Source organism: Miniopterus natalensis, chromosome 22, assembly GCF_054644295.1.
Source record: "Miniopterus natalensis isolate mMinNat1 chromosome 22, mMinNat1.hap1, whole genome shotgun sequence".
NCBI classification, from domain to species: Eukaryota; Metazoa; Chordata; class Mammalia; order Chiroptera; family Miniopteridae; genus Miniopterus; species Miniopterus natalensis.
In genome coordinates this window covers 12,506,487-12,641,415 of record NC_142102.1, presented here as the reverse complement: position 1 = coordinate 12,641,415, position 134,929 = coordinate 12,506,487, and the positions used below count along the sequence as shown (strand labels likewise).

Genomic DNA, 134,929 nt, shown 5'->3' with positions numbered 1-134,929 from the left:
ATGCAGTAAAATGTATTAAAAACTATGCTGAGAGAATCGTCGCTGCCTCTGGGAGGTACTGATTGAGAAGGGGTGCAAAGGAGCCTTTTGGGGTGCTGGGAATGTCCTGTATCTTGATTCCACGGTGGCTGACAAGAGCACACGCGTGAAATTTAAGATCCGTGCACTCCGCTGTATGTATTTTAAAATACTTTTAAAATGAAGCTGACAGGCCCGGCCGGCTGTGGCTCAGCAGTTGAGCGTCGACCTGGGATCCAGGCGATCGGGGTTCAATTCCCGGTCAGGGCACAGGCCCGGGTTGCGGGCTCGATCAATGACTCTCTCATCATTGATGTTTCTCTTTCTCTCTCTCCCTCTCCTTCCCTCTCTCTGAGATCAATAAAGATAGATTAAAAAAAAAAAAATGAAGCTGACAAAGATTATTAATTGTTACAGATATAAGACAATCCTCATAATAGAAAACGAAACCCTGGGCAGAGATTCTACGATACTGAAAGCAGTGAAATTACAAAATATTTAAAGACTACAAAAGCAATGAAAATTTATTTTTTTTAATCACTGCTATATCATATAAGATTCAGATAACAACCTCCCCCGCCCCAAAGGGGAAAAAATGGGGGCGGGGAGGGAAAACTTTTTTTTTTAAAAGCAAAACAGACGTGCCGGTGGGAAAACCCAAGTTCCCAGTGAGTGTTGACGACTGGAGGACACGCGGGGGTAACGGGGCTCCCCCTAGCACCCCGGGGAAGCGGCGCCCCGCCGCGGGCTGACTCTCGGGGGGCCCGGGGCAGGACACGCCCCCGGGCTCAGGGTCCCGGGCGCAGGGGGGGCGCCGCGCGAGGCGCACCCCGTCCAGGCCCCGCGCCCCGGGCGCACGTGCAAGGGGCTCGCCGCCGGGGAGGCGCCGGGTGCGCGCCGGGGGGACCCGCGGGAAAGCGAGGCGGCCCCGGGGAGAGCGCCCCGGCCCCGGCCCCCCCCAGCAGGCTGCCCGCGCTGCCCAGGCCCTGCCCCCCGGGCCGCGAGGCCCGGCCTCACCCCCTCCCCCGGCTCACCTGCGGGGACACCGGCCCAGCTCCGGCCGCCGCTCCGCCACGAGCGCCCCAGGCGCGGCCCGGCCCCTCCGGAGTCCCCGCGGCTGCGGCCCGAGGGGCACCGAGAACAATGGACGGTAGAGGCCCGCCCCCAGCCGCCCTCATTGGCTGCCGAGAACGGCCCCTGGAACCCTGCCTTCCTATTGGCGGGCCCAGCAGGGGGCCGGAAGGAGGCCGGGCCGAGGGCATTGTGGGAGCTGTAGTCCGTCCGCCCAGCCCGCGGGCGCCGGGCCTGGGAGCGGAGTTCGGGGTAGAGTGAGCCGGGGCGGGGCGCGCGGGCCGAGGCGGAAAACCCGCGGGATGGCCGCCGGGGCTCCGAGTGGGCCGGAGCCGGGACCTGGACAGGCCCCTGCGTTCCCTTAGGGGGTGTCTGTCTAAAAGGTGAGCGGCAGGTGTGGGGACTGGATGGGCCTTTTCGGCGGCTGGCGGGACCCCGGGCGGCCTGGAGCGGCCCCGCGGGAGGAACGCCGCCGCCGCCCGCGCCCGGGCCCCCCGCGCTCCCAGGGGGCCTGGGCTCTGCACCCCTCCGCGTGTGCGCCCCGCCCGGGGCCCTCGACCCGGAGCCCCGCGCGCTCGTCGGCGCCCGTCGGAGCCCCAGGGAGAGCCCGCCCCGCGCCCCCCTTTCCGCGTCTCCGCGGCGGCGGGACGGGGCCTCCGCCGTGTTCGTTCCCACGCGGTGCAGGCAGCCGTGGGCGGCGCGCGCAGAGGGCTGCACTTGCTGTTCCGATGTCCGCTTCCGTCCCGTTCCGTGAGCATTTAATTTTCAGTGCACGAGGGTCTGAGGACTGTTTATTGGTGATTTTAGTCTCACCTTCTGTGACCTGATCGCCGGCATCTTCCTCCGTAAGGGCTTCTGTATGGTCAAGAAAACGATGCCTTTGTGTGTCCCAGAAATTGCTGCTGTTTTTCTCAGGTTTTTTTTGTTCGCTTTTTGCTGTTTTTTGAAAATACAGAAGGGTACCCTGACGTTGTTATGACGTCAGTTGTCAGTCGTGTCATTTTATAGCTTCTGAGTCCTGGGCGCTCCTGGGAAAGGCGGCTGCGCCCCCCAGAGATTGTTCAGTCTCGCTCCCTGCGCACTGGCCGTAACCCCTTTAACTAACCCGAGCTCGGGGCGCAGGGTGGGGTTCCCCGGTCCAACCCGGGCCCCCGCGGCGACGGCTGCGAACAGCGCCCCCTCCCGGCGAGCCGGGGAAGTCGCGCTCCTGTTGGAGGACAGTCCTGGGGGAGGACCGTGTGGTAACAAGGTTTGTCCCGCCGCTTTCCATCCGCACTGGGGATGCAGATTTACACAAACGGAAAAAGGGGTTGGGTTGGGGCTGGGGTGGGGGTGCATATATAGCTGAAACTTTCCCGCAGCCCAAGAGTTCATTTGCCTCTGCTTCTGTCCATCCTGAGCCAAGCCTGGACCCCAGGAAACTCGCGCTTTTTAAAAATATATATGTTTTTATTGATTTCAGAGAGAGAGAGAGAGAAAGAGAAACATCAATGATGAGAGTCATTGAGGGGCTGCCTCTTGCACGCCCCCTGCTGGGGATCGAGCCCTCAACCCCAGGCATGGGCCCTGATCGGGAATTGAACCCTGACCTCCTGGTTCATAGGTCGATGCTCAACCACTGAGCCACGCTGACTGGGCTCCTGTTTTTTGGGTTGTTCTTTGTTTTTCTTTTTTTTTTTTTTTTAATGAATGGCTTTTATTTATTTAGTGTGACAGAGGGAGCCCTTTGGACCTTGTGTTGCCCCCCCAAGAGACACTGGCTTTTCTCTTTCTCAGATGTCCAGTGCTGGCCTGGGCCTCTCTAGCCCCTTTGTGCGGAGAAGGGGGAGGAGGCTGGATGTACAGCCCCCGCCGGTTCCCATGCCCTATTCTGAACAGCTCTATTCAAGGATATTTCTGGGAAGACACAAGGGTGCTCTGGGCTGGAAGGAATGACTCAGGAGGCAGCCCCAGTGCGAGGGGCGCTGCCAAGACATAGAGGCACCAGTGGCACAGGGGTGGCTTGGGACAGTGCATGTTTTAGATGGGATTTAGCTCTAGAAATGCCAGTGCCCCCTAAGCTATCACAAATAAAAACGAATTCTAGAGATAGGAAGAAATGTAAATACATGCACACAGACACAATCCCTGGGCTGCTTAATTCATAGGAAGAAGATTATTGCTACAGTAGTTAGCTGACCATTGGAAAGAGAAAAACATCTTGTAACCTTCCCTAAAAGCTTGCAGTACATTTGGCATGTAAGAGAGGCTTCAAGCATCCTAAGCAAAGTTTAAGAATAAGTGGGGGTGAAGAAGCGGGGGGGGGGGGCAGAGAGAGACAGAGACAGAGGGGGGGAAAAGCTCAACCACACTAATAATCTTTAAAAGGCAAATCAAAGCAAATATAGATAATGTTTGGAACATCTGGCCTTGGAATTCTATTAGCCTCTTTAAAAATGAGGTTGGTCTCTAAATGCTGATATAGAAAGATCTCCAGGTGGGTGAAACTTAGGTGCACATAACAATCCGCACACAGAACAGAAAAGCAAGGTGATGATACATGCTCAGTGTCCAAATTATGGGAAATTCAGAAACCTTTAAAAAGATAACAAAAATCCACGTATAATCCCAATACCCAAATGTAACCTCTCTCATCTCACGGTTATAACGGGTCTCCTTTCATTGTTTTTTCTATGCGTGTGAGTGTGGCCGGCATGAACTGTACCACCACATCAGGATGCCTTTAAGATCCTTTTCAAAAATAAAGGAAACTGAAATTAGCTCTAGCCTCTAACTACTGAATTAGCCCCTAACCTCCGTTTTGGAACTCCCCCCCTCTCCTGGACTGCGCAGGACGCTGGGGTTTCTGTAGCACACAAAACAGCCCTGTGGACAGGCCAAAGGGTCCTCTTCAGCTCTGACTGCGGCTGTATCTGCAACTGCTTGTAGTTACACCACAAGGTGTCACTCTGCGCACCCTCAAATCCACCTGCCCCTGTGGGCCAGTCTTCAGACACTGGCCTGTGAGATGCCTGGGGGGGAATTCCACTCCCACAGCACCGCCTCGGTACCAGGCCGAGGGTTCCCACTCTGCTTATGTCTGTCTAACTGCCTACTATGTGCTGACCAGCAGCAAGCAGGATACAGAAGCTTAACTTACTGCGTCCTCATGAAAAGTAATTAAAATAACTTTTTAAAATCTCTGATCATTGGATAAGTGAAAAATATTTTTTTGGCCAGATTATAAATGCTTTATTATTACTATTACTATTATTACTGTTACTATTTCTATTACTATTACTATTGCTATTTTATGGTGGGTATTTGGCCACTGGGTGCTTTTATTGACTAAGAGTTCAGTTTCAGTCTCTCTTTACTTTTTAATTTTTTTTTTTCAATCTTCACCAAGGATATTTCTTCCATTGCTTTTCAGAGAGAGTGAAAGGGAGAGAAAGAGAGGGAGGGAGAAAGAGAGAAATATCAGTGTGAGAGAGACACATCAGTTGGTTGCCTCCCACATGCACCCCAACTGGGGCCAGGGACGGAGCCTGCAACCGAGGTACAAGCCCTTGGCCAAAATTGAGCCTGGGACCCTTCAGTCCATGAGACAAACGCTCTAACCACTGAGACAAACTGGCCAGGGCTCAGGCTCTCTTTCCAATAGAATGTAAATATATAGCTACACATGTCTCTACGTAATTGTTATCAAATTAAGCTTAGTCACTAAAAGAAGGTTCGCTATCTGAATTTTCTGTATTTCTTTCACCTTGGCCATCAGGCCCTGGCGCATCTGGCCTCTCACGAAGACCTGGGTCTGGTCCTTCTGATATCTTTTTGTTCCTGTTCCCATCACTGGAGCCATTCGGGGATGTCCGGCGTATCTAGGATCCTTGGCTACAGTTAAGATGTTTTCTGATGTTACTTCATTTTCCGGTGGTCCAGAGCCTTGTAAACTGTTCTTCTGGGCCGGCCGGTGTGGCTCAGTGGTTGAGCGTCCAGCTGTGTATGAACCAGGAGGTCAGGGTTGGATTCCGTCGGGGCACAGGCCCAGAGTGCGGCTGGATCCCCAGTGGGCGCCTTGCCGGGCGGGGCCCGGCGGCGGCGGGAGGAGGTGCCCGGCTCCCCCGCGGAGGCCGGTGGAGGCCAGGTCCCGGGAGAACAGTGTCCGATCCCCGCGCTCAGCGCCGCAGAAGCGGCCCCCGCAACCGGGGAGCTGGAGAGTCGGGCTGAGCACTTGTCCCGGTGCAGAACTGTGCGCCGGAAGGAGGGGCTCGGAGTCTTTGCGAGTGCCCGCTCAGGACTACATGTCCCAGGAGGCACCGCGGTGATTGAGCGCTCGGCCAGCCTATGGATGGGGGAAATGCCTCGTCACCGAAACCGAGGAGCCAATGGCAAGAGGGCGTGGGCGGCGTCTTCCGGCGGCCGGCTCTCCGAGCGCCAGGTCCCACCTGTGTCTCCACGGAGCTGTCACGAATCCCGCCGGGATCCCGGTAGGGACGCGCTCGCGGCGGGCCCGGGGCGGCGGGGCGGGGCGGACCCTCCTCCCTGCACCCTCCCCGGCTGGGCCCCGGGGCGGTGAGCGGGTCCGGGGAAGGAGGCAGCGGCCGCAGCCGGGGCGCTGCCCGGGAGCGCGCGGGAGGCTCGGCCGCCGCCCCGACGCCGCCGCCGCGGGCCCCCCGCGCTTCCCGGTCGGCGCCCGCGCGTCTGCTGAGCTCCGTCGCTGAGCTGCGCTGCCGTCGGGGCAGCGGCCCTGGGGTCCGCCTTCTAGCTCCTGCTCGGTGGGGGTGGCCCCGGGGTCGCCGCTTCGCCCAGTGACCCTCCGGGCGCCGCACCCCGATGGGGGGAAGGACGGGCGGCGGCCCCACCGGGCGGTCATGTTCCTATTAATAAACCCGGTGACACGCCGCCGCTCCTCTCAGTGGCGCGGGCGCCCAGCGCTCCAGGGCCTCCGAGGTCACGGGCGCCCGAGACGGGGCGGGACGCAGGGTCCCGGTAACCGCGGCTGGGGACGCGCCCCCCGCGCGCCCGCGCTCTCCGCAGGCGGGCGCCGCGCTGTGCTGCCGACGGACCGCGAAATAAAACTCAGGCTCAGAAACCCACGGCGGTGTTCACTTCGTAGTGACATTGCTTTTTACCCCGCGGGTTTAAAGCCAGAGACATGAAATGTATTCCTATGGCGTTTAGGTCCCTTAAAAAACTCAGTATTTTTTTTATTTATTTATTTATTTATTTATTTATTTATTTATTTATTTATTTATTTATTTATTTATTTAAATATATCTGTTATTTTATATTTTATTATTTTATTTTATTACTTTATTATTTTATTAAATTGATTCCAGAGAGAGGAAGGGAGAGGGAGAGAGAAACACCAATGATGAGAGTCATTGATCAACTGCCTCCTGCTCGCCCCCTGCTGGGGATCGAGGAGCCTGCAACTGGGCCTGTGCCCTGACGGGGATTGGAACCCATGACCTCCTGGTTCATGGGTCATGCTCAAACCCTGGGGAAACTCTTTTAAAGGGGGAATCTATCTTATATTTCTTTGTGACTCCCAATGCCTTACAAGATATTACTTAATGAATAAATTACTGATACATCCAGTAATCTGGTCATCTCCCCCCACCCCAATTTTATGAATGTATTAATGATTGTTTTTAACAGCACAGTGGTTAGAGAATCATATACTTATCCCCGCTGGAGTTCACCTGGTTTTACAGCTTATCAGTTTTTCTTTTTAAATCCATGTCTTTTTAAGTCTCATTTCTGACTGCAGAAAACCTCGAAATAGTACAGTACCCAAGGCAGTTCCCTTAGGGGTTCTGCTTGGTCTGTCCCTTGAGGTTGACACCAAACCTATACAAGCCGGGAAACGTCAGCCGTCCTCATAACTAATATGAGCATAATTAAATCCACAATTGCCAGCTTGCCGAGGACAATGTAGTTGGAGACAATCTAAAGCTTTCCAGAAATCGAGTTACACCTGGACATTTCTCTCCTTTGTGTATCTTGTCCCACCGTGGGCAGTTTGCTCCTCAGAAAATTAGTGTGTCCAAAGACAGGGTTCTGTTCATGCGTGGGGGAGGCCTGAGCCTCTCTAGTGATGGGAAAGTGGGCCAAGGGAAGGATTATGTAAAAACAGATTAAGAAAAGCAAGCCTTTTGTGGTTGACAGAATTTACCTGAGAGCTATTCTAGTGGGGGGGGGGGAGGCTTTGCTTGCGTATACTGATGTCCTTGGTGGGTATCTTTTGGTTTTCAGACCATGGTGAGAATGTCCAGAGAGCTACTGATACATACGGAGGTCTCCGGCTCTAGGACCTGATGACCGGCAATGATGTGGCTGGGGACTTCAGGGAAGAAAGGGCACTGCTTAGAGAATCGTCTTCAGGAATGCCACCCAGCACAGTTAGAAGAATGGGCTCTTAAAGGGTAAGGGTGCTACTCTCCTTTAGATTTAAGACACACACACACACACACACACACATATAATATGTTTTTATTGATTTCAGAGAGAGGAAGGTGACTCATTGAAGAAAAAGACAAGCAAAAGTCATCCACCCACCGCTGAAGAGTTACTGTGCTTCCATATATAGAACTAAAAACATAATATATAAACATAGTTATAAAATTAAAAAACAGGCAGGTAAAGAATTAGAAAGTGATACAAAAACAAAAGAAAACATTGGGATCCTACTGTACATTCAGTTGTACCTCCTCCTTTCTGATACATTGTATCGTGAATGTATTTTGACAACAGTAAATGTCTTTCTGTATACCACTTAAAATGGCCACTTAGTATTTTGCTGTGTGAGTACAATAATTTGCATTAGATTGAGCCACATATTTGACCACTTTTTACTTATATAATGACAGTTTTGTATGGCTCAAATATAATTATGCCTTTGTCGTAGGACATTTAGGTCATTTCCAAAATGTTGCCAGTATTGTGATGGCCAACTCTGAGCTAATTGTCTTTTTTAAGTCTTGTTTATTGAAGTATAATTAGTTAATAATTACCTGATATGTCTTTTGCACAACTTTTTTTTTCCTCCCATTTTCTTACAATTCCCAGGATTAGAATTGCTGGGTCAAAAAAATAGGTACATTTCTAAAGTATTTGGTATCATCGCTGTAGCTCTTGCTGCCCTTCTGGGAAGATTTTAAAGCCCAATATTATAGTTAACTGCCTTGATTCTCTCTAAGGGTGAGGTCATGGTGGCATTTGTTTTTCCTGATAAAATTATCTCTTCCCCACATGGGGTTAGCCTTGTGCCTTCAGAGATGAGTTATTGTACTTACCCTAGAGTTTCAATGACCCACGTCTGATTTTGTTTTTCTTTTTTAATGGGAGGAGAAGGGCTTTCCCTCCGCCTCTTGGGGAGGTCACCCTCTCCCTCTTTTATCGCTTTATTGTAGCTGTTGTTTTAATGAGACCGAGCACACACCAGGGTTTCTCTGGGTGCCTTCTTCTACCTAAGGAAGGAGGAGAGCTTAGATTTTGGCCAGGCCTTGTGCGACTGGCTCAGATTCACACCCTGCGTTCCTCTTCCTGTAAAGGGTTTCGAGACCAAGTGTAATCTCCCAGCTGGAACAGAAAGAAGAGCCCTGGGCTCTACCACTCCAAAGCTCCGGGGCAAGGAAGATCCTAAGGGAAAGTCGCACAGGTGAGATGTGACTGTTCCTTGGTGGGAAAAAATGTTCGAATGCTGCCCTAGAGCTTTGCTCTTCCTATTAGACATTTAGATTTCAGTTCTTGGGCAGTCAGTCACTGACCAAATAAAGTCTCTTTTCAAGTAAGCATTGCACTTTTTTTTTTTCCTTTTTTAAAGGCTATTCTTTTTTAAAATATGTTTTTATTGATTTCAGAGAGAGAGAGAGAGAAACATCAATGATGAGAGTCATTGATCGGCTGCCTCCTGCTCGCCCCCTGCTGGGGTTCGAGGGGCCCGCAACCCGGGCCTGTACCCTGACCGGGAATCGAACTCTGACCTCCTGGTTCATAGGTTGACACTCAACCACTGAGCCACTCCGGCCGGGCTTCACTTTTGTTTTGACTATAACATCTATGAAAGGAATTGCCCAATTTTGGCAATATGTCGCTAACTCTTGAAGGATGTAAGTCACCTCAAGATTTACCCGGTCATCCTAAAATAAAAGGGTTTAGGAATTCATGTGAGTGTTTCTATAAGCTCAATGAACGTCAATAAACTTTTCACAACATGCAAACCAAAGTAGTCAAATTAAGTACAGTCTGTCGCGGAAACACTAATGTTAATCTTTCTTGCTGCTTTCTGATGTGCGTTCCTGAAAACTTCATTCTCTGTCACTTCTGTTAATTTTTCAGACTTTGAGAATCAGGTGGGAAAACTCCATCAGGGCGTTTCTGAGACAGCAGAACAACATGGGGCATCCTCCGAAGGCGCCAGGAAAGTTATTTCTCGTACTCCGAGCTGGGGAGGAAGCTGGGAGAGGGGCCTTGGGTTAGAGGAGTGCGGCACCCTCCCGGGAGGAGGCTATCAGGAGCCCTTTTCCCAGCACGAGGATTTAAACCAGCTCCTGGACGGATACGTAGGAAAGAAGCCCGTGTGCGCAGAATGTGGGAAGAGCTTCAACCACAGCTCCTATCTCATAAGACACCTCAGAACTCATACGGGCGAGAGGCCTTATAAATGCATCGAGTGTGGAAAAGGCTTCAAGCAGAGTTCCGACCTTGTCACCCATCGCAGAACACACACAGGGGAGAAACCCTACCAGTGCAGTGGGTGTGAGAAAAAATTCGGCGACAGCTCAACGCTCATCAAACATCAGAGGACCCACACAGGCGAGCGGCCCTACGCGTGCCCCGAGTGTGGGAAGACCTTTGGGCGCAAGCCACACCTCATAATGCACCAAAGAACCCACACGGGAGAGAAGCCCTACACGTGCCTCGAATGTCACAAAAGCTTCAGCCGCAGCTCCAATTTCATCACCCACCAGAGGACCCACACGGGAGTGAAGCCTTACCGCTGTCAGGACTGCGGGGAGAGTTTCAGCCAAAGCTCGGATCTGATTAAGCACCGGCGGACCCACACGGGAGAGCGGCCCTTCAAGTGCCCCGAGTGCGGGAAGGGCTTCCGAGACAGTTCTCATTTTGTAGCTCACATGAGCACTCACTCGGGGGAAAGGCCTTTTCCTTGCCCCTCCTGCCACAAGACTTTCAGTCAGAGCTCACACCTGGCCACGCACCAGAGGACACACACAGGGGAGCGGCCTTTCAAGTGCGACCACTGCGGCAAAGGGTTCGCCGACAGCTCCGCCCTCGTCAAGCACCAGCGGATCCACACGGGAGAAAGGCCGTACCAGTGCGGCGAGTGCGGGAAGAGCTTCAGCCAGAGCTCCCACTTCCTGACCCATCAGCGGATCCACTTAGGGGACAGGCCATATCCGTGTCCCGAGTGCGGCAAAACCTTCAACCAGCGGTCCCACTTCCTGACACACCAGAGGACACACACAGGAGAGAAGCCTTTTCACTGTGGTCAGTGCGGCAAGAGTTTCCGTCAGAAAGCGCATCTCTTATGCCACCAAAACACTCATTTGATTTAGGGGGAAACGTCTTCAGTGGTTCTGCTGCGCCCCTCCAAATTTCCATCGGCACTGCCTTCAGGCACCCCGGAGAGAGACGACGTGAACCTGGGCGTCGGTGACTCAAGCTGGGCCCTGATGGGCTTCCTCTCTCTTTTTTTTTTTTTTTTCCCATGTTTTAATGGGGTGATGATAAACCTATAGGATCCAAGTAATTTGTGTTTTGAACACCAAAGGCATTCCTTCAGTGTTTTCCATGGACTCTCAGACACGGAAAGATGGTTGAAGCCTGGTTACTAAAGGGGAAGTGAGATAAATGTGGCCCAGAGGTCTCACATTGTCTCACTTGGTGCCTAGTACAGTGCCTGGCACCAAGTAGGTGCTCAGTAGCAAAAAGGCCACATTATCGCGATAATGACCAACATCGGCCTTATTACGCAGGAAGGAACTTACTAGCGCAGCTCTGCAAGCCGAGGACTTGCAGGAAACCAGGTTGGCGCTAGGAGATCCGGGGTGCAGGCGCACAGGTTTAACAAAGCGGCATTAGCCGGCATTCGTCACCCGATGTCTCACGGCCATGACAAGGCAGGATTGCCACAGAGGATGTCTGCAGTCTTGTGACTAAGAGGCTGAAGGAATTTCAGGAGCTTTCTGTGCAGCGGGCCCGAGGTGCTCCCACGGGAGGCCCGCTGCCGTCTGAGGCACAGAGCTATCCAGTGACGGGCAGGCCAGAGGGACCTGGGAGAGGAATGTAACGCGTGGACGCGACATTCCTGAGGCTGTTAAGCAATGTCGCAGGGGCCCTTCCGGGCAGTCAGCTGCGGGAGACAGCTCCCGCTTCCGAACTCGCTAGGTCACTTGCCTTTTAATTACTCTGACCCTTCGAGGGCCACCCACTGCACGCACTGGTACATTCCTATATTTAACTGAAATGCACTGAGGGAGGAACTGACTCCGCCGAGAAGGTGACCTGTTTGGGTCCTGGCCCTGACACTTGACCTTGGCCGGACCTTGGCCGGACATCAGCCTTCTCTCGGGCCCTACCTTCCCTGCCTCACAAGGTGGTTGTGAGGCTCTAATACACACACACACGCAGGCACGCACATGAGCACTTTGTTGTTAAACTATAAAGCGTAATATCTCTAAAAGCTTAATGCTACAGTATTGTCGCAAATGCCTCTTTTTCCCAGGAACTCTGGATAATTCTCTCTCATGATGAGGCACTTCTTTTCTCTCCCGCTGAAAACGGAAGGCCTGACAAATGCCAGGCGGCTCGTTACGGGTCACGTAGTCAACAGAAGAGCCAGCTTTTGGCCGCAGGTCTCCTCATGACAGCGTGGGACAGGGCAGTCCTGGGGTTTGCCCGTGTCCCTGAGACACGGCAGGACCCGAGCACGCGTGTTATCCCCGTCAAACGGATCTTTATAGGATCCGGGGCTGGGGGTCCTTGATCCGCAAGGGGTAAGAGCGGACAGGTAAGGGCAGATGCCAGGGGGTAGGGAGGGCGCTGGGTGTTTCCTACTCTACCTAGAGAGAAAGCGGGTGCCTCACGGTGTTATAGACTCAATTATTACGTCAGCCTTGCAACACTAGCCTGTTCCCTCCCACTGTGTGCAATGCCATCTGAGGGCTTCCACTCACGGGGGCCAGGACTAAGCTCGCTCTTTAATGGGGAAAGTAGATATTTGACCAGGGGGAAAAAACAAATCTGATCAATTCAGTGCAGTGGGTCTCAGAAGGTGAGCCCAGACCTGTATCAGTAGCATCCGGGAACTTGGTAGAAATGCAGATTCTAAGTCCTTGCCCCAGACCTCCTGAATCGGAAACTCCAGGGGTAATAATATGTGGGGACTCCAGGGGCACCAGCTCTCGGGGGGTGGAAGTGTTTTGGCCAAGGGCAGGATGTGCAGTGAGACTGTGGAGTTGAGTCCGATATCCCTCGGGAGGCACGTTCTGGGAATTTGGTGCTGGATTAATGCAAAATGTCCTGGAAGAGTGTCCCCCCCGAGGGAGCCAGTTAGAGGGCACAGAGGGTCACAGAAGCTACATTATACCCGCAGGCACAACCCTGAACCCAGCAAGGAATGCGACATGCGCTGGTCGTCCACGAGTGACCCTAGATTTGGGGGGCAGGATGCAGAAGTGGCACAGACCCCGGGGCAGAAGGCCCGGCTTCTAGTTCAGGTACAGTTACTCACCAGCCAGCTGCCTGGCCAGACGCCAGTTGATCACTGTAGGCTTCATTCTGTCTGTTAAAATCAGAAAAAGATCTCTCTGTCCCCGGCTCTCACAGACCACCCCCGGCCCTGTCCAACGTGGCGAGCAGGCTCTTGCGCATGTGCACAGTCACGCTCTGAGAGAGAAAAGCAGGCAGCCTGTAGCCTGTAGCCTGATTACGTATCAATACGTGGAACGACAAATCGGTGCCTCTATCTCTCTCCCCTTTCTCTCAAAAAATAAAAAATAAAAAGATTGATCAAAGTCAGGGTAGCCCGGCTGGCGTGGCTCAGTGGTTGAGCATCAACCTAGGATCCAGGAGGTCACGGGTTCGATTCCTGGTCGGGGCACATGCAGAGGTCAGGGTTCGATTCCCGGTCGGGGCACATGCAGGGGTGCAGGCCCCTCGATCCCCAGCAGGGGGCGAGCAGGAGGCAGCCGATCAGTGACTCTCATCATTGATGTTTCTCTCTCTCTCCCTCTCCCTCCCTCTCTCTGAAATCAATAAAAACATATTTAAAAAAAAAAAAAAAAGTCAGGGTAGAGGTTAACTGAAATGAGGAAGGAAAAGGCTGTTTCTATTTCTTAAGCTGGGTGCTGAGGGTTGTTTTTTTTTTAAAAAAATTACTCTTGAATTTGCATTATTTATATCCTTTTGCTTCGCAAGAAAAAAGCAAATAGGAAAATGGGACCCTCTTCCAGAGACTCACCTTTTCCACTTAAATCTCATTAAGTTGAGTTCTACTAAGAAAAAAAAAAAAAAAAAGCTGGGGGGGGAACAACCCAAGCGCCTGGGCCTGAACCCGCCAGGCCAATCCCTCCTGTTCTTTCTCCATCGTACTTTCTCGTTTTTTCCTTCAGCTAAAAAGCAAGCCCTCCCCTCACATCGTACACTTGTAAATAAGCGTCCAGAAAACGATAGGCCCGCGCTGGTTCTCACTTTTTGTTTTTAACCGTCACCCGACGGTATTTTTTCCATTGCTTTTCAGAGAGAGAGAGAGAGAGAGAAGAGCCGGTGTGAGGGGCACACGCATTGGTGGCCGGATGCCCCGCGACACCAGCAATGCTCCTGTGAATACCTTTTATTTTTCCCTCCCAGGAAAAAAATGTTTCCACAATTTAGGTCATTCCTACAGGGCGTGAACATTTTTACAGCTCTTGTCGCTCGCTGCTAAGTCGTTTTCTGAGCAAATTGTACCAGTTTACAAGGCCACCGGCCCTAAATGACCGCCCGTCTCACCCACACCCTCACCCTTGAGAAAAACAGTGTTGCTAACTTAAGAGACAGGATTTTTACATATTGTTTTCATTTGTATTTATTTATTTAACGTTGAAGTTGAACTTCCCCCTCTCCCCATACGTTACCTTCTTTCTTTTATTTTTTCTGTTTGTCGTAGGTGCACATAGAGTATAGGATCTGAATCCAAAAACTTTATTATTTGTTTTTTTGAGGAAGTCGCTTTATTTCCTGCTCCCTTTCGTTCCCCTCACTGCTTTATTTCTTTTTTAATTCATTTTTTTTTTTCTTTTAGTGTGTTTTTATTGATTTCAGAGAGCAGAAGGCAGAGGGAGAGAGAAACATTAATGCTGAGTCATTGATCGGCTGCCTCCTGCTTGCCCCCTACTGGGGATCGAGGAGCCCGCACCCCAGGCCTGTGCTCTGATCGGGAATTGAACCTCGATGTCCCGGATCCTAGGTCCATGCTCAACCACTGAGCCACACTGCCGGGCACTTTTTGAGTTATGAATAATACACATTCATTTCAGAAATCACAGAAAAATACAGTTAAGCAAACAAACAAAAAAGTCACCTTTTGCCCCACGTTCCAGAGATAACCACCACCATTTATTGTATGTTTCTTAAACATTTTCTCTAACAAAAAATATAAATAAATATATATCACCTAACCTTTCTGAGCCTGTTTCCTCATCTATTAAAAAAAAAAGAAAAAAGGAAAAAAAAAAGAGCCCAGCCCGGCGTGGCTCAGCGGTTGAATGTCGACCTAGGATCCTGGAGATCAGGGTTCGATTCCCGGTCAGGGCACAGGCCCGGGTTGCGGGCTGCAGCCGATCAATGACTCTCTCATCATTGATGTTTCTATCTCTCCCTCTTCCTCTCCTTTCCTCTCTCTGAAATCAATAAAGATATATTTTTTAAAAAAAGAGAGATTACTTGTTTCCAAGTTGATAATTAAAAGAGCTGGTGTCTGTGAGAGGGATTTATTAAGGGTAAATGTTATATAAATGCAAGTTGCTGCTCTTGCGACATAAAATACCCTTTACTCCGCCAAGCGGGGTGATGACACTTGTTCCTTGAACACACCCGCCGTCTTCGGCACAGTCTCTTCTCTCTGGGACGGGTGGGGGACGTCGGGCCCGCGGGCCATAGGTGGCCCTCAACATCACTTGGTCTGGTCCTGCCAAGTCAACAGCAGGTGGGACTCGAAATTCAATAAACCTAGGAGCTTTTTTCAGAGCTAGTTTTTAGGTTGATATTTTTGTATGGCCCCCTGAATGACGTTATAAATATCCAAGTGGCCCTTGGCAGAAAAAAGGTTCCCCTCCCCTGCTCTAGAACAACTTCCTGCGCAGTGTTTCCTACCGAACAGGCATCCACTCTACTTTTTAAAAAATTCAATACGTAAGACCTACAGAAGGTGTAAAGAGCAGTGCGGAGAACAACCGTGTATCTGCCATGGAGCTTAAGAAATAAATTTTTTGTCCATTATGCTTTAATAAAAAAAAAAAAGATTTTTATTTTATTTTATATTTTTAAATATTTTTTATTTTATATTTTATTTTATTATTTTATTTTATTTATTTTATTTTATTATTTTATTTTATTTTATTTTTCTTACCCAAGCACTTAAAAGTTCCTGTGGACGCTTCCTCAATCACAGCCCCTTCCCGAACCCCTAACCACTTTCCTGAACTCAGTACTTCCCACTCTTACGACTCTACACGTATTCATGCTTCCTCTCTCTACATGTTCATATGGAGATATTGCCAGAGGTCCCTCCTAAGTAATGCATAATATTGGTTTGCATAGACGTGTTTAATCCGCCTGTGAATGGGCATCATGCTTTATACCCCCCCCCCCCCGTATTATATCTGTGAGAGTCGCCCTGCTGGCGCATGCAGTTGCATCTCATTTCCTTGCTGTAACATGCATGCCAAAATCACACCAGGTGTCCCTGTTTTCCCGATGATGGCCATTTGTTTATTTATTTATTAACCCTCACCTGAGGATACTTTTCCCGTTGCTTTTTCAAAAGAGACGGAGGGAGAGAGAGAGAGAGAGAGAGAGAGAGAGAAACTTCGATGTGAGAGAGACGCACCGATTGGCTGCCTCCCGACTGGGGCCAGGATGGAGCCTGCAACTGAGCTACCTGCCCTTGGCCAGAATCGAACCCGGGACCCTTCCGTCCACGGGCCGACGCTCTAACCGCTGAGCCACACGGGCCAGGGCCCGATGACGGCCGTATAGATCGTTTCCGGGCCTTGCTGTCACGGGCCCGTCTGCAGTGGCCATTCCGACACGCCTGCTCGCGTCGGCGTGTAGGAGTTTCCCTGGGCACATACACCTAGGAATGGAATCCTGAGGTCGTGGGGCACCTTTTAACTAGATAGCTTCAGGTTGCTCTCCCAAGCCGCTGGGCTGGTTCCGGTGCTCACAGTAGGTATTCCCTGCACTATCCTGGCCTCCCGCCTCTCGGTGTCGTCAGACTTTAAAATGTTTCCAATCTGATGGGTCGGGATGACATTGCATGGTGCTTTAAATGTGAATCTCTCTGATTAGCAGGGACGTTGAACACTTTTTTTTTTTTTTAATGTGTTTATTGATTTTAGAGGAAGGGAGAGGGAGAGAGAGAGAGAGAGAAACATCAATGATGAGAGTCATTGATCAACTGCCTCCTGCACACCCCTTATTGGGGACATCGAGCCCACAACCTGGGCATGTGCCCTGACCGGGACTCAAACCGCGATCTCCTGGACTGTAGGTCGATGCTCAACCACTGAGCCACACCGGCTGGGCGGGAGTTGAATAACTTTTTACAAGTTTAGTGGTTGTCCGCGTGGCCACTCCAGGGAATTCTAGTTCATAAAGGACTCTTTCTGCAAGGCCCCTTTGAAACCCTCCCCCTCCACGGAGATCTTCCAGATCTCCGCCACCAGGCAGATGGGATCTCCTTTGGATCCCTCTAACCCTTTCTACATCCTGGATTACGCTCACTCTGAATTTCATCTTACAAAGTCATCTGTGTACTTGTCTAAAGGGCAGGGATTATGTTTAACTCAACTTTACGCCCTTGTTAGTGCCCAGCGCAAAGCAAACACCTCATCAACTTTTGTCGACTCCCCTCCTTTTAAAATCGCTTCTTCCCCTGCCGCCCGCAGAGCAGAGCTGAGTCTCTGTCACGCAGAATTCAAGACCCTTCCTCGGTCCCCGGCATCAGCTTCCCCTCCCGCTGCTTCTCCTGGCCTGACCCTGCCTTCTGCCCCAGATACTGGATTCTTTGTCCACGGCCAGGGCCCAGGCTGCCACCGTCTGGCTCTTCTCCCGCAGCCGGGACGGCAGGCGGGTCAGTCCCACCTGTTGGGGCCGCCCACCGGATTCTTCAGGAGACATCCTGGGGATCCCGAAGCCCCGAAGCTTGCTTTTGTTACGGAGCACGGGGCTTTCGCTCTCCAGCTGTCATTTGCTTGCTAACTACAGGTTAGCTACTGTTGCCAGTGGTGACAGTGCTACTGTTGCCAGTCGGCCCACGAGCTACATTGTCATTCCGCAGATGTTGAAACACTTGCCAGGAGGGAACCCTGCCCGCGCAGACTTGTCTCAGGAGCCAGCCCTGGACAGGAATCTGTGCTCTGCTCCCCATCTGCCTCTCTTTTTGACATACTTTGATCTGGCTCCTGGTTCCTAACTGTGTTTCTTTTCTTTTTTCTTTTTTAAATCCTAAGGGTATTTTTTGGGGGGAGGGGGGCGCCTCGATCAGAAGGACTTGGGCCCCAGGGTATTTTTTTCCCCATTGCTTTTCAGCAGGGTAGGGGGGAGACAAAGGGAAACATGGATGTGAGAGAGACACATCGATTGGTTGCCTCCCACGCAGGGATCGAGCCTGCAACCCAGGCCCGTGCCCTTGGCCGGAATCGAACCCGGGACCTTTCAGGCTACAGGCCAACACTGTCACCACTGAGCAACTGGTTAGGGCCTAACCACATGTCTTGATGGGTCCTTACGCTTGTCTTCTGTCTTGAGCCTCGAGTCCGCAGCGGTGTCTTGGGGTCCGTCCTGACTCCCGCCCGGAAACCAAAGCCCCGGCTCCGTCCTGGGCTGTCGTCCTGGCTTCGTCCCACAGCTCCCAGGGCTCCGCTGCCACTCGCCTTTAGACCAGGACGTGGGTGGCTCGTCAACGTGCGCTGAAGGGTTTTCAGCAGCAGTTTGGCGTGTGCAGGGAGTGGATGACTGCCTTCTGGGCGATTGTCTATAAACTACACGCAGTGATGTTAAATAGTGGTGGGCCAGAGGTTTCTAGAATCAGAAAGACCTCGGCCCGATCTCTGACTGTGAATCTTCCGGCTTGAGCAACATACCAAACCTGTTAGTGCCCGTTTCCTCGGATAGAAAACGAGGGTAATCTTCATGGGGTTATCATGAGGATTAAATAGGACAATCCAGAGAGAACGTTTAGCACGATCTGGAACACGGCCAGCCGTTGGCACGTGGCCGCAATTCCAAACAGGCAGTTACTGAAACCTTCGTTCCTTTCTGAAAAACCGTGAGGTCCAAGAGGTATCTAACGCCGAAATGCCTGGCAGTAACTCTGCTCAGACACAAGATCCAGACTGTCTGAATACTCGAAGCACAAGGCAGAATAAGTTTTCTGCAGCCCTGCCCAGTTTGGCTCAGTGCTTAGAGCGTCGCCCCCCCCAACTGAAGGGTCTCGGGTTCAATTCTGGCCAAGGGCATGTACCTCGGTTGCAGGTTCTGGTAGAGGCACGTCGATTTTTTTTTTTTTTTCTTTCTCTCTCTTTCTGAAAAACAATGGAAAAAATATCCTTGGGTGTGAATTTAAAAAAAAAAAAGTTTTTCTTAAATAAAAGGGATCAGTAACGGGTAACACTTAGAATTTACTGAAGATGAACACGGGGCCTTTACCGAGACCCACTGGGTGGCGTTTTGTAATTTGCTGAATGTTGTTCCCTTTGCTCTATCTCTCGCTTGAATTTAACCCAGGGAGACCGAGAAACGAGATGGGGGATGTCACAGGTCAGAGGGAGCACTCACTTCATTATTGGCTCCATCTGCTCGAAGGACTCACTGCGAGGAGCAGGGTCCCCAGCCAGTCACTGTCCTTTTCATGCCGAATTCCATCGTCGGCGTGTGTGACGGACGACTCCCTGTGAGCCGCCTCGCGTCTCCACCCCTCCCATAGGCCCAAACGTCCTCGGACATAGGTATGAGTTTCCCTCTCAAGTCTGGGCAAGTTCGACTGGATTCTTTGCTCAAGTCTTTTAAGGTGAAGCTTGAAATGTCTACTGTGCCGGGCCTCTTATCTCGAGGATCTGGGAAAGAATTTGCTTCTGAGCTAATTTAGGTCATTGACGGATGACCCCAGTTCCTTTCTGTTGCAGCTCGAGGTCCCTGTTTCCTTGCTGCCTGGGAGCCAGGGGTCATTCCTGGCTCCTCAAGGTCCTTTCTATGTGGCCTCTGCTACCTTAAAAGGGGCAATGGCCCATCTAATCTTTCCAGTGTCTCGAGTCTCTTTTACTTGTGATACCGGCTGGAGAAGGCGCTCTGCTTTTATTTATTTTTTGACTTAAAATATGTCTTTATTGATTTCAGAGAGAGGAAGGGAGAGGGGGAGAGAGAGAGAAACATCAATGATGAGAGTCATTGACCGGCTGCCTCCTGCTCGCCCCCTGCTGGGGTTCGAGGTCCCCACAACCGAGGCCTGTGCCCCGACCGGGAATCGAACCGCGACCTCCTGGTTCATAGGCAGACTCTCAACCCTGAGCCATGCCAGCCAGGCTCAAATGTGTACGTTTTAAAAAACCTGATAGACAACAGCAGAAACGTATCAGTGGAATTACTTATCTAGCCTCTCCTCTAAATCGGTGTTGGAGCCGAGCTTTCTGTGAATAGTCTAATTCCATCTGGATCCACGCAGCCATCCCTAAAATGTGGATCTGTCATCGATTCTAGCTCTGAATGTTTTTTTACCTTTTTTACGGAGAATTTAAAGTTACACCTCTGCCAGCAATGACAGTTATGCTACTTTTTTCACAGACTTCTCTATCTACCTGCTATCTGGCCGGTTTATTTTAATACTGACTGTAAGACCCATCCTGATACCTGAAGTATGGCAATGTGAGAAAACTTGGGACTTATTTTTGAAGACAGATAGTTTTCAAAGTGCTCCTGAGGCCCTGCCTTGGTAGCTCGGTTGCTTAGAGCATCATTGTCCCAATATGCCGAGGTCACAGGTTCGATCCCTGGTCAGGGCATGTACAAGCCTCAACCAACGAGCCCGTAGGTAAAGTGAAACAACAAATCGATGTTTCTCTCTCCCTCCATCCCTTCCTCTCTCTCTGAAATCAATCAATAAAAATTAAAAAAATATATAAAGTGCTCCTAGGAACTAAACAAGGAAGTGATCAATTTAGCCCGGGGGAGGAGATGACATTTGAGTTGGGTCTGGCACGTCGAGTAGGAGTTTCCCAGGCAGATAAGAGGCTAAAAAGCATCCCAGGCCCAGGGAAGCCTCTCTTACGATGACTATCTGAAGCCGTCCTGCTCGTATCGCTCCATTCCCATGAGTCTTGTAAATTCTTGAGGCCATGAGCCAATTCTATCTCCTAAAATGACCAGGTGGCTCATTATTGCCGCTTATTTTATTTACTCTTTTCACATTTACTAACTTTATACTTATTGACAAAGAGTATCTCGAGTACCTCATTGCAGAAAACTCGGTAAATACAAAGAAGCCAATAAACAAATCCCCCCCAAATCCCCCTTAAGTTCAGCACCTTGAGAAACCACCGTGAGTATATTGGTGGGTATGCTTCAAGGGTTTTTTTTTTCCTTTTCAGACGCACACCTGTGTCTATATACTTTTAGAGCAAAAAATGACATCACAATATACTTATTAGTTCATAATCTGTCATTTTTACTTAACCATCCCATTAGAAATGCCGATCACCGTTCGCCTCCCACTGGAGGAAATAATGCCCAGCTCAGAGTTTTCCGTCCTTAACTGGCTGTATCTCCTGACCATAGTTAATTGAGCTACAGGATTGGTATCTGATCCAAGGATTGGTATCTGAGTCAGAGGCCTACCCAGGGGGTGAAAAAATGAGCCGTCGCTGATTTAAAAACCTAGCGATGAGCCCTAGCTGGTCTGGCTCAGTGGTTAGAACATTGGTCCAAGGACCGAAGGGTCTTGGGTTCAATTCGGACCAGTCCAGGCGCGTGCGGGAGGCAACCAATGGATCTCATCGATATTTCTCTCTCTCTCTCTCTCTCCCTTCCAGTCTCCCTGAAAAGCAATGGAAAAAATATCCTCAGGTGAGGGTTTAAAACAATAACAAAACAAAACAAAACAAAAACCTAGCGATGGGCATTTCTGGCATTTCCAATGGGTATCTTCATCACTAATTTTTTTTTTTCCCAATGAAAAATAATTTTGTTACGATCAATTCCCACAGGTGGAATTCCTTGAAGGAGATCTTGGACGTCAGAAAGATTGTATCCATCACAGCCCACCAGCAGGGCAGGAAAGTGGTTGGTTTTTCACCTCTTTGCCAGCAGTATCAATAAAAACAACAATGAAACAAAGTGTTGCTACTGTGACAGGCAGGAAGTGGTAAGTGGTCAGTCGTGGCCTTAATGTGCGTTCCCCTAAATGGCCTGTGGATGGACCAGACCTGTGGGCCTTGTCCTTAGGCGGGTCTGGGTTTGAGTTCCAGCCCTGCCTCTTGCTCTGTGGCTTCAGCCGAAGTACTTAGTTATCCATTGTCTCCTCTGTACACCGGAGATGATAGTAATTCTTCATTGGGTAGGCTTATTAGGAGGCTTAGTTAAGGAAATAAATACAAAGCACGTAATCTGGTAAAACCTCCGTCCATTCGGTCATTGCAGTTATGAAGAATGACTTGATCTGTGACCAAGAGATAAAGCTGCGTGAGAGACCCGAACCTCAAGGGACGTTGATTTACATACGTTAGAATTCTGCAGTCCTGGGAATAAGAAAGCGTGCCAGGGCCCCTTAGCTCCGCAACCTTTATCATTAGAGAGAACATACATTTATTTATTTATTGGATAGCACACATTACCAAGGTCTTTAGAATTAAAATTAAAAAAAAAAAAAAAAAGTATGCATCTTAAAAGCCAAGAGTGGAAAAAGGGGAAAAAAGAGCCCTGAGGATAGAATTCCACCCAACAGCAATTATTTTAAGGGCCGCGCACACGGTGCAAGGGGAGGAGCCCCCCCAAAAGGGGCAGAGAGCCCCCCTTAAAGGAACTCGGAGAGCTCAGCGGCAGGGCATCTCGGGGAAGGAAGCATGGACAGACAGAGCTCTGCCGCTCCCGCTCGGACGTCCACGTGTCCCAAGCAGGAGGAGGGTCGAGCCGTTCAAATCCGGCCACTGCAGGGACCCGAGGCCGGGCGGCCAGTCTGTCCCGCCCGCGCCGGGTGCGGCCGCCCCAAAGGGCGCCCTCGCCGGGGACTTTGGGGCGGAGCTCAGCCCCGCAGGCGGGAGGAGCGCAGGGACGCCCGCGTCGTTTATTCCCAGCCACCGACGGCGCAGCCTCTCCGTGCGGGCTGCGGGCGGGCGGGCGGCGGGAGCGGGAAGCCTCGGCCACCCCGGCGGGCTCCGCCCGCTCCCTCCCGTCTCTCGCCCGCTCCTGGGGGCGGGGCCGTGGGCGGGGCCGAGCAGCTCCGGCCCCGCCTCCTCCCCGACTGATGTTGGCGCGGCAGGGTGGGGCCGGAGAGGCGGGGCGATGGGCGGAGCTATAGGCGGGGCAGCCTCCCTCAGGCTCCGCCTCCTTCCGCCCGCTGGTGTCTGCTCTGCAGGGTGGGGCCGCGGCGGGGCTGGAGGGGCGGGGCCAGCCGATAGGGGCGGGGCTATAGGCGGAGCGCCTTCCCCCCCTCGCAAAGGCTCTGCAGGGTGGGGCCGGAGGGGCGGGGTTTGTGGGCGGAGCCAAAGGAGAGGGGCGGGGCTATGGGCGGAACTCCTCCCGCCAGCTCATATCTGCTCTGCAGGGTGGGGCCGGGGGCGGGGCCAGAGGGGGCGGGGCTTCGGGCCGGGGCCAGTCTAGGGGCGGGGCTATGGGCGGAGCGCCAGCCCCCCGGTGTCCGCTCGGCAGGGTGGGGCCGCGGGGCGGGGCCGGGGCGGGGCCTGGGAACCAGGGTCGCCCGCGCCCAGAGCAGAGCTGCAGCCGCCCGCCCGCGCCTCCGAGGTCTCACCGCTTCCTCTGCAGAGACCTGGGCTCGGCCGCCATGTCCGCCGCGGACGAGGTTGACGGGCTGGGCGTGTCCCGGCCGCACTATGGCTGTGAGTGCGGGGCTCCGCGGCGCGGGGGTTTGGGGGGCCGGGCCCTCGGCCTCCGGGCGCCGTTTCCCCGGGGACCCGGCCAGGCGGGTGGGGCAGGGCGGCTGCGGGCCTCTGGGACCCGGAAGAGCCGGGGCGGGGGGCGGGGGGGGCGGCGGGCGGCGGGGCTCCCGGCCCGCGTCCCGGGGTCTGGGGGGCGGCGGGGGGCGCCCGGGGGTCCCCACGCTCTGGCCGGCGGCCGGAGGCCGCGACGGAGGCCCCGGCCCGGGGTGAGGTGGCAGGAGGACCGCGCAGGGCGTGTCCGGGGCCGGGGCTCCGCTCGCGCTTCCTGGGGCGCCGCTGCCCGCCGGGGGGACCCCGCGCCCGGACCTGCCCGGCCGCGGGCGAGCCGAGAGGCGCGGCCCTGGGCGAGTCACCGGGGCTCCCTCGGGCTCGGGTCCCTCCCAGGATTTCAAAGGGGCAGAAAAATCGCGCAGAGAACCCCCCGACTTCCTCGTTTTCTGTCGCCGTCGCGGGGCAGGCGGGACGCTGAGCCCTCCCTTCGGAGCCCCGGGGGTTTCGACTTTATTTTCTGCCCCGGGGAGCCGTGTGCAGTGTTGAGGGGAATTTCACGCATCCACAGTTGTGTGCGACGTGTCGTGTCCCCGCTTGTGAAAAATCAAAGGGGAGTTAAGTTCAGGCCCTGCCCGCCAAGGACGTTTTAATCGGACAGACAGACAGACAGGCAGGTGCACCGCCCGCTGATCGTAAGGTCTAATGGAGATAAAAAAAAAAAAAAAGAGGCGTGGAAAAAACTCGGCCTCCAGAGTAGCGTGGGTGCGGAGCGGCGTGGGGCAGGGAGGGGGCCTGCAGGCTGCGTGACATCCCAGCCCCGCCTGGAAGCTGGCTGTCTGTCGGGTTTGACGATGGGGGGGGACAGGGTGGGGCCCGGGATGCGGCTGGAAGAGGGGAAGCGTGGACCCAGGTGCTGGGCGCATAGGAAGGCACCGCGGTGGGAGGAAGGGCTCCCAGAAGCCCTTGGGGCCACGCTGGGAAAGGCCTTGAATGCCGTCCCAAGGAGCTCGGCATTTATCCCACACCCCGGGTGCCCATGCTGGAGGTCAAGGCTTTTGGGACAGTCCTGCTGAGGTTTGAATCTGGGCCCCCACCACGTATTAGCTGTGAGACTGAGATCGCCCTGCCTCAGTTTTCCCCATCTGTAAAATGGGAGCAATAATCCCATGTCACTGACGGCCACAGGGCTTGAATGACAGGTGGCCGGTCAAGTGCGTAGCACAGTTCCTGCCACTTTGTTCTCAATGACTGGACTGCCGCTGGCTTTGGTTATTCATAACAGAGGGGCAGCCACAAGAGTCTGGCGGATGGACAAGAGCAAAACTGGCCCAACGTGCTACATTATTTTTTTTTCAAGTTATGCTAAAATATAGCCCATGTTCATATTTAAAAAAAAAGTGTAAGGTGGGTATCGTTGAAACCCCATAGTTCCTGCTTTAAGGAAAGTCATTCTAGCACCTCTGGCCCCGGCTGAGCGACAGGCAGGGACCCGACGAGGGGGCCTTCTTTGATCGCCCAGAAAGGTGACCGGTTCTCCCTTCCCATTCCTCGGTTTCAGCCGTCCTGGACAATGAGAGGCTCACTGCAGAGGAGATGGACGAAAGGAGGCGTCAGAACGTGGCTTACGAGTACCTTTGTCATTTGGAAGAAGCCAAGAGGTACAGATGGGCCGGCCGGGTTGGGTCGGGGGGGCGCGGAGATTGGGAGAGGGGAGCTGATACCGTGGGGATACAGGTAAAGATCCCTTGGAGCACGCCCCAGACGAGCCTGAGGGGGGCTGTTGGTGGGAAGGAGTAAGCCTCGGTAGGGCACCTACTTACGGGGGCAGCCTTGGTGGTAGTTCATTCAGGAGACAGGCGGGCCTTTCTGTGGACTGAAAAATGTCCCGATTTGTGTTGCTCTGTTTTTTGCCTGTGGTGGGTGTTTGGGGCGCTACCAGCTATGGGGGAAAAACAGCTTTGTTTATTTTTAAAAAATATATCTTTATTGATTTCAGAGAGAGGAAGGGAGAGAGAGAGAAACATCAATGAGGAGAGTCGTGGATCGGCTGCCTCCTGCTCGCCCCCTGCTGGGGATCGAGGAGCCTGCACCCTGGGCCTGGGCCCTGCCGGGGAATCGAACCCCGACCTCCTGGTTCACAGGGGGGTGCTCAACCGCTGAGCCGCGCTGGCCAGGCAGAAATAGCATTTCTAGGGTTTGAAGTTCTTGGCTTTAATCTTTCACTAGTTCTTCGCTGGTTTTGATTTGTATATGAATTGGGTTCGTTCCCTCCTTGGCGCCTCTATGAGCGTAGGTGCGTCCATCTATTTGGCAGACAGGTCCCCAGGGGCATCCGCTGGCTTCTTTGTGGACTGAGTGTACAGCCGCTCTTTTCCCTTTTCTGATGCTCCCAGACCTTGTGGTCATATCCCTGGAGCGTGGATTTGCTATCCGCTGCTCATTTCTTTTGTTCCGGCGCTGATGCCCCGGGGCAGGGAGATGTAATTACAGATCAGGTGTCCTCTAAGTGAGCTTTGGTGGAAGAGGCCAGTGAGGGGGAATGAAAGGTATTTGGGATCCATAAAAGTCTAGTGAAAATCATGGATGTTTTCAATGTTACTAATAAACAAGTTTTTTGGTTTTTTTTAAATTCTGAAAAGATTACAATGCTACAGGGAAGTCCAAGGACAATACGGCAGATACCCATGTGTTTCAGAAGGAACAAATGTTAGCCCTTCAGAGCTTCCCCTCTCTTTTCTCCCGAAAAGACACAGTGGAGCCCCCTCTGAGCCCCTCCCTGGTCCCATTGCCCTTCCTCCCGTCCCCGGGGCTGCCACCAACATGCATTTGGTGTGTCCTCTTGAAGCCCTTCCAGGAGACTGGGGAGAGGGTGGGGTGGGATCAGCGACGATTTAGGCAGGGAGAGTTGTTTTTCTAAAGGGGAGGTTACACAGCAGGTGAATATGTTATTAGAAAAGGGGTCGGTGCTCCCCCAGAGTTTGTAAGGACCCCCGGACTGAGAACACGAAATCCTCGGCTCCTCTGGTTACAGACTAGATCTAGTTTTGGAAGGTCCAAGAATTTCACCCGTGGCCGGCCTGAGAGACTCAGTGGTGCTCTGTGAAAACTTGGTGACCGTTGAGATGACCTGGGGATGAGCAGGAAGAGGCTCAGCTAGCCTTCCTTCCCGCATCCAGCAGTTCTGCTTTTTTTTTTTTTTTTTTTTTAATTTATTGAATTCTAGAGAGAGAGGAGGGCAGGGAGGAAGGAAGGGAGAGAAAGACACACACACATGTCGATTTGTCACTCCACTTACTGATGCGTCATTGGATCGAACCCGCAACCTCGGCGTTATTGGGACGGCGCTCTAACCCGCTGACTTACCGGGCCAGGGCTCTGCTTTTGTTTTAACATTGGGTTTTTCTACAGTAAAATGTCCTTGTTCCAGAGGGTGGCTTGGCTGACACCCCCTCACCACCACTAATCGAGGTCACCCCATCTCATTTCAGTGAAGAAACTGAGGCTGGAGTTTTCTTGATTGGAGAGGAGCCATCATCATTTTATAAAGTGGTTCTTAACTAGGCATGTGCATTAGAATCACCTAGGAAACTCTCCCCCCCAAAAATAAATAAAAATACAGATATCAGGCCTTACCACAGACGTTCAGTAGACCTGGGCTGGGAGGTCCACTCCCCTGTATGTTGTGCTTCACGTGGTCCTGATGGTCCCCCCTAGTTGAGCTACAGGATTTAAAACATTTTTAGAAAGTCTGCCTTACGCTGGGATATTATAGCCCGAACAGAATGATGCTTTTATGATCACATTTCCTTCATCAGTTGCCGCCCTCGGAAGGCATTTCACATGTCGGGTGTCTTTCCCAGTGTAGGAGGGTAGCCCATTTGCTTTAAAATCCACCCAGGGGGCCACCCTGGGGTGTTTTGCAGTTGAGTGTTTTTGTGTACTTAGACATTTGTGGTAGTCTTTATTTATTGTGCTTTGGTTATAAGAGAAAACATAATAGGGGCATTATTTGCCCTGCTGGCCCGGCGTTGTGGGAGACGCGCTCGGTTTATTTTATGGAGGCGATCGTATAAAATCTGGACGCGGGGATTTTTTTGTTTGTTTAAAGATTTGATTAGGAAATCAACTTTGGAAGCACCTGTTGAGATTTGACAACTAGTCAGGGTTAGAAAAGAAGCCCGGGAGTGTCATGCTGAGCAAAGAGGACTGGATCCCTCCCCGCCACCTACTGTAGCTGCCGCCACCCCCAAAAAAAAGTGTTTGAGGTGCACCGCAGGCCGGTCACGTGCTCTTCCTTGTGCGCTCGGGGCTTCAGCTCCGGTTGTTCCTCTTAACCTGGGGAGCTGGGCTGTACCTTGGGTGCTGCTGGGGCTCCCCTTTCCCCTCTCGCAGGAGCCCCGTTTGCCCTTTTCGGATTGGCCCCATCCTGTTTCCTTTGGAACCTCCACCCCTCCCTCCCAAGTTGGAAGAGCCCCAAGGTCTGGAATTTACACCGGTTCCAAGGAACCGGTTCCAGGAAGAAAGATCAGAGAGATCCAAGGGAGAAAAGGTTCCCCTCTTTGGTTCTATTTATAAGACCGCTACTCCTCCCACCACAGGCTCCACCTCGAAGCACAGTGGCCCCATTGTGTCTCCCCGGGCACTCTGTTTCCCCTGTACCTGTAACAGAGCCCTAGGTGGGGAGAGAGGAGAGCGCGGGGAGTGAGCACTGGGTGGAGACTGCGTGCAAGCGGGAGTGCGCGTGGAGACGTGGGGGTGGGTTTGTGCTCCCCCAGGAAGTAACTGGGAAAATCTAGGAGTGATCCCCTAAAAGTGTGCACTGGGACTGGTTGGGAAATAGCAAATACAGAGTTTCTGCTTTTCTCGGCTGCCTGGGGAGTAGCTCCAACGTGGGACTTAGGTGACTGTTCTAATGGAATATCATCTAAGGATACAGGGCTTTCCACAAAGGGCAAAAAGGGCTTTATAAAGGGGCGGGCAACTTACATTACGTGTGTACGATTAAATGTGGGCTTATTTTTTATTCTTTTGCCTGTTCTAATTGGGCTTTACGTGTGTTTTGGCTAAGGAGCCCTAGAGATGATTAGCATTTGCACTCAAGTGAGGGAGGTGAGGTTTCAATATGTGAGGTCTCAGCCCAGGAAGAAGATCGATCAGGAAATAGATCAGGTGACAGAATAGATCAGGTGGAAGAAAGGGAGGTGTGAAGGTACAGAGTCTGCAGGAGTGGTGCTGGAAACGGGGTTGAATTCAGCGAGGTTCAAGGTCACCGGGAGAAGGTTAATCCCAGCCCCAAGCTCTCCCGGGTAGATTTAGGAAGCTTGCTGGCCTGTCCCGCTCTGTCTCCCGATCGCAGCTCAAAGGACTGGGCGGTCACCCCCTTATAGAAGGAAAGTAAGGGCTGTGGCTGGCTAGAGACTGTCAGAAACTCCAGGGCGTTAACAAAAGCTTAGCACTAAATAGAGGCACTTTACCTTCTGTAATTTAGGGGAGTTGAAAAAGCATCTTGGAAAGAGATCAGGCCCTGAGAACAGATTCTCTTTTGTGCATGTGTCTTTGTTGCTGGCGTCGAGCGTTTTCTGGGATGGGCTCTTCAGATCTCCTCTCCCCTAAGTGGGATCAGGATTCCAGTAACATCTGGATAGACCCGGGCTGGCCCGCTGCGATCCTGCAAACAGAAGTCAGAGCCATCAAGGAGGCGAGAAAGTAAAATGGACAGGCGAGGTGCCTGGGAAGAACAGCTTGCCCACCAGCTTCTAGAATTTTCCACTGGAGGGATTTCGCTTAAAGGTGGGGGTGGTCATTTTTAGGAGGTGACTCAAGCTCTCCTTTTACAGATGAGAAAACTAGTTCAATCGCCTCGGGAGACCCGGTGTGGTTAAGGGGCTTACAGAGCACGTGGCTACTTAGCGGCACGTTGGGACAGCCAGCTGGACGCAGTCATGTATTCACAATTACCAAGGGAGGAAGTACGGGGTGGGATTTATTCTTAACTCTTAAAATGGTGACAGAAATGAAAACCTCTGGTCTCTTCTGAGACTCAGTGCAGCTAAGACGTGGATCACATCGAAAAGTGTCTTTGTTACAAAGTGATTCAAACCGAGAGCTCTTTGCGCACAGTTACAATGTTATAAATGGGAGGAACGCACAGTAACAATGTTATACATGGGAGGAGCGAACAGTTACAATGTTATATACATGGGAGGAACGCACAGTAACAATGTTATACATGGGAGGAACGCACAGTAACAATGTTATAAATGGGAGGAACACACAGTAACAATGTTATACACGGGAGGGGCTCCATCCCTAGTGTGGCCACCAAGCTCTTTTTACCCGACCATGCTGCTGAGACAGTTAGCCAAGAAAAGCGAATGGTAATCTGGTAAATACTAGGCAGTCAGCTAGTTAGTAGCTATCATCGCTGTAATCGCGTAACACCGATAACCAAGTAAAACGGAACTTGAAAAAAGCCTGATTAAAACGTCTTTGAAAGCCTTGACCTCAAGGATGTGCAACGCGAAGCGAGGGAAGACTTTCGGTTTTGGCAGGTGCGAGGCCTGGGCCTGGTTTTGCAACTTGCTCTAACCTCAGAGGGGCTAAGTTTGTCCCGTGCAGGGTGGATCTGCCTTGAGAGTCAAGTGCCTGGCTCAGGGTCTGAAATACAGGGGGCATCCAGGAAAGGTGTTCGTTACCCTGGTCCTTCAGGGCAAAGTCCACGTACTATAAAGATGACAGGGTATTAATGAGCTTTTCTGGGGAATTTTCTGGGCCCTTTCAAGGGGCTAAATGTTGGTATCCTAGTCGGTTTTTTTTTTTTTACTTCAGACTTAAGCTTTTGTCTTAACAAGGAAACACCAGAAACAGAGGCTACCTCTAGGGGGTGGATGGTGTGAAAGGACTTTTTTTTCCTGTTAACCCTCACCTGAGGATATATATATTTTTTCATTGCTTTTCAGAGAGAGTGGAAGGGAGACAGGGGCAGGGGGTAGAGAGAGAGAGAGAAATATCGATGTGACAGAGACACATAGACCGGTTGCCCCGACCAGGGGCTGGGAGCAAACCTGCAACCCAGGTACATGCCCTTGACCAGGAACCGAACCCGAGACCCTTCGGTGGTGGGGCCCACGCGCTAACCACTGAGCACACCGGCCAGGGCAGGACTGTCCCTTTTCATTTAGTGCCCTTCTGTATATTTAAATTGTGTTTTTACAATGATCATGAATTTTATCATAAAGAAAAGAGGAATTAAGAAAAGGGAAACACCGTCTGACATAATTTCTAGGTTGTCGTAATCACAAATTCAGATTTTTAAAATTTGCTGTAGTGTCATCTTAATTACTGCTTTTTCAGTGGGTACATAATGTTCATAATTTATTTATCCCAGTTTAATGTTATATTGCTTTGATTGCTGGAAAGGTTAAATATAGTGTTTCCCCACGTATTTGTTCACTAGTTTTGTTTTGGGTTGTGTCTTCTGGGGTCCTGATGTGTTAACTTTTTTTTTCTTTTTCTTCTGATGTGTTAACTTTTGTGAGTGCTCTTATAATATGGATGTCCTACAGTTAATAAAACTGGGCTGCATATTTGAAAGCTGCTAAGATAGTGGATTTTACCTACTCATGCCAAGGAAAAAAATTTTTCCTATTAACCACATACAGGGACGCGTGTTAACTAGACTTACTGTGTCAATCATTTTACAATATATGCAAATACTTAATCATGATATTGTATCTCTGAAGCTAATATAATGTTATGTGTCAATTATACCTCAATTTAAAAAAAAAAAAAAAAGTGTGAACATCAACCTCCTGTCATGTCTGCTACAAATATTTCCCCTTAATTTTCTGCTTTATTTGTCTCCCGTATGTTCTGCTCCACGGGCGTGATTTCCTCCCGTCTTGATTTTGCGCCCTCGGCTCTGTCAGGCCAGGTGCTTTGTCCCGTTGCAATGGTCATTTTGGACTCTTAGCTCCTGATCACAGATTAAATGTATAGTGTGACACATATTGTGGTGGAAAAAGGAGGCAGTAGCCAAGAAAATTGGATTTAATAGGTTACTAATTCCCCTTATTTCCAGTAAGCTTGGAGGGGACGTGACTACAGGAAACCACAGTTAACCGGCCAGCGTGAGCCTATGAACTGTCCACCGGTCAGGCCCGGGGACGTCTGATTAGGCCAAGTGGACGCTGATTTGACCTAACTTGGCATCTGTTTCTTCTGTTCTTAGACAGCAGAGCAACAACTGTGTAAATGAAAATACAGCACACACTAAAAAATCTATTTGAGGGCCCAAGTCGGCAGGTCCCAGGAACTTGATTTTCTGGCTTTGCACAGCCGCCTGCCTCTGAGTCCTGCAGATTTCCTCCTGCTCCCCAGTTAAGCAGGTTGGGGATACCTGTTGGTAGCAGGAGCTGTTTTGGACATTTTTAAGCCATGCGGTGTTAGACGGACGCCTGTGGCTGCTAAATGGACCCTTTTACAGGAAACATGTGTGTAAAAAAGTGCTGGTTGGCAAAGCCAACCATGCGGAAGTGATTCATGTTACAGGGACTGTTTATTTGGTTTGTGACCTGGTTGCCTAGAGACTACCTTTGAGCCAGCTGGGTAAAGCGACACCTTTGCCGAGGTCCCGCCACCTCCCCGACCAAATCAGGACCCTACTGCTGGACTTTTCTTCTGCAACTGCTTTGTCACCATATGCATCAGAGCATCGTAAACGTATAAATGGGAGATCTGGTGAATGGTTTATTTTATAAAGAGAGAGTTTACTCGCTTGAGCTTGAATGTTGGTTTGTAAAATTTTTTGCTTGTAACGTATGTTGAAAAAAATTAATTTATTTTCAGTAAGGCATTTTATTTTTAGAAACCTTAGTACTTCAAGCACCTTTACAACAGCTATAAGGAAGAAGAAAAAAAAAGAAACCCCACATCCCCAAACCCAATCCTGCCATTTGCCCCGGCGTCAGTACTCCCCCCCCCCCCCCCCCCCCGCCTCCGTCATTATCATCGGTACCATTTGTTCAGCACTTGTTCTGTGCTAGGCCCTGCGCTAAGCACTTTATATGCACTGTCCAGCTGTTCTCGAAGCCCCAGGAGGTGCTCGGTCTCATCTCCATTTAACAGAAAAGAAAGCAAAGCTCAGCTCCGAGTGCCTGGCGCGCCCATCCCACCTGGGAAGCGGCTGATCCCCATTTCAGGCTTGGCCCGGGCTCCAAAGTCCTCTGCAGGACCTCTTACTTCTGCGGCTCAGCAATCACAGCGACGGCCGCGGGAACCGCGCGCAAGCAATGGGTGACGCAGGAATTGACATACAATGCAGAAATTTACACATGACATAGAAATTGACATACAACATAGAAATTGACATACAACACAGAAATTTACATACAATGCAGAGATTTACGTACAATGCAGAAATTTACATATGACATAGAAATTTACATATGACAAATTTACACGTGACATAGAAATTGACATACAGCGTTGCTGTGAGAGGCGTTTTTATTTTAAAGGGGGGGAGAAATGAGTTAGTATTTCTTATCCCAAGCCCATGGGGCTCTGCGGGATTGCAGCCCGGGTCTGGGTGCCGCCAGGGGCTGTGGGACAGGTGGTGTCATTGTCCCCAGCGACCCTGGGGAGGCGGAGAGCTCCCGATGGGTTTTATTTTCACAACCTGGTGTCTGCTTTTGATTCCGTTTAGAAAGGCTTTCCTTCTTCCCAGTTGCTTGTGTGGATTTTTTGGGGTTTTTTTTTTTTTTTTTTTTGGTGTGTGTGTGTGGGGTTTTTTTTTTTAAATAATGACCTCATGCAGACAGGAGTGGCAAATTGGATTGGAAGTTGCCTTGGCTGGTTCGGGGAGAACGGCATTTTCTGGCGGTGTGGGCGGAGGAAAGGCCTGTCTGAAGGCCCCCTCTCTCTCCTTGACTCAGAATGCCTTCCTGTTGACTCACTGGAAATCATAACCAGAAGCAGAAGGGAGCCCCGGGGAGGCAGCTGCCAGCCCTGGGCTTGGCTTCGGTTAGGACGGATTTGGGGGACTCAGGAGAGCTCCGGTTCTCCGAGAAGCTGTGAGACTCTGTAGAAGGAGGAGATGCTATTATTGTGAGAGGTATTTATCCGCAACGTACAAAGTGCCGGCCCGCTGCTGGTCACCGTGAATCGGCAACCTAGGTCACTAAAAGTATTTTTCCGAAAGACGGAAGCGGAAGGCACTGAAATATAAAAAGAGGGAATGGGGCAGCGTTAGAAAAGGGAAAATAAAATAAGAGAGAAGAAAATGGGCTTGCTTAAGGCAGCGCATCCGTAAAATTGGAATTGGAGGGATTGGCACGGCCCCTGCGCAAAGATGACGTGAAAATTCACGACGCGATTCGTTCAAAATAAGAAAGGAAAAAGTGATCATTAGAGATAGGAAATGGTCAGGGCCGGTGTGGCCCAGCTGGTTGGAGCATCGTCTTGGGCACCAAGAGGTTGCGGGTTTGATCCCCTGTCAGGGCCTGTACCTAGGTTGCCGTTTCCATCCCCGGTCGGGGCGTGTGCGGAGGCAACCCGTCGATGTTTCTCTCTCTCTCTCTCAAATCAATAAAAAAATAAAAAAAAGTTAAAAACAAAAAGCTAAGAAGAAGTTTTTTAAAAAAAAAAAATACAGAAAATGAAATCGAGATAAAATTTAAATGGCAAGTCTCGCAGTCTAGATCATTTTAATACAAATCACTTCTCAGATGACCTTTAAAACAGCCAAAAGGAAACCAAGGTTGCTTACGACTTGCACCAGTATCGTAACAATATGTTTTTCTGCCTTGAAGATACGTTGTTAGGTCGTTAGTTTGGCCAGCGCGTCGTAACCAGTGCTAGTTTGGAAGGTGCTGCTTGACAGTGGCCTGACTTTGGGGCTTTTCCTTTAAAAACTTGAGAATTCGCACAAAAATGTTTTTAGGCAGGTTTAGTCTTTATTTGTTTATTTTTTATTTATTTATTTTTTAAATATATCGTTATTGACTTCAGAGAGAGGAAAGGAGGGGGAGAAAGAGATAGAAACATCAATGAGGAGAGAGTCATTGATCAGCTAGCCCGCATCCCGGGCCTGTGCCCTGACCGGGAATCGAACCCCGATCGCCTGGATCCTAGGTCGACGCTCAACCGCTGAGCCACACCTGGCCCGGCTTAATTTTTTTTTTTTTTTTTAATGAAAAAATGTTTTAAATCATTTGAAAAAATAGATAGTGGATGGACCTAATACTTAATTCAGAAGCTAGGCTGGGATACACTGTGACAGACGCCTGCCTCCTAAGTCCTGTTTCCCAGCCGCCTGCTGAACTGTTGCAGGATCTCAAAGACATTGTGTAGAACAGGAGTATGTATTTCTTTATTTTTTTTTAAAAGTGGTGGAGTGCAAATGTGCTCATTATTAAAAAGCAGATAACCATGGATCCTAGCCCAGTGAACTCGTCTCTGGCAAAGTTGCATTGCACGTGATCGAGCGGATGGCCTGTGGTCACCTAGTGAGGAAAGAAGTGAGCTGAGGTGTCAACCAGGACGTGCTGCAAAGGCCCTGTCATTGCAACATCGTTTCCCTTTGGACGGGGTCACGGGCGGGTGACTCGGAGGCGCAGTGATGCGCAGCGCTCAGGAGGCCTTGTGATACTGTTGCAGGCAGGTTGCGTACATGTGGGCTAGACGGCTACATGCTTACCACTCGTCGCCCACTGAAGAAACCGCATTGGGACAGATGGGGGCTCGGCTGCCGAACGGGGCTGGGGCTTCTTTTCGGGGGCAGCGAAGATTTTCTGGAATTAGACGGCCATGGTGGTTGCACAACACTGTGAATATACTAAAAGCCACCGGATTTTGTGCTTTCAAGTGGCCAGAAAGGATGAATTTATGTTGCGTGAGTTTTATCTCCGGAGAAAAAGCTGCTGCTAGGTTTTTAATTCAAAGAAAGCGCTTGAGGGCTAGCTCCGCAGGCCGCTTTCTTAGCGGGACTTACCAATGCGTACGGGATGCCTCGACCACACTTGAGCTTGACATGTTGCCCAAGGGACGGTTAACACACTGCCCGAGTTCTGCTTTCAGAATACCTTGACTCTAATAGTGACAAATGTCACGTCCTACGTTGGGCTTCAAAAGTGGGGTGTCTAGCCCTGGCCAGTTTGGCTCAGTGGTTAGAGCATTGGCCCTTGGACTGAAGGGTCCTGGGTTCGATTCCAGCCAAGGGCATGTACCTCGGTTGCAGGCTCCATCCCGGGCCCTGGTCGGGGCCTGTGCAGGAGGCAACCAATCCCCCCTCACCCCCCTCTCTTTTCTTCCCCCTTCCACTCTCTCTGAAAAGCAAAGGAAAAAATATCCTCGGGTGAAGATTAAAAAAAAAAAAAAAAAAAAAGGACTAAGTACAGGGTAGAGACAGAAGGAGCCTTAGTGGGGAAACAGAGGGAAATGAAGCCCATCTGAGATGTGTATTAACTCGTAACAGAAATGGGGAGAAGGCTCCGCTGTCCTCTGTGCCGGTCAGGGGCTACCTGAGGTTATCCTCGGCTGGAGGCCGAGCGTTCAGAGGGGCCCCGATAGCCCAGAGCAGGGACGAGAGCTCCGTGGAGGGCCCTTCACACCCACAGCGGGCGCAGCTGAGAGGCCGGAACCCTTCTCAGCACCGAACCCGAGGCGCGGCTCCCAGCCAGCGGGTGTCGGCCCCACTAGTTGAGTTAGTTTTTGCGCCAGGACTAGAGCACGTTGGTCGAGCATGACCTGGATAGTAAAGGGCCTATAAATTCTGAGGGAGGCGGAATAATCAAAAGGACTGAGCTTATGTAACACGGAAACTAGGTGCAGAGGGAATGCAGAGCCACGGAGTCTCCGTTCAGGCCGTCGTCCTGCACAGGAGCTCATCCAGCTGTTAACTCTGCACCTACATTATTTAAAAATCCCTGGAGAGTCCGGCTGGCGTGGCTCAGCGGTTGAGCGTTGACCTAGGATCCAGGAGGTCAGGGTTCAATTCCCGGTCAGGGCACAGGCCCGGGGTGCAGGCTCCTCGATCCCCAGCAGGGGGCGAGCAGGAGGCAGCCGATCAATGACTCATCATTGATGTTTCTCTCTCCCTCCCTCTCCCTCCCTCTCTGACATCAATTTTTTTAAATATAAAAAAAATTCCTGGATCATGGAAGAGGGATTCAATTTATCATGTGTGGTGTGAGGGGACCAGAACTGGGCCATGGCAACCTATTTAATATGAGGAAGGACTTTATAACAACCAGAAATTAAAAAAAAAAAAAAAAAATTCCCCAAAACCTGCTTTGGAAAAACCCATGTTGCAGATTTTCAAGCACAGACTGTATAACAGTTAATGGAAGATTATGTCCTAACCGAAGTGCTTTCTCCGGTTACTTAAAAAACACCTTTTATTTTCATTTCCTGTGTTAGCCTTAAAAAAGTATTTTTATTTTGAATGGCTCGATCATGTTCCACCACTCATTGTCTATTTATTTATATATATATAGTTTTTTTTTCTTCACTTTTTCTGACATGGCTAAAAAAGCTGGGGAAGACACTGCTAATGAAATAAAGCAGGTTAAAAAACCAGTTTTGAGTGTAACCCAGTCCTGCCCTTATGGATGGGGCAGAGGCTGGGCGGAACTGAAAAGCTCCTGGAAGGGGAGGGGAGGCCCGAGGCCTGGGCAGCGAGTGCCTGGCTGCCGAGGAAGTGGTGCAGTGACTGAGCGGCGCTGAGGTGGGGAAAGGCGGTTTTATGGCCGAGTTTGGCCCGATAAGCGAGGAGGGGAAGCCTCGGAACACAGATCCCCGCCTGGCGCTCTGCAGACGGTCCTTCTGCCTCGCCCTCCGCGGGCTCCCCCGCAGCGCGGGTGCTCAGCAGGAGGGCTCAGTGGAAGTGCCCCCGGAAAGGTTAGGGGAGCGAGAGGTTGTTCCCAGTGTGGACCACGGAAGGGCCCACGGAGGAGGTGAACATGTGAATTGTCCGAGATGGACCAGGCTGATCAGGACTTTCAGCCGAAGCCGGGTGGTCAGTGGGCATCCCCACCCCTCGCTCCCCAGATTTCGGCCTGACGACCTCTGTTTCCTCTACAGACTCTCTGAACTTTCCAGCCCCTCACACGCGGGTCCCATCCCGTTTAACTCGCGGCCTTGGGCTCCCTCCCCGTGGCAGCGGGAGAATCACCTTTCTTCCCAGGGCTCAGCCTTCCGTCTGCGGTCCGGACCGTCTCCTAGGGTCCCTGTTTAGTTTAACTATAATTTACATTTTCCCTTTTTTTTTTAATGCTTCCTCCTTAGCTCACAGACGTGCTCCCCATTCCAGACGTGCCCCTTGCCCACGCGGCCTTCCCGTGGCCGCCGCCCCGTGTCTTGTCTGCGCTCCCTGCACCCTTCACCTTGGCTCCCGTGGGTGTGACCCGTGGGCCCTCCCTCCCCCCGAAACTCCTCCTGCTGAGAGCGTCACCGTCACCGTGGCCTAATTGCCACTTGCACTGGGAAGCCCTCAGCACTTTCTTCCTTAATCTCGGCAGCATGTGACTCTCCTGTCCCTTCACTTTGTGAAATTTCCCTTCTCTTAACCGGGGAGCCTTTTATACTTGTCGAGTTTTGAGCCGTGTAAACACGTCACCTATCCAAGGAAATAAGTTTAGGGAGCGCCTCCTCCGAGAAGCTCGCCAGGACGCCCACCCTTGCCCTCGTTTCCATAGCACCTCCCACCGTGTGCCTGTGTTACAGCTTTTTTGTTTCTCCCCATGTAAGTGCCTTACCCTTCCCTCCCCCTCCACATACCGTGAGCCTTGGAGGGCAGGGACCGGGCCTGCAATGAGATCATAGTGAGCCCCTCCTTCCCGCTGAGTTCTTACTAATTACTCCGTGTGAAAATTACATTTTGGACGGGACACTTGCTCGACAGGCTCTCCTTGTTTTCCCCGGGCTCCCGCCCTGCCAGGGGGCAGTGACTCAGAGAATCGCTTCTGCGGAGAAATAGGCACCGGCCTGGCCCCCTGTGGAGGACTCGCCCGTTCCTTTTCTCCAACGCTGCTCCTGGCCGGCGGCGATTGGGCTGTGGCCGGCGGGACTTCCCGATCGGTTTAACGGTTTAACTCAGTTGAAGATCTTTTGCCCTTTACGGTTAAAAGGTCTTTCCTGCTCGGCGACGTGAGGGACAGGAGCGGTGGCCACATAGGTCGCTCGGACGCGGTGATGTCTCTCCGGGCTCTGCCGCCGAGGGCTTGGCCTGGGGGCAAAGAACTAACCCTCTTAGCCCAGGGAACTTGTACAAAGCTTCCTTGAAGTATAATTCCCGCGCCATGAAATCCTCCCGTTGTTTTTCTGTGTGTGGGCTTTTCTAAAAAAAAAAATGTCTTTATTGATTTCAGAGAGAGGAAGGGAGAGGGAGAGAGGGAAACGTCAATGATGAGAGTCATGGATCGGCTGCCTCCTCCCGCGCCCCCGGCTGGGGGTCGAGCCTGTGACCCGGGCCTGTGCCCTGACCGGGAATCAAACCGCTATCTCCTGGTTCACAGCCCGATGCTCAACCGCTGAGCCACACCGGCCGGGCAGTGTCCTCCTGTTTTTTCTATACAACTTAATGATTTTTAATAAATTTACCGAGTGGTGCCACGGTCATCATGGTCCAGTTTCCATCACCCCCGTGGACTCTTGAAATACGGTAACAATGAGACGTCTAATTTTGGCAAGTAAGAACCCGACCCAGCTTATCGAATTCAAAGGGCGGAATGATTGGCTCGGGGAGGGCTCTCCATCGGGGATCAAGAAGCACAGAGCTTAAGTCAGTCACCCAAGAAGGAAAAAGCTCCCCTCCTGTCTCTCACCCGCTCCTACAGCTGCGCCGCTCGGCTCAGCTTATACTCGGACGTTGCTTCCAGGGCAGATACTCTCGGGTGTCTCGTTTTGCTCACAGGGCCTAACAGGCCTGTGTCGTTTCCCGCCTGGATCACTGCAGCCAGTTCCTCCTCGGCGCTTTCAGGTCCCCCCCAGCCGTGCTGCTCGGAGCGACCGTTTAAATCAGATTCCGTCAGTTCTTTCCCATTTTAGGTCCTTGAAGGGTCTGCACATTGCCTCTCTGGGCAGGACGCGTTCTCCCCCCTCAATACATGCACACACGCGTGCACACACGCGTGCACACGATCACGCATGCATGCACACGCATACACATGTACACACATGCACACGGTTATGCATATACATACACACACATATACATACACGTGCGCACACAGGCACATGCACAAACGTGCACACGATCATACGCACATGTGCACATGCACACACATGTACACACGTGCGCACACAGGCGCACATACAGTGCTCCGTGCCCTGTCTCTGGGAACCAGCCCCGAATCCCCTCCCTCTCTGTATGACAGGGGTGCCCCCCCCCCGAGTGCCCCGCATCACTCTCCCAACACTGGTTCCCTGCAGGGCGCTGAAGTCCCCGCGCTAACTGCGCGGAGCTCAGGGGCGGCCGGGCCTAGGCTCCTGCCGCGGGGAAAGGCGCCCCGCGGGGCGGGCTTAGCAGCGGGGAACCCTGAGCCGGGCGTGGTGGCCCCCGCGGCCGCCCAGGAGGAACCGAATGTCTGCGGTCCGGGGCAGTCACTTCCGGCAGCAGGTTCCCCTTCGCATTGCGCAGAGCTGGGCGACCGCCAGGTCATGTGCCCCGCAGAACCCGATGGACTGGTTCCCTCCTCACAGACCCCGCTCCCACCGATTCCCTTCTGCATGTGCCCCGGGGCTGGGCTTGTCTCCGGCTAGTCCTTTCTCTGTCCCACTGCGCGGTGGGGCGGGCAGGGCCCAGGGCACACCCTCCCCTTGGCGGCCGTTATCGGTGGCACCAGGTACACAGGTCTCGTTACACAAGCCGCCGGGCGTCGGACTCTAGAGGTAGGTCTTCTTTCTGGGACCCGGCCGCCACACACACACACGCACCCACGGGCACGTGGCCGCCGCGACTTGGAGCCTGCCGGTGCTTGTGTCCAGGAGCTCGGTTCATCTCCACAACCGTCTCAGGAGACTGGGCGCCGACCCTAATCCCGCTTTGCAGACAGGAAGCGAGCCCAGAGGTTCTCTGGGTAGCTGTCACCCTTGCCCACTCGCATTTCCTTCCCTCTTTCTCAGGGAAGACGTAGGCGTGTCCCGCACCGTGGCTGCAGAACCTGCTGTTTCTCCCCTTTGTCCCTCCTTCACTAGTTCTCTTGAAACCAGGAGGTCTAGCCCGGCCAGGGTGGCTCAGGGGTTGAGCGTCGACCTAGGATCCAGGAGGTCGAGGTTCGATTCCCTGGCAGGGCACAGGCCCGGGGTGCAGGCTCCTCGGTCCCCAGCAGGGGGCGAGCAGGAGGCAGCCGATCCATGACTCTCATCATTGATGTTTCTCTCTCTCTCTTGAAATCAATAAACACATATTTTTAAAAAGGAAGAAAGAAGTCTGCATTTGCTGTCTCTAGCTCCCCACCGCTCGCTGCTTTTCTAGGTACAGGAATCTGCCTCCTCCCCTCCGACTCCCCTTGTTGAGGCCGCAGGGGACCTGCTTCCTGCCGCCAGGCCCTTTTCCTTCCCCACCCGTGTCCCTGAAGCGTCTGAGGGCAGCTGCCACCGTGCGATTCTCGCGGTTTCCACTGTACTGCGCCTGTTCTCTCTCTGTAGCATTTGCCTCTGACCTGTCACTGTTTCCTGAGGCCTGGTCCGTAACCGAGTCTATTTCCGTACAGTCCGTTTCTCTGGTGAGCTCGTCCACTCCTGCGGTGCTATTTCTCAAACCCGGGTTTCCAACCTGGTCTCTCCTGAGTTGTTCGGGCCCAGGGTTCCAGCTGCCTGCGGGACGCCACCACCCGGATGTCCACCTGGCCGCGTTTCAGGCCTGAGCTTATCTTCCTGGCCCGCCTCCCCTGGTGTCCCCAGCCTTGTTTGGTCATCGGTGCCACAAGCCACCAAGTCATCGTTTAAAAATAAAACAGCCTTTTCCCTTCTATAGAAATCTCTGCAAGTTCACTGCGGAGGGTGCCGGCTGCCAGGCTTTCCTTGGAGCCGGGTGGGAATGTGAGGTTTTCCCACGTACCCAGCAGCGATAAGCTGCTATTGTTTATTTTTATGTCTGTCGGTCTGACAGCGGAAAATGGTGTTATTGTTACTGTAATTTGCATTTCTTTGACTCGTAGTGAGTTTAAGAATTTTTTCTTGTAAGCACTGGCCGCTTATAGCCTTTTGCGAACTCCCTTTTTGTGTTTCTAACCCATTTTTTTCCCCCCTAGGGAAATATTTGTTATTTATTTTAAGCATTTAAAAAATATATAATATAAAGATTATAGGAGATTGTTAGTTCCTTGTTACATGTTACAAATTCTCCCTCCAGTTTATCTTTTCAGTCCCCACCCCCTTCCCTTATTGTCTTGTTTGGAAAGGCCTTTCTCAGTTCAATATTGTATAACCAACCATTCACCTGTATTTTTAAAAAAATTTTAAATCTTTGGTCCACTTGCTGTTTACTGTCAGTAGGGAAATGTGAGGTCGGCAGCTGCTTTGTATCTTGTCCTTTCCGGGTGTCTGTGGAGCCTGCACCCCCTCCTTCCCACCCCAGCGCCCTTCCCGCCCCGCTCACCCTTCTCCCAGCCCCTCGAAGGCCTCCGGGGAGACTCGGCCCTTCCTCTGTGATTAGTCAGCATTTCTCTCTGTTTCCAGCGTGTCCCGAGTGAGGACCTTATTCCCTCTCACCTGGACTCCTGAAATACTCGCCCAATGTTTCCCTCCCGACCCCATCGTCCCTGCTCTTGTCATTACTGTTCTGTCTCACATCTGACAGAGCCATTCTTTAAAAAAAAAATTTTTTTTTTAAGTATTTTTTATTGATCTCAGAGAGAGGGAGGGAGGGGGAGAGAGAAACATCAATGATGAGTCATGGATCGGCTGCCTCCTGCTCGCCCCCTGCTGGGGATCGAGGAGCCTGCACCCCTGACCGGGAATCGAACCTCAATCTCCTGGTTCACAGGTTGATGTTCAGCTGCTGAGCCACGCCCGGCTGGGCTCTTTAAAATTTTTTAAATTAACATATTATTTAATTAATTTTAAAATTAAAGTATAGTTGGCCAAGTCATTCTTCTGTTTGAAAACTTTCATGGTTCCCGTTGCCGGCCGATTAAATACTGTGCTCCAGACGCATCGCCACCTAGTCCCCAGCACAGTGATTTGTCATTCCCTAAATGTGCCGTTTGTCTTCATGCCTTTTGGCCCTTTGTTTATGTGATTTCCTTTATCTTAATGTCTCCTTTTCCCGTTGTTCACCCCTGAAAACAATTTATCTTTCAAAGCCTGGCTCAGATTTCATCTATTGTAGCTCCCTGGTTAAGCGGCTCCGTTCCAAGAGGGTGATCGCCGAAGGTGGGGACAGGAGTCAGCACACTTTATAAGTGTTTCCTGAATGGATATGAGTAGATCTTTTATTTTTATTTTTTTGGAAAATTGATTTAAAATATGTATAAAGCTTTATAAAAATAGCCTAAATATGAAAGGTATATAAGGATTATTTATGAAAGCCCTGGCCGGGTAGCAGACTGAGGTGGATAGGGGTTGCCGGTTCGATTCCCGGTCAAGGGCGTATGCCCGAGTTGTGGGCTTGGTCGATCAATGTTTCTCTCTCTCCCTCTTCATTCCTCTCTTTCTAAGTCAATAAAAATATATTTTAAAAAACAAATCAGCCCTGGCTGGTTTTGCTCAGTGGTTAAAGCATCGGCCCACAGACCTAAGGGTCGCGGGTTCGATTTCCAGGTTATTTTTTGGGTGGTACTTATATTGAAAACGAACCATTGAGAAAGATAAGAACCTTCCCTTCCACTTTCTTCAGCTCAGATGAGAAATAGTATAAGAAACACAAGGGTTTGGTCCTGGCCGTGGCCGAGTCCTGATCCCAGGTGGGGGGTGCTGATGGCACGTCACCACTTGGCCGGATGCTCTCAGAACTTTAAGTGACTTATTTGTTAAAACACTTGTTCCTGTAGAAACACTTGTGCTTGAAGAAAAAATGTGAAACCCCCACCCTGGAGTCAGAGCAATTTCCTGAAGCACAGACCTGCCCAGGTCACCCCCAGTTTAAAACCCTCCAGCACCCTCAGTGACCAGGGTGCAAGGCCCCACCCACAAGCTTGGCTCGGCCCGGCCTGGGGACTTTCCCACCCTCACCTCCCAGCGCTCCCCCCGCACCCCACCTTCCCGCGGCGGCAATGCCCAGCCTGCCTCGTGACTGAACTGAGGTTTTGGGAGCATTTGTGCATTAAAGGGAGAGGGAGCGGGAGGTGAGAGGGGCGTGGGGGGGTTGGTGTGGACCAGAAGGTGTTTAGTGAGCTTTCCAACCGTGAGATTCTGTGAATATTAAGACCGTTAAACATGAGACCTGGTAAAAAAGTTGTGTTGGCCAATGATTTTTCTTCTGTGCGTGGATTATTATTATTATTTTTTAAAATTGATTCGAGCCCAGTCGCATGTAGCTCAGCGGTTGAGCATCGACTTAGGATCCAGGAGATTGGGGCTCGATTCCCCATCAGGGAACAGGCCCGGGGTGCAGGCGCCTCGATCCCCAGCAGGGGGCGAGCAGGAGGCAGCCGATCAGTGACTCTCATCATTGATGTTTCTCTCTCTCTCCCTCTCCCTTCCTCTCTCTGAAATCAATATTTATTTTTTAAAAATGAAAATAAAAAATAAATAAAAATTAAAAAATTGATTCCAAAAAGAGGGAGGGAGAGAACCATTGAAGGTCTGCCTCCTGCACGCGCCTTGACTGGGGCTCGAACGGCAGCGAGTTCATTTTTACTGCTTCCGTTAGCGGTGCCTTGGGTGGCTTAGCTGAGATAATCGACCATTAGGCAACCCCAATGCAACCGGGAAAAATCAAACCTAGAAATTCACGGTGAGCTCCGAACGCTAAAACCAGAAGAGAGCTTCGGCAATAAACAGCCGAGACGGCGGCTCCAGTTCCAGCGGTTTCCCGTAGGCGCCCTTACGGAGGAACTTAGGGACCAGGGGCGGGATGCGAGGCCCGTGGGGCGTCGGGGACCCGGGAGCCAGCAGGCTGAGCTGCGGCAGGCGGGGAGCGCAGGGTCGAGGAGCCGGCATGTGCCCGGGCGTTTCCCCAAGTCCCCTGCCCCCGAGATCTGCCTGGGCCAGGACTCGGACGGGCGTGAAACTGGATCTTAAAGGCGCTCAGCTTATGTCCGTCCGAAGTCTGTCCGGGGGGAGTGGGAAGTGGCCTTGAGGCCTCTGAGAGCTTCAGGCCCTCACACCTGTTCTCCCCTCTCCCGTGTGCAGGTGGATGGAGGCCTGTCTCGGGGAGGACCTGCCCCCCACCACGGAGCTCGAGGAGGGCCTGCGCAACGGGGTCTACCTGGCCAAGCTGGGCAACTTCTTCTCCCCGAAAGTGGTGTCCCTGAAGAAAATCTACGACCGGGAGCAGACCAGATACAAGGTGAGCCCTCCCCGCGAGCTCTTGCTTGACAGACGGATGCGAGTAAAAGGCGGGGGGGGGGGGGGGGGCTGTGGGAACTTGGCCGGGACGCGGGGTGAGCTCAGGGTGCAGATCCAACCTCAAGAGGCTTTTGTGTGTCCACGCGCAGGGAAGGGGTCGACCCTCAGCCGGATTAAAATCTCAGCTAGAAGCTTTTCTTAATCAGAAAGCAGATTCTCACGTGTCGAGTCTCGAACAGGCAGCTATTCTGGGGACGGCCCTGTTGAGAGTCTGTAAAGTGTGGGGCGGAATCGGGGGGCGTCAGGGCCCAGCGGCGACTGCGGCAACAGCAGCGGAAGCAACAGTCGTCCGCCTCCACCCCCCACCCTCCGGAGAGCGAATCCTCCTAAAAAATAACAGGCAGAGGTTTAGAGGGCAATGTAGGCGTAGCCTGAAAACGCGGATATTTAAATATATTTGACAATATCGGCTTTGTCATTTAAACTTTATAACAAGCACGTCACGGATACGCGGGAAACTCGGACTCAGAAGGGTGAAGTGACCTGCCCGGCGTGGGCGTGAACGCGGCAGACAGACCTTGACCTTAAGGGGACCTTGTCAGGCCCCCCAGGGGACCCTTTGCGACGCTATTGCCCAGGGCGCCTAACGGCCTTTCGTCTCTTCCAGGCGACCGGCCTCCACTTCCGACACACGGACAACGTGATCCAGTGGCTGAACGCCATGGGCGAGATCGGCCTGCCCAAGGTAGCGCCCCACTTCTGGCCGCGCTCTGGCCGCTTGGGCCCGCGCGCCCCCCTCCTGCCCCTGACGGGGCCCTTTATTTCCAGTCGAATCTTGGGTGACTTTTTTTTTTTTTTTTTTTAAAGTACTTAAGACCCCTTTCCTCTGTTTCTTCTGTTTCTCTCCTGTCCCTCGCGCCCGCCTCAGCCCGCCCTGGAGAAACGCCCTGTGATGCCTTTTACCTTGACTCCGTCGATTTGCAGACTGACAGTGACATTCACGCATCGTGAGATCCGCCGTTTGAACGCGTAGAGTTCAGTGTTGCTGTTTGTTTTTTTTTTAAATATATCTTTATTGATTTCAGAGGGGAAAGGAGAGGGAGAGACAGAGACAGAAACATCAGTGATGAGAGAGTCATTGATCGAGCCCGCAACCCGGGCCTGTGCCCTGACCGGGAATCGAACCCCGATCGCCTGGATCCTAGGTCGATGCTCAACCGCTGAGCCACGGCCGGCCGGGTGTTGCTGTTTTTAATTATTCACAAAGCTGTGGCGTCGGAATTTGACTTGAGGAAACACAAGGGACTCTTTTAGGGATGTTGTCCCCGGGCTTCAGGGTGGCCGAGTGTGCGGGGCGCACGCAGGGTCATTTTCTGCCTCAGATCCCAGAGGCAGTGAAGTGCCGCTCGCCCGCGTGTCTCGTTTTGGCTTCGGCTGTGGTTCGGTTTTGCTCCTGACAGCGCTGCCGACGCGGAATTGATGCACAAACTGCGGTACCTGTGTCACGGGTACGGCTGGGCGAGCTTGGAGTGACGGCTGTCGGGTTGCTCACGGGAGTGTCCCCGCCAGGGCTTTGCTCAGGGTGTTTTTATTGCTGCTCCTAGAGAAACCGTCGTCGCCTGGGCCTGTAAAGGCCGTTTACGCCGGATTATCGCTCTTGGGTGTGGGCGTCTTTCCCCACCAGCCTCCCCATTCCCTCGACCTCAGAATCCCACTTCTCGGAAAAAAATCGAGAGCCAAGCACAGGTTCCTTCACTAGGCGCATAAATCGTGTTGCAGCCACGAGAAAGGGTGACGTCACTGTGCGGACGGAGGAGGTTGGCTGGGATGCACCGAGCGGAAAAAACACGTAACAGGCTAAGGTTAGAAGAGTTTCAGTTCTGGCTAAGATGAGATCACTGTTTTTTGTGCAAAAAATAAAGTGAGTGTTTCTTGGGGAAAAATCCGTTAGGAGATTCAGTTCTCATGCCTGCGTGACGGTGTCAGGGGGTGAGGTTTTTTGTTTTTGTGTGTGTGTGTGTTTTATACTTTCCTATAGACTCTAAATTTTTGTAAGCAGAAGGGAAAAAAAAAAAAGCGAGATGTGGAGCGTTGGGAAGCGGCTAGATGAACATGTGGTGTTTAGCGTGTCTGCCTGTGGAACCGAGTGACATCCAGAGCCGAGTCTCGGCAGAAGACAAGCTTCTGTCTTTCCTTCCAGAGCAGGTCTCTCCCCTGCACCGGCGGGTTTGAGAATTAGGCCCCACGCGCGCGTGTCCGGAAGCGCGGAGCGTCCAGCCCTGGCGGCCCCTTGGCCTTTCTGGGCACCTGCAACGTCCTGTTCCCGGTCCCCTGTGGGGCCGCGTTGGGCAATGACGGGCTAACCTCTTCCCGCGGCGCCCAGAGCCCGGTCGACATTTGCTGTTGATTGTAGGTGCATTATTATAAAATGCATCCTCAGGAATCGACTTCCCTCACCTTTTTTGTGTCCTAACGGCTGCAACCAGCTCAGCTCCCAAGGCTTTCAGGGGCAGCAGGGTCTTCGCAGCTGTCCGTTGTGAAATGTGCAGCCTGCGTGATTTTAGGCACTTAGCCTACACTGTGTCGTTGGCCGTAATAAAATGTATCCTATATAACCGCTCTGCTTGATTTTAAAGGCTTAGCCTACACTGTGTCGTTGGCCGTAATAAAATGTATCCTATATAACGGCTCTGCTTGATTCTAAATGCTTAGCCTACAATGTATCATTGGCCATAATAAAATGTATCTTATATAACCGCTCTGCCTGATTTTAAAGGCTTAGCCTACAATGTATCGTTGGCCATAATAAAATGTATCCTATATAACCCACGATACATGTATATAGCATTTATGGGGATGTCTTCCCTGATCTCTTTATATGGTACGTGCAGCTTGATTTATAGAGAGTCATTGAGATAACTTTTCAGGTCTTAGCCTTTTTTGCCTGTTTATTATTGGCCGGCGCCTCCTTGAAATATTTTGTTATCTTGAGCTTGACTTTTTAAAAATTGTTTTGACTCTGCCGGCCGGTCCCGGTTTCCTCAGCTATTCCGCCTCCGGCCTCCTCGTGGTGGGTGCTCCTTAAGGTGCGCCCGTATTTTGGCTACATGGGCCCGTTCTCGTGGTTCCAGTTATTTTCGAAAATGCTTTGCTGCAAGATAAACACAGTCTCTTCCGCTGGACGTGTCTCCTTGGAGAGCCTTCTTTCGCCTAAGATTCCTCCCCTCGAACCGAACCTGTCTCTTCCGCCATGCGACCTTCCCTCCTCTCCTGAATGGGACCGGCTACCATGTCCCGGTCACGCAGCCTCTAAACCTTAGCTGTAGCTTGGCCTCCTAAATGCGCTCGTCCCCTGGGCGCGTTTGATTCCCAGTGTCTCTCGTATCTGCTGAAACCGCCAGCCTGCCCTTAGCTCCCCCCCATTCAGTATAACCCGGGTCCCGTCTCGGGTCAGATCTTCCCGGGTCCCGAGGCTCTGATTTTAATTCTCGGCTCCAGGGTTGGGACTCTCCTGGGTTTCAGACTCTCCTGGCTTTCGGGGTCCTCCTCATCCGACTCCATTCTACCCGCCCAACCCCGTTTTCCCGTTTCCGACATGTATTCTCTGCTCTCTTTGGGATGATTGGCTCACAGCAGCTGCGATTGTCACCTTTCCGGAGGGGACATCTCCGCCTCGGGAAGGGAGCATGGAGAGTTGGGGAAATTATCTAAAAAGACGACTCTGGTGTACCCCATTTATTGAGGGGAGCAGCATAAAAGCAAAGACTCGAGCACCATGCCTCAAGTCCTGCCTTCACTCCTTGCGTTGCTGACCGTTAAATGTCTTCTCGCCCTAATGAAATTATTTGCTGAAGGCCAGCAATGTTTCTAATTGTCTGATTGTCTTATTTGTATTATTGATGATTGGGAAATGATTTAACAAACCCCGGGGATGGATACTCCACCCTACTGGATATTTACTATACTTTTATTTCTCCTTAGATTTTCTACCCAGAAACTACAGACATCTATGACCGGAAGAACATGCCGAGATGTATCTATTGTATCCATGCACTCAGGTAAATCAGATTTTCTTGGTAAAAATAAGCAGTAGCTTCAGACCTTTCCAATCAAATAGGATGCTATTATCTTAAGAAAATGCTGAGAAACAGCCGTGTTTTCCTAGGGGGTAGAGAGAAAGGATTTACTTAGTCCCACAATAGAAGACAATTCTGCTGTGAAAATGTGATATAATCTTTCATTGCCGATCTAGTGCTTCTGTGAACTGGGCGATTCACTTGGGATGCAGCCGCTTTCTTTTTAATTAAGATCTCTTAAAAATTGATAAAAAGCGCATGCGTTTGAAAGCTTTTCTTGTTTATCAATTTGGCTTCAAGCCGATTCACCGAATCACAGAAGAAACGGTGCCTCGATGCTCTTCAGTGGTACAACCCAATTTTGCCAACATCTCCAAATAATACCAGGAAACGCCAAACGGATGATTTATAATTTATTTAGATCCTCGCCAAGCCGTTGGCTCGTTAGATAACTTTTGTGCCGACACAGACAAATGGGAACTGAAACAAAGTAAAGCCCTTTCACGGTTTTACAGTAAATTTGGACGCTGACTTCATTGTAAGTTCCTGACTTAGAATCAACAAAGCCCAAAACTGGAAGGAAGAGGCCATGTACGCGGCGGGCGGGGGCTCAGGGTGCGATGGGCGTGGGTGCTGCCGATGGCCGATGGCCGTGGGGCCGAGGGAGACACCCAGCCTCCCCGGCAGCCCTCCCGCCCCCGCGGCTCCGCTTCGCCCACCCTGCCCTTTCCCTGGATGCCCCTTCCGCCAGGTGCCACCTCGGATACATTTTTTGATACATTTTTAAACTTCTGATCTTTCAGGCAGAATTAGCTACTTCCCATCTTTGTAGCAACTCCAGCGTTACTTTGTAGAAACCTCTTACTTCGAGGACACCGCTTGTTACATTGTATCCCCATGACTTGTTCTTATAGAAAAGTTGTTTTTTGCGGCTCCTCATGTTTGGGTCCCTAGCGCCTAGATGCCTAGGGCACAGCTGGCAAAAATCACACGTGGTAACAACCGTCCAGCCCCTCCTCCGGCTCAAGGGGATATTTTCCGCCCTGTACATAAACGTAAAGGGGACGCGGCACCTCCCCTTTATCCGAGGCTTTATGTTTGTCTCGCCTGCGCCAGGCCCGTCTTAGCTCCATTCCCACGGCCTTGGGGAGGCTTCGTGATCTCCGCTGACTCCGGCTCATGCCTCTGTCTAAACCCCAGCGGTTGGTTTGTTTTATTCGTTTTGGTTGTTTAGTCAGATACGGTTTCTTCCATATGTTTAATTTTTTTCATTGTTAGCATCTTAGGGACAGAGGTCACGTCTTCCGTTTCTTTTCCCCTCGAGGGCACGTAGCCTCGTGCTGGGAAACTGGTAACGAGAGAATTCTTTCAACTGCTCAGGAAGGGGTGACATCTAGGGCAAGTTTCAGGCCGCAGCAGTTTGAAATGTATGCGTCTGAGTCAAAACCAGGTGAATCCTGATGGAACCCGAGTTACGAGAGGCCTGCCCGTGTCCGTAACCTTGGGGGGGGGGGGGGCCGCGCTGGCAGAATCCCTCCCTGGTCCCTGCGGCGTCCCAGGTCCTCAGAGTCTCAGAAACGGAGGTGAAGAGTTAACGGCTCCTTTCGAATGCCGGAGCCTGAACGCGAAAGGGAGGAAGTCCGCTATTGTTTCCCATTTCTCTTCAGCGGCGCAGCCGGGCTCGGAAAGAATACGCAGCGTGTTCCGCTCGCCGGCCTCTGTTTTCTTTCCTCCCTAATTGAGCTTTTCCTGGCGGGTGGGTGGGCGACACTCGGTAACGCGTAGGAAGCGAGCGTACCCGATTCTCCAGGACACACAGCCCCGTCCACGGGCACCAACCTCACGCCCTGGACGCGGGAGGCGCCCGCTCGGCCCCCTCTTGGATCAGCAGTAACAGAGAAGCATCGGCTCCCCGGCTTTTCCCTTCCTGCCCCCCCTTTAAGTCTCGACTGGAATTATCCCGGAGACAGCCTCTGTGCTAAATCCTCCTAAATAAGCGACTCTTGTGGGTCACATTCCGCTCTCAGATGAGACCCCGGTTCCCCAGCACCCCCAATACATTGCTCGACTTCATCTCAGTGCCCCTGAGAGATTAACTTTCTAAGGACCGATCTGGGGGGTAAACAGACCCACAGATCTTTATCCCGAATTCAAAGGAAACCTGAAAGCTCTGAAGGTTAAGTTTAAGTTTGGCTCAAAATCTGACCAGGATCAACTTGCTGGCAAAACCTGATCAGAATTCCTTGCGGTCGTTTATTGTGGTCGGCCTACCTGGTGCGATTCTGCGAGAGGCGGTGCGTCCGCTAAGCACCACGCCCGCCGGGAAACCCTCCTCGCACCTGAGAAGCTCTGAATTTCCCTGTCTGGCCCGAGGGTTTCGGATACGGGGGTCCTGGGCCCGGGCGAGAGCCTGTTTCCTAATCCGCCGCGGCGTTGGGGTTGCGGGGCCTTTACGGACAGCCGCTGAGATCAGAGTGACCTCTAGGCCTCCCGGCCGCCGGCTGAGACGCGCGGGACCCAGACTGGCTCGCAGCTTGTTTGTGACGCGGGCGCGGGGCTCCCTCCGTTTCCGCTGAGGTTCAGGACCTTTGATTTGGGGCAAGAGGATCTACGTGGCCCCTGTGGTGACTGTCGGAGCGTCGGCATCGCCTTAAAATATTCCCGCCGCTTCCAACGAGAGAAAAGAAAGGCGGCGCCCAGGCCTTACCTCCTCCGCTTTGCACGATGGGCGGCTGGCCGTCGATGCAGCACCTTGAGTCTGCCGCCCAAGGACGCCCAAGGTCGCTGACAGCTCAGGGCTGTGATGGCGACGCCCACGCTCCGGTTTGAAAGTAGGAATGAAAGGGGAAGAAATCCCCGGAGAGAAAGAGTTGAGGACTCGGGTGGAACCGCTCATGCGGGTGAAAATAGATAAGGGAAGTTTGAGCTTTGCCGGGCTCTGCGCAGACGTTGGCGAGCAGGACTTTAATTTATTGTCCCTGCCTCCGTGATGCTTAGAGTCTGGTAGATTTTAATTTATAAAGGAAAATATATTATGTATACATATAATATATGTATAATTATATACATATATGTATATAAATAATATATAAAAATTATATATAATATATATTATATATAAATATATTATATACATATTATACATTATATTATATATACATTATATATATTATATTATATATTATAAACATAGAATATGTGCCCTATTTAAAACTCCTAAACTTACCTGAAACGTTCCCATCGGCGATATGAATTTAAATTCGATTTTTTTTTTTTTTTTTTTATCCGGCTCATTTTCGTGAGACTTTTTCTAAAATGTCTTGTTACGTGGAACGTTGGTCGCGGGGAGGTAAACCGAAGGGAAGATCCTCTACGTACCTTCATTACGTTAACCACCCGCGGGCTTCGCGCTGGCACTTGGGCGTGAGCCCGTGTCCGCCGGTTCCAGCCCAGCGCCTTCCCGGCCACCTTATGGGGCCTTTTCAGGACGAACGAGGCTGGGGCTGGGGCCGACCGCGGGCTGCACCGGGGAAGGCGGACACGCCCCGGGCGCCCCTGTACGGGGCCTGCGGGCTCTGGGCGCCCATGTCCCCCCCCAGGAGCCTCGCGGCCCGGCCTAACCCCGGGCACGTCTGTGTTTTCCAGCCTGTACCTGTTCAAACTGGGCCTCGCGCCTCAGATCCAAGACCTGTACGGGAAGGTCGACTTCACAGGTAAGGGAAAGACGGGCGGTCGCCTCCGCCCGGGTGCTGGGCAGGGCCCCGAGCTCGGAGCGTCCGGCTCTGCCCCTCGGCCGGGACAGGGGCCCGTGTCCGCCCGGGAAGAGCGTTTAGCACATAAGACGAAATACTTGCTGTTAACGGGAGGCGTTCAACGTCCGCGTTCCCTGAGAGAACCGCCTCCCGTGTCCTGTCTCGTTAAAACCCTCCTGGCGGCCCAAAGGGGCAGATCCCGTCTCTGTGGCCCAGGGGCCGGCGTCCTTCCCCCCGAGTCGCAGGGAGGCGCCCGGCGTGCTGACCGGGGCCCCGCTTCTCGCCCGCAGAGGAAGAAATCAACAACATGAAGATCGAGCTGGAGAAGTACGGGATCCAGATGCCGGCCTTCAGCAAGATCGGGGGCATCCTGGCCAACGAGCTCTCGGTGGACGAAGCCGCGCGTAAGGGGGCGAAGCTCGGGCGGGGCGGCCGCTTCCAGGGAGGGGCAGGGGGCCGTGCCTTAGTTGTAAACACTGCTCGAGGCTTTTATGCTCTTGCGACTTGGGAATGAGCGGGTGGTTTTGATCGTGACACGGACCGTAGACAGCGAGGCCTCCCAGCGTCGCTCTGGGCCCGGGCCGCTCCCCGGGTGACGCAGGGCCTGTGCCTCGCCTTGGCTTTCAGTCCACGCGGCCGTCATCGCCATCAACGAAGCCGTGGACCGGCGGGTTCCGGCCGACACGTTTTCGGCCTTGAGGAACCCCAACGCCATGCTCGTGAACCTCGAGGAGCCCTTGGCGTCCACCTACCAGGATGTGCTCTACCGGGCCAAGCACGACAAGATGGCCAACGCCAGGAACCGGGTAAAAACGGGGCGTCCCTTCCTCCCCCATCGAGTCACCTCCGTCTCTCGTCCGGTTTGACCCCACGTTAAAAATCGGCTCGATTGAGGTTTAATTTACATACAGGGGAGTCCCCCCCCGTTTTAAGTGTGCGGTTCGATGAGTGTTGACAAATGCATGTCGTTTGTGTCACCGTCGCCCCAAAATTTCCCGGCCCCCCCCGTTCGCAGTCAGTCTGTCCCCGACGCCTCGCCCCTGACCTCGGTCACCTCCCAAACTGCCTTTATCACCGAGGTCGTCTCTTACGAGAAATTCATATAAATGAGGCGGAATCGCGCAGGAGGAGGCCTCCTGGCCTCAGGATCCGCTTCCGCTTCTACTTTCTGCTCAAATGTGCTGCGAGCCAGTGAGAGGCCCTGAGCGCCGGGCCCTGGGTGCGCCCTTCCCGCCGGGCCCGGGGCAGGGCCGGCCGCGTGCCGACGAGCGAGCGGGGAGGACGGGCCCGTCCCCGCCCAGCGGCCCGCCGTTTGCACTCCCGGCCGCGCCCTCCCGCGCGCTTGGCGCTGTCGCGGGGGGAGAGGAGCTCGCGCGTGTTCCCGTGGCTCCTCCGCGCCCTGGGCTCACCTGGTGGGGCGTCTGACTCCCTTTCAGACAGAAAACTCGGAGCGGGAGAGAGACGTGTACGAGGAGCTGCTCACTCAGGCCGAAATTCAAGGCAACGTCAACAAAGTCAACAGTAAGTGTCCCCGGGGCAGGCGCCCGAGGGGGTGACAGAGCCGGGAGAGTGTTGGCCTGGCCTTCGGCTGATGACACAGTTTGTGGACATCAGTGGACTCACTTAGTCACCGTGGCCGTGGCCCGTGGCCTGTGACCTGTGGCTCGTGGCCGTGTCCTCAGGTCGGGCCCACACGCTCTCCTGGCTGTAGCTTCTCCATGGATCTTTTTGGCCTGTTTTGCTCTTTCACTCTGTGTTACATGGTTAAAAAAAACACCTTTTCCCTCTCTAACGATGCTCATGAATCAACGTCCGGGGACGTGGTGCATTTCCGTGGGAGGCCCACCCTCCGGCATGGTCGTGTGACCCCAACCGCCCCTCGGCGTTCAGGGCCAGCGCGGCTTGTGTGGGCCTCGCTCGGTGCCCCTTTCTCCGCTCCCACGTTGGTGCCGGGCTGTCTACACCTGGAAGTGGGCCTGGGGCCTGTTAAATCTGACCAACGGCCTGGACGGCCTGAAGGCTCCTTTCCAGGCCCCAGATCCTACGCTTCCCTGAGGGTCCAGGATCCAGGCCACCCGATGCCGACCCCGGGTGGGAACCGGGTGGGCGCGGGGCGGGAAACGTCCCCGAGGCTGGGGCGTGAGCGTCACGTTCCCTCAGCCCCTCGCCTTCTGCCCCTCAGCGTTCTCCGCGTTGGCCAACGTCGACCTGGCCCTGGATCAGGGGGGCGCCCTGGCCCTGTTCCGGGTCCTGCAGTCGCCGGCGCTGGGCCTGCGCGGGCTCCAGCAGCAGAACAGCGAGTGGTACCTGAAGCAGCTGCTGAGCGACAGGCAGCAGAAGAGACAGGTGACGGGTCCCGGGCCCCACGGGAGGGCTTGTGCGCATCCCTCTGAGCCCCGTGCATACAAATTAGGTTTTTAAAATGTCCTCGGCGAAGGACACCTTGTCTCCAGCTCGGCCTGGCTTCGGAGTTGAAAGTCGTTTAATGTGAACAAGCTCCCCCCTCCCAGTCTAGCCACCCCCCACCTGAAGCCTTCCCCTTGGCCCCCCAAAGCCATTGGGGAAAACCTGAGGGGTTTTTTTGTTGTTTTTTTAATATATTTTATCGATTTCAGAGAGAGGAAGGGAGAGGGAGAGAGAGAAACATCAGTGATGAGAGTCACTGATCGGCCGCCTCCTGCTCGCCCCCTGCTGGGGATCCAGGAGCCTGCAGCCCCGACCGGGAATCGAACCGCGACCTCCCGGATCCTCGGTCGACGCTCCACCGCCGAGCCACGCCGGCCGGGCAAAGCCTGAGTTTTTTATGTTCTCCCCTGGAATTTCCCCTGTGAGAAACCCCCCTCACCGTGTCCTGGCCGACACCCGGGGGGGGGGCTCGCTGAGCAGTGGACGGTGCAGGTTGCTCTCGGGGGTATTTTTGGGAACAAACATGAGGGTCTCTCTTTTCTGCCTAAACGATGGCTGGTGCTCATCTTCCAAGTGCCCGGCGCCTACGGGCCCGAGCCCGTGGCGTAAACGCGCCCGTGATTCTGGAAGCATTTTTATCTCAGGACATTTTGATGTTTCTCGTGGAATCTCTCTAAAAGCATTCCGGTGCCCAGAGAGTCACTCTGCACCAGACGCGGCCGGGCCGCGCCCTTGGCCGCACGTAGCCTGAGCGGTCGCTGGTCCCCGGGGCTCTCGGTCCAGGGCGGGAGCGACCTCGACGTAACGGTTCTTTGCGTCCCCGCAGGGCGGCCAGGCGGATCCCCTGCAGAAAGAGGAGCTGCAGGCTGCCGTGGACGCCGCTAACAGCGCCGCCCAGCAGTACCAGAGAAGTAAGTCCCGCGGCGGGGCTCCCGAAATTCCAAGGGGGGGGGACAGTGGCTTCGTGTCACCGCGGGTGGGGGTGTCTGAGGTCGGAGCCCGTCACGCCTCCCGCCGCCCCAGCCCCCTCGCCTGCGGCGGCCGCCCGGCCAACAGCTCGCCCACAGAATGCGACCCGGTTCTGTGGCAGTTGGCGTCTCCCTCCCCGCGGGGCCCGCGCTCAGCCGGCCGTGTTCCCCGCCCGTTTCCCACCAGGGCTGGCGGCCGTGGCGGCGATCAACGCCGCCATCCAGAAGGGCGTCGCTGAGAAGACGGTTCTGGAACTGATGAACCCCGAGGCCCAGCTGCCCCAGGTGTACCCGTTCGCCGCCGACCTCTATCAGAAGGAGCTGGTGACCCTGCAGCAGCAGAGCCCGGAGGTGAGCCCGCCCGGCCCCTGAGGGGCCGTGTCCCCGCGGCGAGGGGCGGCCGGCGCACCGAGCGTTTTTAACCGGAGACCCGGGCCCCTCGGTGTGCCCGGCCGCCCCTCCTCACCCTGCCCCCCCGTCCGTCCAGCATAGCCTCACACACCCCGAGCTGTCCGTGGCGGTGGAGATGCTCTCGTCGGTGGCCCTCATCAACCGGGCGCTGGAGTCGGGCGACATGAACACGGTGTGGAGGCAGCTGAGCAGCTCGGTCACGGGCCTGACCAACATCGAGGAGGAGAACTGTCAGAGGTGGGCGCCCGGGCGGCCTGCACGGCCCCGCGACCCCCGGGGTCCCCCCTTCCCCGCGCGTCACTGTCTTCTCCGCGGGCCCGGGGCAGGTACCTCGACGAGCTGGTGAGGCTGAAGGACCAGGCCCACGCCGATCGGAACGAGTTCATCACGTGGAACGACATCCAGGCCTGCGTGGACCACGTGAACCTGGTGGTGCGGGAGGAACACGAGCGTGAGTCGCCCTCTCGGGTCCCCGGGCGACGCGGGGAGAGACGGCTCGATCCCTGTGGGCTGGGCCTAAACACGACTCCGGGGGCGATTTTTGAAAATTGAAATAATACGTTTAACTCAAAAGCTAAGGCTGGGGGGGTGTTTTCGAAACACACCGGGCAACGGCTACCGTCAGGTGCAGGCCGTCGGAGCTGAAATTCCCAGGAGGCCAGTTGGACTCGATCTGTCATTTTTTGCTGCTGTTAGAACTGGTCGTCTGGCCCAGCGACCGGGAGCCGCGCGGGCTCAGGGCCGGGTCCTCCCTCCCCGTGGCTCCTGCCGCCTCCGGCATCGGCCGGGTGCCCCCAGTCCTCGGGTCACCACGATCCTGAACAGCTTGCCTTAAATTCAGGCCTTTCCTCTACCCACTGAGGTTCGGTGATGCTCTAAGGCCGACGCACAGGACGCAGGGAAGCGCTGTCCTTGTTGTAGTTTTATTACGAAGGACATAAACCCGGACAAGCCAGAGGAAGAGCCTGTAAGGGGGTGTCTGGTGGGGTGTCCTCAGGGTGCGGCACGTCCTGCGCCTCACAGCCGGGCCGGCTCCCCTGAGCGTCGGGTACCCAGGTGTTTTATCGGGGGCACGTTACATACAAATGATTGTATCATCGGCCGGGTGATTAAACTTAATTTCTAGCCCGGCCGGGCAAGATATATTTTTTTAAAACCCACAAAAAACAAACTTAATTTCCAGCCTGGCCAGCGTGGCTCAGCGGTTGAGCATCGACCTAGGATCCAGGCGATTGGGGTTCGATTCCCGGTCAGGGCACAGGCCCGGTCCCCAGTCGGGGGTGAGCAGGAGGCAGCCGATCAATGACTCTCATCATTGACGTTTCTCTCTTTCTCTCTCCTTTCCTCTCTCTGAAATCAATAAAGATATATATATATATATATGTATATATATATGTATATATATATATTTATTTTTAAAGACTTATTTTATTTTTATTTTTTTAATTTTTTTGTTTATTTTAAATATATCTTTATTGACTTCAGAGAGAGGAAAGGAGAGGGAGAGAGAAACATCAGTGATGAGAGAGTCATTGATCGAGCCCACAACCCGGGCCTGTGCCCTGACCGGGAATCGAACCCCGATCGCCTGGATCCTAGGTCGATGCTCAGTCGCTGAGCCACGCCCGCCCGGGCAAGATATATTTTTTAAAAACCCACAAAAAACAAACCTAATTTCCAGATCCCCCTCCTGTCCCTGAAAGTGGGGAGACTGGGCCACTATCAGGCCCCAGGGCTCAGAGCCCCAGTCTCCTAATTCTCCGCGGTCGGTCTTTGCGGCCGGCCGGCCCCCACCCCGAAACCAGCCCGGGGGCCCCAGCCGTCGCCGGCCTAGCGTGAGCTCAGGGTGCTCCCAGGGGCCACCAGAGTCACAAAGGTCCTCCCGTCACCTGGGACATTCTGAGGGTCTAGAGCCAGTGTCATCGAAACCTTGACGCTTTTACATCAGAGCAGCCGCCCCTGAACCACGGGGACTTGAGCCTCCTACAGGGTTCTGGGCAGAGGGGCGTCTCCTTCCGATGAAACCAGCGCTAAACTTCGTAAAATCGCGCCGCTCGGTCCAGCCTGGATCGCGGCAAAGCCCGGGCGGGCTTTTTCCTGCTGCGCGCCTGTAAAGATGGCTCCGTGTACAGAGCTTCTCAACGCCCTGGCCTCTGTCTCTTGGCCTTCAGGGATTCTGGCCATCGGTTTAATCAACGAGGCCCTGGACGAGGGCAACGCCCAGAAGACCCTGCAGGCCCTGCAGATCCCCGCGGCCAAGCTGGAGGGCGTCCAGGCGGAGGTGGCCCAGCACTACCAGGACACCCTGATCCGGGCGAAGAGGGAGAAAGCCCAGGTGGGTGGCGTCAGAGTGGGTCACTTCTGTCCAGGGACCTTGGCCGCCCCCCCCGGGCACCGAGGGCCCCTCCCCTGGCCCATCAGCGACCGTCCCGTGAGCCAGTTCAGGGCCCCGGAGGGACACCAGGGGCGAGGGGCACAGACTGTCTTCCGGAAGCTTTGCTGTTTTGCACATTTGTGGCTGGGTTTTTTTTAGTTTTTTTTTTTTTTTTTTTTATATTATCACTGTAGACACAGCTCTGTTCCTAAGTAAATCCTGCATTGAAATATAGGATCCGGGAAAAATGCACCAGCCGTATAAGTAGACAGTCGTATAAATTGTCCGAAGTGAGCACACCCGTGTGACTGGTGTGCGGGGTGTAAAAAGCACGAACAGACCCCCCCCCCCCCCGCGTCCCTCCCGGTCCCCGAGAACCCCTCCGACGGCGGTCAGCAGCCGGCGTCCTGGCCCTGACACCGTGGCGGGTGGGTCTCCGCTTGGACCCCGCTTTCCCGTTGCTCTGCGCGCCTCGTAATTTTTGAAACTGGGACGTGCGAATAAAATAACAGGGCAGCTCCGAAAACGCGACCGGGGCCCCTCCTCGGGGTGGGCCGCTGGTCAGTGGCCGCTCCTTCTGCGCGTGTCCACCGATGGCCCCGCTCGCTGAGCTGGCGGCCAGCCCCCGATCGACCGGGCAGGAGTCCCCTGGGTGCCGTCCCCGGGCGGCCCTCCTGCCCCCCCAGCTCCCCTTGGCCGCCTGCGCCCCTCGCGGTCGCCTTCCCGTGTCCCGCGCTGTGTCTGAGGCGCTTCCCTCCCAGCCTTTCGCCTGTTCTCCGGCGCCGGGCCTCCTCCAGGGGACGAGTCCACGCGTCCCTCGCGTTTCCAAGCTTCCTGGGTGTCTGACCGCGCCCCGGGAGCCCCTCGCTCGCCCGCGCCCCGAGTTCACGGCTCTTTGTGTGGTTTTGCAGGAAACGCAGGACGAGTCGGCCGTGCTCTGGTTGGACGAGATCCAGGGCGGCGTCTGGCAGTCGAACAAGGACACGCAGGAGGCACAGAGGTGTACGTGCGATGGTGGCCGGCGGGCGGGGGGCCCGGGCTCCCCGAACCCGCGCCTTGGCCTGACCGAGCTGGGGACCAGCGGGGGGAGCGGTCGGCCAGGGGGGCACAGCCGGGCGACCTCGCGCAGAATCGGGGGACCCGCTGAGCTATTCGGGTGACAGCCCTCTTCCGCGACAGTTGCCTTGGGGATCTTCGCCATTAACGAGGCCGTGCAGAGCGGCGACGTCGGGAAAACGCTGGGCGCCCTGCGGTCCCCGGACGTGGGCCTGTACGGAGTGATCCCCGAGTGCTGTGAGACCTACCACAGCGACCTCGCCGAGGCCCAGAGGAAAAAGCTGGCGGCAGGTGCGTTGCGGCCAAAGAACCGCGCGTCCCGAGGCCGAGGACGCGAGTGCGAGGGGAGGGGACCGCCCGTGGGGAAAGGTCCTTTCCTGCAGAAGTACAGGATTTAGACTTATTTTAAACGCCCTAAGGAGACGGTAATATCCCTATTTTTGAAAAAAATACTTTCTTTTTTCCCCCTGTGTTTAAAAAGATCCACTTTCTGAAAACGCAGGAAGCGTCAAAATATTTGGCTGGCCTTTTACAGGGATTTGGTAGCTCCTGTGGCGTGATAGGTAGAAGCGGTTTATCTGCAAAAGGTGGGGAAATAATAAAAGATTTCCCCCCTTCTATGGCCCCCCCCTTTTTTTAAATTAACCGGAGAGGCTGGACGGTCGCCGATCTTTTATGAGAAAGTGGTTTTCTGAGACGTAGGGTCCGAGTCGTTGGTTGTGGACGGAGCAGAGCCAATCGAAGCTCCATCCACAGCTGCGCTTTGTGGGCATTTTCTGTCTATAACGTAGACGTGAGGGGGCCACGGGCGACCCCACAGAGCCGTCGCTTACGAGGGGCCTAGGACCTGCCCCCTTCACCGTCACGGACCCAGGCAGCAGGCGTCCGGATGGGTCTTTATGTAGATCGCTAACCCGACCAGAACCGTCCGGCCCCGTCCCGTCCGCCCCACGGGCGCGGGGCGGGGGGACGCGGCCCTGGGCCTCCTGATCTCCGCTTTCCCGCCGCCAGGAGACAACAGCAGCAAGTGGGTGAAGCACTGGGTGAAAGGCGGCTACTATTACTACCACAACCTGGACACGCAGCGCGGAGGCTGGGACGAGCCCCCCGGCTTCGTGCAGAACTCGGCGCAGCTTTCGCGGGAGGAGATCCAGGTGGGCCTCGGAGGGAGCCGCTGGCCGGGGGGCGGGTTAGCCCGGCCGTCGGGTCACCTCTGCGCGGGCCCCGGGGGCGGAAGCCCGACTGAAATGAAGGCCGTGTCGCCGGCTGGTTTAGAGAAGCTGTTTTTCTATTGGGGGGGGCCCCAGGGCCTAAATGAGGGAAGCGTCAGGACTGCAGGGGGTGAAGGAAGGGCCCGCGTTTTTGTCTGTGGCGTCTGGGGCCCAAGTGGCAGACCTGGAGTCACTCTCGTCGCTCAAAGGCCCGGCGCCGCCCGAGAGAGCGGTGAGGCCTAGCGGGTGCCGCGGGCGACGCCGTGTGAAGGACCCGTGCCCCTTCTCACCCGCGCGTGTCTTCCCCTGCGACCCCCGGCCCGCAGAGCTCCATTTCCGGGGTGACGGCCGCGTATAACAGGGAGCAGCTGTGGCTGGCCAACGAGGGCCTCATCACGAAGCTGCAGGCCTGCTGCCGCGGGTACCTGGTGCGGCAGGAATTCCGATCCAGGATGAACTTCCTGAAGAAGCAGATTCCCGCCATCACCTGCATCCAGGTACTTCAGGGCCTGGCGCCCCGAGCGGGGCTCTTAGGGCCGAGGGCGTGACTGTGTGTTTCCCCTCTGAGCCCCTCGGCTCATCCTCCCTCCTGCCACTGTCGTCCGCCTGCTTTTCTACGGTGTTGAGGGGTGAGCTCCCCACCCAGGGGCAGTTTCCGGGCAGCATGTGTCACAGGGAGGATCAGAGCTGGGAGTCAGGGCTCCCCCGGGGCTTGTTCCCTCATCTGCAAGTGGGGTACGAAAGGGTATCTTACCTTCCTCGCCCGGCTGATGGTAACGCCCCCGAAAAGGAATCTGTGTGGAGGCGCTTTTATTATTATTTTTATTTTTATTTTTATTTTTTATTTTTTAAAAAACATCTTTATTGATTTCAGAGAGAAGAAAGGAGAGGGAGAGAGAGAGAAACATCAATGATGAGTCATTGATTGAGCCTGCAACCCGGGCATGTGCCCTAACCGGGAATCGAACCCTGATCACCTGGATCCTAGGTTGATGCTCAACGTCTGAGCCACGCCCGGCCGAGCTATTATTATTTTTAAATATGTCTTTATTGATTTCAGAGAGAGGCAGGGAGAGGGAGAGAGAGAGAAACATCAATGATGAGAGTCATTGATCGGCTGCCCCCTGCTCGCCCCCTGCTGGGGACCGAGGAGCCTGCACCCAGGCCTGTGCCCCGACCGGGAATCGAACCCCAATCACCTGGATCCCAGGTTGATGCTCAACTGCTGTGCAGACCAGGGACTAAGGGGGTGGCCTGTGCCCTCTCCTGCTGGCGGGGCGGCCACTGCCCACACTCCCCCGTCCCCGGAGGGCCTGGTCCTCTCTACATTCATCAGGAATTGCACTGGGAGAGCCTTTCGGGAACAGGTTTCTTAGCTGCCCCCGGTCCTTGGGGGGCAGCGTGTGGACTGTGACGTTTGATGGTTTCAGTCGCAGTGGCGAGGCTACAAGCAGAAGAGAGCCTACCAGGACCGCCTGGCGTACCTGCGCTCCCACAAAGACGAAGTTGTAAAGGTACGGCGGCCGGGCGGGTCTCGGCGCGGGGGGCCGGGGTGACCCGCGTGGACGCGGAGGGCGGTTGTGACCTCCAGGGCCCCCCTCCCCGCAGATCCAGTCCCTGGCGAGGATGCACCAGGCCAGGAAGCGCTACCGAGACCGCCTGCAGTACTTCCGCGACCACGTGAGTCCCGCGGGGGGCCAGGGCCCGAGAACCCCGCTGCTGTGTTTTTGGTGGACGGATGACCAAGGGAACGTCTTCCCCTTTGCTCCTTAGATAAACGACATTGTCAAAATCCAGGCTTTCATTCGGGCCAACAAGGCTCGCGATGACTACAAGACGCTCAGTGAGTAGCTGTGCCCGCGGCGTCGGCGTGGAGGCCTCGGGTGCTGGGTTTTCTCTGCGGACTCTTTCCTTTCCTGCAGGCAAGGCCGGGGTCGGGCGCTGCTCGTGACCTAACCCCCTTGCTCCCCTGGCCACGCGCCCTGTCCCCTCGCCCTGTCAGCCTGTGTCACCGCGTAAGCGTAGCATGACCGAGACCGCACTGCTGGCTGTCTTTGCGCATCTCAAAAATAAACAAATATCCGTGAATCGGGCTGTTTCTTCGGGACGGTGCTGACGCCCCCCCGAGACCTGGCTCTGCTCCTGGTGACTCTGTCCTTGCCTGACACGCGCTTTCTGTCTGTCAGTTAACGCCACCGACCCCCCCATGATCGTGGTCCGGAAATTTGTCCACCTGCTCGACCAAAGCGACCAGGACTTTCAGGAGGAGCTGGACCTCATGAAGATGCGGGAGGAGGTCATCACCCTCATCCGCTCCAACCAGCAGCTGGAGAATGACCTCAACCTCATGGACATCAAAATCGGGCTGCTGGTTAAAAACAAAATCACGTTGCAGGTACGTCCGGCCCAGAGCCCGGCCGCGGCGGCTCCCCGGGCACGTCGCCCGGCTGTGGGTCCCCCGGCTTCACCGGCGCTGATTCGTGGGCAAGGGGGGGGGGCTGGCTTTCCTCTCGGCGAACGCCGTACACTTTAAAAACGTTATACAGGAGGTGAAACGCTGCGATTTAACAGCAAAATTCAAAACAGAGAAAAGAAGGTAGAATCCACCTGAAATACCACCACCCACAAGCACTTGTGTCCTACGCTTTCACTTAGGATCAGAAGATAAAATGTTTCCCACACGATAAGCAGTCATAAATATTATTATTTTTTTCATAAATATTATTTTTAACGGCAGCGTTACAATTCATTAGAAGACAAACTATAATTTACCTCTCCCCCCCCCCCAACTATCTGGCAAGTTTCTATTTTTACAAATAATGTCGCAGGCAGCGTTTCAATTGACATAATTTTTATTGCATTTAAGGCCTTGTGTTTCAGGTGGATCCCCAGGAGTTGGTTGGCCAGGCTCTTTTTTTTTTTTTTTTTAAATATGTTTTTATTGATGTCAGAGAGAGGAAGGGAGAGGGAGAGAGAGAAACGTCAATGATGAGTCATTGATCGGCTGCCTCCTGCTCGCCCCCTGCTGGGGGTCGAGGAGCCTGCACCCCGGGCCTGTACCCTGACCGGGAATCGAACCTCAGTCTCCTGGATCCTAGGTCGACACTCAGCGGCTGAGCCATGCCAGCCGGGCCTGGGCCAGGCTCTTTGTAGAAAGGACTGTACTCGGTCGCTGTCCAGCGAATGTGACAGGTTCTGCCGGGGCCGCCGAAGGCCTCTCCCCGACGCCCAGCGTCGCTTTCGGAAGCTCTGTGACTTACTTGTTGGTTTCTGCTCACAGGATGTGGTTTCCCACAGTAAAAAGCTTACCAAAAAAAATAAGGAGCAGTTGTCTGATATGATGATGCTGAACAAACAGAAGGGGGGCCTCAAGGCGCTGAGCAAGGAGAAGAGGGAGAAACTGGAAGCGTATCAGCACCTGTTCTACCTGCTGCAGGTGGGTGGCTCCGGGAAGTGCTACTGGAAAGTTTAGGGAATTTGCTCTAAATCGGACAACCTCACCCACAGACCCCTGTGGAGCGGCTTCTGATTTCCACACCGGGGGGGGAGCTGGGGGCTGTCTTAACTTTTCTTTCTTTCCAGTTTCTTTATTTCTTATGTACATTCTAATCCTTCAAGTTAAAAAAAAACACACAAAAAAATCCGTGAACGCCTTTGCCAGCTTCTGCAGGATCTGGAGATGACTCATCCCTGTGCTTTCATTTCAGACCAACCCCACCTACCTGGCCAAGCTGATTTTCCAGATGCCCCAGAACAAGTCCACCAAGTTCATGGACTCCGTGATCTTTACCCTGTACAACTACGCGTCCAACCAGCGGGAGGAGTACCTGCTGCTGCGGCTCTTCAAGACGGCCCTGCAGGAGGAAATCAAGTAGGGAGGCCCCGCCCGCACCCCTTGGCGCTCTCAGCGGTGCTGTAGTTTGTGGGAAACACTCTTTTTTTTTTTAAATATCTTTATTGATTCAGAGAGAGGAAGGGAGAGGGAGAGAGAGAGAAACATCAATGATGAGAGTCATTGATCAGCTGCCTCCTGCACCCCCCTGTCCTGGGGATCGAGCCCACAGCCCGGGCAGGTGCCGTGACCAGGAATCGAACCCTGACGTCCTGGATCCTAGGTGGACGCCCGGCCAGGCTGGGAAATACTCTCAAGAAGCCCCTGCTTGTTAAGTTGCTAATACAAAGTGCTGCCGCTTCTGGGAAGCTGATAAAATAATAAATTTGCTAAATGAATTTCAGGAGCATTTCTACATTAAAATACATTTTTTAAGAAGCTGACCCGCACACCAAGGTTCCACATGTTTATCTAGCGAAGGGCCCGATGGTGCCCCCACGACCGAGTTAGCAGCAGCAGGAAGGTGCTCTGTGTTCAGACGAGGGTCGGCCAGTGTTTCTAGGGAAAGAGCTAGTACCCCCCTTTCCTTTCCGGCTCTTTCCGTGCCCCCGACATGGGGGATCGTGGAGCAGAAAGGACCTGGAAGCTCCCTGCTTCTGCTAGTAGCTTAAACCGGGTTTGTTTCTGGTGTTTCGTAGGTCAAAAGTCGACCAGATTCAAGAGATTGTGACGGGAAACCCCACAGTTATCAAGATGGTTGTCAGCTTCAACCGCGGGGCCCGGGGTCAGAACGCCCTGAGGCAGATCCTGGCCCCCGTCGTGAAGGAGATTATGGACGACAAGTCTCTCAACATCAAAACCGACCCCGTGGACATTTACAAGTCGTGGGTCAATCAGATGGAGTCTCAGACGGGAGAGGCCAGGTAGGGCGGCCCCAGCACCCCTCTTCCGTCAGGCTTTTTACTGTCTCTCTCTCTCTTTTTAAGCCTTTGATGTGCAAACTAATATTTGTTCAAGTGGCTTTTCCTCAGAAGCCTCTTATTTAAATTGTTGACCTGGTCTCACGTTCATGTATTTAGCGAGTGTTTATTGGACGCTTGCGAACGGCTCCCCCTGGTGTCCGGGAGGGTGCAGACTCCTTAGCGCTGTGTCCAGGGCCCTGTTCTCGCCCCGGCCCTCCTGCCCCTCCTCTTTCTCTGCATTCCAGCTTCCTTCCCAGAAGACCCTTCTTCCTTTTTCCCTGCCTCCTTCCTCCTGGAAGCCTTCCTTGATTCCTCCAGTCCGAGGAGAAGGCCCTCTGTGGCGCCGCAGCACTTGTGGGCGGCGTTTTTCTTACAGCACAATGTGCTTTATTTATTATTATTTTTAAAATATATCTTTATTGATTTCAGAGAGAGGAAAGGAGAGGGAGAGAGAGATAGAAACATCAATGATGAGAGAGGCATTGATCGAGCCCACAACCCGGGCATGTGCCCTGACCGGGAATCGAACCCCGATCGCCTGGATCCTAGGTCGACCCTCAACCACTGAGCCACGCCCGGCGGGGCAAATGTGCTTTAAATCAGTGTCTGTCTGTGGGTCTCTCCCACCAGCGAGTAGGAAACTCAAGAAGCTGCCATGTCTCGTCTACCGTTTACCCCAAGCGCCTGTCACGGTGCCTGGCACATAACTGAAGCGCCCAGTTCTCGGTTGAAAACCCGAGTTCAAAGCCTGGCCCCACTATTTACCAGCTCGGTGAACACCCCACCCGCTCGCTGCTCGCTGGGCCTTTCTGTTTGCGACAGACACGGCCCTGCCTCCGGCACCGCCTGGCTGTTGGCCTAACACTGAGGGGAGTGATTTCTGCTTCCCCAGCAAACTCCCCTACGACGTGACTCCTGAGCAGGCCCTGGCTCACGAAGAGGTGAAGACACGGCTGGACAACTCCATCCGCAACATGCGGGCCGTGACGGACAAGTTCCTCTCCGCCATCATCAGTTCCGTGGACAAAATCCCGTGAGCGCCCCCAGCCCTGGCCCCGGACCGCCCAGCCCCGGGCCCTCCCCTCGCCGCCCCTCTCATGGGGTTTTGTCCGTCCCGCAGCTACGGGATGCGTTTCATCGCCAAGGTGCTGAAGGACTCGCTGCACGAGAAGTTCCCCGACGCCGGCGAGGACGAGCTGCTGAAGGTGAGAGGCGGACGCTGGCACCGTCTAGAAAAAGCGGGGAGAGCCGGGCCCGGCCCTGGGCCTTCAGTCGGTGCCTGGGCCTGGATCCTGGCGGTGGCCCGCCGCCGGTCGTGCGACCTCTAAAGCGACTATAAATAAATAGTCAACGACCCCTCCGGGTTTCTGTAGGGTTTGCGGGGCCCGCCCCAGCCGCGTCGAGGTGGCGTTTTTTTCCTGTCTTGGTTTAAATTTCTGAGCCCTGTCTTTTCGCTGGCAAGCGGCTCCCTCTGCTGGCGGCCAGGAGAGGGGGCGCGGGCGCAGCTTCCCGCCGGGCCTGTTGCTGGCACCTCCTGGGCGACGCTCCTGCCTCTCTCTCCTCCTTTCATTTTTTAATCTGAACGCTTCTCTCTTCTCTCTCCTAGTTCTGTGCTTTCCTACAGTGAGGCCTCGAGTCTAGACTTTCTGTCCAGGTGAATTAATTTTACGTGTCGTGAACGATACCCCAGGGGAGGCGCTGTGGCCGGGCCGAGGGACCCGAATTTCAGAGGCGTGGCCTCACCTGCAGCCCGAGGGCTGGGGGTCGGACGGGCCAGGCCGCGCGGTGCCGACAAGGCCGCGCTTACGGGGTGACTCTGCCTGGGCCCCTTAGCTTCCTGGAAGGAAAGCCCAGGGGCGTGAGCCTGAGACGTGCCCGCCGCTTACTCGCTGCCGGGATCCGAGAGCCCAGCTGCCCTGACGTCCTCGCTCACAGACTTTATGTCTTCGTTTCTCCCCGAATCTGTTCTTTCGCATTTTCAGTTCTGTCCTGTCCTATTTTCCGGTTTTTTGGTTTTTTTTTTTCCTTCCTGCGCCCAAACGAGGGGCATTGGGTCGCGCGTTCGGCGCGGGCCCCGAGGGCAGCGAGTGCATGCGTGTCCGTGTGCCGGGCGTTCTCCCGTCCGCTTTGTCCGAGTGGCCTCTTCACGCCGGCCTCTCCGCCCCCAGATTATCGGTAACCTGCTCTACTATCGGTACATGAACCCGGCCATCGTCGCCCCCGACGCCTTTGACATCATCGACCTGTCGGCCGGGGGCCAGCTCACCACCGACCAGCGCCGGAACCTCGGCTCCATCGCCAAGATGCTCCAGCACGCGGCGTCCAATAAGATGTTCCTGGGAGACAACGCTCACCTCAGCGTCATCAATGAGTACCTGTCCCAGTCCTACCAGAAGTTCAGGTGCGGGCACAGGGCGCGGGCGCCTGAAAGCCCCTGCGGGCCCGTTTCTCTCTCCGCGGGTAAAGGCGAGAGACTAAACGCCCCGGCGAGCTCGCCCCGGGCTGCGCTCCCGTAGGACGCGCGGGGGACGTGCTCAGAGCTCCAGGGGGCGGGAAACGGGACTTTTGAGCAATAAAATCATAACCCGGGGACTCGACCGTGCTTGGCATAAAGCAGTGATTCTGCACCGGGCATGTGTCCCCGTGAGACGGGGTTGGCGAGAATTAGACCCTCGGCTGGGAGCTCGGGCGCCGCCTTGGACGGTTGGCTCTCCGGATGGCGCAGGTGTGGGCAGAGCTAGGAGCAGGCGGAGGGGAGTCGGGGCCGGCGGCCCGCGGGCGGCCGTGGGGCCCGGGGAGCACGTTCTCTAGAGCCCGCTGTCGGGAGTGAACGGCTCCCGTCCGAACGTATCACGCCGGAGGTTTGTGGGCTGTGCTCGCGCCCAGCTTCTCATGCCCGCGCCCCCCCCCCCCCCCCGCCCTTGGGCCCGGCTCCTTCGTGTCCCTCCAGGCGGTTTTTCCAGGCTGCCTGCGATGTGCCCGAGCTACAGGACAAGTTCAACGTGGACCAGTACTCTGACCTGGTGACCCTCACCAAGCCCGTGATCTACATCTCCATCGGCGAGATCATCAACACCCACACGGTGAGCCGCGAGCCGAGCTCCCCGCAGGCCCCTCCGCCCTTAACGCCTTCCCCGGCTGCCGCTCACGGTCCCCGGGGGAGGGGGCTGAGCTCCGGCCTGTCTCTCGCCTCCCTGGGGGCGGTGAGTGGGGGCGGAATTGACCCCTCGGTCCCTGCAGCTCCTCCTGGATCACCAGGACGCCGTGGCCCCCGAGCACAACGACCCCATCCACGAGCTGCTGGACGACCTGGGCGAGGTGCCCACCATCGAGTCCCTCATAGGTGAGGCTCTGGCTCGCCTGGCGGGAGGGAGGGGGCCGGCCCCCCGTGTCCGCACCGCCCCTGCCCTGAGCGCACGTCGGGGACAGAAACGCGGGCGGAGGGGCCGTTTTTAAACGTGTGTCCACACGGCCAGGCGACGAGACCTCACGGGCCGCGAAGGAAGCGAGCAGAGGGAGGGTTATCACCCGGGGCCGAGGCGACGGCCGGGCGTTTACGACACTGTCCCCTGTGGGCCCCGCGCCTTTATTGTTTGCCACGCGTTTCTGTTCCTCGGCCCGAGGCGGCCTTGCCCGGGCGCCACGTGGGCTCGTTCGGGCCTCTCCCGGCTCCGCCCGCCCCGTCCCTCGCGCCTCCCCTCCGGCGTCTCCCGTCTTTATCTTACTGACCCCTTCTCCCTCCCTAAACCTCAGGGGAGGGCACCGGCAGCTTGAATGACCCCAACAAGGAGGCGCTGGCTAAGACGGAGGTGTCCCTCACGCTGACCAACAAGTTTGATGTGCCCGGAGACGAAAATGCAGAAATGGACGCTCGGACCATCCTGCTGAAGTGAGGATTGGGGGGGGCGGAGTGACCTATGTGGCCTCCCGAGACCCCTCGGCCTCGGCCGACGAGTCCGCCTGTCCCCCCCGGAGCGGTCACCGCGGCCTTGCCGGCCCGTCGTTGCGGCCGCCTCGAATATCTCCCTCGGCGCAGGACTTACCTGCCTTTGTTTCCCAATCAGACGCTAAGGCGACATTTACATCTTGGCCGTCCAGCCGCGGTGGCCCCCCTGGCGCAGCTGCATCGGGGAGCCCGGGGCCTTGGCACCTGGTGGTGGCTCCACTGCCCCGCAGGCCCGTCGGGGGGAGGCAGGGCGCCCGCCGAGCTTCAGACGTCTCCTCTGCTTCCTTTCAGCACAAAGCGTTTAATTGTGGACGTCATCCGGTTCCAGCCGGGGGAGACCCTGACGGAGATCCTCGAGACGCCCGCCACCAGCGAGCAGGTGACACCTGGGGTTTGACAGGCACCGGAACAGGGCACAGAGATGCCCCCGTGGGGGGTGGCCTGCGGGTAACCCAGAGGGCGGCGGCCGTTACGGCTCCTTGAGAAAGCTGCCGGTTCCTAACTCCGGGCAGACGCCTTAGGGCGCGGGGCTCCCCGCACCTCCTTTCCTTCGACCCGAGGCAGAGTCCCGGCCTCCGCCCGGTAACTTATGGGGCGTCACAGACTTAGAATTTTGTCAGGCGCCTCGATAAGGTGGAATAAAAGCACGGTCTGTGGCTCCTTGGTTGGGGAGACGTGGTAAACAGACCGGAAGCCACGGGGGAACCCGCAAAGCTGAGCTGCAGCGCCGTTTAAAAGCCGGGGGGCGGCCTGCGCGGGATTCAGCCTCCAGGAGGCGGCAGAACTAGCAAGAGCCCTGGCGTCCTTGCAGCATTTCTCGAGCTGCGCCCCAGAGCAAACGAGGGGGCTTCCGCGTCTCCAAACGTGACAGGGAGAAAAGGGGGGGTCCTGTAGCCAGTCGAGCCCGGGCTCCTGGTTGTACCTGGGAGTCCAGCAGGGAAGCCCCAAGAAGTCAGGGGTTCAGAAGTCAGGGGTTCTCCGCCGGCTGTGGGCTGAGTGCCCCCCCCCGTTTCCAGAATGCGGTTTGGGGGCTGCGTAAACGCGGGTTCCGGGCGGCTGCCCTGAATTTACCGGTGGCGGTGGGGGGGGCCTTTTACGTGTAGGAAGCGGAACATCAGAGGGCCATGCAGAGGCGCGCTATCCGCGACGCCAAGACTCCCGACAAGATGAAAAAGTCGAAATCCGTCAAGGAAGACGGCAACCTCAGCCTCCAGGAGAAGAAAGAGAAGATCCAGCTGGGCCTGAAGAAGCTCGCGGAGCTGGGGACGGTGAACCCCAAGAACAGATACCAGGAGCTGATCAACGACATCGCCAGGGTACGGCCGGGGACCCCGGGGGCCCGGCGGCCGCGCTCCAAGGCCTGTAGGGACGGGGCCCGGGTCCGATGGCCACCGGCCCTCCGTTCGCGGGCAGGTTCCCGTCCTTTCCCCGGGAGAGTCGCTTCCGGTCCTTGTAACGCGAGGACCCGGCCCTAGGTCAGAGCCTCGGTTCACAGGGAGCATGAACCCGAGCGTCCGTGTCTCAGTTTGCCTCGGGCTTCTTCCTAAGCGTCTCTGTGAAATATAAAATCCACACTGAGTTGATCAGTTGATATAAAACCCCGGTCTCTCTCTATCTCCCTCTCCTGACGACGTACTTTAAGAGGCTTCACGGAACCGGCCTTGCACGTAAATTCTAAGAATTTAAATTTAAAGTCTATGAAAGCGACACATTTCCCTCCCTCTAGAAAATTAAAGCGGGGGGCGAGGGGCGGGGGAAGGGACCCGATGATCGGAGTTCCCTGGCCCGTTGCTGAAGACGAGCTGCGGCCGGTGAGGATGGGCGGCCACGCAGGACGCGGCCGGGCGCGGCGGGGCTCTCGCGGTCGGCGACGTTCCCCTCACTCGAACGATTGCGTCCCAGGACATCCGGAACCAGCGGCGATACCGGCAGAGGAGGAAGGCCGAGCTGGTGAAGCTGCAGCAGACCTACGCCGCTCTCAACTCCAAGGCCACGTTCTACGGGGAGCAGGTGGATTACTACAAAAGCTACATCAAGACCTGCCTGGACAACCTGGCCAGCCGGGGCAAGTGAGTGTGTGCTTTTATTTAAAAATTTTTTTTTAAAATGTGTTTTTTATTGATTTCAGAGAGAGGAAAGGAGAGGGAGAGAGAGAGAAACATCAATGACGAGAGTCACGGATCGGCTGCCTCCCGCTCGCCTCCTGCTGGGGATCGAGGAGCCTGCACCCCGGGCCTGTGCCCCGACCGGGAATCGAACCTGCGACCTCCTGGTTCATAGGTCGATGCTCAACCGCTGAGCCACGCCGGCCAGGAAAGTGTTTCCTTTAAAATGAGCCCGTGTCGGGGGGGGGGGGAAAGAAGTGGAGGTCACTGACGTGACCTGGGAAATTTTTGCCTAAAGCTCGCTGGACCCCTTACTGCATTTGCTCTTGATTTTGCTTCTAGCCGTTTGTGTAAATCCCTGGTCCCGTTTGTCACTATACGGCGCAGACGGCCACCGTGAGGGGGTTTCGCGGGTACTCGCTTGTAAGCACTCCGCTCCTTTTTAACGGCCGCATAGTATTCCACTGCGTAGCCAGATATAACGGCTGGTTCGATAAGTTCTCCGTTGATGGGCATGTTTGTTCTTTCCAGTTACCTATTTTATTTTGTTTTTTTAAATTCTGCAACAAGTAGGCTCTTGTGCATATGTCGTTTTGCAAACGTGGGCGTATTTCTAAAGATAAATTTCTCGACGCGGGATGGCGGGGTCCAAAGTTTTGTGCGGTTGTGATTTTATAGGTATTTCTGTTGGATTATTCACTTTTACACTCCTGCCAGCACTTCTGTCCCCGTTTCTTGAGACACCACCCTCCCTCGGGAGTCCCAAACCCCTGATTTTTGTCGATCTCAGTTTTTCCTTTCATCCTTTCTCTTTCCGCTCGGTCATCCCAGCGGCTCCTAACATCCGTCTATTTTTTCATTGCTCCCTCTCCTCTCTACTCGCTGTGCTGGCTTCAGCTCTTCTAAAAAGTGCTTGTTCTAAGATGTTCGTACTTTCTCCCCACGCGGCCGCGGGGCGCGGGGCGGCTCCCCTGGGGTTCAGCGCAGTTCCCGCAAGCGGGCGTCAGGAGCCTTCGCACTTCCCAGCAGGGGCCTAGGGACCTGGACACTGTCAAGTCCATGGTGCGTTCTCAAGTGTGACTTAAATTAAAGACGAAATCAGTTCAGCCGGCGTTGCCTCGGCGAACCTAACGTTCACGTGCCGTTTCAGAACTGACGCTCCCGTGGCCGGGAAGTTCACTTTCTGACCTCACAGCCTTGAATCGCCAGGAGAATCCAAGTGGGGAGTTATAGAAACTGACGTGGTGTCGTTTTGACAGGGTCTCCAAGAAACCCAGGGAGATGAAAGGCAAGAAAAGCAAGAAGATTTCTCTGAAATACACGGCAGCCAGGCTCCACGAGAAAGGGGTCCTCCTGGAGATTGAGGACCTGCAAGTGAATCAGTGAGTATTCACTTACTTCAGGGGTCAGTGTCTTTCATTCCTGCATTTATCGCAGCTTTATGGTCTTGCCCGTGTTTCTCGAAGCTGAATGACCATTAGTTTTTGTTTTTGGGTGTTTTTTTTTAATTGTCACCCACAGTTACCTTTTCCATTGCTTTTCAGAGAGAGTGGAAGGGGGGGAGGGAGAGAGAGAAACATCGATGTGAGAGAGAGACATCGATTGGTCGCCTCCTGCACAAGCCCCGACCAGGGCCAGGGATCGAGCTTGCAACCGGGGGACATGCCCTTGGCTGGAATCGAACCCGGGACCCTTCCGTCCGCAGCCCGAGACTCTTAACCACTGAGCCACACCGGCTAGGGCCCCCCCCCCCCCCGCCTCCCCCCGTCACTCTTGAAGACATTGCTCGTCATTTCACAGGATATTTTTATATAAAAATATAAAAATTTTTGCATTTCACAGGATATTTTTATATAAAAACGTAAAAAAATCACACCCTCCTGATGTTATGTTTCAACAGGTTTAAAAATGTTATCTTTGAAATCAGCCCGACAGAAGAAGTGGGAGACTTTGAGGTGAAAGCCAAGTTCATGGGCGTTCAGATGGAGACGTTTATGTTACATTACCAGGTGGGTCTGCACCCGATAGGACGGCGGGGGGGGGGCCTCTGGGTCTGGGGTCCCGGTCGCAGAGTAGATAGAAAAGAGACCCCCTTGGCGGACGCTGTCCCCGTGCGGCGCGAGCCGGGCCCCACGCTGCGCAGAAAGGGGCCGCGTGTGGCTCTGTCTGTCTGGCGGGGCCTGTGCGCCCTGAGATGCCGAGACCTTCAGAGCAGCCCCCCCGAAGCTCCCGCTTGGCGACGCCACTCGGTGGAGCCGGTGCCTGGGCCTCGAACGAAATCCTCAAGCACAAGCCTTGACAGAATCGCAAACCTGCTCAGTGGCTTGACGCCCTCTTTAAAAAAAAACCACTTTTTTACTGGGCGCTTAGAGGAGGAGCTGGGGTTAACCGCGTGACCGTGTCCCCCAGGACCTGCTGCAGCTGCAATACGAGGGGGTGGCGGTGATGAAGCTGTTCGACAGGGCCAAGGTGAACGTGAACCTCCTGATTTTCCTTCTCAACAAGAAGTTCTACGGGAAGTGACCGGCGCCCCGCCGCCAGCCGGGGGGACAGGCTCTCGGGGGCCCTCCCGCCCCTTCCCAGGGCCTCTGTCCCCTCGGGACGCGGAGACCAGCCCACGGCGGTGCCCCAGCCTGACGCGCTCCCAGCGCCACCTCTTCAGCTCCCGCTCTGACCGGACGTTTGTAGCCACCCCCCTTTATTTTTATTTTTTTTTTCCATAGTGAAATCGTATTTCAGGCACAGCCTGGCCCTCGCTCCTTCATTTTCTTCTGTCACGTGGGAAGGGCTGGGCACTGGGCTCAGCTCTCTCTGCCGTTTCGGGCGCAGAGGTCCCATGACCGTCGGGGGAGCTTGGGGGCCCGTTCCCATCGGCAGTCGTGCGGGTGGGACTTGAACGCCTGTGAGCTGGAGGGAAGGCCGTCAGCGCCCACGACATGCACGCAAAGAGGTCAGGCCAGCTTGTCCCCGCGAGGTCGCCCTTTAAAAGCGAAGTTCCTTTATATTTGGAAGGATCCGGGAGGCCGCTGGGCCCCCCGCATTGCTTCCCCTTACGGGCAGGGGATGGTAGGGGTCCCTGTTCTGTGTTCCGGGGAAGCACTCCTAGATAAGGGAGAGGATGTTTTTAAATTTTGCCATTAAACGTTGACAGTTGTTAGAGTAACTCTCTGGTCAGTGGATGGGAGAGTCCCCACTGATAAAATGCAGCTATTTGGGTAAATTTAGAATGGTCCTCCGCGCCCGGCCCGCCCTCCCTCCCGTGTGAGGCGCCTGCCCGCCTGGGGTTTCTGCAGAGGCCGGCGAGGGTCAGGGCCACGGTCCCCTCCGTCCCCCCCCCAAGGCAAAGGGGCGGGTGAGCCTCGCCTAGGATGTAATTTTTTTCAAAACTGTTTCATAGCTTGAGCGCTTTATTAAAGTGTAGATTTATTTCTTTAAGTAAATAAAGAAAGGGTGAAAGGAATTTTAAAGATTTATATGATGCTTTTTAAAGCCATTAGGATACTACAAGAAAAGTTTTTTTTAAAAAAAAAAAAAATTGGCTTATCTGTATATCTGAAATCGCAGAGCTTTCTTACAGCTGAAACACTAGGATTGATCTGCACAGCTGCAGAGAGAATCCTGTTTTAAACGGCCTGAAGCAAAAATTTAAACGAAAAGAGCCAACGCGACATGTTCCCCCGTTTCTTTCTCTTTTCCCCTGCTGCTCACACCACGCTTTTATTTTATGAACTCCAGTCTTCTGGGTTCCGTAAAAAAAACAAAAACGTTCAATTCTAAACGTTGACTTAAAAAATAAATAAATAAATAAAAATGAACATTGAACTTTTAGGAAGTTTTTATTCTTAGATAAAAAGCCATAGACCTTTTTAAAAATTCTGTATCCAGGAAAATATATCAATTAAATCATGCTACTGAGCCTCCGTTTCCTCTAATGTTTCAGTTCAATATCCTCTCTTTCACCATGCTGTAAAACCTAACAAAATAAACTAACATTTAAAGATCTACCAATGTATATTTAAAGCCAATAAACGGTTTTGTTCATAAGAAAAAGCATGCGATGTGTCCCTATTGCGGGCGTGAGTATCGGTTTTTTCCGTTAGGCCCGCAGGTGCAAAACGCGGGCCGTGGGAGTCCGCTCGCTCCAGGCAGCCCGCAGGCGGGTGAGGCGGGACGTGTTTTGGCGTATTTTGCAAGATGATTTTTTAGTAGATATTCTCCTCAGATGAAAAGAAGATGCTGTCACAGGTAGCATCGCCTCAAAAACCCGGACCAACCAAAGTGTCGGCCCGTTTACATCCAGAGAGGACACCCATCCCTAATGCTTGTCGGGGCCCAAAGGCCACGTCCCTGAGCCGGGCTTACGACTCCTTTCATAGGACATGGCAGCCCGGCCGGCGTGGCTCAGCGGTTGAGCATCGACCTAGGATCCAGGAGGTCACGGGTTCGAGTCCCGGTCAGGGCACAGGCCCGGGGTGCAGGCTCCTCCATCCCCAGCAGGGGGCGCGCAGGAGGCAGCCGATCCATGACTCTCATCATTGATGTTTCTCTCTCTCTCTCTCCCTTCCTCTCTCTGAAATCCATAAAAACATATTTTTCACCTCAAGATTCTGAGAGCAGCTATGCGGAGAATTATGTCACAGTAGCATTGAAAGGGCCCCGACGAACTCGGGTGGCATCGAAACCCTGCTCCTCTCGCTTCTTTTGTTCATGAGCTTGAATTTCTGTCCAGTCTCGGGCCTCCTTTGACCTTCTCTGCCAGCCATCCTGACATTTGCCACGAATTTACTTCCTCCCCCCCCCAAAATTGGGACTGCCCGGCAGGTCGCTGCAGCACACAATTGCCTTTGTATCTTTTTGTATGAAATAAAAAAGGTCCTTTGTTCACGTTTGCGTTTGTTTTTCTCGGTTTCATCACTAGCAGTTCCTGCTAAACAAGACGGTTGATGAGCGTGAGACATAATCATGCAAAACAACCCCTGATAAAGTGTTTTGAAGGAGCCACCGAATCGCTGAGTTACCTCAGAGAGGTTTTTCACGCGGGAGTAGCCTTGTTGCGTGTGGTAATACGCTCCCAGCAGCCTCGACGTAGAAAGAAATCAGGGGGTGGGGACGACAAACATCAGGGTGCCGAGGTTTGGTGGGCTGGTGCCTGAAAGTCTAAAATCGCGGCAGCTTTTAATGTTAAATGACAAGATCGGGCCCCTCTGGGAAAGAGCAAGGCGGTGAGAACGTGGGTTTTCCTGGCAGTGGGCCCTTGTGGCGGTGACTCCTCTGAGCCTCAGTTTTCCCTTTTGGAAATGGGGGTGATGCTACTGGTAAGTGTATAAAACAAAGGGAGAGTAGGAGGAGGAAGGCAGCTGTGAAAATGAAGAACGTTTTACCCTTTGGACAGCCTGGACGGGCCTGGAGACTATTGCGGTGTCCCACTGTGCCAGCCGTAACCGTATTTCCGAAGCTGAAAGGCGACGACCACGTTGCCGAGACGGGGCTGCAGGTAGGATTCTGGATGTAATTTTGGCTCCTCGGTTGAATTTCCTCTCTGATTTGATTGCTAAGGTGTAAGTGAAGCAGAGCGTCTCCGTGGGCTGTTTCTGTCGGTGAGGACTGTTGTGACCATTTTAATAATAATCTTTTTGTACTTAAACTATGTTCTCTGAAAATAAACCCAGTCCGGCCGGTGAGCATGGACCTAGGATCCAGGAGATTGAGGTTCGATTCCCAGGCAGGGCACAGGCCGGGGTTTCGGGGGCTCGATCCCCAGCAGGGGGCGTGCAGGAGGCAGCTGATCAATGACTCTCTTCATTGATGTTTCTATTTCTCTCTCTCCCTCTCCTTTCCTCTCTCTGAAATCAATAAAACATATTAAAATTAAATAATTAACCCAGACACTATACCAAGAAATCAGAAAATAAAATATAAAAAAGGCGTGGTAAAACAGCACACAAGGAAACAGAGGACATCACTTATAATTAATAAAACAAGCTAAACTCCAGCTCGTCGAGGTATCTCGTCAAAGTTCTAAAAAATTAAAATTAAAAAAAAAAAATCGGCCTAAATGCTATATATGAGACGCACGAAAAAAACAAAATACTATACAATACAAACGAATCTCAAAAGCGAAAAAAGCTGCAAAAGATTATTCAGCCTGTCCCTGCTGTAAGATTTAAAAACAAAATTTGGGCATTCCATGGGCAGTGGGCAGGCGCACCCAGCAGACGCGATAAAAAGTGTAACACCGTGGGGGGGGCGGTGCAATCAAATGCGCGGTGCGCGTCTCCAGGGGGGACGCACAAGGAGCGAGGGTGGGGCTTTGGCTATTTCTGATTTTGCGCTTCTTTTACTAAACGCCCAGTAAGCGGAGCAGAAGGTTTCGGCGTGTTTAGTGCTGACGGCCCAGTTAATACCTTTCTCTGCACCCGGCCTGCGCGCCTCTGCGATGTCTCCCGACCTGTGAGAACCCAGCCCCGCGTTCAGGGCCGTCGGGGACATCTCGGGGGCCTGTCTCCATCGACACCGGGTGGCCTCTGAGCTGCCAAAGCGCCCCCCAGGCCGGGGCCACCCGGGGGGACCACCCCTGGCCCGAGCCCGACTCTGCAGAGGCCCAGGGAGGCTTGGAAAGGGCCTGCAGAGCGAGCCCGGGCCGGGAGCGCTCAGGGCGCACCGGGCGGGGACGGTGCCTCCGGGGCGCGCAGAGCAGAGGCGGTTTGTTTCTTTGTTTTCACAGAAGGTGCCGATTTAGTAACTTTGTATCGGCCGGGCCTGGGCAGGCTCCACGGACGGGGTCGCAGGAGCGGGCGGGCGGGCGGCGAGCGGGGGGGACCGGCCGAGAGGTTCGCTCCGACCCGAGCCGCGCGCCCCCCCGCCCCCGGCTTTCACCCCAGGAAGTCAACCCTCATCCCTTTGGGGACAAGGCTGTTCCAGCCGGTTCTACGATCGTAACGTCGATCCAGGCTGTCGCCACGCGGCAGCGTCTCGGGGACCTCGGCGGCCCGCGTCTCTGCGCGCTGCGGAGCTGGGGTCCCTGCGGGGGCGCGAGCCGCGGGGTCCGCGGCCTGGGGAAGCCCTGCGGCCGCGCACGGCGCGGGGCGGGGCCTGGCGGGGCGGAGCAGAGAGGGGCGGGGCTTGGCGGGGAGATGGACGGGGCCGAGCGGCAGGGCGGGGCTGCGCGTGGGGCGGGGCCTGGCTGGAGATGGGGCGGGGTCGTGCGTCGGGGACCGGGCCTGGCGGGGAGACAGGCGGGCCGTGCGGCGGGGGCGGGGCCTTGGGAGGCGGGGCGGGCGGAGGGGGCGGGGCCTGGGAAAACGGGGCTGGGCGTAAGGGGGCGGGGCCTGGGGAAACGGGGCTGGCCTGCGGCAGGGACGGGGCTGAGCGTGGGGCGGGAGAGGGGCGGGGCTTGCGGCTGGGCGGGGCCTGGGGAGACAGGCGGGGCGTGCGTCGGGGGCGGGGCCTGGGGACGGGGCGGGGCGTGTGGCGGGGCGGGGCCTGGGGACGGGGCGGAGCCTGCGGGGGGCAGACCTCGCGCGCTCCCGGGCGCTCGCAGGCTCTGGGGCCGCGGCGGCTCCTCTGCGGGGTCGCGCGGGAGGAAGGGCCTCGGGCGGCGGCTCGGGCGGCCTGCGGACCGACGGACCGACGCGGGGGCCGAGCCGCAGGCCCCGCGCCCGCCGGGCGCCCCCGCCCGCGCCGGGCCGCGCCATGGCCTCCTCGCCGGGCTCGGGCAGCGCCAACCCGCGGAAGTTCAGCGAGAAGATCGCGCTGCACACGCAGCGCCAGGCCGAGGAGACGCGGGCCTTCGAGCAGCTCATGACCGACCTCACCCTGTCGCGGGTGAGGCCCGGGCCGGCGGGGCGGGGCGGGCGCGCGGGCGGCGTCCGGGCCTCGCCACTCGCCCGCCGTCGGTCCCCGCGCGCCCTGGGGGCGGGAGGTCGCGGGGCTGGGGCGGCGGCGCCCGGAGGAAAGCGCCCGGCGCGCGGCGCGTGTTCCCGGCCGGGGCGCCCCCCGCCCCCGGAGCGCTGCGGGCTGGGCCGGGCGGGCCGGGCCCCGGGGTCTGGGCCCCGCCTTTCCGCCCGCACCCCTCGGAGGCGCTTCTTCCCCGGCCGGCTCGCGGGGTCCAGCCCCGGGCGTTTCGCGGGGACCCGCAAGGTGCGCGGCGTCGCTGGGGACCGAGGGGCTGCGGGCGGCGCGGGGGCGGCGCGAGCGGGAAACACCCGGGAGGTTGAGCAACCGCCGAGCGAGGCCGCGGGGGGTGGGGAGCCCCCGGGGGTGCCCGAGAGGGGCCCCGGCGGGCCGGGGGGGCGCCCGAGGCTGGCCCGGGGGGATGGCGAGGATGGGGGGCCGGGGCTGGGCGCCGGATTGCGATGGGGGGTCCCCGCGCAGGGAGCTGCGGGCACCTGGTGTTTGGGGGTCAGCACAGCGTTCTGGGGGAAACGCCTTGAACCTGTCGCCAGGGCTTTTAAATTGGGAGATGTTCCCAGATACCCGGGGTCTTTCCCAGAATATGTGTTTTTTATATATATTCCTATGTATGTTTTTCTATAGATAAGATGTTTAAGTGTAAAAACATATGTAATGTATACTCTTAAAAAAATCTATATTTTTAATTGATTTCAGAGAGAGGGAGAGAGACGCAGAAACATCCATCGGCTGCCTCCTGCGCGCCCCCTACTGGGGATGGGGGAGCCTGCACCCCGGGCATGTGCCCTGATCGGGAATGGAACCGGGACCTCCTGGTTCCGAGGTCAACGCTCAGCGGCTGAGCTACACCGGCCGGGCTATGCTATAATATTATATAAATATAAGACTGGGAGACACTCATCCTGAATTCCCATATGACAGCCATTGACTGGAGCTGGGGGGGTGGCCCGTCCCTCCAAATGGGGCCTGAATTCTCTTCGTTGGCCACAGTTCACACCCCCCACCATTGCCTTTTATATTTTTGATGGTGTTTCCTTTTAGCGAAGTTAGGGGCAAAGCGAAATAGTCTCACATTTACGTGTCTGTCATTCTCAGAAAGAAATACATAGATAAAGAAGGCTGAGGGTTTCAAGAAAAATTTGTTCTCGTGCCCCCTGACTAGCTTCACGCGTTTATTACCTGCCTGGTGTCCACGGGCATTCACGTGTGACCTCGGTTAGATTCGGGGACGCGCATGACAAGCTCAGAGCACGTCAGGGGGAATGGGTGGAAGCTGAGGATTTAACGGTGGGGTCTGTGGTGTTTAGATACATAAACTGCATGTGTACAAATGCGTGCATTCCCTATGTCTGTGTACCTAGAGTCGACCAGTCTCTCACCCAATTCACGAATCCCCTTAAAACAGCCCTGATGGATGAAGCCGTGAGTAGGACACAGAATTTTTTTATTTTATTGATTTCATACAGAGAGAGAGAGAGAGAAACATCAATGATGAGAGAGAGTCATTGATTGGCTGCCTCCTGCGTGGCCCCCAGTAGGGATCAAGCCTGCAATCCAGGCGTGTGCCCTCACCGGGAATCGAACCTCAATTGCCTGGATCCTGGGTCAGTGCTCAACCTCTGAGCCACGCCGGCTGGGCACAAATATGTGTTTTTTAAATATTAGGGCCCCAACAATGAATATTGGGGTTTTACATTAAAATACCGACTCTGGCTTCTTTTAAGAAATGAGATTATCTAACAACACTCACCCTACGCTTCTGCATGGCAGCAGTTACCTGGAGCTGAACAATGGCTGCCACCATTAGATAAGGCGTGTATGTGTTCTTCCCTTTGCCACAATCCCCACCACTCCCTATGGTGTTCCTCACAGTGATTCCAGCCCACGTCACTTAGTTAAAAGGCAGGGAGAGGAGCCAGCAAAGAAGACTAAAGAGCCACTAGACAGAAAAGGCAGGCGGGTTATTGATAAAAGGGAATGTCGACCAGCCTAGCCCAGTGCTGCTGATTTGGTCTAACACGATAAGGACATGTCCTTTGGTCTTCTAGTCACCTGGAGGTCATTGGTAACCTTGGTGAGAGCCACTGCATTGGCTGGAAGGGAGGTTGTAAGGCACTGAGGAATGAATGGGAGAAAATGGGGCCGGGGCCAGGAACTTGTTCAAGACGTTCAGCTTTGAAGGACAGCGTGTCGTGTTGAGAAACCACAGGATAGACTCAGTGTTGTCAACCTGGAGCGTGAATTTGGCTTGAATATTTGTAAAAAAAAACCATGGTATTTAGATTAAAACAAACCTGTTATGGAGTGGTGAGGCCTTTGGGAGAGGAGGAGATTGAGGAGACTAGAAGACGCAGAACTGAGCTAACTTATCTTTTTTCCAAGCGCTCTACCCATCCCTTCACTCTCATCATCTCGGGTTGTTCTCACAATGACCCTATGGAGTGTGTTTCTAGAATGTTCTTTATTGTGCAGACAAGCGAGCTAAGGCTTGAGGGGTCAGGTCACACGGCTGGTAAGTGGTAGGGCTGGGGTGCGAATCTGACTGTCGCACCGAATGCGTGTATATTCAACTATTTCAGAAGCATTTGCTGAGAACACTTTCTTTCCCCATTGAATTGCTATGACACTCTTTTGTCAAAAATCAATTGACCATATCCGTGCGGGTCTATCTTTGGACTTTCTTTTCTGTTCTGTTGATCTATATATGTCTTTTATTTCCACAATAGCACCCTGCCTAGACTGCCGTAGCTTTATAGTGAGTCTTGAAATGACTTAAGTTTTCCAACCTTGCTCTTTTCAAAATTTGCTTTGGCTGCTCTGGGCTGCTTGCACATGCATAAATTTTAGAATTACCTTGTCAATTTTGGTAAAAAGGCCTGCTGGGGTTTTGTTTGGGGATTGCGTTGACCATTAGGATACATTTCCAAAAAGGAGTTAGTGAGAGGATTGGATCTCATTTCCTATAGACCGTGGAGGGAAATTTCCCTCAAGCGGGTGACTGTAGCCTAAAGGTCGCTAACTCGAGTTACAGGGTAAGGCAGGCACGGGAAATGAGTGGAGGGGTCAGGCCTGAGACGATACATAGCAGGTGATCTCGGGCCATCGTGGAGGAATGACAGGGTACAGTGAGGACTTGGTCAAGCAGGAGAACCTAAGCCCTGTCTAAGGGGGGCGATCGCTTCTCAGCCCCGTGCATTTGCCGTGCAAGGGATGCGGGTTTAGTATTGTTCAACCTCTCAGTGAAGAGAGGCTGGGAATCCAGATGTATATGCAGTCTTCCAATTTTAAAATTAAAATTTTAGACGTTGAGCCCGGCCGGTGTGGCTCAGTGGTTGAGCGTCGACCTGGGATCCAGGAGACCGCGGTTCGATCGCTGTCAGGGCGCAGGCCCGGGGTGCAGGCTCCTGGATCCCTAGCAGGAGGCGCGCAGGAGGCAGCCGATCCATGACTCTCTCATCATGGATGTCTCTCTCTCCCCCTCTTCCTTCCTCTCTCTGAAATCAATAAAGACATATTTAAAAAAAATTTTTTTTAAACATTGAGCGGGTCAGTGTCATGGGGGTCAAACAGCTCTGTAGGCTTAAATGCGGCCTGCGGCCTGCCAGTCTGTGCCCTCTGCCGCTGGCTCATCAGTGCCACCGACAGTCTCTAAGGTTCTTTCTGTTTCAAGGATTGTACGTCTCAAAAGAGGAAAAGATAAAAAAAATTCTCATGGGTTTAGGAGATAGCTGAGAATGTCAGCGACGGTGGCTGGAGACGTTGCCCAGAGCCGGACGCCCTGCAGGCCACTGTCTGTCCTTCAGTCCTTCGCGAAGGAGACAGCAGAGATTTGCCCAGCCGCATGGCAGCTCCAGGCCACAAAGCCAGGCCCCCTCGTTCCAAACCCAGTGCCCTCTTTCCTGGTGCCGCCGTCCCCGAAGGCTCTAGACACAAACAGGCACTTTGGGAGGGGAGCCGGTGAGGGAGCCGGAGAGAGGGCCCTCGGCCCCGCCGAGGCGGGCGTCTGGCTGGACGCAGACCGCAGCTTGGGGAAGCGCCGGGGCTTTGAGGTAAGAGCCGCAGCCTTTGTGAGACCCTGAAGGCCGGCGCTGTGGTACATACTCCATATTCATGGGCCGGTGCCTGGCACAGCACCTGACACGCAGTTAAAAGTTTTTACGTAAGCGAATAAATGGACGGATTGACCGAGGGAGGGGTCAAAGCCCCTAGATCAAGACGGGTGCGAATTCCGTCTGGAGAACTTCAAGGACAGAGCCGTCAAGTGCTCCCGGTTAAGAGCTGTGAGAATGTGAAGATCAAAAGCGGAGACCGGATTCGTGGAGCTCAGCTGACAGGGGAAGGCTCCCGGGTCCCTCTCGTTGACCGTCTCAGATCTGGGTTTTGATGAATAGATCGTAACCGCCTCCCAGGGAGGTGTGTTGGACAGCTCAGGCTCTGTGGGTGTAAGGAAACTAAGGCCGCCAAAGGGATTTGTGCGCCTTTAAAGCTCCCAGACACAGGCCCTTATCTTTTGGGAGATGAGTGTTGAAATACGGGACGGTGTGATTCCTGGGATTTTAGTGGAGCGCCGTGGGCAGGGGAGGGGTAAAGACGGATCCAGACCAGACGTACGCTGGGAACACCGTGGGAGCTGGAAGACGGCTAGATGGGGTTTCAGGACGCGTACGTCTGTTTTGTGTATATTCGAAAGTTTTCATAATAAGCGGGAGAAACAGAAAATCAGAGGGCTTCGCAGGCTCAGCAGTGCTTTTTGGTCAACCGAGCTTCACTTCTCTGAGCTTGTAAACAGTACGGGCATTGAGGGAGAAATGAAAAAATAAAAAAAATAAATAAAGAGCAATGTGGCAGAAATAAGAAGGAATATGGGTTTTCGGCGTGACCGCCGTAGCTCGGCTTCCTGTAGCTCTGTGACCTTGCGCAAGCCCCTGAACTTCCCCACGCCCGGGTCTCCGGGCCGTACAGGTGGGGTGACGCAGCAGAGACGACTCGGGCAGTGGACTCGGGTCTGTCGGGGTTTTGTTTTTTTTTCATTAGACAAAGAGGAAGGGTAACGGAAGGGCGAAAGCCGGCCTCAGGGTCCCCGTCTACCCCTTCTTCCTGACGTGAACTATAAACGCCCGGGGTTATATAACCGCAGAGGTCATTTATTATTTCAGAAGGAGGGCTCTTCAAGACCAGACCAGACCCCTTTGGGGTTTACAAGAACTGTAACCCGTTTATTGCCTCTTGAAAAGCAAAGCACTTGCAGCAGAGAGGCGTGTGGCCACAGGTACCAAGCGCAGCCGCTCAGGGGGCCTCCTGCCCCACGTGGTGATCAGACCCCGGTCGGGGAGGTCCTTGGTGGAGCTGTCTTCTTGCAGACATCGGTGTACCCTGCGGGGGAACCCCCTGGCAGTGTGTGCTGAGCCCAGAGACTTAAGGATCGCTCTCTGGAATGTGTCCTGTGGAAATGATCAGAAGGAGAAGTGGCTGTGTTGCTATGAGATTCGATTGCGTGATACAGAAAGGGCTTCGGATCGAACCTGGGTGCTGACGACAGCTGTGCAGTTACTACACGTGACGGTGAACGGCTGGGAGAGAACGTGGGGAAGGGGGAGCCCTTAGCGTTGCAGAGCCGCAGATCGTGGCTTCATTTTTTTTTTTTTTAATATGTCTGTATTGATTTCAGGGAGAGGAAGGGGGAGAGAGAGAGAGATGGAAACATCAGTGATGAGGGAGTCCTTGACCGGCTGCCTCCAGCACGCAGCATGTGCCCTGGCGGGAATCGAACCGGGATCTCCGGGATCCTAGGCTGAGCCCCACCGGCTGGGCTGGCTTCGTTTTCTTCAAGAAATTCTTTGTCGCCGCTGAAGACCGTGCCTGCACGCCTCCCCGCACACTCCCGGAGGCCCCGCCGGAGTGCCCTGCTCTCGCGGCGCACAGCACATTTGGGACACGGGCAGATTCGTTCCAAAAATAGAGCAATTGAAAACCACGAAGCACCGGAAACCTAACGGTTTTAGGCAGAGAAGAAACCGAAACCGAGGCTTCCCCCCGGGCCGGCTCGCGGCAGAACGCCGTGCTCGGATGCTTTCCCAGCCCTCGCTGCCCTGCCTCTAAGGTCTTGAAATCTCTGTCTTTCCAGGTTCAGTTCCAGAAGCTCCAGCAGCTGCGCCTGACGCAGTACCACGGCGGGTCCCTCCCCAACGTGAGCCAGCTGCGCAGCAGCGCCTCGGAGCTCCAGGTACCGCCGGGCGTTTGCTTCGGGCGGGGCGGGCGGTCGACGGAGATCCCGCAGGGCGAACATGCCCGGGGTACAGCCCAGGGCTCGCCTGGGCAGTGCATCGTTTCCTTTGCCCGTGTCTGCTGCGTAACTGATGTCACAGGCGGCCCGAGGCGGCACTGTCCGGCGGGGGTGTCATGCCAGCCACGTGTGTCCTTTAGCTTTTTCAGTAGCCACACTCAAGACAAAAACGGGCCTGGCTGGTCTGGCTCAGTGGTTAGAGTGTCGAGGGGCCTGTGGACTGAAGGGTCCCAGGCTCGATTCCGGCCGAGGGCACGTACGTCGGGTGCAGGCTCGATCCCGGCCAAGGACACGTACGTCGGGTGCAGGCTCGATTCCGGCCGAGGGCACGTACGTCGGGTGCAGGCTCGATCCCGGCCGAGGGCACGTACGTCGGGTGCAGGCTCGATCCCGGCCGAGGGCACGTACGTCGGGTGCAGGCTCGATCCCGGCCGAGGGCACGTACGTCGGGTGCAGGCTCGATCCCGGCCGAGGCAACCAGTCCATGTGTCTCTCACATCAGTGTTTCTCTCTCTCTCTGTCTCTCCCGCTCTCCCCCCTCCCCCCCTCTCAAGTCAATTTAAAAATATATATATATTCACATCGTTGCACAACCAATCTCCAGAAGTTCTTGTATCTTACAGAACTGAAATTCTGTACCCGTTAAATAACAACGCCCACCCCCGGCCTCTGGCGCCCGCCGCTCTTCTTTTCTGTCTCTGCGACCCCGACCCCTCCGGGTACCTCGCCGTGTGAAATGGTGCAGCGCCCGTCTCCTCCCGACCGGCTGTTTTTAGCATAGTGTCCTCAAGGCTCGTCCATGTTGTAGCACCTGGCAGGATGTCCTTCCTTTTTAAGGCCGCGTGATACTCCAGTCTACGTATAAACCGCATTTTGTGTATCCATTCATCCAGCGGGGGACGGTCGCTTCCACTCCTTGGCTGTTGCGAATGTGCTGCTGTGCACACGGGGGCGTAAATACCTCTCCCGGGACATGATTTCGGTTCTTCTGTGTGCGCCCGGAAGAGCGATGGCTGGGCTACACGGTAATTCTATTTTTGATTTTTTTTTTTTGGGAACTTCCAAACCGTCGCCCACGGTTCCTTTACCGTTTTACGTTCCCACCAACAGCGTGCAAGGGTTCCCATTTCCCCACATCCGCACCGACACGTGTGACTTTCTGCGATTTTATTTTATTTTATTTTTGTATAGTCATCCTAGTGGGCGTGAGGCGGTGGTATTTCGTTTTTTAAAGTTTCGGTCATTCTAACGCATGAGTGGTGCTATTTCATTGTGGTTTTAATTTGCGTTTTCTTGATGACTGGTGGCGTGGGGCACCTTTCTCTGTGCTTTTCTGACATTCTTGTATCTCTGGTGAAATGCCTCTTCAGATCTTTTGCCCCGTTTTTAAGCCGAGCTGCCCATTTCCTTCTGAGTGAGCCGTGAGAATTCTTTATATATCTTGGCTACCATTCCTTTATCTGATACGTATTTTGCAGATGTTTTCTCCCAGCCCCTGGCTCGTCTCCTCCTTTTCTTAACTAAAGTCGTGAGGAGCAGATGTTTTTAATTTTGATGAAGTCCAGTTTATCATTCTGCTCTGTTTTGGTCTGTGTCTTTTGTGTCTTTTCTAAGAATTCTTTGCTTAACTCAGGGTCAAGAAGCTTTCTTCCCTATGTGTTCTTCTAGAAGTTGTATCGTTTTGGGTATTAGAGGTAAGTAACTTCAAGTTAACTTGTTTACAAAGTACAAAGTGTAGGTTGAGGGCCGCCCTTTCTGCATAAGGATGTTGACCTGTCCCGGCGCCGTTTGTCGAGAAAACTTTTCTTTCCTTGCTGAGTTGCGTTTGACAATTTTGTGGACAATCACTTGACCATATACGTGTGGGTCCGCTTCCTGACTGTTTTAGTTTCTTTGCTTATCCATGAAATTTTAGAGCCAGCTTGCCGATTTCTACCAGAACAGCCAGCCGGCTAGGATTTTAAATGGGCTGCATTCGTCTGTAGCACGGCCTGGGGAGAACTGATACCTTAATAATGCCGGGTCTTCCAGTCCATGAACATGGTACAGAAGCACACAGGTTGTGATTCAAGGTTACGTTGCGTATAATTATTTATTTAAACACAGTCTTCTTCCTCTTAGGTCTCGGGTCACTGTGGAGTTCTCAGAAACGCTTTCCCATCTGTTGTTTCACTTGATCTTTGCTGCAACCTTAGTTGCTAAGCACGGTGCTATGTTACTACTGGGGAAAGACCAGTTTCCCATCCTCACGGAGGCTCTGAAGCACAGTCTTTTCCTCCAACCCACCGGGCGCTTTTCGGGGAACACAGGCTTGCTGGATGAGGAAACCAAAGCAAGCTTTTCAGGCTGCGTTGACTCTCCTTGGCAAGGGGCAGGCCGTCAGTCAGCGGTGCTAGGGCATAGCCCTCGGGTCTCTAGGCAGGGCCTGGCCTGCGGGCATTGCTGGCAGAGAGGAGGAGGGGGCATTGCCTTCTCTGAGAGCTGGGCCTGCGTCTCCTGGGTAGGGGACGGGTAACCTCTGGCGTGTCCCAGCCCGCAGCTCAGCTGGGGCACCTGTGAGCCGTGCGGCCTGAAGCTACAGAGAGAGGGACAGAGGGCTGCTGTCCGAACAGGACTGTCTGGGCATAGCTGTGGCCTTCACGTGACCCACCTCGTCCCTTCAAGTTGCACCACTGAAAACGAACCACACGTCATGCATCTCTGACCCGCTGCATTGTTGACAGAATTGTGTCATCTTATTTGTAGCTGAGGGTGTGCGAGCTTCACCTGGTGTAGGGAACAGCCTGGTGGCCCGAGGGGGAAAGCCCTGCCGCGTGGCGTGGCACCGAGGCCTGGGCGGCCAGGCCCGGCGGCGGTTCTCTCGAGGCCCAGCGCCGTGGGCGTGCGCGTGATGAGGCCCGGGGCCCGCGTAGCGAGTGTCCACACCAGCGTGGGGCTGCCGTCTGGGTTCGTAGCTTTTTTTTTATGTCATGAGCATTTTGCTATATATTCAAGTGGCCTCAAAAAACATTATCTCCAGTGACTTACGATAGTCTGTCATGTGGCTGAACCACAGTTTATTCAGCGGCCCCCTCACCGTGGTACGTTGTTTCCAGTGTTTGTTCATCTGTGTGTGTTGTGTGTATAAATCGATGATATACGAGGCCCGAGGACGTCTTAGTAAGTGAAAAAAGGCAAAATTGAACCTGGACATAATTGATAAGGTTGTAATTAATAATTAAATTTAAACTAAAAAGCCAACCACTTGAAAAAAATTTAAATTATTTAAAAAAACGATTAGCTATATTATCAGTGGCAAGTTAGAATAATATATAAAGGGGGGGGGAAAGGTTATTTTTATAATAGTTTAAAAATAGGTATACTGGGTGTCCCAAAAAAATGTATGCGCACTGTAACGGCCGATAGCTCAGTTCTGAAAATGCCATGTATTTTACTAAACACTGCCTTTGTAATTACTCAGCGTGTGTGTGTGTGTATATATTTTTGGGGCACACCCTATATATGGACGAAACGTTTATTTTACTTAAGGAATTTGTAAGAACTGTATGAAAAACACTATAAGGCATGAGAGAAAATAAACCAAAAGACGTGCCTTTACTTTGCAACCTGATGAAAGCTGTGGTTTCCTCCTGAGAAAGATGCACATGCGCACACGCTCTCGTTTACTTCCTTTAAAAAGAGGTTTTTATTGGGGAAAGCGTCAGACATTTCGCATTTTGTATGTATTTTGCTCTTGTGTCAGGAACTCTCGGCCTGGGATGATTTCCCTTTATTTATGCTCGTCGCAGATACTCAAAATCAAACATTAAAAAAGCCATTTCCCTTGTCCCTTTATGCCTGGTTTTCTGAACGTGTGACTTGTGGAAGACGTTTCGGGAGCTTGGTGCAGGGCGTGAGGCGGGAGAGGCGGGCTCGCCATTCCCCGCCGCCGAGCCTGTCTTTCGCGTGCGAAGTAGGGTTAATGACGACTGTCCGCAGGAGAGACTGGGGAGTGGGTGGCGGGAGGAACCCCCGGCCACGGGGCTGGGGGCCGGCGTGAGCTGAGGGGACTGGGGTGGAACGACCGGTCCTTCCCGGGCCACTAACTAGATTCTGCCTGTGAGGCCCATTCATCATAGTTTGTGGCTTTTGTGGCCTGGTCATCTGCTCAAGACTTAAAAGCGGGAAGGAGTTTTGTTCCCAAGGTCGTAAACCTTAGCCAGCCGGCTCCCGGGCCCAGCGTGCTCCCTGCCAGCCCCGAGACTGTCCCGTTATCCAGACGCCGTCGGATATAACGCGACGGGCAGCGGCCTTGGGCTTCGCGTGAGCTCTGCAGGAGCGTGTTTCGAACCCGCCGCGCGCTGCTTCCAGGAGGGTTCTCACCGGTCGCTGGAACCCGACGCGTGCTGTGCCTCGGTTTCTTTTCCGGAGGAGACGCCTTTCTGACCTTGTTCCTGAATTCCCTTTAGGAGCCCGTTCCCCGCAAACCACGTGCGCTTCGCAGCTGTGACGGTTTTTTCCCGTCTCTGTGCGGGGTTTGCTCACTGGTTCGCGTCTGGTGTTTGGCTTCCAGCCGCATCTTCTCTTCTGCTTAAGGAAATGGCGAGAATCGCGGACAGTTGGGGGCTGACCGGATAGCTTTGGAGGGTGCGTCTGTCCCAGGAGAGGCGCTGCGCCCGGGGGTGTGGCTGTCGGCCGTCTTTTTAAGGAATATTTGCGTAGCACTTTTCTCTTCCGTTGGATCTACCCACGTGTGTTGAACAGAAACCTTACAGAGTGCAGGGGGAAAGAGACAGCCCGTGAGTTTCTAGGAGTCAGGAACAAGGGTCTCTGAGACGATGGCCGGGCCGAGGAGGCCCTGGCCCCACCGCTGAACTGGGGACGTCTGCCTCTGGGAGAACTTGCGCGGGAACTGGGGCAGTGCCATGCTCCTCCTGCCTTAGCCAGGGCGATTCCAGGGCTGATTCCAGGGCTGATTCCAGGGCGATTCCAGGGCTGATTCCAGGCTTCCAGGCCAGGAAAGGTGGGAGGGACGGAGCTTCTCCTGACATGCCCACCCTGTGGGTAAAACCAGCGATCCGCCTGAAAAGAGGGGCCGCGAGGACTGAGTCGCCAGCACATGTTTTGTTTGAAAATCAAAGCTTCGGGGCAATACCGAGGCCGCACTCTATGGTGGCCAAAAGGTCAGACTCTGAATTCAGGTCCGGCCTCTGCCCCGTTCCAGCCCCGGGACCTTGGGCAAATCACGTGCCATCCCTGCCGTTCCCTCACCTGTGGAATGAGGGCAATAGCGAGGCAGGACCAGGGTTTTGTTACGAGGGCTTGTCTCCAGCATGAGTCCTGTCCCGGGTCATTTGTTCTTACTAATAAGCAGAAATTAGAAGTTTCTTTTTTTTTTTGAAATATGTCTTTATTGATTTCAGAGAGAGGAAAGGAGAGGGAGAGAGAAAAATAGAACCATCAATGATGAGAGGGTCATTGATCGAGCCCGCACCCCGGGCCTGTGCCCTGACCGGGACTCGAACCCCAATCGCCTGGATCCTAGGTCGACGCTCAGCCGTTGAGCCACGCCCGGCCAGGCTAGAAGTTTCATTTTAATGAGGAAAATTATTTGCAACAAGTCGTTAGAGCTAAGTCCGGGTTTTCGTCACCACAACGTGAGTGCCGTTCGCTTCCGTTTGGAGAAGTGGAGATGCTTGGAGGGGACACCCCTGTGCTCCCAGGATGGCGCACCCCAGGGACACCTGCTGGACGCAGAGCCTGCATTTGAAAGTTGGGTTTCTGTGTGGGGGCGGAAAACAAGTCTGAGAATCACGGGTCTTGGGGCTCTGTCCTTTCTGCCACGGAGGGTGCTCTGCACACTCCCCTGTGTTCTTGCTCTTCCGTGTGGCCGACCTGTGTTCCTGTGGCCTCCAGACCGAGCGTCGGCCCCCAGAGCCCAGCCATTCAGTCCTGTCCAAACAGGGAGATGCCAGGAAAACACTTGCTTTGACTGTTAAATACTTTATAAGTATAATTTTAGTACCTAAATAACATCTCATCATATATGACTTATAATTTATAACTGTCCCCTATATGTCGCACATTGTGGTTTATTCCAGTTTTTCTTTGCTTTGAACAATATAATAATTAACACCTTGGCGTGTGAGTCACCCGTGCTTCCGATCATCGATTTCCGTAGATAGATGGATGCAGTCAAAGAGCAGGAATATTTGTAAGGTTATTAATGCACGTGGCTTTGCTGCTTTTTGGCAGAGATACTTAACCTCACAAAACTGTTGACTCTGAGCCACTTGACTATTTATTCTTAAGGGCAGGCGATCCCTGGCCCTTGCAGAGCTAGCATTCCAAGTGTCGACTCTTGAAGGATGGCTCCAAAGTTCATGGCCCAAAGTAGTTTGCGTATTTACCGAAGCACAAAATTCAATCCCAGGGGCCCAGAGGCTGGTGCGCAGAGCTGAGTCCCTCGGCCGGTGAGTGGCCGGGGCTGCCTGGCGCATCTCCCTGGGGCTCTGGGTTCCTCTCATACCTCTCACGTGTTGCTTTAAATTTAAAAAAAAAAATTCATACAGAGAGCTTTCGCCCGAATGAGGCGGCCGTTAATTTATGGTGCGCACACGGGCATAGAAAACCCGCGCCCGGCAGGGAAGTGTGACTCGAGAAGAGCCGGGAGTTTGCGCAGATATTTCCTCAGTAACAAGAGTGAAGATCAGCAGACGGCTACTACCTTCTAACTGCACCGTGGTACGTAATGGCCTGGCATTTATAGAAAGTGAATTTAATTTCACTTTCAGTGCCAGCTATAGAAATGATGCTATTTATTTGTTTAATACTTACCTGAGGACGTTTTCATTGACTTTCGGAGGGCGAGAGAGAGAGAGAAACGTTGATGCCAGAGAGAAACGTCCCGTAGCTGCCTCCGGCACACGCCCGGACCAGGGCCACGGGTCAGACCCACAGCCTGGGTTTGTGCCCTGACCCGGAATCGAACCGAGACCTTGGGGCGCAGGGGATGGTGCTCCTACCTACTGAGCCACCCCTGCCAGGGCGGGAACGATTCTCTTTATAATAAATCATGAAATGGTTACACATGTCTTTATAATGAAATATGAAAATAAATACCTTAGTGAGCTGCTACGGATATTTCCTCCTTACTTACTTTAATTTTTAAAGAAATCCTCTGTATTTTGGTGGGAATGTCTTACACTCAGGCCAGGAAAGAAAGTGCGTGGAAAACAATTTAATCGGCATCCAGGGGCCTGAGAACGAATGAGCTCAAGAGACAGTGCCGGGACCGATCACAAATTAACCTCTGCTTGGCCTTGTGCTGCTTCTAAGGGGAACCACCCACCCGCCAGCCCCAGTCACAGTCTCAGAGCAGCTCCCTCCCCTCTTTGTGTGAACGATTCCCCTTGAAGCCGCTTTCTCTGCTTTTGGCGACAGTGGCGGTGACTATAGTTGCCTCCGGTCTGGCCCCCAGAATATTTCTTGCTTTTGTTTCACAGTCCACCGGCAGACTCGCACCCTAGCTCTCCCCATCCCGGGACCTGCCTCTCCCCCTGCTGTGGAGGGACGCGGATTTCTGCGTGCCCAGACTTCTTATATGGTGACCTGGCCTGTGGCCCTGCCCAGTATGTTAAAGGCCTAGAGTCGGGCTGCGACGTGCCCACAAGACATGACCCTGATGATAAAGCCGTGGGTGCAGATGGAGTCAGGGGTGGCGGTTTCTCACTTCTGTTGTAGCCTTTCCCAGGCTCTGGAGGCCTCTTGCCTGTCTCTAGGACACAGCCCCATCCGAGCCAGAGGGCCCGAGGCCGCCTCACACTCTGTGATTTGGCCTCAAGTCACCATTGTTGGCCTTGTGCCTCAGCTCCGATAACTGGACTCTTGTCTGGTTCCCGGGTGCCAGAATCCCATGGCAACCCGCCTCCTCTGCCGGCGCCTTGTTTTTATCTGCCTCCCTCCCAGGGACTGCGCCTGCCCTGAAACGCAGTGACCAGTGCACTTTCCCGACGGCAGCTGCCCGTTTGTGCTTCTGACTGGCTTCCTGAGTGCCCCAGATTGCTCAGTGCCGCGCAGCGCCTGCAGTCAGGAGCCCTCCGATCTGGACCTTATCTCACCAAATGGCAGCTCGGTCCTTCCGGTTACTCAGGCCAGGGCCTTGGAGTCATCCTTAACTCCTCCCGTTCCCGCACATCCCTCAGCCGGGCCTTCAGCAGGTTCTCGCTTCTGCATTACAGTGTGTCCGGCGTCGGACTGCCCTGCCCCGAGACGGGCGTCTCCGCCCTGGACTCTTGCATGGGCCTCCGACTGGGCTCCCGGCTTTTGTCCTTGCCTTTCAGCGGTTGTCAGCACAGCCATCTCAGTGATCCGTAAAAACACGAGCCAGATTACATCGCTTCTCCTCGCAGAATCCCCCGTGGCCAGCGCGCAAGGTGCCCTGTGGGGCCCGGATTGGTTAGCTCTCTGCTCTTCCATGCGACACATCTGCCCAGCGCCCCTCCTCGCCTGCTCCGCTGCAGCTGCACTCGCCTTTTTCCGTGCTCCTTCAGCCCTTCCTAGGACCTCTCTGCCGGGAATGCTCTTCCCCCAGGTATCTGAATGGCTTCTCGCTTCTCTTAGCTCTTTGTCCAGATCTCTCCCGTCAGCACGGCCTGTCCTATCTAAAATCACACCTTTGTTCTTATTTAATTTCTCTCCTCAGTAGCCAACAGACTATATATTCCTATTATCTTAGTTATATTTTGTCTCCTCCATTAAAATCTAAGCTCCAGCCCGGCCGGCGTGGCTCAGCAGTTGAGCGTCAACCTATGAACCTAGAGGTCGCGGTTTGATTCCCGCTCAGGGCACAGGCCGGGGTGCAGGCTCCTCTATCCCCAGCAGGGGGCGAGCAGGAGGCAGCCGATCGATGACTCCTCACTGATGTTTCTCTCGCTCCCTCTCCCTTCCACTCTTCGAAATCAATAAAGATGTATTTAAAAAAAAAAAATTTAAGCTCCATGAGGACCAGGGAGCTGCGGTTCACTGATGAATCTCCAGGGTCTGGACCGGTGCCTCGCCCGAGTATGAGTTCATTAGATAGTCGCTGAATGAATGAATCAGACACTGACTGTCTGCCCCGTGGCAGCTCTGCTCCAGGCACTTAGATGCCGTATCTCGTCTGACTCTCGCCGTAGCTCTGCACCACGGGGCTGTGTGATTCCCGTTGCGCCCACGAGAAAGCTGAGTCTAATAAGGGAGGTTAATTGACTGGACCGAGAGGAGCTGAGCTGCGGCACAAATGTCCGATAGGGCGGCACGTTAGAGCGAAGGTAGACTTTGTCGTTAGACAGTCTGCGCTCCACGCCCAGCTCTCAGTTCCTGGTCGAGTTAAAAACCTCTTCAAGCTTTAGTTTCCTCAGCTGTAAAATGTGGACAATAATTCTCCCTCTCAGAAGGACCGGGTGAGATCACGGGCTTGTTACGCAATTTTCGTGTGTATTTTCCTGATTGCTGGTGAAGCTGACGGTTTTTTTCATGTTTTTTTGTTGTTTTTTTTTTGCCATTCAGATTTCTCCTTCTGGGAATCTCCTGTTCGTAACCTTTGCCCAGTTTTCTTCTGTTTCTGGTAAAGTTGCGGAAAGTTCTCCGAGCGGTAGGCGTTCGTGCTTTCCTGGGGGTTGCAGTTTTCCTCACGCGATCGCATGTCTTTTGGTAACGTTATTGGAACCTTCTATTCATGCAGTTACGAGCCCAGTGTTAGCGATTGATCCAGTCGGCGAGAATACAGGTTATCCATTCAGCAAATATTTACTGACTTCTAGGACTCCGGGGGATGTCCATTCGGCGAGGACACCTCTCAGTCCTGACCTTCCGTTTGCGTCACGGATGGTGGCTCTCGGCTTTGCTTTTAGCAGATTTTTGAAAGCGAGTATGTTTTCTCGGAGTCAAGTAGACCCAAACATTTCCCAGACTTTGGCCACATAATCAGAAATTTCAAAAGAGCTCTGGAATTTATGGGCTTGGCTCCAGATGATCAGGCCACGTTGTCTCCTCCGTGGGCCTGCCCCACCTTCCCCGCAGCGCCAAGGCCCGATGGCGACTTCAGACAGCCCGGCGGGGTGAGCTCCAAGGGCGGGCAGCCTCGGAAACGAGACACATAATCCATCTGGTCAGAACCTGGGAGGCTCTTCTGAGAATCGTGTGGCCACCAGCTCTGCAGATCCTCAGAGGTGTGGGTGTTGCAGCTCCAGTGGGAGTCTGAGTAATAAAAGGCCCCTGAGCGAGGCCCCAGTGCCCCCGTTTCACCCTCCAGATGCAGTGTAGCCTGTGGAGGTGTCTCACGCGAGCCCTGTCTTGTCAACCGTTTGCAGGCTCAAAACACGGGTCTCTCGAAACCTTAGTACACGAGTCCTTGCTTTGAGAAAGCGCCAGTAAAGCTCTCCCGTAAGTCTCTACAGCCCCCCCCATGCACCAAAATAAACACGGCGTTCACGCTCCGCCTGCTGTCTCAGCTGGCGGTCAGAGCGTGGTCCCTGGAGGCAGGCCCGGGATCTGATGACCAGTGTCCCCACTGACTAGCCTCGGGCCTGAGACAAGATCCTTAACCTGCCTGTGCCTCAGCTCGCTCATCGGCGGGACGTGGCTACTAAACGGGGCCTGATACAGGGCTGCCGGAGGGATTAAATTAGTCAGTGCACGTGTATCTTTAGAGCATGTGTATGCCCAGCGCGTAGCTATTGCTCAGTAAATGTTGCAAAGTTCCTGGTGCAAACTCTCCCGTTGGGTGAGGCGCCAGCACAGGGCCCACCGGCCTCCTAACTGGACTTCAGTGAGTCGCTGGGAGCATCTGCCCCTCTGTCATTGCAGGTGCCCTGTCCAGGGCTAGAGGACTAGCTTTCGCTGTCCACATAAAGGTTCGGACAGGCTGGTTCCATCCTGTCCTTCACCGACTAGATGAAACCGCTCTTGCTGAACGTCCCCGTTGGCCATCCCTGGGGTCAGCAGCCGGATGCCGATGCCCTGACCCAGGCGGCTCCAGGGGAGGCAGAGGGAGACCCAGAGGCAGACAGGCCCGGTCAGCACCGAGCCGGGTCTGCGGTTCCCTCGAATTTGGATCCCACGTTCTGTTCCAATCATATTAATAAGGAGCCTCCCTGCCCGGCTGGTGTGGCTCAGTGGTTGAGCGTCAACCTAGGATCCAGGGCATCGGGGTTCGATTCCCGGTCAGGGCACAGGCCCGGGTTGCGGGCTCGGTCCCCAGTCGGGGGCGTGCAGGAGGCAGCCGATCAATGACGCTCTCATCCTGGATGTTTTTCTCTCTCTCTCCCTTTCCTTTCCTCTCTCTGAAATCAATAAAGATATATTTTTTAAAAAATAAACAAATAAGGAGCCGCCCTCTGACCTTTCTCTTTGAACCCAGCCTCTGACTGCCGAGTCGGGAAGGGAGAGAGAGGCCCTGCGTCGAAGGCAGTGATAGTCTCTAAACTTAAGTTCGCGCATTTTTTGGCGGTGGAACCCGCCAGCGTTTTGTTCCAGTCCCCTGCAAGGTTTCACAACAGTCTGAATTGGTCCCTGTGTTATGAAACAGGCCGTTTTTATACTTTAAACCTTGAAACGAAGCTGTAGCTGTTTACGAGCACTTTGGACAGTTTCCAAGGGCCAGGATAACATCTGTAGAAGATTCTCCCCCGGCCTTCCATGCCAGGCTCCCGAGCGGCTTCCCCATTCAGAGGCCCCGGCCTGTGCTTCAAGGGACTGCCTGGGTGTGGACGCTGGCTCTTGCCGGCCGGCTAACTCACATCTTAGCTCTTTTCCGTCTTTGCCTCCAAGCTCTTGGGGATGTGACTTCAGAAAGCTCTCCCGCCCCATCTTTTCTCGCAGCCTCCTTGGAGGCGGTCACCATAGAACCACCTTCTTCCCGGGGGCTTTGCTGGGGTGCGAGGGAAAGCCCCCCCCCGACACTGACCAGGTATCTTAGCAGCGGTGGGGACACAGGACAGCCGCCGAGTACCTGGCCGCGCTGTGGGCCCTGTGTCGCTGAATCCTCACATCAGCCCCCTGAGATAAGTAGTAGTGTCCCCATCTTACTGGTTCTTAAACGGTAACCTGCCCGAGGTCCGACCAGCGGTGAGGGACAGAGTCCGGACTCACACCCAGCTTTATCTTTCTCGGGCTTTTGCTCTCATTTTTAGATGAAACAAGCAGAGACACATAGAATCCATTTGTTTTCCGTTAGGAAATGCGTTCTGTTCTTTCTTTCTCTGTCTGGATAGATGCCTTTTTCTAGCCCCCTGGGGGCCATCACATGCCCAGTTCAATGTGACTTTTGCTTGGTTCCCCCTTTTAGATCATAGTCTGTCTGTTCAGTCCCTCGGCTACCTGAGAAGCCTTTTTGCTGGTTGAATCCTGCCTTCAGTCCTCCTCGACTGTCTAGGAAATCTGTTCCTCGGTTAGTTAACTCTCCCCTGGGCTGAGATTTTCACCCTGGAACATGGTCAGGAGAGCCCAGACCTGGGGGCTAAAGCCGGGATGAAAGGAGAGGGGCCGGTTCACAAAGGCAAGAGCCGGCAGGGCCAGGGGGCGAGCGGGGTCTGAAAAATCAGGGAGCCGGCGAGGATGGCGGTCCCCAGAGCAGAGGTGGCCGCCGTCGTGGCTCTTCGTTGCTGTGGACAGCCGAGTCCGCCCGGACACTTGCGGCCTAAGGGGCTCAGGGACCCGCCGTGGGACCCACTGGAGCTGCGCTATCTCCCCTCGGCATCTCCCACCAGCCGCCACCTTGTCTTTTATGAAATTGCTCAAGAGACGCTTCCTACCGGCCTGTGCCTGTCCGCTCTCTAAGCGGTCTGGGGGGTTAATCGCGAATGAATTGAGTCAGAACTATCCTCTAGAAGGTCTGAAGCAGCTTGTAAGTTAAACTGTAACTCGCAGCAGCGAGGACACCAAAGGGGAAACGTTTATGGGAAGCAAAACACAGCCCTGGCTGGGCTTCTGCCGACGGGGGACGGCTCTAATTTGGAACAGAGAGCTTTCCGTGTTGACGACTCGCCCTGGCAGATGAATCAGAATTCTTAGAACCAGAGGAGACCCTGCAGCCCTTCTGATGCAACACCCTCTCGCTTTATAGGTCAGAAAATTGGAAGTAAAAACACACACCGGGTGATTAGCTTAACGTTACTCGGCTAGTCGGTGGCTGGGGGAGCTTATGGGTTGTCATCGAACGCTCCTTGCCACTCACCCAACACTTTGCCCTTCGTTTCCGAGCGCAGCGGGGAAGGGAACCTAGGCCTTTCCTTCCCGCCTTCCTTCCGGAGGTGATGCCCAGCGTTCGTTTAGTGCCGCAGCCGCCCCTTCCACCGCCACTGTGGGTGGAAACGTGCTGAATTGGCCCCATGCGTCAGGCGCTATGGCCCAGCGCCTTGCGTAATTAAATATTTAATCTCCCCCGTACCCCCAGAGTTAGGTGCTGCGACTGTCTCTGTTTACAGGGAGACGGTGGAGGCTGAGGCTGATTGAGCAACTTGCTAGACCACAGCCACTGATGGCAGAGCCAGATTTCAGGCCCAGGCCCTTTGATTGTGGAGTCCATGCTTGTAACTACTAGCTGTCCTTCCGGCATTTCCCCCCCCCCCCCTCGTTGGATGACTTAAAACAGAACTGTTTTCTCCGAATGCAGAAGTTGAAACTTGTTGAAGAAATTCAACCAGAGTATTTCTTGAAGAAAAACAAACCATTTCCTGATTTCTTCATTTGTTAACCCTGTGACATCATTAGGGCTGGCACTGGCAGCTCCCTCGCCTACACACACACACACACACGAGAGAAATGGAGACGGTGGTTCTGTAGGAAACTCCGAGGCTGTGGCATGTGGATTAAAATAGCAGTGCGATAGCATAGCATATGGACTCGGGAGTTAGACAGCAGGGCTTCAGAGTCTCCTCCGCCCTCCATGAGCTTTGCATTCAAGAACTTAAGCTTTCGCCCAGCCGGGCAGGGCTCAGCAATTGAACATTGATCTCTGATCCAGGAGATCGAGGTTCGATTCCCAGTTGGGCACATGCCCAGGTTGCAGGCTCGATCCCCAGTAGGGGGCGTGCAGGAGGCAGCCGATCAATGACTCGTCATTGGTGTTTCTCTCTCTCTCTCTCCCTTCCTCTCTCTGAAATCAATAAAGATACATTAAAAAAAAACAAAAAACTTACCTGGGTTTCATCAGTCCTGGGTGGACAACGTCCAGCCCACGGGCCATATACGGCCCCGGGAAATCATTTGGTCTGGCCCTGCCAAGGCCTCACCAAAGAGAAGCAGTTCCAGCCATCACCTTAGGGGTGAGTTAATTAAATGTTTGACGAAATATAGCAGGCTGATTTTTAAGTTGATAATTTTATATGGCCTGAGGATGATGTAATGAATATCCAAATGGCCCTTAGCAGAAAAACGTTTCCCCACCCCTGCTAGGCCGTTGGTACAGAGGTCAGGAGGGGTATGTATCAGCCTGATCTCTTACCCTTGGCCTCACCGTGGTTAGGGACACCCTCAGTGAAATTCCCAACAGTTTCTTTGGTCATACATACATTATGTTCATCTTCTAACACTTCTTTATAATGACTGTTTGGGGGAAGGACTAATTTTTAATTTGTAATTTTCAGAAGCTAACCCAGTAGGTTATAAACTACATCATTGCTTTTTAAAGAATTATAACAGTGGTCCAACCTCATAAGAGCTCAACCAGTCCAGTAATTAACGAAGTACAAAGCCGGAGTCCCCAGGAACGAGAGGTGGGTTAGTGCCGAGAAAGGCCTGTGGTGTGCGTGGTCTGTTGCACACATGCCTTGATTGTAAAAACAGCCATCTTTACTTTGGCTTGTGAAAGCCTCGTGTTTTGACAGGGTGCAAAATGTTCCCCGACCAGAATGACTGTGTCAGAAGGGTCCTGTCAGAATGTCCGGCTTGGGAATACAGTTATGAAAAAACATGCCCAGGGGACACAAACACTGGATGGAAACAGCGGTTGTGTTCGGATGGTAGGATTATTGTGATCCCGCCTCCCCCTCCGATGTTCCTGAATTGCCTATAATGTGGTTCTGTTTCTTCTGTAATAGAAGCCTAACCTGACATTTATTGAACATGATCTGTGTGCCAGACACTGTGCCTGATGCGGGAGATAGGACAGTGACTCAGACAGGCATGGTGGCTGCTGGGTGGAACTTCATTCCAGAGGAAGAGGCAAATGAATTTGCGAGTCATTGTGAGGCCGCCTGATAAGCCCAGGTTGAGATCACCGGAGTGGTGCCTAACCGAGACTGGGGATGGGGAGCACCCGGGAGGGCTTCCTGGAGGAAGAGGTGTCTGAGCTGGGACCCGAGGGCTAAATAACTAACCGACGGTTGGAGTGGGGAGTGTTCCAAGCAAAAGCAACAACGTCGGGCAAAGCCAGGAGGCAGAGAAAAGCGTGTCCTGTTTGAGGAACTGGAAGTTTGGTGAGACGGGGACACAGATTGAGTGTGAGGCGGGGGTGGTGACAGATGAGGCCGAGGGCGAAGCAGGCACCAGATCACAAAGGACTTTTCTTCCTTTTTAAGGAATTTAGGTTTTTGTCCTGAGGGCAGTGGAACGCTGCTGGGAAAATATTTATTTGCTGGATCCCTTTTTCTTCCAAATTGATTTTTATATAAAAGTAATACATTTGCTGCAAAAACTCGTAATTTAGAAGCACATAAAAGAAAAGCAAGTCTCCCCTTCTCACTTTTGCACCTTTGCCCAGTCTAATCCCCAGAGGTACCCACTGCTGAGTGTATCTTTTGCACCCTCAGAAGTTTTCCACGCATGTATATATGTGCCAGCGCACACGGGACCGGTCTCCGTGCATGGATGTGCCAGCGCGCACGGGACCGGTCCCCGTGCATGGATGTGCCAGCGCGCACGGGGTCGGCCTTCCGCGCCCCTTTCCGGGCCTCCCGGGCCCACACTGGGAGGGAGCAGCGGCGCCCCGCGGGAGTCTGGTCTGGAGCCGCCCGCCGTGCCCGTGGCGTCCGCGCCCTTCGTGCTCTGGCGGCCCCGGGGGTTGTACTTTCCGCGTTTTCCATAGTAGCCGTCCTGGCGTGCGTGGGGCGTGCGTGCGTAAGTGTCCGTGCGTAGGCTTGAGTGCGTAAGGGCGTGCGTCCGTGGGGCGTGCGTGCGTTAGAGCGTGCGTGCGTTGGCCTGAGTGCGTGGCTTGCGTGCGTAAGAGTGTGCGTGCGTAGGCCTGAGTGCGTAAGGGCGTGCGTGCGTGGGGCGTGCATGCGTGGGCCTGAGTGCGTACGTGCGTGCATGCATGGTGTCTGCGTGCGTGGTCCTGCGTGCGTAGGGGCGCGTACTCCCCGCGGGTGCGCCCTGGCGCGCTGTCGCCTCTGGGTCCCGGGCCCGCCGGTGCCTCCGGGCTGGAGTCAGAGGCTGGTCCGAGCTTCCCGAGGGTTCCGGCCCGGGCGTCCGGCTGTGGCCCCGGTGCCCGTGGGCCCGGAGAAGGCCCGTGGCAGCCGCCCCGGCCCAGAGCGCCCCGGGCGTGTCCGCGGCCGGGCCGAGGCCGAGGGGCTGTGGACGCGCTGCCCTCGGCGGGCTCCCGAGGCCGGGCCCGTGGCGCAGCCCAGCTCCGGGCCGGGGCGCCCCGGGGTGGCCACCGACGTGCGGGCGCCGCTGCTCCCAGGCGCCCACACGGCCGCCCGGCCGCGACCGCCGGCGAGGAGACGTCACCGTCCCGCGTGGGAGCCGCGGCGCGCTCTCCAGGTAGGGCGCTGCGTTGGGGGCGCTGGCTCGGTTCCTTTTGAGTGCGGTCCGAGGGCTTTAGGGCGGGCGGGGGGGGCAGAGGCGCCCGGTCAGCTGCCCCGCCCCGCGCCCCGGGTCCCGCCCGACCCCGGTTCCCGCCGGCGCCCGGCTCCCGGCCCCCGGCCGGCTCCGCGCTGGTCACGAGCCCCCGCCGCGCCCGACCGCGTGGACAGCGGCCTCCCGCCTGGACCCCTCGGGCCCTCCCGTGTTCAGCCCCACGCCCGCCTCCTCGAGCGCCCCGGTGACGCCGCGGTTTCCACGCGAGACTGGAAGCGTCCCGCGCGCCCCAATGCTTTGTCTTCCGCGTGGCCCCGCCGGGCCCGCTGCCGCCGCTCCGCCGGGCCCGTGGCGCCGTCGCGTGGCCCGTGGCGCGCTGCCCCTGCCAGCAGCCGCTGGCTTCTCTGCCGGCCGCACGCGTGTGCCTGTGGTTCGGGAGGAAGGGCAGCGGGAGGCGCGCAGGGAGAGGTGATCCCCGGCTCTGCGCGTCGCCCGGCCAGGCCCCGCGGGCGCCCGTGCTATGGGGCGCGCCTCCTTTCTGGATGTTTCGCGTGGGTGTCAGCGAACAGGAACGTGGAACCCGCTTTCCCCGCCTTCACCCCGGCGGCAGGAACCACGCACGCTCCTGTACCGCGTGTTTCACCTCGTACCTCGGGAAATCTTCCCGTCTCCACTCACCAGGAACAGGCGTTCTGGTGTTTGTTTTGCATGCGCAGCATCCTGCGGCGTGGGGTTATCCTAACTTACTCACCTGGTCCCTGTTGATGTGCGGTCCCTTACGTTCTGGAAAACAGAGACTGTTGCAGCGCACAGCTCCCTCCACCCGCGGGATTGCACGCGTGCGGGTCTCGCTGGAGGGGAGCTGCTGGGTCGCTGGGCGCGTGTGCACCTGTAGTGTCCGTGGTGCCGCCTGGGTCACTGGGCGCGTGTGCACCTGTAGTGTCCGTGGTGCCGCCTGGGTCACTGGGCGCGTGTGCACCTGTAGTGTCCGTGGTGCCGCCTGGGTCACTGGGCGCGTGTGCACCGGTAGTGTCCGTGGTGCCGCCTGGGTCACTGGGCGCGTGTGCACCTGTAGTTCCCGTGGTGCCGCCTGGGTCACTGGGCGCGTGTGCACCTGTAGTTCCCGTGGTGCCGCCTGGGTCGCTGGGCGCGTGTGCACCTGTAGTTCCCGTGGTGCCGCCTGGGTCGCTGGGCGCGTGTGCACCTGTAGTTCCCGTGGTGCCGCCTGGGTCGCTGGGCGCGTGTGCACCTGTAGTGTCCATGGTGCCGCCTGGGTTGCTGGGCGCGTGTGCACTTGTGTCCATGGTGCCACCTGGGTCACTGGGCGCGTGTGCACCTGTAGTGTCCATGGTGCCGCCTGGGTCACTGGGCGCGTGTGCACCGGTAGTGTCCATGGTGCCGCCTGGGTCACTGGGCGCGTGTGCACCGGTAGTTCCCGTGGTGCCGCCTGGGTCACTGGGCGCGTGTGCACCGGTAGTTCCCGTGGTGCCGCCTGGGTCACTGGGCGCGTGTGCACCTGTAGTGTCCATGGTGCCGCCTGGGTCACTGGGCGCGTGTGCACCGGTGGTTTCCGTGGTGCCGCCTGGGTCACTGGGCGCGTGTGCACTGGTAGTTTGGATAGTGCCGCTTCGTCTTCCACAGGCGTCGTACACTTCACGCCCGGCCCCGTGTGCAGGGCTTGCCCACTTCCTCCCCAGCTCAGTGCTTTATCAGACTGATCTTCGTAAGTCTTACACATAAAAAGTCAGGCTTCTGTGTAGTTTTCAGTCCCACTCTATTACCCTGGGTGAGGTGCTTTTCCCCTGTATGTTTATGAATCGTTCAGGTTGCCTTTACTCTGAACAGTTTGTTCCTGTCTTCTGCCCTTGATCATTTTAGGCAGCTGATCTTTTTCTTACTGATTTTTTAGGAGTTGTTTGTATTAGAGAAAGTAAATGTTTTTCTGTGATGTGAGTTGGGAATATTTTCCCATTTTGCCATTTCTCTTTTGACTTTATCCATGATGAGTTTTTTTCCACGCAGACATCATTTTTTAACAGAGTTGTTGTTTTTTTTGGTCATGCTAAAAATTCTTCTCTTTATTTCTTGTAGCACTTTGTGCTTTTACATGTAAAATATTTGATCCATCAGGAGTTTATGTCAATGTAAGATGTGTAGCGTGGATCTGACTTTTTTTTGTTTGCTGGCAGTTATCTCAACACTGTTTATTTAATAATCACCTTTTCCCCGCTAATTTAAACTGCTTCTGTCATAAACTAAGTTCGCACATACGTTCGGTTACGTTAGAGTCTCTCATCTCTTTTGCTGATTCATGTGCCTGTTCATACGAGAGAACCACAGTGTTTCAGCTGATTATTACAGCTTTATGTTACATTCCAAAATTCTGGTCGGCTTAATTCGTTCCCATAGTTCTTTTCAGTGACTTTTCAGGCTATTCTTGCATGTTTGTTTTTCCAGATGAACTTTAAAATCAGCTTGTTAAGATCTTTTTTTTTTTTTTTAATCCTATCGTTAATGGGTTTTGGGCAGCTGAGTGATGCGATCAGATTTGTGTTTTAGGAAAATTATTCTGACTGCAGCGTGGAAACTAGGTTGGAGGAGTCAAGGTCAGAGACAAAAAGACCCGTGACAAAGCTGCGGCAGTGATCCTAGCAGAGTGGGGAGACGGGGAATTGAGGGTATAGTGGGCTTGAGAGGTGTTTAGAGGGTCAGAGCGGCCAGACTTGGGGATGCCTGGCATGCAGGGGGCAGGAAGCACTCAGGGAAGACCCCACGCTTCCTGGGTTGGGCACTGGGGTGATGTCATTCCCAGAGATTTAGGACACACGAGATAGGGCTGGTTTGGGAGGAAGATGACAAGTTCACTGCTAAACACGTTGAGTCTGAAGTGCCTGCAGGCAGTTCCTAGAAGAGGCGTGCAGCGGGCTGTGGAATACACAAGTCTGAGGCTTTGGAGAGAGATCGGGGCTGCAGATAGAGGGGTGACGGAGCCCTGAGGAGTCCCAGTGCTTTAAGTATGGTTGGGACGTTCAGGGGCCTGCAAAGAAACAGCCCGCGAGACGGGGGAGCACCAGGGCAGCAGGGAGTCACAGCTGAGAGGACATTGGCAGAAGAGGGTGACTTGTCGACGAGTTCAGATGCTCCTGAGAGGCCAAGTAACTGAGCAGCCGAAAAAGTCCAGCTCGATTCAGTGGCAGGGAGAAGCCTTGGTCACCTTGGGGATTGGAGTTTCACTGGCGTGGAGGGGTACGGGGCTGGGGCGAGTGGGAGCTGGGCTGGGAGGAGGCGGGGGCGTCAAGGTGTATTTCAGACCCCCCGTGGGACAGGCTTGGCTGTGGTTAAACGGAGAGGGCAAGAGTTTGTGACCCTGGTCTCTGAGGACCAGGCAACACTGAGATGGACTTAGGGCTTAGAGACACCGGCCCACGCGAACTGCCAAGAAGAGAGTAAGCCAGGTATCGTGTTGCTGTGTGTGATCTGACAGTTCTGACTTTTAATTTTTCTGAGTTTTCTAATATTTCTGTTTAGCTGTTTTTGTATTTTGAGAATTCAGAGAAAGAACTATTAGAAACTAGAGCCAGTTTTAGAAATTTAATGGAGATTAAGTTAAAAAGGAAGGCTCAGAGCAGCGCACTGGTGTGCCGCCCTGTGTGTGAAACAGGAGGAGCAGCACACGCTCATCCTTGCTGTGCCTGCGCGACTCCTGTTTGGAAGGAGTCACAGAAAACTCATAATCTGGGTACCCGCTGGGAGGCGGAGACTAGACAGAAGGGGGACAGGAGCTGGAGGTTGCCTCTTCTCTGTCTATCTTTATATTTTTTACTCAGGAATGGAAATATATTACTTTTTAAAATAATTTGATCTAAGCTGGTTGGTTATCTTTGAAAGCAGTGGTTTCAACAGACCCTGAGTTTCCTTAGTGCCCGATGGCTCCGAGTGTCTGATTTCTCAGTTCCTCTGCATCTGTGAGCTCCTGTGACGTACACTCTGGCTTCATGACTGTGAGGTGTGAGCTTTGCCTTTTCCCTGCTCTTCCCCACTGGGGACTGGCAGCCCCGGGGAAGAGGACAGTCCTGGATCTGGGGCCTGCCCTGGCATGTCCTGGCCCCGTGAATCACAGCCTGGCCCGGTGAGTGAGCCGTTAAGGGTTCTGTACCCAATTTCACCGTGGGGGCATGGGGGTCCCCCACACCAACAGGCAGTTGTCCAATCCAACTCAGTTCTGACACTGTCTACTGGGAGATAGCATCAGGTCCCACAGATGAAGGGCTGAGGCCCACGCATACTTCAGATGCCAGTCGAAAGTGCATGTCCCCAGGTTATCCACAGCTTCTGTCCAACTTGGCTGCAATTGGAGATTCCCATGACCCCTCCCTTGATTCAGTTAATTTGCTGTAACAGTTCTCAGAACTCAGGGAATCACTGTGCTTGCCAGCATGTTATAAAAAGGTATAATAAACGGTACAGATGGACAGGCATTTGGAGACATGCCTGTGTGTGGCGGGGGGTGGGGAGGGACAGGGGGCGGCCGTGCCCTCCCCAGGAGCTCCACTCTCCCCAGATCTCTACATGTTGAACCCCGTCCATGCTTTTGGGGATTCCTGGAGGCTGCATTACGTAGGCACCTTGATCAAGTCATAACCCCTCCATAGGAGGGGCCTGGCTCAGGATAACAGCTCTCACCAGCTCCTGTCTGCGGGCAGAGGTGGGCACTTGCAGATAAAAAGAAAAGGCTTCCTCCTCGTGGGCCCTGCCAGCCTCGCCCAGGAGTCTCCAAACACACAGCCAGACTCGTCTGCAGCTTTAACTCGGGCTGAAGGGAGAACCCGGTCCCGTGGGCCTGTCTCCCACTTTTAGTGGCTTTTGCCTCCCCACGGGAAAAAGGGTCTCACAATGATGAATTTTTAGAAACCTCTCCTCTGGGTGGATTCCCCCAAGGACGTTTCCGACCAGCCTGAGGGAAAAACCAGAAGCGAGGCCGAGTGACGGGGAGGGGCCTGCCTGGGAAAGCTGTGGTTCCCATCTCGTGTGGGCCGCGGTGAGGGTGCTGCGCAGCCGCTCGCTGGCCGGGGGCCTCAGCTGCTGTGGCTGGATCCACACGGGGCAGGACGCCCTGCTGTCTCGCCATAAGCAGGAGCCAGATGAAAAAGTACCCTAGGCTCTTTTAAATCAAAAACAGGATGTACTTTTTTGTTTTTCACTGAATATGCTTTATTTAGAATGGACATGTGCTATTATATCTAACTAAATATTTCAGATTATTGTATTCCCCCTGGAATATTTTCTTATGATGGTTCCCTAGTTCCTTTGTGAAATTAGGTACTTGTTTGTCTCGTAAAAGTCATACGGACAAAAACATTTTCATCATCATTTTTGCTGGCTGTGTGGTAGAGAACTGAGCCTTCATGTCTTTTCATGTCTGTAGAAGTTATGGGGTTAAAGCAAAAAAAAACACCCTTAATTTATTTTTTAGATTAAATGTTTTGTTTGGAAATGTAAAGTATACCCAAAAGGAGAGACTAGGATAGCGGACCCCCTTGTACTTACCACCAGTCTCGGCCACGTTTCCGTTCATTGAGCTGTGGGTGACAGGAGGCGCGGGGCCGGTTTAAGGTGTGCAGCATAATCACCGGCCTCGCGCACGTCAGCTAACCCGCGATCAGTGGCGGGGTGCGAGGCGCCGACCCCTGTGAAATTGGAAATCTACGTGTAACTTTCGATTTGCAAAAGCTTAACTTGAGTTGTCCCCCATATCCGTGGCGGGCTGGTTTCAGGACCCGCCTCAGGCTCCAGAATCCGCGGGTGCTCCAGTCCCTGTGTAAACGGCGTGGATCAGCGCACGCAGTCAGCCTCTGCCCACAGACGCCTCGCTGTGGGCCAGAAACAGCGCAGGCATTTACGGGCACACCTGTGCGTAAGGGACCCGCGCGTTCAGGCCCGTGATGCCCGGTGCCAGCTGTGCTGCAGAAGGGTCACCACAGTGTAGTTAACGTCCGTGCACCTCACACAGGTACAGGCTTTGCTCCTGCTGATGAGAACTTTGAGGATCTGCTCTTCTCGCCACTTTCAAACACACAGTACAGTGTTGTCACCATCCCCAGAACTTACTTATCTTAAAACTGGAACTTTGTACCTCTTGACCACTTTCACCTGTCCCTCCCCCAATAATTTTCAACATTTTGTGATTTTGTTTCACCTATCCCCCCCCTTTTTTAAATTCCAACCTACAGGTCTCGTAAACCCAGCGAAGGGCCTTACCGAGGTCAGCACAGTGCTGTGCCGTGTGACTCGGGGCAGCAAGACCGGAGGGGGCAGAGGGGTCATCAGTCCAGCCAGTGGCTCTTTCTTGTGTCCGTTTCCCACGGCAGGAAGAGGCAGGTGTTGGGTTGAAACTAGGGGTCAGGCGCTTTGGCTCCTTTCCTATGTGACCTGAAGTACCTACTTGACCTTCCTGCCCTCGGAGGACACCTTTGGCCTTACTCTCGGCCAGCTGCTTTCCTGTGTGACCTGCCTCTAGGCCAGGCGCCTCTCCCGTCACTGCTGAAGTCTTAGCACAAAAAGACAGTTCTTCCCGTTTGCAGTTTCTTTCCATTCTCTGTCATCACCGTAAGAAGCAAACGAGCTTCTCCTGGGGGAAATAAACGGACAGACCCGGCTCGCCCTCAACCATTTCTCTGGTCTTGACTTATTAGTAAAGTTAAAAGGGGAACTGCAGTCAACGGAAGGCCTTTCTCTCCACGGAACACGTCGCACCAGGCAGGTGGGGGTGGAAGGCAGGCAGTTTGACTTCTCCCTGCATGGGGGCTTGTGTGGCATTATCTGGAAAGCCAGTAATAGGCTTTTTTTAAAAATTTATTTTAGAAAGCGAGGGGGGAAGGGAGAGAGAAACATCGACTCATTGTTCCCCTGGCTCATGTGCTCGGTTGATCCTTTCATGTACTCTGACCGGGGATCGAACCTGCGCCCTTGGCGTATCGGGACGGCGCTCTAACCCACTGAGCCTCCCGGCCAGGGCAGCACTCATGGGCTTCCAGGGGCTTGGGGTCTGCATTCACCCCTGCCGCCCCAAACCCATCCCTGAGGATTTGAGCTGAAATTCTTCATTTTATTATGGAAAATGTTAGCTCCCCACCCGTTTCAGTAGTTCTCAGCGTTTTTCATTTAAACCTTTTGATCATGCGCCCTAATGGTAAGAAGCAGTTTGCATGCCCAATCTGGGTATGTTTGTTTATAAATTACATAGGTGGACCACTCTGCTGGTACGCCGTGTACACAGAAGGTAGAAAGCTAAGTGGACACAGCTTCTTATGTCTTCTCTCCGCCCTACTCACGTCCTGTACGCCCCCCTGGGGGGGGCCAGGCACTGTTTGCAGCCCCAGGACTTAGAAACATGATAAGTGTATTGGAACCTGCTGTCACAGGCTCTGTGGGTGCTGAGTGAGACAGTGCTGGGGCAAGGTGCTGGGTCTCCCTGCTGCAGCCCCGGGGCCGGCGGGACGTCGTAGGGACCTTTCCTGGGGAGACGCATTCGCGTGCCCTGCCTGGGACAGTGACTTTCTCATCTGCCTCTTCCTGAACAGGAGCCCCCGGCATGAACCCCAGACCCTGCAGCCTGAGTGTTTTGTTGTTGTTTTTCTTATTTTGACAGATTATTTAGCCTGGACCTCTGAGATCATTTTGATTGCTTTGATTTTTTTGTGTGTGTTTGGGTCTTTGCTGCCTTAAAAAACCAAAACGTTTTATCTGTCATTTTTTTAGAGTAACCTTTCAGCTTAGTTTATCTTACTAACTTTACTTCCCTTTTACCTTTCAATTTAAAGTGAGGACCAGGAAGGGGCAACACAAGGGGCGTGGTGGCAGGTTGGGTCTCGGGTCTGAAGATTGGCGCCAGCATCTCCTGTCTCTCTGCTCTGTAGCCCTTTTTGCCCCCACGGCAGGACTCATTGGTCCTTTGGAGAAGATTGGACCCCAGATTCAGTTGTTCAAAAAGGCATAGTCTCCATGCTTCAAAACAAAACAAAACTACTGGCCCTGGCCGAGTAGCTCAGTTGGTTAAAGCATCATCCCGATAGGCCGAGGTTCTGGGTTCGATCCCTGGTCAGGGCACATACAAGAATAAACCAATGATGCATCAGTAAGTGGAGCCACAAATCAGTGTTTCTCTCCCTCCCTCCCTCCTTTCCTCCCTCCCAAACTCACTCTCTGAAAAGCAATGGAAAAAATATCCTCGAGTGAAGATCAACAAAATAAAAACAGAAAACACAAAAACAACTACCCACCCAGGTGATTCAGGGGCTCTGAGGCTCCAGCTACCCGGCAAGACCGGACCAAGACTGGCCGGAAGATAGTGTAGTGCTGGCAGGCTGCCGGGAGAAAGGCCTTGCCCTCTTCCCAGAACTCAGGATCCTACAGGAGTTTCGTGAACTCGAGACCTCGCCCTCTGGTGTGTATAAATAAGCGCCAGCTCCAGCCCAGGTCAGACACTGCAGAGGGCAAAGGCAGACGGGGGACCTGCAGTCAGGGAGGGCTGACCCTGGAGATTTGTAAAGTATTTTCAATTTCTCTTTAAGGTGTTGTTGTTTTTTTTGATGGTGGTATAATAGAGTCTCTACCCAAGCTATGAAATCCTTTCATTCTCAATTTATAAGGTGGAATTAAACAGTCCATTTAACCCCGAGGCAGTGAGTTCATAGCCTCTTTGTTGTGGGCAGGTCTCCACGGCTCCCTCCCCTCATCATGAGAACCAGAGGAGGTCCTGGCTGTGGCTGGGACCATCTCCAACGGGGTTCCCTAGGGAGGCACAGTTGTCTCTTTGTTAGACTCGCCCTTCTTAGAGGAGAGGGCCTGTGATGTCTCACGTTAACACAGCCAGCACATAGGTGAGAAGCCCTGCAAGCTCCAGGAACCTGCCTTTCTTCCTACACCTTCTCTAGAGAAACGTATTTAGTACTAGGGTCTCGTCTTTCATGCGTTTACCAGGAACCAAAGGAGTAAAGAACTAACCACCATTACGGGCCAGCTAGAGAGCCTGGAGGGCAAAATAGTGAGTGTTAGTGTGACCTCAGGGCCCAGCATTCGCTCACCCTGCCTAGTGCTTCCGACCCGCTCAGTTTCCAGCCAGCCTCCTGTGCCGCCTGAGCTGTCGGGGAGGGGGAAGCAGGTGTGGACTCGGGCACCTGCAGGAGCTGAGGGTTACCAAGGCGGAAGGAGCACCCCTACCTGAGACGGGGCAGTCTCACGGCAGAAGGAAAAGAGTATGAGAATTTTGTGTGGACAAGATGTACATCATGTTTGCTCGGAGCCATTGGCTAAAGAAAGTCAGGAGGCCCTGCCAACGTTCTTTTCCGCCATTCTTCCCAGGCTGCAGCTTTCAGAGGTCATGTGCGTGGGCAGCAGATGGGAGCCTGACAGATCCCTGTCCCTTGGGGAGGCTTTGCAAGGCTCAGCATGCGGGGGAGGCCCCTAACATCGATGCTACTCTTCCCGTCCACAGAAGGACTCTGTAGGGTGGCCTCGCCTTTAACAATGTGGGTCCCAGTGTCAGCCACCTGGATGTCCACCCTTCTTCTAGTGTCCTGTGTATCGGTCAGCTCAGGCTGCCCTAACAGTACCACAGGCTGGGGAACTTAAATGACAGAAACTTATTTTCTCAGTGTTGGAAGCTAGACGTCCAGAATCAGGGTGTCGGCAGAGTTGGTTTCTGGGCAGGGCTCTCTTCCTGACTTGCAAACAGCCACCTTCTTGCTGTGTCCTCCCACAGCCTTTCCCCTGGTGTCCCTTCCACTTAGTAACGGCACGGGTCCCGTGGGTTAGGATGCATCCCTGTGGCCTCACTTAACCTCAGTCGCCTCCGTAGAAGCCCCATATCCAGATACATTGCCGGTTAGTGCCTCAGCCTGTGGGCTTTGAGGATACCAGTTGGCCCGTAACTGCGGCACCCCTGGGGTAAGATGGCCTCCACGGTGCGTGGTGCAGTGCTCTCCACAGGCCTGCAAGGGGATTGTCGGCATCGTCGTTGGCACTGTGCAGATGAGGAGGGCGAAGCGGCTCCTTAGTAAGCGGAGGACCCTGGGCTGGAGCTGTTTCTTTGATTCCAAATCACGTGTTCTTTGAACTGCATCACGGAAGGTTGGCCTCGTAAACACGGGAGATGAAACGCTGCACGCTTCCTGAATTAAGGGCCGTAAGGGTTATGGAATACAGGGAACGTCGAAATGATAGTCACCCTTTTCCTCCGTTTTGTCAGTTGTTGCTCCGAAGAGTGAGTGGCAGTGTCATGGTCACGGGCCAACCTTTCTTCCCTTGTCTTTGCAGCCGTCGTTTCATCAAGCTGATAGCGTGCGGGGCACCCGCCACCACGGGCTGGTGGAGAGGCCGTCGAGGACCCGCTTTCACCCCCTTCACCGCAGGCCTGGAGACAAGCCTGGGCGGCAGATATCCTTTTATCGTCGTGCGAGGGAAGTATACGTTTTGAAATGTTTGGAAGGTTTTCAGGATTTGTCTTCTCTGCCATTCCTCCTTGGCCTCAAAATCTTCATTTTATCTGATGAATGGAGGCAATAAAAATCAGTGACTTGGAAACTGGAAACATCGCTGCAGCCAATGGAAAGATCACTGCAGGCGTTTACTTTACGAAAACATCAATACAGTTCCGTTTAAAGAAGTACCTGAACACAAGCCACAGGTAATTCAGCCCCACTGCAGGGCTTCCTCTGCCTTTTCTTGAGAAATCAGTAGCGTCAGGGTTAAACCCGACTTTGAATGAGTTGGGGAGATGTGGTTATCTAGCTAAAACAGACGCGCAGCTATGCGATTTGTTTTTATTTCTGTTGACCGGCTGACCTGCTGTTAGAACTTACGGACAGAATTTCATAGGATTTTCTATTTATGGGGTTTCAAACTCTAAATGACAACTGAAACATAAAGCTGGCATTTAGGGAAATTCTTACACGGTGATGCTCACTCCTAGGCTGCTAAGGGGGAATGAGGAAGCGGGATGGGGACCTCCCGTGACGATTTTATGGGACCGTCCTTATCAGGGGCCGACACAGCTGCCCTGCCGGACCACCGGCGTGCTCAGAGCTCCGGGGCACCGAGCCGAGCTGGATCTGTGAGCACACAGAAGACGCGAGCCAGGCGGGCCCTCCCCTCCCTCCTCTCCTTGCACAGAGGCAGAGGGCGCAGGGCGGGCCCGGCTGACTGCGGAGCAGGGTTCCTGGCAGTGATGGTAGAATTGGCTTCAGGAGCCTAAAAACCAGGAAGTGGGGGGAGGGCCCTCGTGTTTACCGAGCACCTGGCCATGCCAGGCACTGTGCTGGGCAGTTTCTATTCGTCCTCAGGACTCACCGAGTCGTTTATTTTTTTAACCCCCATTTTCCACGGAGGAAACTGAATGCCACAGTTACTTGCCTAAGATCCCACTGTGGAGGTTGGAGGGGCCCAGATTCAGCCCAGGTCAAGCCAACCCCCGGCCCGGGCCCCTCCCTGTACCACGCACGCCCAGCCCACCCTGTCGTGCCCGGGCCCACATGCAAGGGAGGCCTGTGGGGGCGCACAGAGGAGGCTGCTGCTTTTCTTGCCTTCAAGCTTTGTGCAGTTTTTCATCTATTGAAGGCAAAGGATATTTCTCCAGGGGACAGTTACTGGCTCCCCTCTCCTCGGCCCCCAGGGACATACTGCATTTGTCCCGCTGAGATAGTGTGACTCCTCGTTTTGTATGTTAGTGAAGATGGTAATGATGCTGGGAATTCCTTTCTGGAACATGGAATGGCTTTTACGTGGGATGCAGGAGGGAAGGAGAGTGAGGCATTTCTTCGGCTAATCCACGCGCTGGGCCGAGCGGTACATGAGACTGTTGTCCAGGTCCCTTGGAACGTTCAGGCAAAAGCCTTCGAGTGCTTCTGTGTTTGACTTAACAATGCATCTTTTTCTCATTTCTCAATTTCCTCTTTCTGTGTGTTCTCTCTAAAGGCTGTGCGTGTGTGTAGAGATCTCAGGTCCTTCTTGCAGCAGCGATAGTCTGAATATATATACGTGCTCACAGCTGGTATAACCCAGGAGTCACGTGGGAGGGGAGGGGACTGAGGAAGAGACACAGGATGTTCATTCCCTTAGCGATTGAAGTACCTGCTGGTCAGGCACCACGGTAGACACTGCTGATGCCACAGCAGACGTACGGGCCCCCAGGGTGCTTATAGTTCAGTGCGAGAGGAGCGGGGCGGGGAAGCAGCCGCGGCGCAGTGCGGTGAGCTGTGGTCGAGGCAGCTCAGGGGCAGCACAGTCTCCTGGGGCAGCCTGAGCCAGTCTTGGGGGACGGAGAAGGCACCCTGGAGAAAACCAGAGGCTTGAGGGGTAACTGAGAAGAGAGAGGGTAATGTCTTCATTTACCCAGCAGGCGGGTCCGGGCCTCTCTGCTCAAGGCACTGTTCTCAGCTCTGGGGACTTGGTGAACAGGACAGGCATGGCCCTCCCCGTGGGAGATGACAAACAGCAAATAGGTAAACAAATGATTAAGAAAGTAATTTCAGACGGTCGTGAGTGATGCAGAGAGAGGAAAATAGCCAGGAAGGGAATGTTCCAGGCAGAGGAAAACTTGTGCAGAGGCCCGGAAGGGAGGCTGCGTGTGTGTTCAGGGGACTTTGCCCCTTTTCAAGTGATGTGTCACAGGGTTCGGCCCGACCCTGTGTGGGCCAGCTCATGAGATGACCTCCAGAGGGGAGGAAAAGCAGAAGCCCAGCTAATATATAGATAAAGGAAAGTTGTTGAGGAAACAAATCTGATTCGCACATCGTGAGGTAGCTGTAGGTCTCTTCAGCCCCCCACTGGGGTCCCGGAGCTGGACATCTGATTGGAAAAACGTCCCTTAACGGAGGCCTGCCCGTGAGTGAACAGCGAGTCTCCTGAGCAGTCAAGGGGACTGTCGGCTCCAGTTAAACATAAAAGTGAGATGATCTTGTGCCAAAGATACGAGCACGTGCAGGAGAACCTGGAGGAAGAGGCCAAGGTTGCATCTTTCCCCCAGGTCGGATGGGCTGCGGTCACTCGCTTTCACACTGGCCTCTTCCCTCCTGAAGGAAGCTCCATCACATGAAAGTATGAACCCTGGGTTCGAATCGTTAGAACAAAAAAAAATTGTGTTCAGAATTCCCTTGCCACGGCTGTTTCTTGGCTGGCGGCTTTAGAGTGGGCAGGCTGGCCTGGACAGCAGTCCGGCCCTACGCTGCGGCAATCTTAAATGAAACGGACATTGTTTAACAAACATTCCAGCCTCCCCCCGGAGTGGGCAGCCACAGCAGGCTGAACCCAGGCCCGGGGAGATGCCCCCTGCAGTGGGCGGCCATCGCCACCGCGAGGAGCTGGTGCGGTGAGCTTGGCCACTGGCGTGGGCGGGCGCCGCAGGCAGAGACCAGGGCGCTGCCCGGCAGGCCTGTCCCTTTCTGCCGCTGCTCGTGTCCTCAGCAGCCCTCTCGCCGCTCAGTCCTTCCAGGCAGCAAGCACGTGTCGCAAACACCATCACGCCGAATTTCTGGACTGTTAACGTAAACCTACAGCAAGTGTACTAGTATCTCAGACCTGTGGGTGGTGCGTTGAAAAAGGGGGGAAACACTGAAGAAGCGTAGACGACGCCTTCCTCTAACAGGTGTGTTTCTAGGAAGAGAGTAAAACGCACGTTTGGAATATTCGTCGCATGTTCCCAAGAAGGTTTGAGTGTGTCCTGCACCTCAGGCGTGTGGCCAGCCGGGCGGAGACGCTGAGCTCCTGCCGGGAGCAGTGGCTCTCCCTGGAACGGGCCGGCCTTTACTCCTCCCGTCCAGTGAGATGACGGCTGTGGGACGCTGGCTCATGACCGCTGGTCCTTGGAAGGGCGCGGGCCGCTGCACTGAAGGGACACCGCGCCCTCCTCGGGCGTCCCAGCTAACACGGGGGCTCCGGAAGCCCGCCCTGGAGAGACTGGTCTTTAACCCAGGATTTCCAATATTTATCTGATCACAAAACCCAGTTTTTACCTCACACCCATTAGAGATTTTCACCTCGAAGGACAAGGAAATGCTGGTTTCCAGAGTTTTAAGGGGAAGATACTCAGACTTTGAAATTCTCCACGCCAGCTATTTGTCACGCGCTCGCGGGAAGGTGCCGTCGCGTACGCGGGGACTCGGGTGCCGCTCACTCGCCTCCCTTCGATGGGGCTTTCGGGTGTGTCCTGCAGGGCAGAGGGGGAGCTGAAAGGATGAGCGGAAGCCGAGTCATGGCGAGCACGTGGCTGAGGTCTCAGGACGGACCCAGACTGTGGCTGGTCGGTGCGTTCAGTCTGCCCCTGGAACTCAGCGGGTGGGCAGGACCAAGCGGACCCCGGGCTCAGTCATCGCACCAGCTGCGTGAAAGGTCCCAGGCCTGCCCCAGACTCGGTCCCCGCTAGAGCCGCGTCCCGGACGGTAGGACAGACAGGGGCCCCCAGGCGGCCCCCGGAAGGCGGTTCCTGAGCCCTGTCCCAGGTGCACTTACCGCATGGAAACAGGAAGCCAAAAGAAGAAGCCGCTCAGCTCGCCCGCCGCGGGGCAGGCGGGCAGCAAGCACAGGGTGGAACTTGTTTGGAGCCTCTGCGGCCCGGCGGCCCCCCCGCAGGAACGGGCCAGCGGGCGTCTTATCAACAGAGCGGCTCCCCTTCCTGTGGGGAGAGCAGGAGCCTTCCCCTGACGCCCCAGCAAGGGCGGAAGGAGCGGGGACCCTTGTGGAGGGGGTGCGGCCGCGACACCCACGGCAGAGACTGGGGGCAGAACAGACTGCGTGGCTCGGGTTCCCGGCTGAGCACCCGGGTGGACAGGGCCCCCGTGAAACACAACAGACTGACGTTAGCCTCAAAGGGGAGAGCGCCGACCACCTGCCCGTGGAGCGACCAGCGTCCGGCGGCTGCCGCTGAGTGTGCGTGACCGGGACCGGGCGCTCGGGCTCGTGACCAAGGACGGCAGGGTGCTGGTAGCTTCCGCTTCGTGAAACGGAGCTTTCTGGACAGGTGCTCATCACGCTCTAGAGAGGAGGGAAAGGCAGGTAACCCCCCCCGCTGGTGAGATTCGGGGCCGCTGCCTGATGGCTCTGCCGACTGACCTGCGGACGTGCCCTGCCCTCCGCCGGCCTTGGCATTTCTCCACCCGCGTCTCCTCTGCCTCCCCCATTGGCTCTTCCCATCTGCCTTCATTTCATTAAGCCTCCTGGCTAACGTTGGAGAAACGTCTCCCTCTTGAAAACCTGCTCTATTGACTCAGATTAAGAAATAAGGCACTAAACGTAACGAAACTGACCGAGAAAGTGGAACTGGTGGTTGTGATGCTCTGGCAAAGGAAGCGTTTTACTCAATCATTAGGAGTCCACGAGTTTGGGCCCACAGCTCGCTGATGCCAGATGCTGTGTTCCCCGGGGAGGCCCACCCAGCCCGGCCTGCAGGCTGGTCCCTCCTCCATCAGGGTCCCGTGTCCTCCTGAGTCCGAGCGTGACGGCTTCTCTTGTAGAGGATCGTTGGGGATGTCCTGGCAGGAGAGTGACGTGATTAAACCTGTTTCAGAAAACGGTGCGGAATTGACCAGAATTTCTCTGCTGCCCCCCCCGCGTGCATAGTGCAGGAGCACGCCGGTCTCTCCGTGTGTCTGGAACGTGTCTTAAGAACAAGCTGCTAGGCATGTAAAATAAGAAACCCCACACGAACCCCGCAGAGATGGCGCCAGGTAGAAGATCGAGGGGTGGCCTCTGCAGAGGAAGTTGGGGAGAGAAGCCTGGGGGCAGCTATGGGGGTCCCGGGGGGGGAGCCCAAACCTCAGGTGTTGAACGCCCCATAACCCCAGTGTCTGGATTCTGCTTTGCACGTTTTCATTAAGTGTATTTTTCCTTAATTAAAAATCCTACTTTGATGGGAGCACATTTGGAGCCGGTTACTCCTCGCAGCCCCTGGACGAGAGCTGGCCGAGGTAAGCGAGCCCCGGGTTGAAGGCAGGCGGGTGTTGGCGTTGGACGCTTTCGCTTTATGCTGTCTGCCTTGGGTGCTGTTCTAGACATTTCCAATCTAGAGCATAGAATCTCGCTTGCTCTTAAAAAAACTCAGGCCTTTTCCTGTGTGGCCATAGGCTTACGTGAAAGCCTGAAGTGGGACGTTATTTCAGGACAGCTGGATCTTCACGTTTGAAAGCAGATAGGAACACATTTCCCGATAGAACGCTCTGGCTTGTTTTATTCTGGGGCACAGGAAAGTAACTGCCTGTCGTCGGGTTTTTAGGAAGTGATGGGACGGAACACGGGCTTTAGCAAGCTCCCGAAGGGGCAGTTTGCACAGTGGATTTGATTAAGGGTCTCTTTGAATATTTTCGTATACAGATGGTGTATACCCAAGAAAAAAAAAGTATTGTTAGCATAGAGGGAGCAATACACAATTAACTGGAAAGACTCCTGCACCCACCATGTGTGTGGTGCCGTCTTCAGACCACGTCGGTCTCAGGAGGCATTTGAAACACGCACCTTGAAAGCGCTTAGCTCCCGGGGCTGGGGCCCGCTCCCCGCCCTCTCCCTGCGCACATACCAGCCGAGCAGTTACTGTGGGTGATGTTGGCAGGACTGGGAAAGGCCCGTGGGAAGGTGGACAACAGCTGACCCTGCCTCAGGCGGCTTCCACCCACCCTCAGGAATCTTAGACCCAAAGGTGTAGGATAAACACGGTGTTTTAAATCATAAAAAGCTAATCTCCAAACTTTAAAATTTATATCCAAGAAACTTGGATGTAAACTGGGCGGCCTGACAGTTCCGTTTCCCAGTGACGGGCAACGCGAGCACCCTGAGGGCCTCTCCTCGGGGCACAGCTGGGCGAGGGGCAGTCGGTTCTCAGACCCAGGCTGTGGACTAAACTCCTTTCCTTTGTGATGTTCTGGCCTTAAAGGCAGCAGCCCCCTTGGAAAGAAGAGAAGCATCCGGGGTTCAGGCTGACATCTGCACTGAACAGGTACGCGCATCGCCTCCCAGTGACCCCTGAAGAGGCCCAGCCCGCCTGACCGCCCTGCCGCCCTTTACGTGGCACCTGTGTCTCATTGCCAGAGGCTGTTCTACCAGCTGTGTTTATGTGACGTGTTAAAAAGGCAAAACCAAGCCCCTCACCATTTACTGAATGTCCACAGAGAACAGAATGATGCTGTGTAAGGACACGCGGTCGGGGGTGGGACTGCAGGGCTTGCCTCTCACCACGTGACCTTCAGCAAGTCATTGGGTTTCTCTGTGCCTCGGTTTACTCATTTGGAAAGGCAGGTAAAGGTTCCTGTATCGAGGGGTGGTCGTGAAGACCAAGTAGGGTAATACCGGGAGTGGTGAGTACGCGGCACACGTGAGCTGCTGCTGCGGTCACTTTGGGCCAGGCTCCGGTGGTCAGCGTTGTGCGTAGGTCGCTCGCTCAGTCCTGATCACAGCCGACAAGAACGAGCTTTTTTCCTGTTCTGAGATATTAATGACTTGTCCAGGGTCACTTAGTAAGTGATGAAACTGGCATTTTTTAAAAGCTGCTTATAGTGCAAAATTTTAAACATGCACAGAAGGGAAAAGCGTTACAAGAAGCCCCTGTGGCCGTCCCTCGGCTCCAGTCCGCAGCGTCCTGCCTCTTGTTCCGTGCCCACCCTCCGCTCATGCCTCCGCCGGCTGCGTAGTCTGTCCCCTGTAAACAAGGACCTTTCAGAAAAGCAGCCGGAGCCGCAGTGCCGTTCCCGCTGAAGTATCACCTGACAGCAGCCTGCACTGAGTTCCCGGGGGCTCCCCCCGGCTGCTAGGGGAGGTTCCGCCCAGTTCACGAATCACTTAATAAAGCCAATTAGATCTTCAGAAATAAAAAAAATCCCCGTTGTCTGAGTCTGTGCGACCCTGAAGGAGCTGGGCCTGGCCCCAGGCTCTGAGCTCATAGCGAGTTCTGACCTGCCCCTGCCCGGCCTGAACACAGCACGTGCCATCCGGCCGCACGCGGCTGTCCCCGGGCATGGACCGCAGAGAAGCCTCTTAGGCTGACCTGAAGTCCACAAGCCCTTCTGACGGCAGGCGGCCCCACCCTGCGCGAGTCCATGGTCGTCTCCTGGAGCTGTCCGGGGGAGCTTCAGAAATAGGCCCCCGTCCGCGTTCCCAGGCCTCGTGTCTTTGGACACTCCTCTCCCGCCCTAAAAGCCATGGCGGCCCTGGAGTCTCCATTTACGTCTCTATCTCTTGGCCTTTGTCTGTGGATGTTAGAAATTAAACAGAAATTTTTGTGGTGGTTGGTAATCCTCACCTGGGGATATTTTTTCCATTGATTTTTTTTTTTTTTTTTTAAGTCATCTTGGGTGTGGGCGACCCTCAGGGGCTGTTATTGACGTGCAGGGACTTCCGGTAGGTCCAGATCCCGCGTTTTATGGATCATTGTAAATAATTATCCTCACTTTCTCTCCCGTTGGTAATTTTCATCAAGACTGTTGCATTTTCACTAAATAAAGGTGATTTTCACCAGACTCTCTCCTCCCCGCTTAGGACCAATTCCGATTCTGCTCTTCACACCAGTGCTCTGAGCACCAAGCCCCAGGACCCCTACGGAGGAGGCGGCCAGTCGGCCTGGCCGGCCGCGTACATGGGTAAGACGCACGGGCCCCCTGCCGGCAGCGGGTCTGTTTTCCGTCTGTCCCGTAGGATCCGCCGCCCGGCAGACGTGGGGGGAGACGTGTGTGCTCAGGGTCAGATGAGAGGAGCTCACGGGGCTGCCCACGGGGAGAGGAGGTGAAGCTGGCGGTTACGCGGGAATTGGGTGTGGGCTAGAGAAGTGGGGAGGTGGGGGTGTGGCTCGGGACAGGCAGGGACTCGGGGCTATGAACCAGGCCCAGCAGAAGCAGAGACGGCCGTCGCGGGGCCCGGTGGCTGCAGCAAGATCTCAGTCTCCCTGGACTGGGAGGGAGCCAGGCTGTTAGGTTTTTACCTGGGACCCCAAAGAAAGAGCCGCATGCCTGCCTCTGCCGTCCCTTCCGGGCAGAGCTCACTCTGAAAAGGCCAGAGGCCCGGCGAGGACAAGGGAACCTAGGGGGTTCAGGGAAGCAGCTTCTGGGGCACGTGCAAAGAGGAAAGCGGCGAGAGAACGCGACAGGTGCTGATGCCGACGGGCGGCTTCCGAGGGCAGGGGTGAGGCGTGAGGACGCGTGAGAAAGGCGGGAGGCGGCGAGCGTCGGCCCCGGTACACGAGCAGGAGCAGGGGGCGCCCAGGGCAGGCTCCTGGGCCGACGAGAGCCTCGGGGCACCACGGGCGCTCCCGTCCCCTCGGCAGTTAAACGCTCCTGGGCCTCAGTGCCCGGCCGGGCCGCCCTCCAGCTCTGATGTCTGCACCACGTGGCCGCCCTGCAAGTATCGCAGGGCTCAAGAAACATCCAAATATGGGCGTGTTTACGTGGGAAAGCCAGTGTGTTTAAAACATTCCCCGTCTCCAAGGATGGGAATTATTTCTGGAGAATCGTGTTTGCTGGCGGGAGCTATTTAAATAGTTCCCTGCGTTTCCCTGTAATTCATTAAAGTTTTTCATTTCCTTTTTCCTTTTGGATTTTAAAAATATCAACTAGCTTTGCAAAAAGGTATTTCTCATTATAGGACCAGCCAAATAAAGTAACGGGTAGAGTGATGGGAAAATGTAACTGGAGCCAGGGAGTGGGCTCCGCAGCCGAGGCGGCGCTCAGGGCTCCGTCCCCGGGAACCGTCCCCGCGCCCGAGCGGCACGGTCAGCAGGAGGCGATGCAGTTGTTACTGTCACCCCCTCGCTGCCCTTGGGTCGACTCGGACGGCACCTCCTGCGCGAAGCCTTCCCCTGCTCCGGCCTGACTGGGGGCGGAGCGTCTGCCCTCCACGCCTGCGGTGTCGCAAGGCGGCCCCCGTCCGGGCCTCGTGTTGTGGGCACAGAGGCGGTCACACAGCTGGAGAGGGAGACCCGTTTAAAGGGGAAGGAAAGTCGCTGGGAACCGGCTTTGGACCAGGTGAACCCCGCCTGCCTGTTTCAGGATGAACGCTGGCTCCCTTAGATGAACCGATGTACCGAAACGGGTGGGATTTAAAAGTTCTGTTTCACACCTAGAGAGTGACTAAGTCATGAACCAGCAGGAACGAAAGTGCCACATAAAAGTGTGTTTTCCTTTCCCGCTAGGCTTCTGCGACGGCGAGAGCGACGGGCACGCAGAAGGTATGGGCTGGCTTTGCCACCGGGCCGGGTGGGTGCTGACGGAGGTTTACGTGGCCCCCTTTCAGCAGCTGAACCGGCTCGTGCCCACGTTCCAGAGCGTCCCGACACGCTGACGGCCGCACATGGGCTTACTTGTCGGAGATGCTCTGTAAAATTAGGGCTGCCCGCGACCCAGGCCACGAGGAAGGGAGGGTCGCGAGATGACAAGGGCTCCTCCTCGTGGGGTTCCCCGCAGTCCCGTCGCAGGGCCGCGCGGACAGGCTGTCATCACGTGAAAATAGGAGTGAGCCGGCCGCCTGGCGGCGAGGCTCAGCGGGCGGGCGCTGTCCCTGCCCCGGGAGGCCGCCGGCCCACCCGCTCCGCGCGAGCCTGGGCTGCGGGCTGGGTTCCCCGGGGCGTGTGCAGCGCGGCCAGTCGATGTTTCGCGCTCACGTCGAGGCTTCTCTCCCTCTCCCGCCTCCGCCACCCTCGACTCACCCTGAGCGCCCGGCAGTGAACCCGGCCTGGGTGTCACTAAGCCTGAGACCAGATAAACCTACTTCAGAGTTTTCCTTCCCGTCTTTAGATCTTTTTCTCAGAATTTACTCTGAAACGTGGGCTCCTGTTTTAAGTGACTTCTTTCTGGGCCCTGTTGCCCTTAGGAGCCCCTGTGGGGCTGAAACAGCCGGAGCGCGTGTGGCCGCCGGAGCCCGACTGGCTGCACGCGTGGCTCCGAGGGGTCCCTCGTCTCTGGTGGCGAACCCCCGTCCTGTCGTCGGCCCCCCTAAGTCCCGGGGGCTGGCCCCTCCCTTGTCTTCAGGGCTCTCTCACAACAACGCTAGATGTCTGTGAACTAAATCTTTTTTTTTTTTTTAACAAAGATGATGCGTTTGACCAAGGGGGGTGGCTGCCGCCTAACGCAGTGACTGTCTCCCCAGTGGCCGCCTTCCCCGGCTCGTTGAAGGAGGAGGATCCGGTGACCGTGCCCCAGCCTCTGCCCCGGCAGCTCTGGGAGACGCAGGAGGTGGGTGCGCGCTCGGCTGTGCCTCTCACCGCGCCCGGCACCTCCGCAGCCGCAGTCAAGGGCTCGTTCAAGTTTTTCAACATACAGCACATCCCCGAACACCTTTCACCGGGCGTCTAGGTCCAGGGGTTCTGCAGTAAACACAGAAACACCCCCCACCCCACCCGGCTCGTTTCCTAGTTGAAATATTTAGGCTCGGATGATAGTGATTTCTTATTTCTTCACCTGTGTCATGTTTTTAATCTTTCCCTTTCAGCCAGTGGGAAAGGAGTGTTTGTGTAAAGCTCTGTATGTAAAACGCTGGCCTTTTTGAAGGAAGTACCGTCCACCTGGAGGGTAATTAATAAAGCATCAAACTGAGAACGTTTATTAACGTTCTGCCCCCTCGTGCCCGGAGAGGCGTAGTCAGAACGCGGCTGCTGTGCGAGGTCCCCTTGCCGCCGCCCCCCTGCTCGGACGGGAGCCCCGGGGCTCTTACGAAGACGCCTCTGGACGCAAGGCCCTGCCTTTCAGCCAGTAACCCAGCCCGTCTCTCCCCAGATGCAGTCCCTGTCCGGGCGCCCGCGATCCTGCGACGTTGGAGGCGGCAAGTGAGTGCCTTTCTTTCTGCTCGTGGCTCAGAACCTGAGAAACCTCCCTTGTGTGTGAACGGAAGGCCGGCTGCATTTTCAGAAAAGCAGCAGCTCCCTCTGCTACTCGTGTTTCCGTCGTCTGGGGTGATTCTGTCGCATAACCACAGGGACAGGGACAGGGACAGGGACAGGGACAGCCGCCACAGACGCGTTGAGAGGAACGCGCCGGCTGGGTAAACGCCCCGAAGCAGAACCTGGCGCCCTGTGGGACTGCTCAGCAGCGTCCCAGCGTCCTCTCTGCCTCCGGCTCTGCCTCCTGCACCCCAGCCCCGCTCCCCCGCCCGTGAGCCGCGCTGTCCTGAGAATGACCGAGTGTCTCCCCGCTCCCAGCCTCCCTCTGGCTTCCTGCCGCCCGCACGTCACTGCGGCCTCGGGCTCTGCCTGCACCTGCAGGGCCCTCCCTTCAGCACCGACCCGCTTACACTGGGCCTTCCTGCGGCGTCAGGGTCCTGGGCCACGCTACGGGGCGTCTCACCTTTCTGCTCTGCCCCTGCTGTGCATTCTTCCTGGAACGATTTTCCTGCTAAAATCACCCCAATTCTGTAGCCTTCAAACCCAACTCGGGGGCCTCCAGGAAGCCCCTCCAGCCTGCGGGTCGTCGTCTCCACACCTTCCACTGCCGGGCTCTGTCACGACGCCTGAATTGTTATATCGCAGGTTATTTTTTTTCTGGCTGTCTGGCCCTACTTTGTCCGAGTCTCTCGAGGCCCCACTGTCAGTGGCTGGTACCTGGGACGTGCTGCACTGAGGGTGCTGTGTCGAGTGCAGTGCCCCCGATGGACTCCACTCCCTCCCGCGTCTTCCCGAAGCACAGCCCTAGCTTCTAACCGGCTCTCCCTGCCGTCCTGCTCCCTGAAACCGCCCTCCACACTGTAACTGAAAGACTGTATCTTGGAAGCTGTCTGGCTGGTTCAGAGATACTTTTTTGGTAGGAAAGATAATTTATCAACCAAACGGAACCATGTAAATTGCGCCGCAGTGCCTTTATGTGGTGCTTTATAATTTTAAAACAACTTCTGCATCAGTTACCTGGTCTTGGGAAATATTCCTGTGAAGTAGGTGTAGGTGGCGTCCTCGGTCCAACCTAGCAGGTGAGGTGGCCCTGCAGAGAGGCTGGGCCAGGGAAGGGAGCTGTCGGGGAGGGGGAGGCGGAGCTCAGGGCCGACCTGCGTCTTCGGCACCCACTGCTTTTAGTGGGCAGGGGAGTGTCAGGCACGTCCTGCTCCCCGGAGCCTAATGATTTCAGAGAGTAATCCCCACCTTTCCTTTTTCAGCTCTTTTCCACACAACAGTCAAAACATGGGCCTCTCACCCTTTCTGGGGACCCTGAACACTGGAGGGTCGCTGCCAGACTTAACCAACCTCCACTACTCGGCGCCCCTGCCGGCCTCCCTGGACGCCGGTGACCACCTCTTCGGCGGCATGAGCATGGGGGACAGTGTGGGCAACCTCCCTGCTGCTATGACTCACCTGGGCCTCCGAAGCTCTTCTGGTAAGCACCCCCTGCTCCCAAGGACCTCGCCGTGTCCCCAGCCAGGCGGCCTGTTCCTGCCCTGTAGCCCTTGGCCCCGCTGACATGTTGCTTTGGTGGCCCCGCCGACGTGACAAGCTCTGGAGCAGCTCCACTAAACCTCGCGAGGGACAGCTTCCTGCGAGCTCCTTCACGTCGAGTCACCCTCACGTCGTAGGAGGCTGTTTAACCTTTGGAAAACGAACGGTTTGGTCCGATTTGGTGGAAAATGACCAGTCACTTGGCATTTGTTGTCTTCCAGGTCTCCAGAGTTCCCGGAGCAACCCCTCCATCCAGGCCACACTCAGCAAGGCAGCACTCTCCTCGTCCCTGAACAGCCACCCACAGACCCCTGCTGCCAGCGCCTCGGCTCTTCACCCCTCCCTGCGCCTCTTCTCCCTCAGCAACCCGTCTCTTCCCACCAGCACGCTGAGCGGCCCTTCTCGGCGCAGGCAGCCCCCCGTGAGCCCGCTCACGCTCTCTCCCGGCCCCGAGGCGCATCACGGCTTCGGCAGACAGCTCTCCTCAACCAGCCCGATGAACCCCTATCCTGCCTCGCAGGTAAAAATAACTGCGACGAAGCAGACTGGAGACCATGGGAGTCGCTTTCCCTGTCTGCGCGGCTTTGGGTCAGGTCCATGACACTAGGCGTTGTCCGTGAGGTCACCTATGTGGGAAGTCAGCGCAGAAGTGCGAGTGACTCAGATGCAGTCATGATTTTCTGAGAGCAGGCTCGTCTTGGTTACCCCGGAGCAAACGCTGAGCCGTTTGCCGTCATCGCCGCCCTGGGAGTTGGGGCTGGGGGAAGGGAAGGTGTAGAGCACGCAGTCCAGATGTGTGTGCCTGAGCGCGGGGAAGCCAGGCGTGGAAAACCCGTGATTGGCTCTCAGCTGCTTTAAACCATAAGGAAAAGCCACAGGAGACATTTAGTGTCTCCTCAAAGCTTTGCTATTAGACCCCTTCCCCAGCTACGACTGCAGAGTGGAGGAACCATCCTCTTATTGCTCGTGAAGTAGTAGGTGTCGTAAGGATCGTGTCACCTCGCAAGAGCCCGAGGAAGTCTGTTTAGAAAGAGCCGACGTCCCCAGCCCCTTACAGAAGCCCAGGGTTGGAACGTCCTCTTGTGACGGCCGACTCGGTTTTTGCTCTCAGCTCAGGGGGGTTCTTACCAGAATCATCAGTGGACATAGTTTAAACCTGCTGGTCACTCCCTAGATACATCATAACATCATCTAACTGCTTCTCCGTGAGGAATGACCTCACGGGGAGTGGACAGAGCACGGGGAGGACTGGCAAGTCCAGCCGTTAGCCATTCGTGACCAGTTACCAGCTACGGGATCTTGATTATATGAGGAATCCCTGCGGGAGAAGGGGAGAGGGTATTTCGTAATTGTTTTCTTAATGGTTCTTTTTCTGTTAACTTTATTTTGCAAAATTATTTGACGGGATGTAAAAAAATACTACTTGTGCCTCGTAGGTCCATTTTAAGGAGACCGTGTGGATGGAGAGATTGTCTTTCAGATGTTTCATTTTTTTAATTTGCTTTATATTTAGTTTGTTGTTTTTTAAATTATTGTTCATGCTCATAGTTTAAAAAGTGAAAATAGTTCTGAGGGGCTTGTTCTGAATTAGAGCTGCCCCTCCCTGGCGATGGCGGCTGTGGTCCCACCGCGCGAGCTCGTGCTGACTGCTCTGCAGTGTGGGTGCTGGGCCTCACCTGGTGACCTACGGGGAAGATCAGGTTTGCTCTCCTTCAGCTCCGCCCGTCGTCCCGCACGCATCTCCCTCTGCACAGTGCAGTTCGTCATGATTTTCATTAGAGGGTCCTCAGTGCGTGACGTCCTCGTAGTCGTGACAATGCAGCCGGACTTTCACCGCACAGTAGACCGTGAAACAGTAAGATGGCCCTTTTCTCCCCTCCGGGAGCTAATAAATGCCTTACTTCCTTCGTTGGTCTGGCCTCCTGCGTGTGTATTACGGATTCAGTCCCGCACTCTCGGAGTTGAGCAGATCTCCTCTCAGCCCAGCTAAAATCAAACCCTAGAAAGAGTGCCTGGCATGACTTAGATGTGCCTGTGATCTGCCCGCCATCCCATCGGTCACGGGCTGGGTACGGAATAGAAACCCGAAATGGTGGTTTCATGTTGTTTTAGTGCTTTTAGTAGAGTTTTGGGAGACAGTAGAGCTAAGTACTTTTTTCATTCTTCCATCTTTAACCAGAAGGTACGGCATAAACAAATGCCATGGTTTTTACTGAGAAAACGGAGAAGAAACTGGTCAATTGGCCGGGTTTTCTGTTTTGTTTTTTAGGACAGTAGAAATTGTCGTTGAGGGGAAATGCTTGGGGGGTGAGACTTGCGATACGCGGTGCAGACACGGGAAGAGGCCTCAGCGCAGCACAGGGCGCCGCGGCCAAGTCAGGTTTTCCTCACGGTGACGCTTCCGTTTCGTAAAGTTCTTGCTGCTGAAAGCTCAGAAGCTGAGCTCACTGGCGACTTTGTCTTCCAGATGGTGTCCTCCGATGGGAGCCCGCTGTCCTTCCTGCCCGCAGAAGCTCAAGCCCAAGCGTCCCCGCCTCCCCCGTACCCCGCGCCCCAGGAGCTGCCCCAGCCTCTGCTGCAGCAGCCGCCCCCCCAGGGGCCCTCTGCTCGGCCACCAGCAGCCTCATCGCTGCAGCAGCCGGACTTCCAGCTCCTCGCGGCCCAGGTGAGTCCCAGCACATGTGGAGGGAACGCTGATTTTTCCGTGACTTCCCAGCTGAATGACCCTCCTGTTCCCGAAGGGTTCATCTTTGACCAGCTTCTTCCCAGATGTGAGCTTCGACCAGCAGCCCTTGAGGCCAGGCCCAGCCTTTACGCAGCAGGTGAGTGACCGCCCCGGGCGCCGCCTCTTCTCAGAGCAGAAGCTGTTCAGTGTGTGGGGCCCCCGCAAGCAGGCAGGTTCTCTACTTCTCGGGTTTCAGATGTGCTCGGTGGCCGGAGAGCCTGGGGTCCCCCGGCCCTGAAGTGCTGGTGCCCGCTGCCTTATTCAGTGTCAGGCCTCAGCAGAGGAACTGTTTGAGCAAGCGGCAGGGACTTGCAATGACACCCTGGTCGTAGGGCTGCAGGGACTGGAGCAGTGCACGAACCTGTTACGTTGAGAGAGAGGCGCAGGGAGGTTCTAGAAGGCAGCGTCCACTGTGGTTTGCTCTGGGAACCCATGGCGTTATTCACTCCTTGGAGCAGAGATAGGTTTTCACAACGTAACCTTTGCTGCTTCCAGGTGCCCCTGGTGCAGCAAGGTCCCCAGGAAGCACAGGACTCGTTTCATTTGAGACCAAACCTGTACTCCAACTGCGGGAATTTCCCCAACACCATCCTCACAGGTGAGTGTGGCCTCGCCTCTGCTGCTTCACTCTTCTTACTCTCCTGTGTTTTCACAGATCCCGTTGCAATTCAGTTTAAATAACATTAGGTAAAGCCAAAAAATGAGAGTCCCCAGCCCAGCCGTGCCTTTGTGAGTTGCAGGCAGTGAGCCTTTTCTGAAATGCTTAGATTTAAGTGATTGACAGCTCTTCGTGGGGAGATGCCTGCGGAAACCGGGAGTCGTGGGGCTGACTGGGAAGAGCGTAGATTCCAGAGCGAGACTGTGGGCCTGGAAGTGGCGGGGACACAGCGATCACCTTCCTGATCGGGAAGATGACAGGGCAACAATTCGGGGGTGTCCTCAGCGGTGGTGTCGCCCGGGGCCCCCACTCCTCCTGATCTGCCCTGTTGCTCCCTCTTGCTGTTTCTTCCAGAAGACTCGAGCTCTGGCCTGTTCAGGGACCTCAGCAGTGCGCTGGCGGGCATGCCCGAGGCCAGCCTGAACATGGACACTCCGTTCCCACTGGAAGAGGAGCTCCAGATTGAGCCCCTGAGCCTGGACGGGCTCAGCATGCTGAGCGACTCCATGGGCCTGCTTGACCCCTCTGTTGAGGAGACGTTTCGCGCTGACCGACTGTGAACAGGAGGAACAGAACGGGAGGGCTTCTATCTGAGACGGCTCAAGTGGAACAGAACAGAATGGAGCCAGCTCCACCCCTGGGCTTTCGTTATCTCAGGCTTCTGACTTGGAGAGACCTGATTCCACGGCTCCCAGCTTTCTGCTGACGTCCCGTCTCACGCACCGTGGCTGACTGGGCCGCAGAGCTGCGCACTGCCCCTCAGGCCTGTGGCGGGTTACGCTGCTGCAGGAAGGCTGGTTTGGGCTTGCAGTGCACTGGTCATCGCCGTAACCACCACGTCTTTTTGTCGGCCATCTAGCCGGTCAGTGCGTAACAGTAGAAAATACCATGGAATGGAGGCCGCGATCCCACTGGGCAGCGCTCAGAACCACTGATCTCAGCCCGTCCTGGAGACAGGGCCCGGCTGGCGTGGGAGGCGGCTGGGCCCCGGCCTTTGGGCGTCGGCTCCGCCTTGAGCAGGTACCACAGCCCCAGGCGCCTTCTCTGGCTGTGTGGCTGGGCCCCTGCCAGCTGGTGGCAGGCGCGCTCAGGGCAGAACGAGAGCCGCAGCTCTCCGACGCCCTGGCTCTAACGTGAAGAATTTGCGCCGCGAGTTCAAGAACAGGCTTGAGTTAATCGAGCCGAGCGGCCAATTGTTCTTCCCGTTCGTTTCCCTTTCCTGCTGCTTCGCTCACCTTTTCCTCGGGACAGGAGGGAGGAGCCTATCCATTCAGTCACCGAAGAAAAAGACCCTGGTAGGGGGTGAGCCTGAGAGAGAGAGCAGCGCTTCTCGGTGGCCGAGGAAGGAAGTGGGCCTGAAGGTTTCTCGCAGACACATGACATCCTTCGGACAGGCTCTGGACAGGCGCCAGACACGTACAGGCCGCCCCGTACACAGCGCCCGGAGGGAGCGGCCAGCGGTTCGGATCAGACTCGGCCACTGAGCAGCAGCCAAGCGACGCTCTTCCTCTGTGGGACGGGGGTGTTCACGTTACTCCACTGGACCCTCCGCTCCTTGAGGGTGGGCAGGGACTGTGCCTCACTCACGTGGAACCCTCAGTACCGACAAGTGCCTGGCACTGAGCAGGTGCTGTGTAGCCGTGTGCTGAACGTGTGAACGAACGAACGGATGGATGGATGATGGGTGGGTGGGTGGATGATGGTGAGTGAATCTGCCTGCTGTGAGGCAGTCTAATCTCTAGCTGTCCCTCTTCCTTGCCAAGTCTTCTCAGAGCTATAGCTTTCCTGACACTTGTGCCTGTGGTTAGTCAAGATGCACTTTAATACGCTTTTAACACTAGGTGACCACCTGCACCCTGTGGGCACCACTCTCCTCGAGGTTGTGCCACACAGCAGGCGGGTGAAAACTGTGCTCTGAGGGCACCCACAGTGGCCGTGCCAGCTGCGGCTGCCCCAGTGCTAGGGCCTCGGGGTCCTGGCAGGCCTCACCTAAAAATTCTTCCGTCTCAGAGCCACGTCTTAGTCTAAATTGCTTTGAAATATTCATCTTTTAAAGGTGGAGAATCGTGTAGTGAAATGAAGGCCTGATTCATGGAACTGCCATTAGTCATTAACACTTTAGCCTAAAAGAGCATCACCAGATTGCCACCACTGCCTGCCGCTCTCACTTAGGCTGGGCCAGCCCCTGACCAGGGACCTGCCGGGTGCGTTTGAAGGGGCAGAGGGGACGGGCCTGCCGAGCACTGAAGGAGAGGTGAGCGGCGCTGGCACCTTTGCCTAGACAGCCACTGCCCTTCCAGGAGGCACCAGGAGTGCCCCTCCCTGGGGGTCCCGGGCCACTCCGACCCGCCTGTGCCTTATGGCGAGAGGAGTGTCCCAGGATCCTGGGCTGCTAACTCTCCAGACCTCGTCCGTTCCTCTCCGTCTGCGGGGCCTTGCCTGCCCCCGACCTTTCACCAGCCCTGGTGGTACCTCCCATCCCCCTGCGGGACCCACCCTCCTGCTGCCATCAGCCCAGTGCCCCCGTCCAATGGGGAACTGAAACCCGAGTCCTGCCTGCTCGGGGCTGGCCCAGGAGGGGCAGTCGGCCTCCCTGTCCCAGCTTTACTCCCCCTGAACTTCAGGTGCCTTCACGCTTAAGCTCTCAGAGTGACCGTTCAGGTCAGGGGCCTTTCCTTCAAATGGTGCCCAGCAGCCCCGTGCCGAAAGGACCGGCTCCTTGGTGCTTTCCTGTGCCCGAGGCCCCGACATCCGGTCTGGCCTTTCAGACAGGGCGTGGTGTGACGTTACAGGAGGTTATTTAAAGTGGGGGTCCCAGCATAATTCACTCTTTGCACAGTGCCTTACCCGTGGGGATCATCAGTGTCGGGGTCCCAGCTCTGCCTGCGAGGCAGCCCCGTGTTTCACCCGGAGACCCCGACACCTGCATGATGACTTGTGCTACCCCGGGGGTTTCTCTGTGTGACTCATGGGCATGGAGGCTCCCAGGAAGAGTCTCATGATGACAGTAAAGTTTAGCACTGAGTTAAATTTATTCTTAGGTTCGTCAGCCCGACCTTTTCCTGTGTAAAGGTTTTGGGTGTGATACAGCCCTTTGCTTAGGTGGTGTCACGGACAACCGCGGACGGGCGGGGGTCGCTCTGACCTTCGGCGGGTAGGTCTGCGCTCACGGACGCCTTTCAAACACGCGAGGCGAGACCTCGGCCTCTGTCGCGGCTGCTCACTGAGTATTGTTACAAGAAAGAGGCGGCTGTAACGAGCAGTGAAACAGCACAGAGCTGGGGCCTCTCTGCTGGCGTTTTTTCTCTCTGTACAGCTGTGGTTTTTAGGATGTGAAGTGTTAGGAGAAAGATTTCTTGATGGTGTCAAGCTGAACATAACCCCCCTTGTCCTGTTCCGTTTCTCCCGAGTCTACTGTATGTTCCCTGAGCTGAGCTGTGTGTCGTGTACCCCTGTCCATTTGCATATTTCGAGACATTTCCAGTCCTGACTCCTGTCGGCTCTTCTGATTTATGCACAGATGGTTCCGAGCCCGTTTTCATTGCCCGGGATGGAACCATCACAGCAACTGATCAGACTTCCCGCCAGAGTCCTGACTCCCAGGTCCCTCGTTAAACAATATTTAAAGATTGGAATTTGTATAAAGTAGCTTCCAAGTTTTATAATGCATCATTTTACATCTTTCGTAATTAAAAGCACAATGAGATTGTATCTGCACTTGGTGTTTTTCTTCAGCCTCGGATGCGATGACGGGGAAAGCCCTTCTCTCTCGCCGCCCTGTACGCGGCTCAGCCTGCGGTTGGGTCCTTGGCCTGGCAGGTCCCGCACTGACCTGCTTGTCATGCGTCCACTCCTGAGAGCAGCTCAGAAAGCAGTAGGGCACGTGGTCCTTTGAAGCTGCAGGTACCAAGGACAGAGGACCCCTGGCAGTGCCTCCGCGTCCCGCCTCCCTCTGCCGGCACCACTTCCAGACCCGCTCCTGCCCTCGTCCGAACCCCTCCCCTGTGGAGGTTCCGGCCACGATGCTCCTTCCTCCAGTGCTCCGGGTTGCGGACTGGCCTTCGGCCCTGACCCCCACCTCCCCAAGGACTGTGGCTTCATTTTCTACCCCCCACACTATCCACTGAGTCCACTAACACAGTCCTCTCCTGACGCCAAGGGTCTGGGGGATCTCCCTTGGTGTCAATTATTATGTGTTGCTCGGATATGTCCTTTCTAAGAAAGCACGCACAGGTCTTTAGAAGCACTAAATTGGTATAATACTTGCTTTGAAATATTAAACCTTAGTAGGGGAAGAAGTGTTTCAAGTAGATCTTATTAAGGTCCTGTTCGCCTAATGAGTGCTGTACCTTTTGCAAATATGGAATTTAAGGTTTTTGCAATAAGTCAGTTACACGGGGTAGGTGTGCAGCTCTGAGTGTGCGAAACAGAGTTTATTCTCGTCTTGTGATTGATTTATCATTGTACCATTTTCCATACGAGCAACCAGAGGCCTACACTTGCCCACCCTGTACGTGACTATGTCCTGATGCGGACACTAGATGGAGCTGAGACCATAAGAGTGGCTGTCAGGGCTGCGGAACAACCCGGACATACACCCACCAGACCCTCTCGGATCCGGCCTTGAACTGGGCTGGCGCTGATTAGAATCGCAGCCGGTGGCGGCACCGTGTAAATGAGCCTCTCTCGGTGGCCGCGCCACTGTGCACGGGGAGACACGGACATTGCACACCTCCCCCCCTTGCAGCCTGAGAGGCAGGCGAGGCGGGGAGGACTTGAGGGTTCAGTGGATGAAGAAGCAGCCCCGGGGGCCCAGCCCCTGGGCTGAACCTGGAGCACGGGCCCTGGTGCTTAGGACCCTCACGCCTGCCCAGATCTGTCTCCGGACCACCAGCGGGCTGCAGCGCACCCCTCCCCGAGGGCGGGGACTGTCCCTGGGAGGAAGATGCTGGAGTGAGACATGCCAGCCAAGGAGCAAAGAAATTTCTCTTCCAGGAAAAAGAAAAATTAAGAGAACGCTTTGCTTTTATAACAGCAGGGCCTGCCCGTGATGAGAAATCCACACTGAAAAGCACGAACTCACCGGAGATCACTGCTCCCGCCTGCAGAGAAAAGGGCAGGTGGAGGGAAATTCTCACCAAAAAAAGTGCCCACAAATACGTGCTCTTTTTGGAAAAAGCGTTTAACAGGACAAAAAAGGAAGCCTAAGTGT

The 134,929-nt window shown here is 54.8% G+C and overlaps 3 protein-coding genes across 5 annotated transcripts; all 3 read left to right on the top strand.

The window, feature by feature from the left end:
* The first annotated feature begins 5,513 nt into the window (after positions 1-5,513).
* ZNF774 (zinc finger protein 774) lies at positions 5,514-12,043 on the top strand. Of its 2 annotated transcripts, XM_016217151.2 has the most exons (4): positions 5,514-5,558; positions 7,330-7,499; positions 8,628-8,734; positions 9,415-12,043. In XM_016217151.2, the coding sequence occupies exons 2-4, from the start codon at positions 7,402-7,404 to the stop codon at positions 10,650-10,652; spliced, it is 1,443 nt and encodes a 480-aa protein (XP_016072637.2). In that variant the 5' UTR covers positions 5,514-5,558; positions 7,330-7,401; the 3' UTR covers positions 10,653-12,043. The 2 variants fall into 2 exon arrangements, with proteins under 2 accessions (XP_016072637.2, XP_087685367.1); XM_087829241.1 differs by lacking the exon at positions 5,514-5,558 and having other exon boundaries at positions 7,325-7,499.
* Positions 12,044-23,295: 11,252 nt separating this feature from the next.
* On the top strand, positions 23,296-76,055 carry IQGAP1 (IQ motif containing GTPase activating protein 1). Its single transcript, XM_087829129.1, has 38 exons — positions 23,296-23,405; positions 25,015-25,114; positions 44,751-44,907; positions 45,574-45,651; positions 48,888-48,964; positions 52,628-52,695; positions 53,025-53,138; positions 53,362-53,540; positions 54,171-54,255; positions 54,917-55,080; positions 55,967-56,051; positions 56,296-56,459; positions 56,596-56,756; positions 56,846-56,970; positions 58,691-58,854; positions 59,805-59,895; positions 60,073-60,240; positions 60,961-61,103; positions 61,487-61,657; positions 62,591-62,674; positions 62,769-62,840; positions 62,934-63,003; positions 63,347-63,555; positions 64,441-64,596; positions 64,868-65,031; positions 65,691-65,915; positions 66,847-66,987; positions 67,075-67,159; positions 68,123-68,355; positions 68,905-69,037; positions 69,195-69,297; positions 69,708-69,843; positions 70,192-70,279; positions 71,004-71,216; positions 71,803-71,969; positions 73,265-73,387; positions 73,906-74,014; positions 74,415-76,055. Exons 1-38 carry the CDS (start codon positions 23,351-23,353, stop codon positions 74,526-74,528), a joined length of 4,974 nt encoding a protein of 1,657 aa, XP_087685255.1. The 5' UTR covers positions 23,296-23,350; the 3' UTR covers positions 74,529-76,055.
* Positions 76,056-79,688: 3,633 nt separating this feature from the next.
* Positions 79,689-131,410, top strand: CRTC3 (CREB regulated transcription coactivator 3). Of its 2 annotated transcripts, none has more exons than XM_087829249.1 (15): positions 79,689-79,829; positions 86,041-86,139; positions 113,269-113,388; positions 118,849-118,910; positions 119,870-119,932; positions 121,468-121,568; positions 123,113-123,148; positions 124,066-124,151; positions 124,692-124,741; positions 126,058-126,275; positions 126,556-126,854; positions 128,802-128,999; positions 129,076-129,156; positions 129,555-129,657; positions 130,075-131,410. In XM_087829249.1, exons 1-15 carry the CDS (start codon positions 79,698-79,700, stop codon positions 130,275-130,277), a joined length of 1,851 nt encoding a protein of 616 aa, XP_087685375.1. In that variant the 5' UTR covers positions 79,689-79,697; the 3' UTR covers positions 130,278-131,410. The 2 variants fall into 2 exon arrangements, with proteins under 2 accessions (XP_087685375.1, XP_087685374.1); XM_087829248.1 differs by having other exon boundaries at positions 130,072-131,410.
* Positions 131,411-134,929: the final 3,519 nt, after the last annotated feature.

Excerpts from the sequence above, each read along its gene's own strand:
- ZNF774 (XM_016217151.2), top strand. The coding sequence starts at position 7,402 with ATGATGTGGCTGGGGACTTCAGGGAAGAAAGGGCACTGCTTAGAGAAT. Across the intron at positions 7,500-8,627 it reads GAAGAATGGGCTCTTAAAGG|GGTTTCGAGACCAAGTGTAA; the intron begins GTAAGGGTGCTA and ends CTTCCTGTAAAG. Across the intron at positions 8,735-9,414 it reads CCTAAGGGAAAGTCGCACAG|ACTTTGAGAATCAGGTGGGA; the intron begins GTGAGATGTGAC and ends TTAATTTTTCAG.
- IQGAP1 (XM_087829129.1), top strand. The coding sequence starts at position 23,351 with ATGTCCGCCGCGGACGAGGTTGACGGGCTGGGCGTGTCCCGGCCGCAC. Across the intron at positions 53,541-54,170 it reads TGGCCAACGCCAGGAACCGG|ACAGAAAACTCGGAGCGGGA; the intron begins GTAAAAACGGGG and ends ACTCCCTTTCAG. Across the intron at positions 61,658-62,590 it reads CCGCCATCACCTGCATCCAG|TCGCAGTGGCGAGGCTACAA; the intron begins GTACTTCAGGGC and ends TGATGGTTTCAG.
- CRTC3 (XM_087829248.1), top strand. The coding sequence starts at position 79,698 with ATGGCCTCCTCGCCGGGCTCGGGCAGCGCCAACCCGCGGAAGTTCAGC. Across the intron at positions 123,149-124,065 it reads GAGCGACGGGCACGCAGAAG|TGGCCGCCTTCCCCGGCTCG; the intron begins GTATGGGCTGGC and ends CTGTCTCCCCAG. Across the intron at positions 126,276-126,555 it reads GGGCCTCCGAAGCTCTTCTG|GTCTCCAGAGTTCCCGGAGC; the intron begins GTAAGCACCCCC and ends GTTGTCTTCCAG.